Source organism: Palaemon carinicauda, chromosome 22, assembly GCF_036898095.1.
Source record: "Palaemon carinicauda isolate YSFRI2023 chromosome 22, ASM3689809v2, whole genome shotgun sequence".
In the NCBI taxonomy this organism is placed as follows: Eukaryota; Metazoa; Arthropoda; class Malacostraca; order Decapoda; family Palaemonidae; genus Palaemon; species Palaemon carinicauda.
The window spans coordinates 10,833,578-10,977,756 of NC_090746.1; the positions used below are offsets into that span (position 1 = coordinate 10,833,578).

General features: G+C 44.3%; 2 protein-coding genes across 3 annotated transcripts in view; both read right to left on the reverse strand.

Annotated features, from left to right (window-relative positions):
• Positions 1-36,272: 36,272 nt before the first annotated feature.
• Positions 36,273-96,887, reverse strand: LOC137615789 (uncharacterized). Of its 2 annotated transcripts, none has more exons than XM_068345486.1 (5): positions 96,734-96,874; positions 66,274-66,393; positions 65,967-66,094; positions 49,161-49,432; positions 36,273-36,955 (listed from the first exon to the last, which is right to left on the reverse strand). In XM_068345486.1, the coding sequence occupies exons 2-5, from the start codon at positions 66,361-66,363 to the stop codon at positions 36,315-36,317; spliced, it is 1,131 nt and encodes a 376-aa protein (XP_068201587.1). In that variant the 5' UTR covers positions 66,364-66,393; positions 96,734-96,874; the 3' UTR covers positions 36,273-36,314. The 2 variants fall into 2 exon arrangements, with proteins under 2 accessions (XP_068201587.1, XP_068201586.1); XM_068345485.1 differs by having other exon boundaries at positions 36,279-36,955; positions 96,684-96,887.
• Positions 96,888-126,701: 29,814 nt separating this feature from the next.
• The window catches only part of lsn (vacuolar-sorting protein SNF8), a 181,521-nt gene continuing 164,043 nt past the window's right edge, over positions 126,702-144,179 (reverse strand). The window contains exons 5-6 of the mRNA XM_068345969.1: positions 129,331-129,466; positions 126,702-126,998 (exon numbers count right to left, since the gene is read on the reverse strand). Coding sequence (XP_068202070.1) covers positions 126,816-126,998; positions 129,331-129,466 — 319 coding nt within the window. The 3' untranslated portion in view covers positions 126,702-126,815. The remainder of the gene's footprint in view (positions 126,999-129,330; positions 129,467-144,179) is intronic.

Consider the following 144,179-nt stretch of genomic DNA (forward strand, 5'->3'; position numbering starts at 1 on the left):
GGGCTGGGAACGTCGCTCTTGCTAACAAATAAATCCTATTCTAGCGAGCGACCAGCATCCATGATGCCTCCAGCAGGCAACAGCTCTTGTATCAAAGATAACTCTTTTAATTACTTTAATTTTAACCAAGAGCCTACATTTATACATAAAAGAAATAGTACTCAACTTATCCGAGGCAGAAGAAGTTGGAGAAAGCATTATTAAGCGAGAAAATTCCAAGATTGGGTAGAAAACAGGGAAAACACACCGAGTCGTAGAGCTATGCAAAAAGGAATACAGATGGCGCCGTGAGCGGCGCAGGGCACGCTTTCGAAACGGGGAGGAGAGATTGCCTTATGAACGGCTCCCCCCCTTTCTTATCGTTTTCGTTTTCTTGCCATTTGACCCCTACGAAGTGTTAACTCTATTCGGGGTTATAGATTGCTATGAGGCGTGTCAAGAATACGTCCACTGATATTTACGATATCCCTAAGGTCTTTTTAGGGATACTCGCTCCAGGAGTTAGAATTCTGGGTACCTGAAGGTAAATTCTCTGGGAATATCGCCGTAGTTGTAATATACCCTAGGAAGCTGCCTTTAAGGAACTTCCATCAGGACGACATGGCTTGAGCCCAAAAATATATATATATATGATAATTTTTTTTGCACAGTTAGACGTGTTTTTCACATTCAAATAAGCCATATATTTTTGCTACATTAATGTCTGGATTCTCTTAACGACCTCGGGATCAGAGCCCCAGGCGAAATCACACAAAGGCAAGAGCTTGTGTCCGGCCGGGAATCGAACCCTGGTCAGGCAAACTTGTAGAGACAGTGACTACCACTTGACCACGGAGAAAGATAAAAGTCAATGACAATTCTGCTGTACTTATACCTGTCGAATTCAGGTGTTTTGTACTTAGAATTGAAATTAACCCATCTTCACCATCGTAGCTAATTGGTAGTTTGTTACTTGGCATTCGATTAATGATAAATTTTTGCACATTTAGACGTGTTTTTCATATTCAAATAACGGATTTTGAGCGAAGCGAAAAATCTATTTTTGGGTGAGATAGCCATGGCGTCCTGATGGAAGGTTCCTTTTTGGTAGCTTCCTTGGGTATAAGACTACTAAGATATTCCCAGAGAATTTAACCACAGGTTATCACAGAATTCTAACTTCTGGAGCGAGTATCTCAAAGGTTTCCCTTTAAGACATCGTAATACAACAGGGGACGCGCATGTCTGAACGCGCCACATAGCTATCTTCACCCCGAACAGAGTTAATGCTTCGGTGTGAAAGGATTGAGAATAGCTGGGAGCCGTTCCACAGCTAATCTCACTCGTGGCTACTACTGATACTCGAGACGTAAACAAACGGACGCCATTGCTCTAATGACGTCACGCCCGTCTTCATCCTGAAGCCAGTTGCTGCCCATCACCATGATACAGTAGCACAGGGTGGGAACAAAACTGGACGAAGTAGTAGGGAGGGTCCATCAGGACGCCATGGCTATCTCACCCAAAAATAGATTTTTCGCTTCGCTCAAAATCCGTTTTTTGGGCTCAAGCCATGGCGTCCTGATGGAAGAGTACCAGAGAATCAATGTATCGTGGTAGATTTTCCCCTAGTATTAAGTGCCTAGGCATTGACAAAACAGCAAAGTAATCTTAGATAAAGAACCATAGGGACGAAGTATCCTGCCCCCCTTGGCAGTGAAGTTCCCATGGGCTATGCCGACGTCAAAGTGGTATTGAAGGGCTATTCATCCTGAGAGAAGAACTTGAAGAACTTAGAGATGAAGCTGAATGTTTGGTATTTGTATAGGAACATTCTGAAATTAGACCAGTGGTGGTTGGACACTGTGTATAGAGTTCATCTCTTGGGTATCAGAAGTAAGTATTCGTGTAGGAAACTTACTTAGTCAGGGTGAATATAATTTAGGATTAGACATCTTAAATTCTTCATAACCATAAGAAAGGAGGAATAAATAAAACTATGACAGGTATGTATTTCATAGTAAGTAGGAGCTGATAGAGACGCACAAGTAATAAAATAGAAATTTTATTTCACAAATGCAGAAATTAAATAATTTACAGCAAAAAGTAAAGTTCATTTACAGTAATAATAATGTACATAGAAATAAAGGCTTGCTCTTGAATCTGAAAAGGAATTTCAGGATATTAGTAGGTACTCGTTCTCGAGGAACGCAAGTCTTTAATTAAAACACATCATGCTCAAGGCATGCGGCACTTGTGTGACACTATGACATTTCACCTGGGATAAGAACAGTTATAAAAGCACTAAGTGTTTTTCGACATCACTATGAATCGCTCGAGGGTCAACATAGGCACCCGAAGAGTTAGAGTCCCAAGTAACTCACTGTTCTACGCAGAGTTAGGTGCAGGTTTCATAACACTACCTGCGGCTACCACAAAATGTTTGACTTCGTGCACTTGTTTCGCATAGTGTTTAAAGAAAACTCGCGAGGACTTCCAGCCCGTGAAGTTTTTAAGGCTTTCAAAGTCCATGCTCTGAAAGAAATTCAGAGAAGATGCCACTTTTCTAGGATCATGACCAGCGGGTGTACTGTTCGGATCCGCTCTGCGAATGAAGTAGGTGATTTTCGCTCTTAATTGTTTCAGTGACAGGTCGCTGCCCGATGTTTCTCCTTTGAAGAGTTGGCCTCCACCAAAGTTCGAAGTTCTGCGAAGATAGACCTTGAGGCTCTCTACTGGACATAGAGAGACATCCTCCTTCAGGGGGCATATTCTCCAAGGGCCCCATCTTTTGGTGGGTAATTCATTTTTAGCGAGAAACGTCGGATCAGGGGAGAGGGTCACTTCTCCTGAATCGGTAAACAGGATGTGTCCTTCTTCTCTTGATAATGCCACTATTTCGCTGACTCGAGCTCCCGAAGCGAGAGCAAATAAAAATATAACTTTCTGAGTCAGATCCTTGAGGGGGCATGAATCGTTGTCCAAGTTGGAGGCGAAATGGAGTACCTTGTCTAGTGACCAGGAGATCGGTTTCGGTGGGGGTGCTGGACGTAGGCGAGCACATGCTTTTGGTAGTTTGTTGAAGATGTCGTTGGACAGATCAATTTGGAAAGCATATAGAATTGGTCTAGTCAAGGCCGATTTGCAGATTGAAATCGTATTGGCTGCTAATCCTTGTCCATGAAGGTGAATAAAGAAGGACATACAGAAATCAATCGTGATTTCTTTAGGATTTTTTGTCTTGACGAAGGAGACCCATTTCCTCCAGGATGATTCATATTGCCGTCTCGTGGATTCGGTCTTGTATTCCTCTAGGAAGTCTAGACTTTTCTTCGAGATCCCAAACCTCTTCTTTGCGGCAAGGGAGAGAAAATCATGAGATGAAGGTCCTTGATTTTCGATGATGAAGCGAAGACAGTCGACTTCTGTACTTGTTGAGAGAGAACTGGGCCCGGGAGAGGGATCAGCTTGGGCTGCAGCTCCAGGACCAGGGGGTACCAGTTGCTCCGGGGCCACTTGGGAGCCACTAGGGCCGCTGTCCCTTTGAAGGTTCTCAGTTTGGAGAGGACTTTCAACAGAAGGTTGGTGGGAGGGAACAGGTAGATCTTGGACCATCTGTTCCAGTCCAGTGACATGGCATCCACTGCTTCTGCTTTGGGGTCCTCGTACGGGGCTAGGTACAGAGGAAGTTGATTGTTGTCGCTCGTTGCAAAGAGATCTATCTGAAGTTCTGGGACTTGGTGAGAGATGAAGGAGAACGATCTTGCGTCTAGAGACCATTCCGACTCTATCGGGTTTGTCCGAGATAGAGCATCCGCTGTCACGTTGCGGAATCCTTGTAGGTGAACTGCAGACAGGTGCCACTTCTTCTTCTCTGCCAGACGGAAGATTGGGAGAAGCACCTGATTTATCTGGGGCGATCTTGAGCCTTGGCGATTGAGACAACGAACTACCACCGAGTTGTCTAGGGTTAGACGGATGTGGATCGAGGGCGGCGGGGATAACTTCTTCAGTGTTAGAAGGACCGCCATGGCCTCCAAGATGTTTATGTGGAACGTCTTGAATAGTGGAGACCAGGTACCTTGAACCTGTTTCTGGTGGGAGTGACCTCCCCAACCTTCCAGTGAGGCATCCGTGTGGATGTTGAGTGATGGAGGAGGGTGTTGGAGAGGAATGGACCTTTTCAGGGCCTTTTCTTCCGACCACGGCTTTAGGAGGCGTCGCAGTCTGTTTGGAAGCCGTCTCTTGAGGTCTCTTCGAGCGATGGATGCCGAGCGTCTCCAGACTCCCGCGGCATCCTTTAGCTGTGCACGAAGCACTGGGTTTGTCACTGAGGCGAATTGTAGAGAGCCTAGAACTCGTTCCTGCTGTCGTCTTGAAATGCGTTTGGATTTCAGTAGTCGCTTGACAGACCCTGCTATTTCCTTCCTTTTCTTCTGGGGGATGGAAAGGCGGTGTGACTGAAGATTCCAGTGGATTCCCAACCACTGAAACTTCTGAGCTGGAGAGAGGCGAGATTTTTTCTCGTTGATCTTGAATCCCAGGTGTTCTAGGTACTGGGTAACTTCGTTGCAAGACTTTGCACACTCTTCGGGCGATGGAGCCCAGACTAGCCAGTCGTCGAGGTAGGCCATCACCTGGACGTTTCTTAGGCGGAGTTGTTGTACTATGGCATCCGCCAGTTTTGTGAAGATCCGAGGGGCCACGTTGAGGCCGAAGGGCATGGCCCGGAAGGCGTAGCTTTTCCTTTGGAGTCGAAATCCTAGGTAGGAGGAAGCGTGATGGTTCATTGGAACGTGCCAGTAGGCATCCGCCAGGTCTATAGAGACCGTATAGGAACCTTGAGGCAGAAGGGTCCTTATTTGTTGAAGCGTCAGCATCTTGAATTTGTTGTTTGCTATGAACTTGTTGAGGGGGGATAAGTCCAGAATGACTCTGAGTTTGTCTGAGTCCTTCTTGGGAACACAAAACAGTCTCCCTTGGAACCTGGTGGACTTTACCTTCCTTATCACCTTCTTGTTCAAGAGGTCTAGAACATATTCTTCCAGAAGGGGGGTTGATTGTTGGAAGAATTGCTGGAAGATTGGGGGTGGTTGAGTCCAACTCCAGCCTAGACCCTTCTTGACTATGCTGTGCGCCCAGGGATCGAAGGTCCAACGATCCTGGAATTGGCGGAGTCTTCCTCCCACCGGAAGCACTTCATTGCTTCTGGTGTCCCGAGGACTTGCTGCCTCGGCCGCTAGCTCCCTTTCCTCCTCTACCTCTGGAGGGACGGCGAGATGCGTCTTTGCTTGCACCCCTGAATGAGCCTCTACCTTTGGCACGAAAGGTAGTTGATTGTTGCTCAAAGGCAGGGGTGAAGACCGGTGACTGTGACAACACCGGTTGGGGGACCAATTGAAAGGTCTGTTGTGGTTGGGCAACCACTTGGGAGGTAGCGGGTCCCGGAAACTGACGTCTTTGCTGACGTTGCTGGGGTTTTGGCTTTTGGGGTTTCCTCTTAGGCTGAGGTCCGTCGTCCTGAGAGGGTTTCCTTTTCCTGGACATGCCCCACTTGTGGAGAAGGTTCCTATTCTCCGTGGCAGCTCTGTCAGTGATTTCCTTCACAAGGTCAGAAGGAAAGAGGTGTTTTCCCCAGATGTTGGAGGAAATCAGCCTCCGGGGTTCGTGTTTCACTGTGGCACCGGCAAACACGAATTCACGACAGGCTCTTCGAGCCTTTATGAAGTGGTACAAGTCCTTCATTACAGTCAATAAGTGGGATTTGGAGAGTACCATGTAGTGGTCTGGTACTCTAGTGTCACAGGCCATAACTTCAAGTTGGACTTGATGAGAAAGAGATGCCGCAAGCCTCTCCTTCGTGTCTTGTTCCCGACGAAGGAGGTGATCGTTGAGCTTAGGGAGGTCTTCATTAAACTGACGTCCGGCGACGTCAGGATCGAGCCTTCCCACGACGAAAGTATGTTGAACATCTTTCCAGTGTCGAGCGTCAGGGGGGGTCACTATGGAGAAGGGTCTGCACTCCTCCAATGCAGGGCAGGGTTTCCCTTCATCCGCCGCTTTAAGGCATGCAGCTAAGGCCTTTTCCAAGAATGGAAGAACCGCAGTTTCAGGTGCAACGTAAGTAGGGTGCTTCTTGCTCAATGCCGGAAGCTTAGAGCAGGTAAAGCCTCTACTCTTGAATGCGGAGGCTAGCATAGCCTGGGCCTTTGCGAGATCGAACACTATCTCTTCCTTAGGTTCGGTCTCTTCCTTCGAGGCAGGTTCGGAACGAAGCCGGACGTAACAGTCCGGGTAGGCCTCAAAGTTTGGGAAGAACTCCACATCTTCCAAAGGGACCGTGCCGATCTTATCACTGACAAAGATCCTGCCGGTCGCAATAACCATATGCTCTGCATACCTCCACGGGTTGGCATGAGAGCAAGCGGGGAGATCCTTGACCGAAATCTTCTTCGGTTCTCTAGATCCTATCATCGACCTGATGGACTCCTGGTTCTCCTTCAGCCTGTCGTCCATGACGGCTCTAATCAGTCGGATCAATTCTTGAGTGGAAGAAGAAGGATCTGGAGTCGAGGAGGTAGACGGAATAGACATTTCCGTCGGTGTAGGAGTAGGAGGGGGGATGGACGGGGGAGCGACCTCTTGCTCCGACTCGGCGTATTCCACCTTGTCTTCGTCATCTTCGGCTCCTTGAGCCATAAGCGTTTTCTCCGTGTCTTCCGAGACATCCGAAATCTGTTCGTCATCTTCGGAATCCAAACGACACTCGTGCATGGACTGAGCCATGACTACATCAGGTTCCACCGTAATTTGGACAGTGGGGATCACGTCTTTGGGTACCACTGAGTCAGGGGAGGCCTTAGGGAACAACAGTGACCTCAGTTCTTCGGTGGCCAAGTACGGTCCGGTAGCATTTTTCTGGAAGCCACGCACCCACTTGCGCAGCTTTTCACGAGAAATGTCTCTAATCTCCGCTGAGGGAGGATTATGGAAGGCCTCAACTAGGTGAGCCTGACAGACCGTACAGTTCAATGGATTCCAAAACTTCAAATCCCCTTTCTTGTCTGCACAAGGGGCGTGAGTCCTGCAAGCCGTATGCCCGTAAAACTGCGGGCGTTTCACAGCGCAGAAGGCGAAATCACACTTCATCTGCTCCTCCTGTGGAAGAAAGAGAAAATGAGTATGGGGGAGTCATAAGAATGGCTCTTAAACTAAGTTAATATTAATTATTAATTTTAACTTAATGAAAGGTGTGATGCATAGAGAATGAAAATAGTAAAGGAGAACATGCTCCATGCATCTCGCCCGGCTGGTTACCATAAGCTTGGTCCCTGGATAATCCGAGTGACCGAGGGCACCGGATATAATTCCTTAGAGCTCCAAGTATTTTGGAATTCCGTGGAAAATTCCAAGGGCAAGATTGGGACCGAGACCATTCGGTTCCAAGTTAAGGGCCAGAAGGCCTCTTTTAAAGGTAACTGCTTCTGGCAACCAGCCGCGCTAAGATGCACATAGCATGCTGGAATTAGAAGAATGCAAAGAGACAGCATGATCACTAACAGAGCAGTACTAGGTACTGATCTTAATAGTAGAAACAGTCTATCTGTTTGCAATATAGGGCTATCATTGTCCTATGATAGCTACAGGAAGGGGGTGCAAGTATTCTTGACGCCTCCGGGGCATCCGGCAAGCCGCCGGCATGCCGGAGCTCGCTCCAGCATAGATTCTGGCATTAGGACAGACAATGTTCAAAGTCAGTCAAAAACCAGGATGGCGGCCGCCGGCACAACGGCGGCACGCCGGCAGGGAGCGGCGGCTCCGGCAGTCGGAGGATGCCGGATTGGTGACTGGGATAAGGATGGTTAAAGCTGTACCGGGTTGCCGGCAGTATATGCCGGCACTCCGGCGGCCGACCGGCAAGCGGACGACAAGCTAGGAGGAGGAGAGCCGCCGGTAGTAGCCGGCAGTCCCTCGGTACACGGGGGGCTGGCGGCAAGGTTAGGAAGAGTCACCAAGTAGGAGGCAGGTATTGCCGACAGTAGAGGCGGCAAGAGACCGGCACCCGGATAGGGAGAGAGACAGGGGGGAGGGGGGAAGGGATGCAGGAAGTACCATCAGGACTCCAGACATCCCTCCCCCTCCCTGAGAGGGTGTACCCATGATAGAGGCAGGCTCTAACATCCATGAGCAGGGGTCACTAGGGACCGGGAGCAAGGTAGCCCAAGGGAGGGCTAGGGAACACCCAAAGGGGGGGAGGGGGGAGACTCCCGTATGCAGAGCTATACTAGCAACTAACCTTATAGGACACTATGAAGGTATATGTACCAGAGCGGACTGCACAAGGAAGCTCGGGTAGCCCTACTATTCCACCCTAAGGAGGAGTTGTAGGACAGGGGACAGATGGGTATAAACTAACCTAAGCATAGGCTAGGCTATACAAGAGATAGGTGGGGAGGGAGAAGAGAGAAGTCTTCCAAGGAAGGGTTTCTGTACCAGAGCGGCCACTAGGGAAAGGGAGGACACTCCCTAACCTAAGATCAGGCAGATCAGCTAAAACGGTGCAAGAGTACAGTTTCAGCATGGAACAGAGAAACCTTCCTAACCTAACCTAGAGCAGGGCTAAGAGTCCTGAACTAGGAAAGGAAGAAGACATATCGCTATCGCAGGAAAGTCATAGACTATCCTAGCCATAGAGGTAGGGCTAGCCTAACCTCACTCTCGGACGCAACCCTAAAGGGGGTTCATTCCTTTAGGGAGGACAGAGAGGCGATATATACTCTATTAGACAATTGATCCCTTTACTCAGAAAAGGAATCAAGGCTAAATAGAGGGAATGCCAAGGCAGGGGATGAAGGAAGCATATAGGGGTCCTATCATTAGGTTAGGCTAGAAAGAGTCACTGACTAGCCTATCCCCTATATGGTCCCTGAAGGCGAAAACATTTGCATCACTGTCAAAAGTATTGTAAAATAATGCCACTATCTTCATAACTTAGCCTAGGATCACTAATAAATCATGCATGAACACTTGTATGTAGGCTCCTGGCCTGGGGGCTATAGTAGCCGACTGGTATGAGGTCAATCGATGACCGATAAAAAGCGTCTAAACACGATATTAAAGTTCCTAGCTATGAAGACTAAATAAACTAATGTAATCGATTAGTATATAAGGCCGGAAACGTTGTTGTGGCTAACTAAATAAGACATGCATAACAACAACGACGCCATAAAATGGCGGGTCCGGTAGAGGCACAGCTCTGCCACAAAACAGCAATTATCTCGAAAAGTAATACAGTGATACCTCGGTACTCGACCATAATCCGTTCGAGATCCGTGTTCGACCTCCGATTTGTTCGAGTACCGAATTTTTTTTCCCCATAAGAAATAATGGTATATATTCTATTCCGTTCCCAAGCACTCGAACAGGCCCAAAATATTAATAAAACGTGTACCTAAACAACAATAATTATCTAAATGTGTATGAAATTGGTCAGAAAATCCTATAAAACAATTTTAAACCATTTACTGTACTAAAATAAAACAATTTTAAACCATTTTCTGTACTGTAGTGAACATACCTTTGAGCAGCGGTTCGATGGCATACAGGGATGGATGTGGAGAGGATGGAAGGGGGAGGTTACTGCTTGGAAGGAGAGTCCCCTTCCATGATGTGGCGGGGTAGTTCTCCTTCAGGAGTTGTTTCTCTCTCCAATGAAAGGGTGGGCAGATCTATTTCAGGGGTTTCTTCTCTTCTTTGTCTCTTCTTTGGAGGAGAAACAGGCTTTGATGTAGCAGCTTTCTTTTCTTTTGTGAAAAACTGGTCTATTGTTAATTGTTTCTTCCTCCTCTGCAGTATTCTTCGAAAATGATACATGACACTATCATTAAACATATGCACTGCCCGGTTTGCTACTGCAATTTCTGGGTGGTATTTTTCAGCAAAAGCCTGCACATCTGCCCACTTGGAACAAATTTCATTGATGAGAGAACTTGGAACATCCTCCCTTACCTCATCCTCTTCTGAAGATTCCTGCTCCACAATCAGATCCTGCTGCTGTTGTTGTTGCAGGTGCAACAATTCCTCCACAGTCAACTCGGTAGAATGGCTTTCTACAAGCTCATCAATATCATCCTTGTCGACCTCAAGCCCCAAACTCCTGCCCATGACAACAATTTCCTCAACGACATCAGTGTCATCAGAAATTACAGGGGTAGCAGTGCTTGGACCCGCCTCTGGTTGGAAACCTTCAAACTCCCTCTCTGTGACACATGATGGCCACAGCTTACGCCAGGCAGAGTTCAATGTCCTATAGGTCACACCTCGCCAAGCTTGGTCAATCATGTTAACAGAGTTGAGGATGCTGAAGTGTTCCTTCCAGAATTCCTTTAGGGTCAACTTCGTGTCACTGGTCACTTCAAAACACTTTCTGAAAAGGGCCTTGGTATAGAGTTTTTTGAAGTTTGAAATGACCTGTTGGTCCATGGGCTGGAGTATGGGAGTAGTATTGGGGGGCAAGAATTTGATTTTGATAAAGCTGTATTCTTCTTTCAAGTCATCCTCGAGACCTGGAGGATGTGCAGGAGCATTGTCCATAACCAGAAGACATTTCATTGGCAAGCTCTTTTCAATGAGGTAAGCCTTAACCTGGGGGGCAAACACTTCGTTTATCCACTCAGTAAAGAATTGTCTTGTGACCCAAGATTTAGTGTTCGAGCGCCACATAACTGGTAGTGCACTTTTACAAATATTATTTCGTTTGAACACCCGGGGGTTGTCCGAGTGGTACACTAACAAGGGTTTGATCTTGCAATCGCCACTTGCATTTGCACACAGCAACAATGTTAGCCTATCTTTCATTGGCTTGTGACCTGGCATCTTCGTCTCGTCCTTGGTAATGTACGTATTGGCTGGCATTTTCTTCCAAAATAACCCAGTCTCATCACAATTAAAGACTTGTTGTGCGATCAAATTTTGTTCATTTATGTACCGATCGAATTCCCCCACGTATTTATCGGCTGCAATTTGATCCGAACTAGCTGCCTCCCCATGCCTAGTAACACGATGAATACCTGTTCTATTACGAAACTTTTCAAACCAACCCCTGCTCGCTTTAAATGTAAATGAATCACTTTCACTGGTACTCGGACTTTTCTTCACTAATTCTTCATAGATATGCAACGCTTTTTCACAAATGAACGCTTCACTAACACTTTCCCCGGCCAACTGTTTTTCTTTAATAAATATTAAAAGCAACTTTTCCATCTCCTCAATCACTTGTGGCCTTTGCTTAGTTACCGCCGTAACTCCCGTTGCAACATTCGCCTTCTTAATCATTTCTTTATGCTTTAAAAACGTAGAAATGGTCGACTTCGCCATTCCGTATTCTACCGCTAAATCGGACACTCGTACACCATTCTCATATTTCGCTATAATTTCCTTCTTCAACTCGATCGTTGTTCGCACTGTTTTCCTCTTCTCCTTCCCCTTAACACTCATTACTTTCTTGGGACTCATTATGAAAGCTAAAAAAGCAATTAAAAGCACTGAAAATCACTAAATCACAACGAATGCTGATCGCGCGTTGTCTGAGTGACGCTCTCGAGAGAACTGATGCTTCCCGAACAAGCGAGAGTGGCCGAGATGGCGCGATCATCACAAAGCCCATGCGGTCGTCACGTGTTCGGCTGGTCGATTACCGAATTTTTGGTCGAGCACCGCAGCAAAAATTTCTCGAAAATTTTGGTCGAACTCCGAATTGTTCGAGTATAGAGTCGTTCGACTACCGAGGTATCACTGTATTTACTTTACGGCCAGAGCTTAATTAAACAATACTGGAACCTTGTACTCAACTTTCCAGAAGAAGGCGAGGCTGAAGGTAACGACATAGCGAAGATGCAAAACGATAAAGTTAACACAGGGAAAATCCGTCTAAGTAGGGCAGCTACTAAACAAAGGATGAAGACGGGCGTGACGTCATTAGAGCAATGGCGTCCGTTTGTTTACGTCTCGAGTATCAGTAGTAGCCACGAGTGAGATTAGCTGTGGAACGGCTCCCAGCTATTCTCAATCCTTTCACACCGAAGCATTAACTCTGTTCGTGGTGAAGATAGCTATGTGGCGCGTTCAGACATGCGCGTCCCCTGTTGTATTACGATGTCTTAAAGGGAAACCTTTGAGATACTCGCTCCAGAAGTTAGAATTCTGTGATAACCTGTGGTTAAATTCTCTGGGAATATCTTAGTAGTCTTATACCCAAGGAAGCTACCAAAAAGGAACCTTCCATCAGGACGCCATGGCTTGAGCCCAAAAAAGCCATATTTTTTTGTTACATTAATGTCTGGATTCTGTTAACAACCTCGGGGCTCTGATCCTGAGGTCGTTAAGAGAATCCAGACATTAATGTAGCAAAAATATATGGCTTATTTGGAGACATATATATATATATATATATATATATATATATATATATATATATATATATATATATAATATTCTGTATATAATGCTACAAATTATAAAATAATTTTTATTTTTTATAGCTATGCTAACTTGAGTCATTTATCTGAGTTACTCCTAGTCTCATTTTTTCTACATCCAGACAATCAAAGAAAAGGTGGTTTGATTGTATCACATTATGGTTGCTAAGCAACCACACGCCATGGCAGCGCATGGTGTCATCACATGATGCTCTTCACTCTCCCCTGGTCAAAACACTAGTAGGGCAGTTGAGGCGGGATATTTGATAAATGACTCCGGCTTGTATAGCTAGGAAAAATACAAATCGTTTTGAAAATTTGTAGTTTGTTCTTACGCGGATATAAACTTCCGAGTCATTTATGTGGGAGTCTTCCTCAGGTGGGAGGACATCTCCGTTAAGTGGTATGCATTCCTCTCTAACAGATACGATTACTATTTAGTAATAGCAAAAGATTAAAAGTGGATAAATTTTAACTGTTTAACCGGCTTGTAAAGAGGCAAGGCAGTATGTTCCATTCAAGCAGTTTAGTGCCATGGGTGAAGCTATATGAACATCAAGAGACACACAAAGAATATATTCCCTTTATTCACGGGGCTACTTTCCCTGTTGGAGCCCTTGGGCTTATAGCATTCTCCTTTTCCAGCTAAGGTTGAAGTTTAGCAAGTAATAATAATAATATCCAATATATCATCAATAATAACTGAAAAAATATGGTATTCTTCCTTGCATTAGGGTGAGCTCCAAGTGAAGGCTGCAAGTCCAACTGTGATGACCATCTGCCTTGATGCACATTAAATACCCTTGTAATGCAGAGAATAACTGATGCCTTTCATAAAATCAGTTATGTGTCCCTTAAGAGAGTATGATTACATTATTTTTTGTGGTGCAACAATAAGAACTAAATAGACAGTGCCCAGAGACCTGTGAGTACAATCTCTAAGATAATGGTCTGCAAAGGTGGGTTGTCTCTTCCATACACTAGCTTTGAGGACTTTGTGCTACAGAGTAGTTTCTGCGGAACACTAGGGTTGTAGCAGGACCCCGTGTATCATGTGCTTGCGGGGTTGCCCATGGCGATGATTACCCTGAGGATTCATAAACTATCATGATTGTTTCTCTCAACCAAAAAGAAATTGTGCTTTCAAATACTTTTTACACATGGAGCGATCAGTACTCACAAACAAACTGGAAATATTAGGCCTAAGATACACCATTAATTTTAGTACCTATTTTCAAATAACGCTCACAGTTCAGAGTGAAATGTCATTTGGTAATCAGTTACTGTTATGAGACAAAATCGTGAGAGTCAAATATGGAGTTTTTATGATAAAACAAAGTTTTGTGAATACTTACCTGGCAGTTATATATACATAGCTAATAATCTCTATTTCGGCAGAATTTTTCTAAACTAGGCAACCGCCTTGTGGTGGTTGGGTGGTAACACCCGTTAAAGGGTGGTAGGAGGAATCATTCCCGTTTTCTGTTCTTCAGTTCATCTATGCCCGACCTGTCTCCTGAGGGGAGGTGGGTGGGCCTTCGAATGTATATATAACTGCCAGGTAAGTATTCACAAAACTTTGTTTTATCATAAAAACTCCATTTTTATGAATAGAACTTGCCTGGCAGTTATATATACATAGCTGATTAACACACTTGGAGGAAGGTGATAGACAGTAAACATCGTTGGGGAAACAACCAAAAAAGCTGTAAGATAAATAAACACCTTGATTCCTTACCTGCTAAGGTAGCTGACTTCAAAGGTTCCTGCCTCTTGAGTCGCTTTCCCTTAGGAGTGTCAGCCAGGATGTGACCTGCAGTGCTGAAAACACTCAATCGAGTCTGTCAACGGGGTGAGACCAACAATCTGACTAGACTTCAGGACTACCTATTGCCCAAAATAAAAACTGCAACCTTACCAAACCAATCACCTAACATTTGCAAAGTAGATAAAAATTATCTAACTAGACTGAGGTGACTGTACACAAGTCGAAGTCCTCAGACAACCAATAAAAATACACCAACCTATGCACAAGTAAACAAAACTAAGGTTGAGGGGAGGTAGTAACTCCTTTGCCTAATACAGAAGCCGTAGCTACGTATGGGCCCAAGGTATAACATTTCTCATAATCCACCCTCACCTCTCTGAGGTAATGAGAGGCGAACACAGAGTTGCTCCTCCAGAATGTCGCATCCATAATTTGACGGAGCGACATGTTCTTGCGGTAAGCAAGTGAGGTCGCAATGGCCCTCACTTCGTGAGCTTGCACTTTTAAAGATCCGAAGTGTTCCTCCTCACACAAGAGATGCGCTTCTCTTATCACTTCCCTCAGGAAAAAGGACAAAGAGTTCTTGGAAAGGGGCTTCTGAGGATCTTTCACAGAACACCACAGGGAGCTAGAAGAGCCTCTCACACTTTTCGTGCGAGACAAGTAGGTCTTGAGGGCTCGTACTGGACAGAGAAGCCTCTCTAGCTCTTGACCCACTAGGTTGGTCAAGTTAGGAACCTCAAAGGTCCTCGGCCAGGGCTTAGAAGGGTTCTCGTTCTTAGCGAGAAAGTCTAATCTCAAGGCACAAACTGCCCCATTCAGATTGAAGCCTACCTGTTTTTCAATTGCATGGACTTCACTAACTCTTTTAGCTGTTGCTAAGGCCAAAAGAAAGAGGGTCTTCTTGGTAACCTCCCTAAGGGGAGCCTGTGAGATGGGCTCAAATCTCTTGGTGCACAGAAATTTAAGAACCACATCAAGGTTCCAAGAAGGGGGCTTTAACTGGGTCTGCTTGGTCGTCTCAAAAGACTTCAAGAGGTCATGTAAGTCCTTATCGCGAGACAAGTCCAAGCCTCTATGCCGACAGACGGAAGAGAGCATACTTTTGTACCCCTTGATAGTGGACACAGCTAGCTTAGCGTCCTGCCTGAGGTACAACAAGAAATCCGCAATCTGGCTCAGAGGTAGTGGATGAGGAAATCTTGTGCTTCCTACACCAAGCTCTAAAAGTCTCCCACTTGGACTGGTAGACCCTCTGCAAAGAGACCCTCCTCGCTCTGGCGATAGCGTTCGCAGCTTGCGCTGAAAAGCCTCTCGATCTGACGAGCTTCTCGATAGTCTGAAGGCAGTCAGATTGAGAGCGAGGGGGTTTTGATGATATCTCTCGAAGTGGGGTTGTCTGAGCAGATTTGGACTTGCAGGGAGGCTTCTTGGAAAGTCCATCAACAAGTCCACCACCTCCGTGAACCATTCCCTCATCGGCCAGAACGGAGCTATCAGGATCATCCGTCCCGAATCGAGGAGGGCAAATTTCCTGACTACCAGATTGATGATCTTGAACGGGGGAAAAGCATAAGTGTCCATCCCCGTCCAATCCATCAAAAAGGCGTCTACTGCTATTGCCTCCTTGTCCGGAACTAGGGAGCAATAGATGGGGATCCTCTTGGATAAGTTGGAGGCGAAAAGATCGATGAGGGGTCTCCCCCACAGCCTCCAGAGACTCTGACAGACCTGTTGGTTGAGGGTCCATTCTGTGGGAAGGACCTGCCCTTTCCTGCTGAGCATGTCCGCCCTCACATTCTTCTGTCCCTGAACAAACCTCGTCAGCAGGTTTATCCTGTTCTCCTTCGCCCAAAGAAGGAGCTCTCTTGCTGTCTCGAACAGAGACAGAGAGTGAGTCCCTCCTTGCTTCCTGATGTAAGCAAGAGCTGTGGTGTTGTCTGAGTTGACCTCCACAATCTTCCCAGACACCAAGTCCTTGAAGGCCTTTAGCCCCAGAAAAATGGCCATCAGCTCCTTGTTGTTGATGTGCCATCCCAGCTGAATTCCTTCCCAATAGCCTGAGACCTCCTTGCTTCCTAGTGTTGCCCCCCAGCCTGACTCTGATGCGTCTGAAAACAACACTAGGTTTGGGTTCTTCTTGTGTAAGGAGATCCCTTCCCCTAACAAGGCTGGGTCCAGCCACCACTTCAGAAGAGTCTTGACTTCTGTTGGAATGGGGAAGGAAAAGGAGTCTTCCTGCATCTTTCTGTTCCACGTCTTCGAAAGAAAGTGCTGAAGAGGCCTTAGGTGGAGTCTCCCCAGAGAGACAAACTGTTCGAGGGAGGATAGAGTCCCCAGCAAACTCATCCACTCCTTCGCTGTGCATCTCTTCTTGTCCAGGAAAGTTCTGACTTTTACGAGACACTTGGTCTGTCTCTCCTGAGAGGGAGAAGCCCGAAAAAGAACTGAATTCAGAACTATCCCCAAATAGAGAATAGTCTGATTCGGTCTGATCTGAGACTTCTCCCTGTTGATGACCAGGCCTAGATCTTGAGCCATCATAAAAGTCTTCCGTAAATCCTCCAGACATTTCTCCCTCGATCGTGAACGAATCAGCCAATCGTCCAGATAGAAGGATATCCTTATCCCCTCCTGATGCAGCCAACCTGACACATTCGCCATTATCCTGGTGAAGACTTGAGGAGCCGTGCTGAGACCGAAGCAAAGAGCTCTGAATTGGAAGCACTTGCCCTGCATTACAAATCTCAGGTACTTCCTCGAAGTCGGATGGATGGGGACATGGAAATATGCGTCCTGCAAGTCAAGGGACACCATCCAGTCCCCTGGACGTACTGACGCCAGCACCGACTGAGTCGTCTCCATGGAGAACTTTGTCTTCTCCACAAAAACGTTGAGAGCGCTGACATCCAGGACGGGTCTCCATCCGCCCGAGTTCTTGGGGACCAGAAACAGGCGATTGTAAAAGCCTGGGGAGGATAGATCCCCAACCGGTTCTATCACCCCCTTGTCTAGCATTTGGTCGACAAGGTCTATTAGGGCCTTCTGTTTCCCCGGATCTGAGTACCAGGCTACTAAGGCCAGCGGAGCATCTGCGAGAGGAGGTTTTTTCAGAAAGGGGATCTTGTATCCTTCCTTGATGACTGAGAGGGACCAGGTGTCTGCCCCTCTCCTCTTCCAAGACTGCCAAAAACCTGACAGTCTTGCGCCTACTGTCTGGAGGAGACGAACTTCATTTTCTGGAGCGAGGTCTGAAAGAACCCCTGGTAGATCTTGGTCCTGATTCTTGCCTTCTCCCTCTAAAATCTGGTCTTGAAGTAGTCCTGCCCCGAAAGGGCTGCTGGAATCTCCTTTCCTCCCGTTTCAAAGAAGAAGGAGGGGCTGCCAAGGGCTTACGAGCAGAACGAGATAAAAGGTCTTGGGTGGCTTTTTGGGCCAGAGAAAGCGTAATGTCATTAACCAGGGACTCGGGAAAAAGATGTTGAGAGAGGGGGGCGTAAAGACGCTCAGACTTTTGTGCAGTGGTAACAGACCTAGAAGCAAAAGAGAAAAGCAGAGCTCTCTTCTTTAGGACCCCAGCTGAGAACAGCGCCGCCAACTCATTCGCCCCATCTCTGAGGGCCTTATCCATACAGGACATAATACTGGTAAGGTCCCTAGATCCTTCCATCTGGTCAGTTTTCCTTGCGAGAGTCCCAAGCAACCAGTCTAGGAAACTAAAAACCTCAAAGGCTCTAAAAATACCTTTGACGAGATGATCCAGTTCCGACATCGACCACATGACCTTGGCTGAGTTGAGAGCATGCCTTCTAGCAGAGTCCACTAAACCAGAGAAATCACCCTTGGAGGAGGAAGGCACTCCCAGACCCAAAGGTTCTCCAGTTGCATACCACATACCCGCTTTTGAAGCAAGACGAGCTGGTGGAAACGAGAAGGAAGTCTTAACTGTTTGTCTCCGCTCCTTCATCCAGTCATCAATCTTCGTGAAAGCCTTCTTTGCGGAGATAGACAGTTTCATCTTGATGAAGGCCGACTGTTTCTTGGCCTTCTTTTTGTTAAATTGGGACTGAGGAGATTGAGGGGCAGCAGGTTGGAATTCCTCTCCAAAAAGTTCAAGAAAGGAGCGAGAGAGAACTTTGTAATCTCCCGCAGCGTCGGCAGGATTATCATCGTCATCATCAACATCCTCGAGGTCCTGATCCACATCCGCAATATCCTTCGAAAGAGAAGAAGGATCCTTAGAACCCGACAAGGGCAAATCAAAGGCATCATCCTGCAAAAGACGGGATGCATCCTGGAGTCCAGCGGTAGAAGAATTCTTGGGACGAGAGGCAGTATCGTCCCGAAGAGGCCGGGTGGTATCACCCTGGGACCGAGAACGAGAGGCAGAGTCGTTCTGATGTCGAGAGCGAGAGGCGGTATCGTCCTGGCGGCGAGAACGAGAGGCGGTATCGTCGTGGCGTCGTGAACGAGAGGCGGTATCGTCGTGGCGTCGAGAACTAGGGTCGGTAGCGTCGTGGTGTCGTGAACGAGAGGAGATATCGTCGTGGCGAAGCGAACGAGAGGAGGTATCGTCGTGGCGAAGCGAACGAGAGGAGGTATCGTGCTGGTATCGTGAACGGGAGGCGGTATCGTCTTGGCATCGAGAACGAGAAGCAGCATCGTTCGATAAGGTATCGTCCCGGTATCGAGAACGAGAAACCGTATCGTCCTGGTATCGCGAAGAAGAATCGCCTGGCGAAAGCACACATTCCTCATCCTGGCGTAGAGAGGGAGAAGTTTTCTTTAAAGAAGAACTCCGTTCTCTCTTAGAAGCAGACTTCTTAATCGGTAACGAGTCGTCTTTACGTCTGTCAGACTGGGCGTGAGGGCGGCTAAAGGCTTGCACTAAAGTCAAAAGTTGTTCCTGCATGACAGACATAAAGGATTTAGCAACATCAGCTGGGTCTTGCGGCCCCGAAGGGGGGGCTGACGAATAACACTCGTAGAAGGGGGAGGATCTTCGGCAGTAGGCTTCGCCCTTTTCACAGGTACGGAGTCGAAATCATCCTCCGACGGACAAGGTTCATAACTGCTAGAACCGGGAGAGAAAGAACGAGACCGTTCGTCGCGGTTCCATCTTCTCTTAGTAGGTCTTGAAGCTTCAAACTTCCATTTACGTCTGGACGAATTCGGAGAAGAAAACAACACATCCGACACGTCTTTCCCGTGACGGTCAAGAGCAGCCTGGGAATCGACAACAGGACTGTCTGAGGCGACGGCTGACCGAGGGTACGTACCTCTCACCCCCTTTCGGTCATCGACGTACCTTCTCCCTTGGTCCTGGGAGCTTGGTAGAGGTCTAGGCCTAGGGTAATGACAGGTTCGGTCAGTCGCCACCTCCACTGCACTAACACAAGCACTTTCACTTTCCTAACCTTTAAAGGCCTCCAGTTGTTCTTTAATGGCCTTCAACTCGGCCGCCAGGCTAGCGTACCGAGGGTCATCCGTAGATACGGAACCTGTAGGAGGTGCAGGAGTTACTACCTCAAGGGAAGGATCAACTTCCAAAGAGGAATCAATTATAGGTTCAATAGATAAATCTACACTAAGTTCGTCTTCCTTACCACTAACAGACTTAGACTTAGACGTAGAAGCTCTCCTAACTCTATCGAGCTCTAGCTTACGCACATAGCGCTTCATAATTAACCAATCTTTCTCATCCAAAACCTTACATTCCCCGCACCTATTATCAAGGGCACAAACAAAACCCCTACAATTAGAACAAACGGTGTGAGGGTCTACCGCCATTTTCGGTAGTCTCACCTTACATTCTTCATTCGCACAGATACGGTAATGACTCTTTTCACTCATAATGAAAAACAGCAAAAAAGCTAAGAGAAAACAAAATACACGATCGCCAAAACCCCAAATCAGAGTACTTCACCAAAAAAGCAGACTGGTACACCGAGCAGGGAAAACGAAGAAAAACTCTAAATGACGGACCAACGTGTTGTCGATCCGGCCGGCAGAGATGAACTGAAGAACAGAAAACGGGAATGATTCCTCCTACCACCCTTTAACGGGTGTTACCACCCAACCACCACAAGGCGGTTGCCTAGTTTAGAAAAATTCTGCCGAAATAGAGATTATTAGCTATGTATATATAACTGCCAGGTAAGTTCTATTCATAAAAATGACATTGTTTTCAATTGGATTCTATGTACTGGCCACAAATTCGGGAACAAAGAATAAGGATAATTCTATCCACTCACTGAGACCATTGGCCATGTAGTCCACTAATTCCTCTTGGCTGAAGGAAAGGCAAAGAAGAAGGTAGTTTTTAAGGAAATACCCCTGAACAAGGCTTTATGCATGGGTTTGTATGAGGGCTTTCTTCAAAGCCGTGAGCAGCTTTGCCACATCCAGGAAGGGGAGTTATTTTAGTTCTTGGGGGGAGGGAAAAAAAAACTGAATGAGAGCAGAGTTCTCATGAAGAGAAAGAGAGGTCAAGCTCTTTCAGTTTGAGAGCCTGGCTCAATGCCTAGTGGTAGCCTTATACTGCAGTGACAGAAAAGGATTTTTGTTCTTCAGGAACCTCAAAAGCTCTGTAATCAGGGGAATAATGGCCTTGAGAGTTGGAAAAGTAAGATGCTATAAGCCCAAGGGCTCCAACAGGGAAAAATAGCCTAGTGAGGAAAGGAAATATGGAAATAAATAAATGATAAGAATAAATTAACAATATATCATTCTAAAACCAGTAACAGCGTCAAAACAGATATGTCCTATATAAACTATTAACAACGTCAAAAACAGATATGTCATATATAAACTATAAAAAGACTCATGCCAGCCTGGTCAACATAAAAACATTTGCTCCAACTTTGAACTTTTGAAGTTCTACTGATTCAACTACCCGATTAGGAAGATCATTCCACAACTTGGTAACAGCTGGAATAAAACTTCTAGAATACTGTGTAGTATTGAGCCTCATGATGGAGAACGCTTGGCTATTAGAATGAACTGCCTGCCTAGTATTACGAACATGATAGAATTGTCCAGGGAGATCTGAATGGAAACGATGGTCAGAGTTATGAAAAATCTTATGCAACATGCATAATGAACTAATTGAACGACGGTGCCAAAGATTATTATCTAGATCAGGAATAAGAAATTTAATAGACCGTAAGTTTCTGTCCAACAAATTAAGATGAGAATCAGCAGTGGAACACCAGACAGGAGAACAATACTCAAAACAAGGTAGAAGGAAAGAATCAAAACACTTCTTCAGAATAGATTGATCACTGAAAATCCTGTAAGACTTTCTCAATAAGCCAATTTTTTGTGCAATTGAAGAGGACACAGACCTAATGTGTTTCTCAAAAGTAAATTTGCAGTCGAGAATCACACCTAAAATTTTAAGAGTCATACAAATTTAAAGAAACATTATCAATACTGAGATCCGGATGTTGAGGAGCCACCGTCCTTGACCTACTTACAACCATACTTTGAGTTTTGTTAGGATTCAACTTTAAACCCCATAATTTGCACCATGCACTAATTTTAGCTAAATCTCAGATCTACATTCAGGGGATGGAATTGATGCAAAGAGAGTAGCATCATCTGCATATGCAACAAGCTTGTTTTCTAGGCCAAACCACATTGTCATGTGTATATAGTATGAAAAGTAATGGGTCAAGAACACTACCCTGTGGAACACCGGATATCACATTCCTATACTCACTATGGTGCCCATCAACAACAACTCTTTGAGATCTTTTACTTAAAAAATCAATAATAATGCTAAGAAACGACCCACCCACTCCCAACTGTTTGAGTTTGAAAACAAGGGCCTCATGATTAACACAGTCAAAGGAAGCACTAAAATCAAGGCCAATTATACGAACTTCCTGACCACAATCAAGGGATTTCTGTACAGCATTGGAGATTGTAAGAAGGCCATCACATGCTCCAAGGCCTTTACGAAAACCAAATTGCAAACTAGGGAGTAGATGATTACCTTCAGCAAACCTATCAAGATGTTCAAAAACAGTATATATGTATCATCAGCAATTACTAGTTCACTGCGGAACAAAGGCCTCAGGCATGTCCTTCTACCCCTATCTATTTATGGTCTTTCTATGCCAGTTTACACCCGCAAATTTTCTTAGTTTGTAAATCCATTGTCTTCTCTTCCTTCCCCTTCTTCTTTTGCAATCTCTAGGGACCCATTCTGTTATTTTCAATGTTCATCCATCATCTGTCATTCTCATAATATATCTTATCCATATCCACTTCTTTTTCTTACATGTTGTTAAAATATCTTCTACTTTAGTTTGCTTTCGTATCCATGTTGTTCTTTTTCTGTCGCTTAGTGTTTCTCCAATCATTATTCTTTCCATAACTCTTTGAGTAGTAACTAGGTTATGCTCTAATACCCCTTTCATACTGGCTTTCGGAAAACCTCGTACAGGCTTGAACAGGAAGTTTTGGCTTTCCGCGACCATCTGAAGTCCGAAATGGTATGTATTCAGTTCGATGTTGTACAGTACATGGCTTCACGTTGTGGTAACTGAGATTTCACACAGGATTTTTCCCAATCTTGCATAGGCTTGGACGAGAAATTTTGGCTTTACGCGGCCATCCGAACCAGTCATAGATGCTACGTATTCAGTCCAATGTTGTACGTAGTGGTACGGGCGTTTCCGTGGCTGTCTGAAGTTGATTCCAGAAAAATTAAACATGTTTAATTTCTAGCTGCAGACTGACACTTTGGTATGTAGTCAGTCGAAAATATTGCACATTCAGCCCCAAATTGTACGTACATGTATTCATGTACGAGATCATTGTGTAATTACTCCGTACTCATCCGAGATTGTACGCAGTTAATTTAATTCAAGGATTAAGTTCCTTCTTCCATACGAGCCATTACATGGCCCCAGTATGTATTCAGTGCATCACTGGTTTGGCAACTCTCACCCACCATATGTACTGTTCCGCAGTGAAAACGCCAAATTGTTTGTATTTTTTGTTTTTCTAATTTCTTTATGAACTTGGCCCAAGTACATACTGGCATCCGCAGCCGTATGGCCAGTGCGAGATTACTCAGCCATACAGAATAAAAATGTTCTTATAGTATAAATGCCATACAGAGTGGTCTTTTATACTGTTGATTTTCCATCAGTTGGTTGATTACATAAATATGGTCAGTTCTTGAACACCAGCTTCTGAAGCCTTTCTGCTCTCTCGACTGATCAAAGTCTAGCTGCCCTATTCAGCCTAATATGATCTATGTAAATATCTTATATATTACTGCGAGTAAATTTTTTGGGCAGTAATTTTTCAGGTCTTTGGTGTCAACCTTTTTGTGAATTAGTATAATGATAATAAAGTTTTTCCAAGCTGTAGGTATAGAGCATTCTTGAAAACATTTTGTGTAAAGTTCAGGGAGTTTTACAACTATGAAATCTCCTCCACCTATTATTACATCAATTGTTAAGCCATCTTCTCCTGATGGTTTGCCTATTTTCATACCTTTTGAAGTTTTCTTTACTTCTACTTTTACCTTTGGTACCAGCAGAGGTGTTTCATTATTTTTATTGGCAAAGTTATTTCTTATAACACTATTGTACAGTATAGAAATCCTCTGAAAGCTTTATCACTCCATCTTTTTTGTTAATAAAACTGCATTTCCATTTTCATCCTTTAAAGCAAACATCTGTAGGTGGCCCTGTTCCAAGTCTTCTTTTCATCAATTTGATGCTTTTTCCTTTCTTTAGTGATTTTTCAATTTTGGTACAACTGTAATTATAAATGTCTTGGGTTTTAAGTTTATTTATTATTTTGGATAGTTCTGATAATTCTATTTCATCTCTCTTAATTTTACTCCATTTTCAATATTTCCTTTATTAGGTATTTGGAATTTTCTTATAATTTTCCTTGATAATCCTTAGGAACTTTTCCGCTGATCTCTTGTGCTGATTCCAATAAAAATTCTGTTAAATTACTACTCATTTCTTCTTTACTTGCTTCCATTTCATCATATAACTGGGAGTACCTATTTTGTATGGCTAAACTAAACTCATCAGATTTTTTCCCTAATTACAGGAGTGTTTATAGTATTTTCTTAATTAGTTATCCCTTTCTTTTTTTAGCTCTACATAAAATTTTGCTTCTAACCACTCTGCAGTCACTTGACTTTAACTTGTTTAACACTGTTACATCTTTATATCAATCTGTACTGGCCACCTTGGTGATGAATATGGCCAAACCTCAAAATTGTGAACTGAAATGTCTGAAGCCTTTGTCCTGCAGTGAACTAGAAACAGCTGCACCTGGTGTAACCACTAGACTGCACACCAGTGAGTTTGATCAAAATTACTGATGCACTAGGTGACCCAACATATAATATAAATCAGATTACTCCTAATGAATCAGTACATACAGTACATACGAGGCCTGTCTAAAAAGTATCCGACCTTTATTTTTCCCGTGCGAAATAGAGACGATAGCGAGGCGCCACTCTGCACAGTGAAGGAAGACACCTTCATGCGCATGCGTGAATTTTTTCACCACCATCCAGCGTGTCAGTTGCTGTCTGTCGGTCGCTGAGTGAGGTGCTACACAACGTGTCTGTCGGATTATCGATTCTCTCAAGATGACTGAACGTGTTGAGCAAAGATACTGCATCAAATTTTGTCAAAAGCTTGGTGATTCTCAAAGCAAAACAATTCGTAAGATTCAGCAGGTGTTTGGAGAAGATGTGATGGGTGTAACACAAATTAAGGAGTGGTTCAACCGATTCAAAAGTGGCCGCGCATCAGCAGAGAGTGACCAGCGTTCTGGCAGGCCCCAAACTGCTCGGAGTGCAGCTGTTGTTGAGAGGGTGCGAAATTTGGTGATGGCAGATCGTCGTTCGACCGTGCGGGAGATTGCCCAAGAGGTTGGAGTGAGTAAAGATTCCGCACATTCAATTTTGCGTGATGATTTGAACATGCACAGAGTGGCTGCAAAATTTGTGCCCAGGTTGTTGTTGCCGGAACAAAAGGATCTCCGTTTTCAAGTTGCAAATGACCTTCTGGACACTGCCAACACTGATCCTCAGTTTCTGAACACCGTGATAACTGGAGATGAGTCATGGGTGTACGGGTACGACCCAGAAACAAAAAGACAGTCGTCGCAATGGAAGCATCCTGAGTCTCCAAGGCCGAAAAATGTTATTTTCATTAGTAAAATAAATTTTTGAATATACTTACCCGATGATCATATAGCTGTCAGCTCTGCTGCCCGACAGAAAAACCTACGGGCGGAATACGCCAGCGATCGCTATACAGGTGGGGGTGTACATCAACAGCGCCATCTGTCAAGTAGGTACTCAAGTACTCGATGTCAACACAGAACCAATTTTCTCCTCGGTCCACTGGGTCTCTATTGGGGAGGACGGGTGGGTCCTTTAATTTATGATCATCGGGTAAGTATATTCAAAAATTTATTTTACTAATGAAAATAACATTTTTCAATATTAAACTTACCCGATGATCATATAGCTGATTCACACCCAGGGGGGTGGGTAGAGACCAGCATTACATGTTGACATTATTATGAGCTAAGTATTCCGTATTTCATTTTAGCAGTTATTCAAAATAACAAACATAAAATAAATAAGTACCTGGTAAGGAAGTCGACTTGAACAATTACTCTGCCTTTTTAAGTACGTCTTCCTTACTGAGCCTCGCGATCCTCATAGGATGCTGAGCGACTCCTAGGAGCTGAAGTATGAAGGGTTGCAACCCATACTAAAGGTCCTCATCAAAACCTCTAATCTAGGCGCTTCTCAAGAAATGACTTTGACCACCCGCCAAATCAAGTAGGATGCGAAAGGCTTCTTAGCCTTCCGGACAACCCAAAAACAATAATAAAACATTTCAAGAGAAAGATTAAAAAAGGTTATGGAATTAGGGAATTGTAGTGGTCGAGCCCTCACCACTACTGCACTCGTTGCTACGAATGGTCCCAGAGTGTAGCAGTTCTTGTAAAGAGACTGGACATTCTTAAGATAAAAGACGCGAACACTGATTTGCTTTTCCAATAGGTTGCGTCGAAAATACTTGCAGAGATCTATTTTGTTTAAAGGCCACGGAAGTTGCGACAGCTCTAACTTCGTGTGTCCTTACCTACAGCCAAGCTTGGTCTTCCTCATTCAGATGGGAATGAGCTTCTCGTATTAACAGTCTGATAAAATAGGATAAAGCATTCTCTGACATAGGCAAAGATGGATTCTTAACTGAACACCATAAAGCTTCAGACGGGCCTCGTAAAGGTTTTTAAATAGAACTTAAGAGCTCTTACAGGACATAATACTCTTTCTAGTTCATTTCCAACCATACGATAAGTTTGGAATATCGAACGATATTGGTCAAGGCCGAGAAGGCAGCTCGTGTTTGGCTAGAAAACCAAGTTGTAGAACATGTAGCCGTTTCGGATGAGAATCCGATGTTCTTGCTGAAGGCATGAATCTCACTGACTCTTTTAGCTGTGGTTAAGCATATCAGGAAAAGAGTCTTAAAGGTGAGATCTTTCAGGGAGGCTGATTGAAGCGGTTCGAACCTGTCTGACATAAGGAATCTTAGTACCACGTCTAAATTCCAACCAGGTGTAACCAAACGACGCTCCTTCGTGGTCTCAAAAGACTTAAGGAGGTCCTGTAGATCTTTATTGTTGGAAAGATCTAAGCCTCTGTGACGGAAGACTGATGCCAACATGCTTCTGTAACCCTTGATAGTGGGAGCTGAAAGAGATCGTTCTTTCCTCAGATATAAGAGAAAGTCAGCTATTTGAGTTACAGAGGTACTGGTCGAGGATACGGATACTGACTTGTACCAGTTTCGGAAGATTTCCCACTTCGATAGGTAGATTCTAAGGGTGGATATTCTCCTTGCTCTAGCAAACGCTCTGGTTGCCTCCTTCGAAAAGCCTCTAGCTCTCGAGAGTCTTTCGATAGTCTGAAGGCAGTCAGACGAAGAGCGTGGAGGCCTTGGTGTACCTTCTTTACGCGTGGCTGACGTAGAAGGTCCACCCTTAGGGGAAGTGTTCTGGGAACGTCTACTAGCCATCGAAGTACCTCGGTGAGTCATTCTCTCGCGGGCCAGAGGGAAGCAACTAGCGTCAACCTTGTCCCTTCGAGAGAGGCGAACTTCTGCAGTACCTTGTTGACAATCTTGAACGGAGGGAATGCATATAGATCTAGATGTGACCAATCTAGTAGAAAGGCATCTATATGAACTGCTGCTGGGTCCGGGATTGGTGAGCAAAATATTGGGAGCCTCTTGGTCATCGAGGTTGCGAAGAGATCTATGGTTGGCTGGCCCCAGGTGGCCCAAAGTCTCTAGCCTACATCCTTGTGGAGGGTCCATTCTGTTGGAATTATTTGCCCCTTCCGACTGAGACAATCTGCCATGACATTCAAGTTGCCTTGGATGAACCTCGTTACTAGTGATATGTCTAGACCTTTTGACCAGGTGAGGAGGACCCTTGCAATCTCGTTCAATGTCAGCAGCGAGTAGGTCCCTCCTTGCTTGGAGATGTACTCCAAAGCCGTGGTGTTGTCCGAGTTCACCTCCCCCACTTGCCTTGAAGGAGAGACCTGAAGCTTTTCCAGGTCAGACGTACTGCCAGTAGCTCCTTGCAGTTGAAATGCATTGTCCTTTGACTCGAGTTCCATAATCCCGAGCATTCCCGACCGTCTAATGTCGCACCCCAGCCTACGTCCGATGCGTCCGAGAAGAGAACGTGGTTGGGAGTCTGAACAGTCAGGGGAAGACCCTCTCTAAGGTTGATATAGTCCTTTCACCAAGTCAGACAAGACTTTATCTTTCCGGAAACCGGGATCGAGACCGCTTCTAGCGTCTTGTCCTTTTTCCAGTGAAAAGCTAGATGGTATAGAAGAGGACGGAGGTGTAGTCTTCCTAGTGACACAAATTGATCCACGGATGACAGTGTCCCTACCAGACTCATCCACAGCCTGACTGGGCAGCGTTCCTTCTTCAGCATCTTCTGGATGGATAGCAGGGCTGGGGGCTGATCGTCTTGTTCAGCACCGTCCTCATCAGAGGGTTCCTCATCCGAAACTGATGAGGAAACGGCAACGGAGTGGGCAACGTCTGACTCGCTGAATCCGGTCGCACTGGTGGATGCGTGACGGAGCCGGACGCAAAATCATGGAACTGCTGCACAGTCTGTGAACTGTCAACAACCATGGGTGCGCGAGGAAGTACAGCGTCAACCCGAAACTGTCTAGACTGTCTGGGTTGTGCAGTCAACACCCTACCGGGTTGCTGAGGTTGACGCACTGCGTCACAACAAGTCACCTCTGCTGGTTGTTGAACGTCCTGAATGTCAACAACCACCTCCGAGCGTCGCTTAACGTCAACGTGCGACTGGCAACCCACACTGGGTCGCATCGGTGGAGGAACCACCTTAACTGGCAGACGCGAGTAGGTTACCTCAGCGTCAACAGGGTGCACAACCGACCGGTTGGAAGGTTGTTGGCCAGAAGGAGGAACCACCTCAACTGGCAGACGCGAGTAGGTTACCTCAGCGTCAACAGGGCGCACAACCAACCAGTTGGAAGGTTGTTGGCCAGAAGGTTCTTCTCCGCATTTAAGTCCTCTATCAAGGACGCAAGCTTGGACTGCATGCCTTGCAGCAAAGCCCTTTAGGGTCTACGGGAGCAGGTGTGGCAACAGACGGGGTTAGCGACTGAGGCGGAACCATTTACCATCCCTGAAAGCCTTGTTATGTGTGACATAATAGTACAGCAAAACTTCAAAGGCTCACAAAAGTTGAGAAGTTGACCTGTAAACAACTTGGAGCGTCTCCTGGCTAGGCGCCAGGGCGAGTCTACCAGAATTGAGAAGTCTATCTGGGCAGAGGCATGAACTCCCAAGCCGAGAACTTCTCTCGTGTCCTATCAGACTCTCGCTCTATAAGCCAGTTTAAAAGAAGGGAAATCAAAGGCTGAATCCCTAAAACTCCTCCTGGTGCAAAAACCAGTCGCCTAGCCAACGTAACGCTCTCTAGGAGAGCGAGAGAGCACTAGCTTAACAACAACGGCTTCGAAGTAGCTAGGCCTAGTGTAAGTTCTGACGTGAGGCGAACGAGGAGCAGCAGTTACAAGATCCGGACGAAGATCCTTAAAAAATCATCATGATTTAATTAAAGTCCATAGGAGGCTAAGCAGCTTAAAGCTCCTCTCCAAATGACAGAGTCCTCAAAGGAATATCAGTAGGAGGGAGAACAGCACTTTCTCATCTACAGGAACCTAGTCCGAGAAAAGCTAGGTTATCTCAGTGAGGGTCTCACTGGTGCATTAGCAGCAGACCAGAAGGCAACGTTATGTAACTGCTTGACAGTCTGTGAACTGTCAAAAACTAAACTGTCAACCACAACAGGTGCGTGAGGACATACAGCACTGGTGCATTAGCAGCAGACCAGAAGGCAACGTTAAGTAACTGCTTGACAGTCTGTGAGCTGGCAACAACCAAAGCTGTGTGGGGAAGCCTCAACTCCTGACTGACTAGTCTGCTGCGGGCGAGTGGCGGTAACCACAGTGGGTTGCGGAGGCTGACGCACCGTGTCAAAACACGGCAGCTTAACTCCACCCTCCTGTTGTTGTGGTAGCACACGCACGTCAACGGAGGGTTCCGTGCGTCTGTGAACGTCAGCATGCGTCTGGCAGGGTCGACTGCGCATGGGTGGAGGAGCTCTCACAGCTGGAGTGTGGGAGCAGGCAGCCACAGCGTCTGCTGGGCGCACAACCGTGGTAGGTTGTAGGCTAACGGGTGCAGTGTCAACCTTCTCCGCACGATACTCCTGCAAAAAAGATGCTAACTGTGTCTGCATAGACTGTAGCAAAGACCACTTAGGGTCTACAGCAGCAGGTGCGGCAACAGACGGTGTTACTGCCTGTTGCGGTACCGCTTTACCTCTCTTAGGAGGTGTGCAGTCATCGGAAGACTGCAGCGAGTCCGAACTGACCCAGTGGCTACACCTGGGCCGTTGGACTTGCGCGGAAGGGACCGACTTGCACTTAATAAGCTGCGAGACCTTGGTCCAAGGTTTCTTACGAGAAACCTCTTCCGCAGACGAGAAGTAAATGGGCTCTCTCGTCTTTGTGTGGGTGGGGCGATCTTGGGTAGATACGCCCGAAACCACGGAGGGAAAAACGTCTGTTCGTTGATCAAGGCCTGACGAACCCATAAGTCGTTCGACATTACTTCTCCCCTGGGCTTGGGAGCTTGCAAGAGGTCCCGGACTAGGTGAACGACAGGCACGAACAGACGAACCCTCGGACGCAACACTGAAACACTTTGCGCATATCACTTTATCACTTTGATTTTCTGTTTTGCACTTATTTCACTGAAATCGAAACTTTTACTGATTTCTACCTGAAACACGCAATCCTACCCTTCATTAAAAGGTAGTAATTGCGAAAACAGTCGTATAATGCAACAGAAAACATATATATAAAGATAAAGAATTCAGTGGCTGGGAAAGAGACTAAACACTAGTTCAAATAAACTACGTTTACAATCTCTCACCGCACATAGCCTGGGAACAAGAATAAAACCCTAGAAACGTTTTACCTTCTTCCCCTACAGCGACTAGGGAGGAGAGTAAAACGAGAACAACGTTACCCGCTTGAACGAAACTTTTTTTTTTTTTTTTTTTTTTTCTCCTCTCTCTCCCTCCGTCTCTATCCCTCTCTTTCTCTCTAGATTTCGCACCTGAGAGAAGAGCCCAATTATATATCGTCAAAACATGTTATTTGCTAAAGGAAAAAAAACTGAAAGGTTTTCCAAATAAAAAGTTCCTTTAATTTAGAATTTAAACCATTTAAGCTAAGAAAGAATGAACGAAACGCCAGAATCGGTTTACTCTTACTGCAAAGTGAAACCGTGATACACTCTCTCTCTATCGTAACGATAGAGCGCAAGTTGAAAGTCCTGAACGTCAACAACTGCGTAGACTAAAAAACTAAACGTTAGTTCATCTTTGAAAACAGTACGAGACTATCAAAGAAATTCTTTCATAAAACATTAAATTTAAAAAGTTTTAAATTCTTTAAAGGTTAAATACGATATAACGGGCTCAACGTTGATTAACTTCGGTTCCAAGTTAGGACCGCCTACTATCAGAAAAGGTCGCATATAAACAAAACATAAAAATTTATTTTTATATGTTTATAATAAAAGGAAAGTTAATCGAAGAGGCCTAATAAAGGCGGAGAGATATAAAATATATAGATCTATACGTGTTAAGCAAAATTACTAAAAACCTAAACACACTTCCGTCTAAGGGAAGGGTCGGCCATTTAAAAGTGAGAGAGTCCATACTCTCTTTGTCACCATAATTAAATCTATCCAAAACGAGTTCAAGTTTTGAAATGAAGATAAAACCCCTGCATAGCGAAAGCTCAAAACTGGAATAGTGTACTTCACCAAATAGTTGTGAAAACAAATCCAGTTAGTAACAGCGTATTAGTAGGTCTTGCCAGTGGCACGACAGAGAGAAAATTGGTTCTGTGTTGACATCGAGTACTTGAGTACCTACTTGACAGATGGCGCTGTTGATGTACACCCCCACCTGTATAGCGATCGCTGGCGTATTCCGCCCGTAGGTTTTTCTGTCGGGCAGCAGAGCTGACAGCTATATGATCATCGGGTAAGTTTAATATTGAAAAAAGCACGACAGGTGCCAAGCAAAATGGTGATGCTGACTGTCTTCTTTGATATCCGTGGAATTGTGCATCACGAATACACACCGCAAGGACAAACAGTGACAAAGGAGTACAGTACTATCAAGATGTTCTCCGGCGTCTCCGTGACGCAGTTCGGCGCAAAAGGCCAGACATGTGGACGGTGAAAAATTGGCAACTGCATCACGACATCGCCCCCGCACACTCATCCCAATTGATCCAACATTTCTTGGCCAAACATAAAATTCCAGTCGTTCGCCAACCTCCCTACTCTCCAGACATGGCTCCTTGCGACTTCTGGTTGTTTCCAAAATTGAAGACGCCACTGAAAGGATCCCGTTTTGAGACTAGAGAAGAGATAATGCGGAACGCGACGGCGAAGATGAACACCATTCCAAAAGAAGACTTCCAGAGGTGTTTCCAGCAGTGGATGGATCGGTGGGCTAAGTGTGTGCAAGCACAAGGGGCCTACTTTGAAGGGGATTAGGGTCCAAATCCTGTCAGGTAAGTGAAATATTTTTTCCGGCATAAGGTCGGATACTTTTTAGACAGGCCTCGTACATACGTCCATATACCAAGGCACTTGCCAAAATTTTGGGGGGTAGCCGACATCAAATAAATGAAACAAAAAAGGGACCCTCTCCTCTCTACGTTCCTCCCAGCCTAACAAGGGATTCAACCAAGTTCGGCTGGTACTGCTAGGGTGTCACAGCCCACCCTCCCACATTATCCACCACAGATGAAGCTTCAAAACGCTGAATCCCCTACTGCTGCTACCTCTGCGGTCATCCAAGGCACTGGAGGAAGCAGCAGGGTCTACCAGAACTGCGTCACAATCGCTCGCCATTCATTCCTATTTCTAGCACGCTTTCTTGCCTCTCTCACATCTATCCTCCTATCACCAAGAGCTTTCTTCACTCCATCCATCCACCCAAACCTTGGCCTTCCTCTTGTACTTCTCCCATCAACTCTTGCATTCATCACCTTCTTTAGCAGACAGCCATTTTCCATTCTCTCAACATGGCCAAACCACCTCAACACATTCATATCCACTCTAGCTTACTAACTCATTTCTTACACCTGTTCTCACTCTCACTACTTCGTTCCTAACCCTATCTACTCGAGATACACCAGCCATACTCCTTAGACACTTCATTTCAAACACATCCAATTTCTGTCTCTCCGTCACTTTCATTCCCCACAACTCCCATCCATACATCATAGTTGGTACAATCACTTTCTCATATAGAACTCTCTTTACATTCATGCCCAACCCTCTATTTTTAACTACTCCCTTAACTGCCCCCAACACTTTGCATCCTTCATTCACTCCCTGACGTACATCTGCTTCCACTCCACCATTTGCTGCAACAACAGATCGCAAGTACTTACACTGATCCACCTCCTCAAGTAACTCTCCATTCAACACGACATTCAACCTCGCACCACCTTCCCTTCTCGTACATCTCATAACCTTACTCTCACCCACATTAACTCTCAACTTCCTTCTCTCACACACCCTTCCAAATTCTGTCACTAATCGGCCGAGCTTCTCTTCCGCGTCTGCAACCAGTACATTATCATCCGCAAACAACAACTGATTTACCTCCCATTCATGGTCATTCTCGTCTATCAGTACCTCCCATTCATGGTCATTCTCGTCTATCAGTTTCAAACCTCATCCAAGCACTCGAGCATTCACTTCTCTCACCACTCCATCAACATACAAGTTAAACAACCACGGCAACATCACACATCCCTGTCTCAGCCCCACTCTCACCGGGAAACCAATCGCTCACTTCATTTCCTATCCTAACACATGCTTTACTACCTTTGTAGAAACTTTTCACTGCTTGCAACAACCTTCCACCAACTTCATATAACCTCATCACATTCCACATCGCTTCCCTATCAACTCTCTCATACGCTTTCTCCAGATCCATAAACGCAACATACACCTCCTAACCTTTTGCTAAATATTTCTCGCATATCTGCCTAACTGTAAACTGATTCATACAACCCCTACCTCTTCTAAAACCACCCTGTACTTCTAAGATTGCATTCTCTGTTTTATCCTTAATCCTATTAATCAGTACTCTACCATACACTTTTCCAACTACACTCAACAAACTAATACCTCTTGAATTACAACACTCATGCACATCTCCTTTACCCTTATATAGTGGTACAATACACGCACGAACCAAATCTACTGGTACCAATGACAACACAAAACACATATTAAACAATCTCACCAACCATTCAAGTACAGTCACACCCCCTTCCTTCAACATCTCAGCTCTCACACCATCCATACCAGATGCTTTTCCTACTCTTGTTTCATCTAGTGCTCTCCTCACTTCCTCTCTTGTAATCTCTCTCTCATTCTCATCTCCCATCACCGGCACCTCAACACCTGCAACAGCAATTATATCAGCCTCCCTATTATACTAAACATTCAGTAAACTTTCAAAATATTCCACCCACCTTTTCCTTGCCTCCTTATTTTAACAACCTTCCATTTCCATCTTTCATTGTCTCTTCAATTCTTGAAACAGCCTTCCTTACTCTCTTCACTTCTTTCCAAAACTTCTTCTTATTCTCTTCATATGAATGACCCAATGCCTGACCCCACCTCAGGTCAGCTGCCCTCTTTGCCTCACTTACCTTGCGCTTTACTTACACATTTTTCTCTCTATATCTTTCATACTTCTCTACACTATTACTATGCAGCCATTCTTCAAAAGCCCTCTTTTTCTCTTCCACTTTTACCTTCACTCCTTCATTCCATCATTCTCTGCCCTTCCTCATGCTGCCTCCAACAACCTTCTTTCCACACATATCACTTGCAATCCCAACAAAATTTTCTTTTACTAACTTCCACTCCTCCTCTAAATTACCAGTTTCTCTTACTATCACTTCGTCATGTGCCATTTTGAACCTTTCTTGATATTTACTTTTTACCCCCGGTTTAATTAGCTCTTCAACCCTCACTAGCTCCCTTTTTCATCCACCTACTCTATTCCCCCACTCTTTTGCTACAACTAATTTTCCTTCCACCAAAAAATGATCACACATACCGTTAGCCATACCCCTAAACATGTGCACGTCTTTCAATCTTCCAAACACTCTTTTAGTTATCAACACATAATCTATTAATGCCCTTTCTACCACTCTTCCATTTGCCACTCTTACCCATGTATACTTGTTTTTATCTTTCTTTTTGAAAAAGCTAGAACTCATCACCATCTCTTGCTCAACACACATATCTACCAGTCTCTCACCACTCTCATTTTCACCTGGTACGCCATACTTCCCAATGACACCTTCTACCTCTCCAGCACCCACTCTAGCATTTAAGTCACCCATGACAACTACATAATTCCTTCTACCCAGTCCTTCTACACACCTAGTACATGATGAAAATCAACACAATATAGCATTTATTAGAGATAAAATTCAACCTCACAATGGGATGAAACTCTAGTCTCTTTAAAATTTATTAGAAATACACTTAAACCTGACAATGGCATGAAACTCCAGTCTCTTCAAAATTTATTAGAAATAAACTTCAACCTGGCAATGGGATGAAACTCTACTAGTCTCTTTAAATAAAATGCAAAGTAACTATCAATCCTGCCCAAGGACTAGAAATTTATTTAATTTGGTCACAATAAAGTGGTGATTTTCATTATGTATACAGAAGGTCTTCAACTTAGAAACTTAATAGATTTCAAGAAGCTGTTTGTAAGTCGAATTTTAATAATTTTGGCCTAGAGTAAGCATAATCTGAATCCCATGCCTATGATTTCCTGCTACAAATGTCAATAAATAGTTGGGTTTCCTATGAAATAAATATCTGGTTATTACTAATGTCAATTTGCTTACTGTGTTAAATATAATATTGATTTGATTTATTACAATGTTTCTTTATCCTACTCGTATCTGTTCTTTTCAGTTGGATTTGTGTTTTTATCTCTGAATAAAGGTTGAATGTTTGTTACTTTGGGACCTTCTAACAGGTATTAACTCTTAAGGGGTAATTTGAATTAAATGAGTCTTACAATGACATAGCCTGGGAGATATAGTATATGAAGAGTTTTAGGAAGTAACTGGCCTTTCAGTCCATAAAAGTCATGAATTCTCATTTACTGGAAAGGTCCTCTGACTGTACGAGAAATCTACAGTACAGTATTACATAAGCCAAACTAATTTTCTTGCATTAAGAGGAGGATTTTCAATTAGTAATTTCCTGGTTTACGAGAATGACAAATCTCAATTATCTGTAAAATACAGAAAATATCCATTCCATTTGAAAATGTTCCCTACCTTTCAAAAATTTATCTTTTTTGCAAACTTAGACAATATAAACAAAAAAAATAATGGAATTAAATATACTTACTTGTAATGCATGGCATGAATGTGAAGTATAGTTAATCCTTCCTCCCTCAAGTCCATACACATGTCTGACACTATATTTGTAACGATTTCCACCATTGTCAAGCCAAGAGTGATTACAGCCAGTTTCAGAACTTTTGCATGACTTTGAATAGAAATGCTCCCAAAACGTTATATTTTCATCAACAGGTAATCCTATATCCTTTAAAAAAAGGGTATATCGTAACCTAGCATGGTGACGAAGACGATTGGTTCTGCTTAACGTCTTGTGAAGCTGTTGCATGCACAATGGGAAAAATTTGCTTTCATTTTCAACATCCTTGTGGGTAATATTATATGGGATTTTCAGTTTATGATTTCCTCCACATTTAGACATAAATAGGTGCCTTAAACTTTGAGTTATGGCTCTTATTCTTTGGTCACTTAGAGACATTTCATAATCAAGCCTCTGAGATGACAATTCTTCAATACCATGCTTGAGTACTGCACTGAAGACTGAACATAAAAACTGTATTAAAAAATGGCATGGTATATCTACTTGGCCTCCATGCACCACAACCAAGCGGTCCCTCACTAAAGATGAAACCATAGTCCATGGAACTGCAAAAAAGAAGGGAAAAATTTTATTAAAAAAACATGGAAGACACTTTTGTAAAAGACAAGCTTTGCAAAACATTGAAGGATCATACAATGCAAAGTAAGCAAATACAGTATACTATTGTAACTCAATGAGAGTTTAGAAATGAGTCCGAGTGGTTTCATTTAACTATTCAAAATGATGATAGTCAGATGGTCTGGTTAAATTATATCTACTACATAACTAATAAGAACAAACAAGGTTTTACACTAAAACCTATTATTATTTCTATGAACTTCCCCTGATATTTAGATTGTTTCTTCTCCAGAAGCTCTGTTTAATCGACAAAATTTTCCCATTTTCTTTCCCTTCAATAAATACATGCCCTTAACAAAGGAATTGAACCTTCTAGTAGTAAGTGGTAAGGAGTGCCACAACAGATACTCTTTGTCTCCTTCAGTTTTTCAGTCGTATTGGCCATAATCACAAGCGCTCCAGATTATTTGCTTACTGCACATTAAGATGTCTTCCCCAGGTTATGTTAGTAATTACTGAATGGAATGTGCACAGGAATCATTTCTGTGAGATCATGATATACAATCCCTTTCTGTATTATGTCGGGCAATCTTCTTTCCCACAGTTATCGCTACATTAAGGGATCAGTTGCCTGAAATGCCTTCTCCAATAACTTCTATCAGAGGCATCCTCTTCCACCAAACCTCTTCTCTCCATATCATCCATCACCTATCTCCCCATCTAATTCTCTGCCTTCCTCCCGTACTACTACAGGGCCCAATATGGCTACCCATTTCCTTTGTTAGTAGCGAATTACGCACGGTGTATCTCCCGCTTGCTCTCTGTGTTTTTGTTACTAAAACCAGGATTTATCATGCATTCTCCAGCATCTTCAGCCTCTGGAAAGTTGAGTATTTAATCTTTCCTGCTTATAATTTTTAGCTCCCTTCTCACAGTTAAATTAGCATAATTTAGATGTGTTTATCGGAGGTTAGCCGGTCACCGGAGGCGCCATTTTGGACGCTGTCGTTCGCCATATATGCCTTATTTAGTCAGTAGAATGACGTTCCCGGTATTTACTTTAATGAATTATAGCTATTTAGGCAAAATTATACTAGTGAAGATAAGATCATGCACGTATATTTCCTCTTCCTTCAATGTATCGATTGTATACGTTAGAATCTCGGTGATATAGCGTAGCCGGATCTCGACCGGCGCTAGGCAAGCATATGCGTTTTAGTATACTTTCGTACATTATCCCCATTTACCCTCTTGTATCGTTTTATCAATTCAACAGGAGATAGTATATCTCCTAGAATTATTTATATAATTCAATACTCGTCTCTTTTAGAGATTTAAGGGTAAACCCTTCCTTCCCTCTGAGCGTCGCCACAACCCTATCTTGGTCTTGCCATTGAGTAGTGTATTCCGGCTTGACTAGGCTAGTGTTTCTGTCTTCCCTCTTTGCCGGTGAGTATCCCGGCTTTGATTTATGACAGTAACTCAGAGTATTCAGTCTTAATGTTGGCAACTCTGCTGCCGGAGGAGTAGTCACTCCCCTGCCGGTTTACAGTTGCAGACATAGGAAGCCTAGCTTCCCTAGCCCGCATCCGAAGTGGTAGTACACTGCCGCCACCTTCTCCCTTGCGGTCTAGAAGACAAATCTTGTTTCAGCAAGGTCCTGGGCTGAGGAATCGATATTCTTCTGCTGTCCAAGACGGCGCCGATATTGAAACGATGTTTCTGAGTTTGTGATCGAAAGAGGGCAGCAATTGTGCCGCCTTCCTCCGACACGACACAAAAGACCCTTTCCCTTCCCCTCTCTGTCCTTTAGCGTTGGCCTAGCCATCGCAATATCTTTGGCCGGTGTCCTACAATCTCCCCGCTTGCCGGGTGGGTTGTGGTGCCGGCCGGGCTCCTACATAGGCGGCTTGATTGCTGCTCCGACCTTCTCCCTACGGACGCAAGGCTCCATAAAGGTTGTCCCGGCCATGACGGCTGCCGGTGGGCAACCCTGATGACTTTGAGTGTTCTTCAGTCTTCTCTTGGACTGCCATCCACATCCCTGGAACTGGCAGAGTAGCCGGCAACAGATCCTGTGGTTGGGTGGAAGCTAGAATGATACAATCCTCCCTTCCATTTGAACCCTCATTCTGGAAGAAGGCAGTAGGGACAGTAGTACCTACACCCTTATTTATTGTACTAAACTATAATAATAAGGTAGCTCTTCTCTTCATGCTTTCTCTCAGTTGGCTAGTGCCGTCAGGTACTAGCCTAGCCAGCAGCATGCCGGCAGAACTACAGTACTGTATAAGATTATACAGTAGTTTATATTTTCCAACATATTCTGTGTGTCCTCTCACAGTCCATTGTTGAGACTAATTATAATATTGAAGTTGTACCAACCATGTGTCACACGATCGTACATAGTTCATTTTGTCCTTGTATCTTTGCTCTCCCCTCGCACTAAAACGAACCTGAAAATTCATGTCTGCTTTTCTCCTCTGTAACAGTGTCAATATTTGAACATGAAAATTCTTGTTGCTTTGAGATTTTGTATATGAAGGAGAGTGTTCTTTAATAAACTAACTCAGTTGCTTTCACGCTGCCTTTGAGTTCACAACCTTTCTCGCGGCACCGTCACATTTGTGACCCCGGAGTGACCACCAATGTGACGGTGCCGCGAGAAAGGTTGTGAACTCAAAGGCAGTGTGAAAGCAACTGAGTTAGTTTATTAAAGAACACTCTCCTTTATATACAAAATCTCAAAGCAACAAGAATTTTCATGTTCAAATATTGACACTGTTACAGAGGAGAAAAGCAGACATGAATTTTCAGGTTCGTTTTAGTGCGAGGGGAGAGCGAAGATACGACAAAATGAACTATGTACGATCGTGTGACACACGGTTGGTACAAAGTGAAGAATTCCTTCAATACCCTGATGAGCCAAAGGTCATCAGAACTTAATATTTTTACCCTACAACATTAATATTCCTTTATGGAAGGGTTAGTGCTAGTATACACTAATTTTAACTCTAGAGATTAGAGGACTTCCACTCTAGTTTTCCACAAATAAGGAAATTCTAAATATTAATATAGAGGGAGGTCACAGCAATTGGCTGGACAGGAGGCACAGATATGTGTCTTTCCTATTTTCTTTCTAGCTTACTATCCTAAGCTATAATGGTAATGGTAATACCATTTTATACATGTGTGTGTATATATATATATATATATATATATATATATATATATATATATATATATATATATATATATATATATATATATAAATTTATCAAGTGTGATAAATCACCACATACTCATTTCATTTTCCTTTCTTTACAGGAGGAGACCAAGGGGAAATGCGAAGTGATGCACTGTAACCACAAGAGTAAGAACTTTTGTGGTCACACTATGCGCAAGTCTCATGCTGCCTGCTCAGTCGCAAACGAAACCTTGAGGTATTGGGACCCCAAGGACTGCAACGTCTGCTCGGCCTTGATGACCGAGGGTTTCGGTGATCCCAAGTCGATGGAGTCGAGGGACGCTGCGAGGGAAAAGCTTCGGAAATGGGTACGAGGGTTCCAGAAGAACTCTCCGGGACCATACCTTCCCAAGGACATGATGAGAAGCATGCTGTTCCCGAAGGTAACAGCTAATGCCGTCGTACCCCAGGCACGACCCGGGCTTCCTTGCGTCCAGATCGCAGTTGAGGCCGACATCAACGAGGCTATGCAAGGCATGGACATCCATCAGGAGAGGATGTCTGAAGTGTCCACGGACACAGAAAAGGATCTCCTTTAAGAGGATCCTGAAGAAGAGGTGGCCCTACCACCCGGAGGAGACAAGGATCTCGACTCGACGGAAGCGGAGGAGCCCCCTCTGCCTGTGTCGGCATTCCAGCCGGCACCGTCTACGTCTTCAGCTCCTACCCCTCCATTAGACTCGCTGGGTCAAGCTGTTATGGCCTACTTTATATTGCTAATGGACGCTCTACGTAAAGAAAACGTAGATATGAAAAAGGAAATGACGAAGGAGTTCCGTGAAGCAACTCAGATCGTCACTTCCCCCGTGTCTTACAAGCGACCCAGAGTGAAGGACCTGCCACCTTACTCCGAAACCAATCCTTGGAGGTATGCAGAGTTCATGCCAATTACCAACGGTAAACTCTACATTTCGGAGAAGATGGGAGCCGTCCACCTGGACGACATTGAATGTTAGCCAAACTTTGCGGCTTACCTGGAGTGTTTCATCCGGCTGAAGAGTGGGCCAGAGTCTAAAGAAGAGACGGAACCAAAGGAGGTCATGGTCTTCGACCGCGACAAGGCACAGGCTCTCTTGACGAGTAGCCTAAAGAAGGCAGGGTATACCAACTCGAGAGTTTCTGCACTGAGCAAGAAACACCCTACTTTTCTTGCCACTTCTTCAAGAGCTTTCCCCTTCTCATCGGAAGCTCTTCAAAGTGTGCTAAAGGCTATTGATGCAGGCAAACCATGCCCTACGCTAGAGGAGTGTAGGCTATTGTCTCTGGCCTTGCCCACAGATGAGAAGGAATGGAAGGAGGTCCACCTAACCTTCTCAATCTCGAAACTCGATGCAGACATCGCAGGATAGCAGTTCAGCGAGAACCTCCCGAAGCTATCTCACTTTCTCCTGCAAAGAGAACAGGAGACAAAGGAGAGGCTAGCCGCTTCTCTTTCCCTCAAGAACTGCATGGAGATGTGTGCAGGCGTTGCTAGCACCCCAGATATGTACACACTCCAGGCTAAGATACACATGGCCACCCTAGTCAAGGACTTGTGCGCTTCGTGAAGGCCAGGAGGGCCTGCAAAAAGTTTGTGTTTGCCAATGCAACGGTCAAACACGAACCCAGGAAGCTGATTACTTCCTGTATCTGGGGCAAGGACCTCTTCCCAAAGGAAGTGGTCCAAGAAGTAGTCGAGAAAGCCGCCACGGAGAATAGGAATTTTTTCCAAATGTGGGGCATTTCTTCAAAGAGAAAATCTTCCCCTGATGCTGGTCCCCAACCTAAGAGGAAGACAAAGAAGCCAAGACTACCTTCTCGGCCTGTACAACAACATCCCACGGTCACTATGACCACGATGCCCCCAAGTGGTCGCTCAACCACAAACAACCTTCCAAGTGGTGCCTCAACAGCTGGTAGCCCAGTCACCAGCCTTCAACCCAGGTTTTGAGAGGCACACCACTACCTTCCTACCTTTCCCCCGAAAGGAAGAGGATCTAGACGGGGCTCCTCAAGAAACCCCTCACGAGGCAGGGGAGGATGTGGTCAGGGTGGCAAACCCTCAGGACCATCCAAGCAATAAGATGCTCCAGGTAGGAGGGAGACTCCTCCACTTTCAGGATCGTTGGACCTTCGATCCCTGGGCCCACAGCCTAATCAAGAATGGACTAGGATGGAAATGGAACAAATCTCCACCTTCATTTCCTCAGTTCTCCCAGCACTCCACCCCCTTACTGGAAGAATATACCTTAGAACTCTTGAACAAAAAGGTTATAAGGAAAGCAAATAAAGATGAGAAAAAAAAAAAAAAAACTCTGAGGCAGACCAAGTGAGGCAGTATCACCACTTCAAACTTTGCATAACCCTAATGCTGATAATACCCTAAATATTGATTAAGCTAAGTTCAGAAGCTTCTTATTCTACTAGATTTGAAGAAGTGGTTACTTCCAAGGCACACTTCAACTCTCCAACTTCCTGATGGATAAAATAGAAAAATTGTTGTCTCAGATTAAGAAAAATGCTGGATATTCAGGTTCATGTTTACTGTAGTACTTAAGACTACTTTAAGCATACTGACTAGAACCAAACTAATTGGTTGCCTGACCGTGTCTTAGATTTCAATTTGATGTATTGACCCGATAATTGAGCTTGAAGAACTCAAAGCCTTCTATCACTCTAATTGATTTTACCAGTCAAAGGATCCAATAACTGCTGCTAAAGTTATTGGATCCTTTGAGCGGTCAGACAGTTCTACATTGGATCCCTCTCTCTGGTTACGGTTCAACTTTTCTTTGCCTACACATAGACCGAGTAGTCTGGCCTATTCTTTACACATTCTCCTATATCTTCATATACCTGACAACACTGTAATTATCAACAATTCTTCTTCACTCAAGGGGTTACCTCTTGCAATGCAATTATTCAGTGGCTACTTTCCTCTTGACATGGATAGAAGAGACTCATTAGCTATGGTAAGCAGCTCTTCTAGGAGAAGGACACTCCAAACTCAAACCATTGTTCTCTAGTTTAGGGTAGTGCAATGGCCTCTGTACTATGGTCTTCCACTGTCTGGGGTTAGAGTTCTCTTGCTTGTGCACTCGGGTACACTAATAATCTTGCTTTGCTTCCTCTTGTTTTTTTTTAAGTTTTTATAGTTTATATATAAAAGCTTTATTTTAATATTGTTATTGTTCTTAAAACATTGTATTTTGATTGTTCATTACCTCTCTTGTAGTTTATTTATTTCCATGTTTCCCTTCCTCACTGGGCTATTTTACCCTGTTGGAAGCCTTGGGCTTATAGCATCCTACTTTTCCAACTAGGGTTGTAGCTTAGTTTATAATAATAATAATAATAATAATAATAATAATAATAATAATAATAATAATAATAATAATAATAATAATAATAATAATAATAATAATCACTATAATAATAATTGTCGTCGTCGGCGCCCACTCGTGTCCGAGTATTGGGTTCTGTCGTTAGCCATCAGCCTCCTATCTTTGGGGTGGGTGCTTATGTCTGATGTGGCTGTTAAGTCCTAGTCTGTGGTGGAAGAGTCGCGGACAGTGTTCACAAGGGAGGGTAGGTGGTGGGCGGGGCTGTTCTAATCGTTCTCTCCTTCTTCTCCTCCTAGCCTCCTCATTTTGTCTCCTCCTCTCCTCGAAGTCCACGGTGCCATGGTGTACTGTACTCCTCCAGGTTTTCCTGTCCCTGGCTGTTTCTTCTCATGAGGAAGGATCGATGTCAGTTAGAGACAGGGTGCGCTTTAGTTGATCTTTATAGCGCATTTTCGGGGCTCCTCGTGGTCTGGTGCCCTGGGTCAGTTCTCCGTAGAATATCTTCTTTGGGAGCCTAGATGGATCCATCCTATGCACGTGTCCTATCCAGCGGAGGCGGTGGTGGATGATGGTGGCCTCCACGCTGGTCAGCGAGGCACGTTCTAAGACTTCAATGTTGGTGGTGTGGCTCTCCCAGGGGATTTTCAAGATCTGCCTCAGTTTCATTTGTTGGAAGCTTTCTAGGTTTTTAATATCGCTTCTATATAGCGTCCATGTTTCACATGCATACAGGAGTGTGGAGAGGACTACTGCCCTGAACACCATTATTTTGGTGGTCATTGTCAGTGCGTGGTTGTTAAATACGCGGCAGTTGAGTCGGCCAGAGGCGGAGTGGGCTGCCCTGATCCTGTTCTCCACGTCCTTTTTGCTTGTGGGAGCTGATGTTAGGATGCTCCCTAGGTAGGAGAACTGGTCCACCTGTTTTAATGGTTGGTCATTCACTGTGGTATTGAAGTTTGGGAGCATCAGTCCTGGTGGATGTTGGACGAGGGTCTTGGTTTTGTCTGTGTTGACTTGCATCCGAAAACGTTCGTAGGCAGAGTTGTATGCATCAGCTAACGACTGCAGGTCCTCTGCCGTCTGACCTGGGGTGGCATTGCCGTCAGCATACTGCAGTTCTCGCACTGCACACAAGGTGGTCTTGGTTCTGGCGCGGAGTCTAGCGAGGTTGAAAACGCCTCCATCCATGCGGAAACGTAGGTCGACTGAGGGTGTGTCTGGGGGAATCTCGTTGAGCATTGCTGCGGTGCATAGCGAGAAACACGTTGGGGCCAGAACACAGCCCTGCTTCAGGCCGCCATTGATAGGGAATGGGCCTGAAAGAGAGTTCTGGTGGCAGACTCTCCCAACCATTCCGTCATGGAGGGCACGCACCAGCTTGACAAAATCGAGTGGGCAGCCATATCTTTTGAGGAGAGCCCACATGGCAGGTCGAGGTACTTTGTCGAAGGCCTTTTTCAAATCCCAGAAGATGAACATTATGGGCTGTTGTTGTTCGAGGTTCTTCTCTTGTAGTTGTCGCACGCAGAAGATCATGTCTATGGTCCCGCGAGAAGGTCGAAAGCTGCACTGGGACTCTGGCAGGACGTCTTCTGCGAGAATAAGGAGGCGGTCAAGGAGAATCCGAGCGAAAATCTTACTCGCGATGCTTAGTAGTGATATTCCCCGGTAGTTGTTACCATTCTCCCTGTCTCCCTTCTTGAAGATGGTAATGATGTTTGCATCGCGGAAGTCACTGGGAAGGGTCTTGGTCTCCCATATTTTCAGTATAAGGAGCATCAAACGGTTCCTCAACCCGGGGCCACCGTGAGTGAGGAACTCCAACGGGATGTTGTCTGGCCCTGGGGCTTTGCCGGGCTTCATGCACTGCAGGGCCTTGTTGAAGTCCTGGATGGAGGGTGGTAGCGCCATCCAGTGATGGACGGGATGCTGCGGGGTCATTTGCAGGAGGTCGTCTGGGGTGTCTGATTGGTCATTGAGGAGGTTCTCAAAGTGAGACCTCCACCTGGCCAGGATGCCCTCGCTGTCGGTGATGGTCATGGCCCCATCCGCGTCCTTCAGGCCATCCACTGATGACCGTGAGGGACCGAATATTTCCTTTGTTGCTGCATAGAAGCTGCGCAGGTCACGTTGGTCAGCGAAACTCTGTATTTCTGCAGCTTTTCTTTGCCACCAGGTGTTCTGGGCTTCACGGATTCCTCTTTGGCAACCAGCTTCAGCCACCTTGTGAGCACATTTGTTAGCTACTGTTGGTTGGTTTTCCAAAGTCAGGCGTGCTTGTCGTTTGGTTTCAATGAGAAGAGAGATGGTAGCATCATTCTCATCGAACCAATCCTGCCGTTTCTTGGTGGTATAGCCTAGTGTTTCCTAGGGCCATGGCGTTTCTGAAGGTGGTCCAGTGGTGCTCAACAGTGGCCTGACCCACGGGGTCTGCGAGGTGTCGTTCGCAGGCCTCCTTGTAGTTCTGTGCCACCTGTGGGTTGCTGAGCTTGCTACAATCAAAGCGTTGGTGTGGTACGCTGTCAGGTGCCCTTCTGGGTGGTCGTAGGGTCGTCACGGAGAGTCGGGAGATGAGGAGTCTGTGGTCCGTCCAGCAGTCGTCCGCTCCGGGCATGGATCGGGTGATGCGGACGTCTCCTCGGTCTCTGGCTCTGGTCAGGACGTAGTCCAGGGTGTGCAAGTGTTTAGATCGTGGGTGTCTCCATGTGGTCTTTTGTCGCTTTGGTAACTGGAAGATGGTGTTGGTTACCTCAAGTTGGTGTTCTCCACACAGACCCAGTAGGAGTTGGCCATTGGCATTGCAATTTCCAATGCCATGGCGGCCGATGATTCCCTCCCACAGGCGATGGTCTTTGCCTACTCGGGCATTAAAGTCGCCAAGCACAACGAGCTTGTCGTTGACGGGCACTGCCTGGATGGTGCGGTCGAGCTGGGTGTAGAAGGCAGCTTTGTCATCATCGGTTGAGGTCATAGTCGGGGCGTAGACAGAGATCAGGGTGAGGTGTCTGTCCCGCGTGATGGGGATGCGGACAGTCATCAGGCGCTCACTGATGGCCTTGGGAGCGAGGTTGTGCTGCTGCACTAGCTGGGAATGGATGGCGAAGCCGACACCGTGGATGCGAGGCTCCTTTAGGGCCTTGCCTTTCCAGAAGATGGTGTAGCCTGTTCCAGTTTCCCTGATGTTGCCCTCTTCGGGTAGTCTGGTCTCGCTAAGAGCCGCCACATCAACATTGAAGCGGGCTAGCTCCTTGCAGACGAGGGCTGTACGTCGTTCCGGGCGGTTGGTGTTCATCCCGTCTTGGAGGGTGCGGATGTTCCACGCACCTAAGGTTAATATTTTTTTCTTGTTGTTTCGACCGCATTAGTGGGATGTCCGCCAGCCGCGGTGAGCTGACCAGACGGGTTTGCCGTGTCCGATGTTTACCCCACCTTTTCTAGGGGCCTCCCCATGTGGGGTGGGCTGCGGTGTCCTCAATAGGCCAGCCCAGTCAAGGGTCCAGCTGCTGAACTCTGGTGTCACGGCACCGTCACCAGAGAGCGACTAAGGGCTTCCAGCTATCCAGGCCTGCCCCCTTCACCCACGGTGCTGTCGCCTCAGGACTTGGTGGTGGTGATGATGATGATGATGGTGAGAAAGAGATGAAGAAGGGTGGAGGAAACGACAGAATGCCAGTAGCTGGGTATATTGTTTTGGGTGGTCGTGGCTTTGCAACGGCCACGCACACATACTTGGCCCACATCGTTTTCACCGCGGCTCAAGACATATGAGACATGCGGCTTCTCCGATGTTAGTTGCATCGGGCTACCGGGTTCTTGTTATGTCAAGGCCCGCCTTGTTGCCTGCCCGACAGGCATTGCCCTCTTCCGCCGGCGCTGGGAAGCTCCGCCGTTGGGGTCTTGTTTGGTTTGATTTTGGAGTTTTCCTTCTCCTAGCCTTTGCCTATCTGAAATAAAGGAGAAAGCCTATAGGGGTCCAGTCTTGGTCTAGTCTCTCAGAACTGGCCTTAGTGGTGTGGTTGAGCCTGCCAGGGTGGATAAACTACCCCACCGCCATTGCCCAGCCGATCATTGAGAAGACACTCAAGCTAAACCTTTTATTTTGATTATCATTAGCGTCCACATTCAAATTGCAATTGTTTCTGAAGGTGTCTGGTACCAGACAACTTTATAGTAATGTTAGAGAAAACAGGCTACCAGACAACTTCACACTAAACAGGCTAATCTCATCATGGGTGACATTGAGCCATAACCTTTTGTTCTGATAGCCTTATACATGAAAAAATCTATTAAGGAAACCCAATTTGAATCGTAAATGTATTGTACGTCTAGTACAAAAGTAATCATAAAAAAACTCGTAAAAACTGGCAAACTATTGTACACACTCCTTTTGGAATTTTGCCAGGGCTTAAATGCCAAAGTGCTTCATAATCTGTAACAGGCAAATGATTGGGGCACCCTGCTCTTACCACCTGTCAATAACCAACTATCTTATTAATTAGTTCGGCAGCTATTACAGTTCTATAGAAGACATTTCTGTATTTTAAATAACTTACATTTCTATAACTAGTAAAAATACAAGTTACTTCAACATTGGTTATTTCTATTTCAATAGCAATATACATTAGCTTAGTGAAATTTCTTCCGATATCCGATATGAGAGAGAGAGAGAGAGAGAGAGAGAGAGAGAGAGAGAGAGAGAGAGAGAGAGAGAGAGAGAGAGTTCTATTTCCTATTTAAAGGTCAGGAGACCATTAGCTTTGAGGACATTAGCATGATGACTATAGGTAGCATGTTGGCCAGGGCACCAGCCGCTCGTTGAGATACTACCGCCAGAGAGTTACAGGGTCCTTTGACTGGCCAGACAGTACTACATTGGATCCTTCTCTATGGTTACGGTTCTTTCCCTTTGCCTACACATACACCGAATAGTCTGGCCTATTCTTCAAAGATTCTTCTCTGTCCTCATACACCTGACAACACTGAGTATACCAAACAATTCTTCTTCACCCAAGGGATTAACTACTTCACTGTAATTGTTCAGTAGCTACTTTCCTCTTGGTAAGGGTAGAAGAGACTCTTTAGCTATGGTAAGCAGCTCTTCTAGGAGAAGGACACTCCAAAATCAAACCTTTGTTCTCTAGTCTTGGGTAGTGCCATAGACTCTATACAATGGTCTTCCACTGTCTTGGATTAGAGTTCTCTTGCTTGAGGGTACACTCGGGCACACTATTCTATCTAATTTCTCTTCCTCTTGTTTTGTTAAAGTATTTATATTTTATATAAGAATTATTTATTTTAATGTTGTTACTGTCCTTAAAATATTTTATTTCTCCTTGTTTCGTTTCCTCACTGGGCTATTTTCCCTGTTGGGGCCCCTGGGCTTATAGCATTCTGCTTTTCCAATAAGAGTAAGATTCACTTAAATAGTTTCAGGTACAGTAATGTATATAGAATGAAAATGTTGGAGTAAATAGAACAGCTGGCTGTAATGTTGGACAGTACCCATGTCAAGCCCAAAGGGCCAGGCACTAAAAAAAAAAATAAAAAATAAATAAATAACTGATCAAGAACCGTACACTTTTATCAAACACAGAATAATACAGCACAACAGAAACAACTAACCTTTCAGTACATGATGGCATGAGTCATCCTTTTGACATGACAACATACTGGATGTTAGAATTTGCTCCACTATCTCCTGAATCTGTTCTAACAATCCTTGGTGATGAAAGTTCAATAATTGATGTTTCAATGCATAACGAGTATGTCGTCTCAAGATTTTCAAACTTTGTTTTATTGCTACTTCTCCCCCCTTTAGAAGTCGATATTGAAATAAACTAGTTTCTGCGTCAGTTAAAAATATTTGGAAAGACTTACTTTTCACACTTGCCAATCTGAAAAAAAAATATACAAATTTTAACAGATATTTATAACACCATATCAAAATTACCTAATCCATAAACAAAGCTTACTGATTTGCTTATAAAATACGTTCTAGTTGTAACTATAGTACAGCCACACAAAATTTCACTTGACCAAATATGACAAATTTGGAAATAATTTGTATTTTTCCTAACTATACAAACCTACAACTCTTTACAACGTAGATATATTTCGGCGATAGCTGAAACTAGCTGTTAAGCTTTTTTGCGAAGTACAGTACAACTACCCTCCGCTAATTAGCAGAGGGGGGAGTGTGGTAGACCAACCACTCTGCTCACACCAGCACTAGTAAATGAACGTTACTTTGCCAATGAGGCAGGACTTCCAAGGTGATGGTGGGACCAGTACAGTATGTGTAAAGAGCTCCAGGTTTGTATAGTTAGGGAAAATGCTAATTATTTCCAGATTTTTCATTTGTTCCAGCACTATATACAAACCATTATGCTCTTTACAGTGAAGACTCATTCTTAGGTGGGTGGAAGTCCAAAAAAACACAACTCGCTGATGACTGTCCTGGGGTATTGCTTTGCATAAGCTGTTTACAGGCACCCTGTCACGTTCTTAATCCTGAGAGTTAATGGCCCAGGGAATTTGTGCTAAGCTAAGGTATAATAATTTAGCAATGTGACTTGACCAGGTAAGCACAAACTTGTAGCCAAATTCCACACTTAACCTAGACATTGCCCGACTCCACCTCGCTTGGAGACTGGGGACAATGACACCCACCTGCAGTTAGAGGAGGTCAGCTTGCAGAGTTCCTCGAATGCTGAAATAGGAAGTGGACAGCCACTAACACATTCATTCTAGTCTTAGTCACGGGTAACATTTGCCCTTGACTAACTGCTACTTGTCCTAGGGAGCTGGGGTGTTTTTGACCACATTTTGTGCAGCCACCACAGGTCCTATCAAAAAAAGTATCTAGGTTCCTGAAGGTTATGTCTTGCAGGTAGTGGGTTGCAAACATGGTTTGACGTTTCCACATGCCCGCTTGTAGCACCTGTGTAAAAGAAAAATTATATTTGAACGCCAGGATGTGCCGACACCCCTGACGTCTTGAGCTAAGGGTCGACGGTTGGAAGAGTTAGAGCCTGGTTGTAGGGCTTGTTTAATCTCTTGCCTATTCCAGGAAGAGATTGTGCTCTTTGCCGTCTTCCTCTTGACCCTTCCTGTGCTCCTGAAGAGCCTTCTGATCTAAGGGAGACCTCTGAAAGTTCTTTCAAGATATTTCCTCAATGCCCTTACAGGGCAGAGTAACAACTGATCTGGGTCATCTGTTACGAAAATAAGACTCAATCTGAGAAGGCCAGAATCTAGTATCTGCTACAGCCAGATTTTGAGTCTTGGCTACAAACTCAGGGATGAAACCGATTGTCAATTGCCCCCATTCCTTTGAATGAGCAATGTTGTATGAGAGATCATCTAGCTCACTGACTCTCTTTGCAAAGACCAGAGCTAACAGGATAACCGTCTTCAATATCAAGTCACGAACCGATCTTTTCTGGAGAAGTTCATAAAGCGCTACTTTCAGAGAATGTAACACTTGCACTACATTCCAAGGAGGAGGTCCGACTTCCAATTGGGGCAGGTGCACTCAGTTCCAGATTACGATAGGCAGTTCTATCAAGGAGAAAATGTTAACTCCGCTAAGTCTGAAAGCGAGGATCAAGGCTGAACAACAGTCTTTCACCACTGAGACCGAGCAGTTTTTCCTCCCTGAGGTTCTACAAAAACCGCGCTATCGTTGGAATAGTGGCACTGAGAGGAGTGATACACCGTCCACAATAGCAACTTTAAAAGACGAACCACTTTGCCTGATATATGGCGGCAGAAGAATCCTGAAGTATCCTACCATTATTTATGCAACCTGTCTCGAAAAGCCCCTCGTTGTGAGGACCTGTTAGATAACCTTCAAGCATGAAGTCAAAGCATTAGAATTGAGTTGGAAGATCTTCTTGTGTGATTGCCTAAGTAAAACGTGAAGTTGAGGGAGCTCTCTCAGTGCCTCTTTGAGTAGATGAAGGAGGTAAGGGAACCATTCCACATATTAGCACAACGGAGCTATTAGGGTCATCGGGAGGTGGTGCGGTGCTTCCTTACTAGGGAGAAGGGGGGGAAACTCGTATACTTTTGGTTTGTCCCACTGATTTTGGAAGGTGTCTTGCCAGAATGCCTGGGATCTGGTACTGGAGAGAAGTACACCGGAAGTTTCCGGTTTAGAGACATCACGAACAGGTCAATAGTCTGAACCCTACAAAGTCAAAAACTCTGTTGTCTATCTGTTTTTTTAAAAGACTAATTGGATCCTACTATCTGAGTCTTCCTTATAAGATTGTCCGCCAGCACATTTTTCTTGCCTGGGATGAAACAGGCTGTTAGGGCTACCGAGTAGTCTTCTGTCCAACTATTGTCTGTCATTCTCATATGTCCTACCAATGTTCATTTCTTTTTCTTACATGTTGTTAGAATATCCTCTACTTTAGTTTAGCCTTCCTTAAGACTTAGAATATAGCTATTTACAACTTAAAGACCTAAGAACATAGCTATTTACAACTCATAGAGTTATAGAAAAAATAATGATGGGATTAACACTGAGAGACAAAAAGAGTAACACAGATACAAGAGCAAACTAAAGTAGAGGATATTATGACATGTAAGAAAAATAAATGGACATGGGCAGGACATATAGTGAGAGTGACAGATAATAGATGGGCATTAAGAATAACAGAATGGGTCCCTAGAAATTGCAAAAGAAGACAATGGATTGACAACCTAAGAAAATTTTGTGGGTATAGACTGGCATAGAAACATCATAAATATGATATTTTAATTATAAAATAAATTTTTGAATATACTTACCCGGTGAATATATAATAGCTGCAACTCTGCGGCTCGACAGAAAACACACTCAAAAAACTCGCGAGCGATCGCTATGAAGGTTGCGGGTGTGCCCACCAGCGCCAACTGTCGGCCAGATACCACTCTTGTATGTAAACAAAACCTTCAATTCTTCTCGTCCCGCTGCGTCTCTATTGGGGAGGAAGGGAGGGTCATTTAATTTATATATTCACCGGGTAAGTATATTCAAAAATTTATTTTATAATTAAAATATTTTTAAATATTTAACTTAGCCGGTGAATATATAATAGCTGATTCACACCCAAGGAGGTGGGTAGAGACCAGAGTTAATTATGTTTACAGCGTATAAGCAAGAGTTTTTTCATTTTGACAGTTATCAATATAACAAAACCAAAATAAATAGGTACCTGGTAAGGAAGTTGACTTAGACGATTACTCTGCCTTGTAAGTCTGTCTTCCTCACGGAGCCCAGCGATCCTCTTAGGATGCTGACAGACTCCCAGGAGCTGAAGTATCAAGGGCTGCAACCCATACAACAGGACCTCATCAAACCCCTAATCTGGGCGCTCTCAAGAAATGACTTTGACCACCCGCCAAATCAACCAGGATGCGAAAGGCTTCTTAGCCTTCCGAACAACCCATAAAAACAATATTAAAAACATTTCAAGAGACAGATTAAAAGGATATGGAATTAGGGAAGTGTAGTGGTTGAACCCTCACCCACTACTGCACTCGGTGCTACGAATGGACCCAGTGTGTAGCAGACCTCGTAAAGAGTCTGGACATCTTTCAAGTAAAATGACGCGAACACTGACTTGCTTCTCCAAAAGGTCGCGTCCATGATACTTTGCAGAGATCTATTTTGCTTGAAGGCCACGGAAGTTGCTATAGCTCTAATCTCGTGCGTCTTAACCTTAAGCAAAGATCGGTCTTCCTCACTCAAGTGGGAATGAGCTTCTCGTATTAAAAATCTGATAAAATATGACAAAGCATTCTTTGACATAGGTAAGGATGGTTTCTTAACCGAACACCATAACGCTTCAGATTTACCTCGTAAAGGCTTAGTACGAGCTAAATAGAACTTAAGAGCTCTAACGGGGCATAATACTCTCTCTAGTTCGTTGCCTACGATCTCTGATAAGCTAGGAATATCAAAAGATTTAGGCCAAGGACGAGAAGGCAGTTCATTCTTGGCCAGGAAACCAAGTTGAAGAGAACAAGTGGCTTTTTCTGACGAAAAACCGATGTTCTTGCTGAAGGCATGAAGCTCACTGACTCTTTTAGCCGAGGCCAAGCACACCAGGAAAAGAGTCTTAAGAGTGAGATCCTTCAGGGAGGCTGAATGTAAAGGCTCAAACCTGTCTGACATGAGGAATCTTAGGACCACGTCTAAGTTCCATCCAGGTGTAGCCAAACGACGTTCCTTAGAGGTCTCAAAAGACTTAAGGAGATCTTGTAGATCTTTATTGTTGGAAAGATCTAAGCCTCTATGCCGGAAGACCGAAGCCAACATGCTCCTGTAGCCCTTGATCGTGGGAGCTGAAAGGGAGCGAACTCTTCTCAGGTATAAGAGAAAATCAGCGATTTGGGCTACAGAGGTACTGGACGAGGATACAGATACTGACTTGCACCAGTCTCGGAAGATTTCCCACTTCGATTGGTAAACTCTAATGGTAGAAGCTCTCCTCGCTCTTGCAATCGCACTGGCTGCCTCCTTCGAAAAGCCTCTAGCTCTAGAGAGTCTTTCGATAGTCTGAAGGCAGTCAGACGAAGAGCGTGGAGGCTTTGGTGTACCTTCTTTACGTGGGGCTGACGTACAGTGAACCCTCGCTACTTCGCGGTTCGACCATCGCGGATTCACCACTTCGCGGATTTTTTCCATAACCCATATATATACAGTAATATATACATATATATGTATGCATGTATTTATGTATATATGTAGGTATGTATATGTGTATACATATAAATATATATATATATATATATATATATATATATATATACACACACACACATATATATATATATATATATATATATATATATATATATATATATATATATATATATATATATATATATATATATATATATATATATATATACATATATATATATATACATATATATATATATATATATATATATATATATATATATATATATATATATATATATATCTAAAGTAGGAAGATGTGATGTAGTTCTAAGGGAAAAGTATGGGAAATATGTCTGGGTAATAAGCAAAGCTCTACCTCCAGTTTGTTTCTACATTATGATCAGAGATAAATGTAAACAAAATATTGGTTGCCCTTTTTTATCGTGATTTTTAGCATGTTTAGGAAATGCATGATATAAAATCACCTTTAATATTTGTGCCTGTTTTAGTTTAGGGTACTGTAGTACATGCATTAAGTGTTCTGTACATTAAAGGGTAGTTTGTTAACAGTACTACGTACAAGGGAAGGTTTTAAAAGTCTGAATATACATGTTGAATAAATAGGTAAATATGGTGTCACTACTTCGCGGATTTTCACCTATCGCGGCCGCGACTGGAACCTATCTACCGCGATAAACGAGGGTTCACTGTAATAGGTCTACTCTTAGAGGAAGACTTCTTGGAAAGTCTACCAGCCATCGAAGTACCTCGGTGAACCATTCTCTCGCGGGCCAGAGGGGAGCAACTAACGTCAACCTTGTCCCTTCGTGAGAGGCGAATTTCTGCAGTACCTTGTTGACAATCTTGAATGGTGGGAATGCGTATAGGTCTAAGTGAGACCAATCTAGGAGAAAGGCATCTATATGTATTGCTGCTGAGTCTGGGACTGGAGAGCAATAGATTGGAAGCCTCTTGGTCATCGAGGTTGCAAAGAGGTCTATGGTGGGTTGACCCCAAGTCGCCCAAAGCCTCTTAACCACATCCTTGTGGAGGGTCCATTCGGTAGGAATTACCTGACCTCTCCGACTGAGGCAATCTGCTAGAACGTTCAAGTCGCCCTGGATAAACCTCGTTACCAGGGAGATGCCTCGATCTCTTGACCAGATGAGCAGGTCCCTTGCGATCTCGTACAGTGTCAGGGAGTGGGTGCCTCCTTGTTTGGAAATGTACGCCAAGGCTGTGGTGTTGTCCGAGTTGATCTCCACCACTTTGTCTCGAAGGAGACTCTCGAAGCTCATCAAGGCCAGGTGAACTGCCAAAAGCTCCTTGCCGTTGATGTGCATGCTCCTCTGACTTGAGGTCCACAGACCTGAGCATTCCCGACCGTCCAGTGTCGCACCCCCACCCAAATCCGATGCGTCTGAGAATAGAACGTGGTTTGGTTTCTGAACTGCTAGAGGAAGTCCCTCTCGTAGACTGATATTGTCTTTCCACCAATTCAGGCAAGCCTTTACTGTTTCGGAAATCGGGATCGAGACCGCCTCTAGCATCTTGTCCTTTTTCCAGTGAAAAGCTAGATGGAATTGTAGAGGTCGGAGGTGTAGCCTTCCTAGCGAGACAAACTGCTCCAGGGATGATAGAGTTCCTACTAGACTCATCCAATTCCTGACTGAGCAACGTTCTCTCTTCAACATACTTTGGATTACGAGCAGGGCTTGATCTATTCGGGGGGCAGACGGAAAAGCCCGAAAAACTGGACTGCGAATCTCCATCCCTAAATACAGTATAGTTTGGGATGGGATCAGCTGTGACTTTTCCATGTTGACCAGAAGTCCCAATTCCTTGGTCAGATCCAATGTCCAATTGAGATCCTTCAGACAGCGATGACTGGACGAGGCTCTGAGAAGCCAGTCGTCCAAATAAAGGGAGGCTCGGATACCCGATAAATGGAGGAATTTTGCCACATTCCTCATAAGCCTCGTAAACACGAGAGGAGCAGGACTTAGGCCAAAGCACAGGGCCCGAAACTGGTACGCCACATTGTCGAACACAAATCTCAGAAAAGGTTGGGAATCTGAGTGAATGGGGATGTGGAAGTAAGCGTCTCTTAGGTCGAGAGAGACCATCCAGTCTCCCTTTCTGACCGCTGCTAAGACTGACTTCGTGGTCTCCATGGTGAACTTTGTCTTTGTGACAAAGACGTTCAGAGCACTGACGTCTAGCACCGGTCTCCAACCTCCTGTCTTCTTCGGTACTAGGAAGAGACGGTTGTAAAACCCCGGTGATTGAAGGTCCGAGACTTTGACCACCGCTCCCTTCTCTAGCAAAAGAGACACTTCTAGTTTCAGGGCTTGTCTCTTTGCTTCCTCTCGGTACCTGGGAGAGAGATCGATGGGGGAAGTCGCTAGAGGAGGTTTGCGTACAAATGGGATTTTGTACCCCTCTCTGAGCAACCTCACAGACTGTTGATCTGCGCCTCTCTTCTCCCAGGCTCGCCAGAAGTTCTTGAGTCTGGCACCTACTGCTGTCTGAAGCTGCGGGCAGTCAGACTCTGCCACGCGAGGACTTGGCTCCTTTCCTCTTTCCTCTCTTTCCTTCGGCACGAGTACTTCCCCTGCTGGGGGCTCTGCCATAAAAGGGCGGAATAAACCTGGACGCTGGAGTGTCTATCCTAGGTCTAGCAGAAAAGGCAGACGAAGGGGTCCCTTTGCGAGCTGAGGACGCAACCAAGTCATGGGTGTCCTTCTGCACTAGAGACAACGCTATGTCCTTAACCAAAAGTTCAGGAAACAAGAACTTAGACAAAGGGGCAAAGAGTAGCTCAGATCGTTGACAGGGCGTCACTCCTGCTGACAGAAAAGAGCACAGAGACTCTCGTTTCTTTAGGACTCCTGAAGTAAACGAGGAGGAGAGCTCATTGGATCCATCGCGGATGGCCTTATCCATGCAGGACATAATGAGTAAGGAGACATCTCTATCGGCCTATGAGATTTTCCTACTCAAGGCTCCCAAACACCAGTAAAGGAAGTTGAAAACTTCAAACGCCCTAAAAATGCCTTTAAGTAGATGGTCAAGGTCTGAAGATGACCAACTAATCTTCGAGCGTCTCATGGCTAGGCGGCGGGGAGAGTCTACAAGACTTGAGAAGTTGCCCTGGGCAGAGGCAGGAACTCCCAAGCCGAGAACTTCTCCCGTGGCATACCAGACGCTCGATCTAGACGAGAGTTTAGATGGGGGGAAGGCAAAGGCCGTCTTCCCTAAACTCCTCTTGGTTTCCAACCAATCGCCTAACAGCTGTAAAGCTCTCTTGGATGAGCGAGAGAGAACGAGTTTTGTAAAGGCTGGCATGTCAGCAGGTACGCCTAAAACAAACTCAGACGGCGGCGAACGAGGAGCCACAGAGACAAAGTGTTCAGGAAACAACTCTTTAAAAATGAGCATGACTTTTTTAAAGTCCATAGATGGCGGAACTGCTCTAGGCTCATCAATATCTGAAGGATGATCCTCAGGCTGAGGGTCAGCAACGTCCTCATCCGAAAGTTCCTCATCTGACAACTGATGAGAAACAAGCAAAGGGGTTGGCAATGCTTGGCACGCAACGTCCACCCGCACTGGTGCATAAGTGGCGGACCAGGACGCAGCGTCCTGAGACTGCTTGACAGTCTGAGAACTGTCAACAACAACAGGTGCGTGAGGACGCACAGCGTCCACCCGAGACTGCTTAGACCGTCTGGGTTGTGCAGTCAAAACAACTCTAGGTTGCGGAAGTTGACGCACAGCGTCAAAACAAGCCAACTCCGATGGTTGGCGAACGTCCTGAACGTCACCAGGCGCATCAGCGAGTTGCCTAACGTCCAAATGCGGCTGAAAATCCACACGAGACCGCATCGAGTGTGGTACTACCCCAACCGTTTGACGTGAGATGGCTACACCAACGTCAACAGGACGCACAACAGAACGCTTGGGTGGCTGAAGGCCAGGATCTCGATGAGATAAACGGCTAGGCTCAACGGAAACCTTATCGGCATTGTAGTCTTCCATAAGGGACGCAAGCTTAGACTGCATGTCCTGCAGTATAACCCATTTAGGGTCCACGGGAATGGGTGCGGTAACAGACGGGGTTAACGTCTGAGACGGCACAACTTTGCCTTGCTTAGGCGGCGAGCAGTCATCCGATGACTGCAACGGGTCCGAACTGTCCCAATGACTACATCCAGGACGTTGGACCTGTCCTGAAGGGACCGACTTCCGTTTAAGAGGCCTAGAAACCTTGCTCCACGGTTTCTTGCGTGAAAAGCCTTCGGAAGACGAGGTAAAAATGGGCTCTCTCGTCTTATGGTAGGGGCGATCTTGGTGAGATACGCCTGATACCATAGAGGGAACGTCTGTTCGCTGATCAAGGCCTCTCGAACCCATAAGTCGTACGACATTACTTCTCCCCTGGGCTTGGGAGCTTGCAAGAGGTCCCGGACTAGGTGAACGACAGGCACGAACAGACGAACCCTCGGTCGCAACACTGTTCACAACACTTTGCGCACTAATCACTTTCCCACTTTCCGCCGTGGCACTATGGTACTTAAGTTCCTTCACGTCAGCCATGAGTTGATTACGGTCACTTGCTAACGCTTCAACTTTCTCCCCCAAGGCATGAATAGCACGTAACATGTCTTGCATAGACGGTTCCTGAGTGCTAGAAGGGGGGTTAGGAACAACCACTACAGGGGAAGGATTAGGTTCAGGGGCATGTGGAGAGGAAAAATCTACGGACCTAGATGAACTTCTCCTTACCCTATCTCTCTCTAGTCTACGTGCATATTTATCGTATTCGAGCCAATCGAATTCCGAAAGGCCCACGCATTCCTCACACCGATATCCCAATTGACAGGTTTTACCCCGACAATTGGAACAAACAGTATGTGGGTCGAGAGAAGCCTTTGGAAGACGCCTACTACAGTCCCTAGCATTACACTTTCGAAATCTAGGTACTTGAGAAGGGTCAGCCATTTTGAATTAGTCAAAGAAAATTCCAAAAACAATCCAAGTCATCAACAAATAATCCGAATCAATAAAGAGTCAAGAGTTTATGTTGAGGAAAAACACCTGCACTGCGAAAGCTCAAACCAAAATAAAGTACTTCACCAAATAAGATGAGAAAACTCCAGGTTCTACAGCGAGTATGAATACGTCTTGTCGTCAACGTCGACAGAGAAGAATTGAAGGTTTTGTTTACATACAAGAGTGGTATCTGGCCGACAGTTGGCGCTGGTGGGCACACCCGCAACCTTCATAGCGATCGCTCGCGAGTTTTTTGAGTGTGTTTTCTGTCGAGCCGCAGAGTTGCAGCTATTATATATTCACCGGGTAAGTTAAATATTTAAAAAGATGCGATTGGAAAGATATGTCTGAGGCCTTTGTTCTGCAGTGGACCAGTAATGGCTGATGATGATAAACATGATCATCATCATCATTATTTTATATTATATTATATTATATTATATTATATTATATTATATATATATATATATATATATATATATATATATATATATATATATATATATATATATATATATATACACACACATATACCAAGGCACTTCCTCCAATTTTAGGGAGTAGCCGACATCAGAACAAAAAAGGGGACGTCTCTCACTCTCTCTCTCTCTCTCTCTCTCTCTCTCTCTCTCTCTCTCTCTCTATAAATATACATATATATATATATATATATATATATATATATATATATATATATATATATATATATATATATATATACACAGTATATATATATACATATATATAAATGTGACATGAAGTAAGAATACATACAAAACCTACAAGATTGTTTAGTAGAATGTGGCATAAAAAGGCAAAACCTGATGAATGGGAGCTAGGAGTGAAAAAAAAAGAGACCTTAGTGATTGCAATAATTACAGAGGCATCACACTTTCATAAGTTTTCATGAAAATTTATTGTATGTTTAATCTAAAGACACTAGAGAGAGAGGGTGATGAAAAGCTGAGAGACGAACAAGCAGAATTTAGAAAATATAGAAGTTATATTGACCTAATGTTTATTAGCATTGTGTAGATTATAGAAATCCACCTTTGATGGCATTTGTGGACTATGAAAAAGCCTTTAATAGTGTGCACCATTCAATTTTGTGTTCAGTCCTGATTCTTATGGAGTTCCTCTTAAATATGTAAATTTGATTAAGCCTTCATGAGCATAGCAAGTGCAAAGCTAATGTTAGTGGTGTTCTATCATATGAATTTCCCGAAAAAAGTGGAGTACTCACAGGGAATGTGTTGTCACCTATGTTGTTTATCCTCCTCATGGATTTTGTTATGTGTAGCACAGTTGGGGATGGTGGAGGATTGGACTGGATTGGTAAGGAGAAATTAGCTGACCAGAGTATGCTGATGATGCTGTTCTTATTAGCAGAACACCACAGGATTTGCAATGCTCAGAATGCATGAAATATTGCAGGAGGTTGGGCTCAAGATAAATAAAATAAATACAGAGATGATAAAAACAGAATATGCAATGGAAGATGAAATATTATTGGAAAAAAGGATTAAAGGGGAATATCATTTAAATATTTAGGAAATATGACCTCTAATACAGGGTTTTTAGAATTGGAGTTTAATGAGAATGAAAAAAGAAATCAGATAATGGCTAGGTTAAGTAAAATTTGGAAATCAAATCGCCTGAAATTACATATAAAAATCAGGCTATACATCACTTTAGTGAGATCTGCACATGTACTGATTTAATTACAAATTACTTATCCTGTGATAGAAACCAAGCAAAAACCATATTAGGCAGTACTAAGTGTTAATCATCTGAGCGTAGGCAATGGGCAGTAAGTTGTTAGGTTGGGTTAGGAGTTATCCCACACTAGTGCACCAAATATACATGAAATCCCGCTTTTCACTCCTGTCTCTGTTACCTAACACTCGTGAAGAGTGGGGGCTGACTGTACTAACACTAACTACCACTACCTTGTTTAAAGTTTAAACAGCCATTTCCAGCTTAAAGTCATATTCTTATCAGAAGTCAAAGGTTTGTATTACATGTAGGAACAAACACCTGTTGTTATTCAAATCTGTTGTTCATGATAAAACGGGTGCTTTTCATTATACTGTTTATAGCAGTATACATCACTATCGATACTTTCATCATTTTTTTTCATTTTCAACTTTTGAACTAGAAGCTGGTATAAAGAGGTAGAGGAGAAGAGGTTAGTTTATCACAATTTGGATTCTAAAAAGGAACTTGCATGATACACAAGATACATGATAAAATAATTTGTTATGCGTGAAAATTTGGGGCCGCACAATGTGTGAGATCACAAGTTATACGAATACAGATAAACAGTATATTGTAGTTTACTTTACAACTTTTTAGGCCCAACCATGAATATTTTTAACAAGCAAATAATTTAAATATGAAAAATACCATCTGCCCTCAGTAACCCCCAATACCGATTTACAGTACAAATAATATACTGTATTTATAAATCTGTGATGTACGGAGAGAGTAATAGATGAACAGCGATATGGCTAGGGATTACTGTACTTTAGCCTCTGAGTTGTGCAATGGTGAGTGCAGTATTGGGTGGTATGCAGCAAATATACCAGTCACAAGGAGGTGAAGGACCTTGTTGCTGATCACACGAACACAATGCAACAGCGTTGAGACTGGTCCTAGGGACCTAGAGTCAGCAGTCCTTCCTGGTCATACATGAGCATTGGAACTTAACAGAAAATGAACTAGTCATGTGGAAAATAAACAGGCGTCAGATTATCTAGTTCCCTACCATGAGAGCAGGTAGGAGCATAAACAATGATCTGGGAGTCACAAGGAGAAAAATCACGCGGTGACCAAACACACTAAGGCAGATCACAAGAAAACCAAAGATCATATAAGGGAATGCCTAGAAACTCACATAAGCAAGGATACTGATCATTAGTGTTAGGATCACTACTGGAAATTGCATTTTCAACAGTACCAAAAGCCAACCCAAAAAAGGGTGTCTCAGTGCAGGAGTTTACACTCATCCTTCACCGGTACTCGGTCTCTTACCAGACTGATCATATACACTGTCTATCAAGATGAAGGGCTTCACCTCTCTCCCTCTTTCTAAAGGCTCAACTAATAGCAAAATATCTCGTGACGCTCCGAGCGCTAAGTAAAAAAGAGAGAGAGAGAGAGAGAGAGAGAGAGAGAGAGAGAGAGAGAGAGAGAGTGAGAGAGAGAGAGAGAGAGAGAGAGAGAGAGAGAGAGAGAGAGAGAGAGAGAGAGAGAGAGAGAGAGAGAGAGAGAGAGAGAGAGAGAGAGAGAGAGAGAGAGAGAAATTTTTTTTTTTCTGGGGACCACATACACCTGAAGCAACACAACCCTTAAGATGTGCACCCCACCTCTACCTGGATGCACCTGAGATAAGAAGCATCTCTGGTGGTGAGGAGTTCAGTAAAATTTCCATCGTGCGGTTATCGTTATTCAACCACCAGGAAAGAAAGTCCTAAAATTGTTGCTCCACTGGAACAAGATGGGATGGGAGATTGCCGACTTCAGTAAGGTTTTCCAATGAGAAAGATCTCCCAGAAGATTGCCACCACTGAATTGTGAATCCTCGCTTAAACAGGAACGGGAGTGATAACTCTCTTGTTTACTAATGTGACCATCTGATCGAAGACAGGAGGGCATAATTACTCAGTAAACTAGTATAACTGAGGTAAAAAACCCCTAAGGGAAAAAGCCACTGACAACGAGTCAAGTATGAAAGACCTAACTGCCATTGGTGAGCCTGTCTCCAACTAAAATGTTACTGCTCTCTAGGCTAGGCCATCTGAAACTGACAAGCACCAACAAAAGCATAAAATACAATAATGCAAGGTAAATGCATACATAAAATAGAGCAAAAAGCATCGTAATGCTAAAATAATACTAGCCAACGTGAAACTTGTAAAATAAACTAAGTGAACACGAGAAATGAGGGCGGTCGGGTACATCAAGACGCCCAAAATAGCCGGACTCTAATTGCTCCGGCTCCCTCATCGTAAAAGCTAAATAACATTCCCCGTATGGATCCAAAACACCTACAGCTAAAGTAAACTGTAAAGGGAGGTTGGTACTCAACTTAGACGACGAAGAAGCCATCATACGAAGAAAAACTTCAAAAAAGCTGATAAAGAGTGCACAACGAAACAACAAGTGTAGGATATGCTGCGAACAAAGGAATGAGGCATTGGAGATGAATGGGGGTACTTTAGGGAGAGAGGATATGTAACAGCTCCTCACTTATCCTTCCCCCTAGTTGAATAGACTGGGTAAAGTCTATTGGGGGTGGAGATATCTATGGTTATCTTCGGATACGTCCCTGATTATACACGATATCTTCGGATAGTCGTTCTGAGGGTTAGAACCCCGTGATACCTGACAGTAATTCTCTTGTAATATCACTCGCAGAAATATTTTACAGGAAGAAGCTGCCGAAGGAAACTTCCACCAGGACGATATGGCTCGCGCCCAAAAATAGAATTTTCCTACGTCAAAATCCGTTTCAACCATTGTCATGTCTATCAATATCCTTAGGTACTTTATCCTCTGCCTGGACTTGACTTGAATTTTCCCAATTTACCATGATATCATGACAAAAAGAGAGTACTGCAGTCCTGAGGCAACTCCCTCTCAGAAGAGGCCAGGATCATCAAAATCATCAAGATGCCTCAAAAAACATAATGTACCCCGTTTGAATGGTCCCAAGCTGACACCAGATTGAACACTTGAGGAGCAGCGAGAGTTCGAAGCGCAGGGCTTTGAGCTAGTACACTACAGTACCCCCCACTAGGACAAAGCAGAGATACTCTCTGTAGGACTAATGGATGAGTATTTGAAAACATGGGTCCTTCAGGTCCACCAAAAGCATGAAGTCTTTCTTTTTGATGCTAGACTGCACAGTAGGCTACTTGCTGTCTCCATACTAAACGGAGTTTAAAAAAATAACCTGTTCAGGGGTGAGAGGTCACTAAGTGATCTCTTATGACTGATCTTCTGTTCCCCTATGTTCCGTAAAGAGACGAAACAATGTGTCTATAAACAATTGAACATAACTATTCTTTGAGAAAGAGGTGTCTGGCAACCAACTGGCTTAACTAAGGTTCTTATGATAGTCTACTAGCTTTTGTATTTACAATTACCTTAAAAAACACCATAATCTTATTGTGGGTGTTGTAGTTAGTAGCAAGAGGAACTGATCTATATAGTACGATAATTTTTGGTAGGCTTACACCAGGTCAAGTGTGTTGAGAAAATGTAATCAATATGTAATTGTACATTTAGCAGGAGAGAATGGTATACGATATGCCACCCTATAAAATCAAACCGTATAAAAGCTCATTATTTTGATAGACTATTTCAACCTTATTAACATAACCATGAATTTATTAAAGCCTCCTTTAAAATCAGGAACTGTATTTTAGTCCCTTACTCACTAGTACAAATCCCGAAGTGTTCATGTTACCAGTGACAGGCATAGGGGTTTCTTTTGCTTACCACATGCCATTATTAAAGTTTCAGTCACTTTTCCCGTTTGTTACAAATTCACATGGCTTTGTCACTAACTTTTGTAGTACCAACACAACTTCTTCTGCCATATGTTCTTTTAAATAATTTGGTACAAACCTCTCTTAAAACCTGATAAAGAAATATCTTTTGTATCCTTCAAATTCAAAGCCATACCTGTCTTCACGAAAGAATCTGCTTACAAAATTTTCACTCTGCGAAACGAGATGCAAAGATTTTTCCCGACTCACATTGCGAAAAATTTTTCATGTTAAGAAAAGAGATTTGCCAGCCAGGCCGAGAATAAAATAGTCACCCATTAAAAAGTTGAAGAAAATGGATTCACACAATAGAAAATGTCTCTCTATAGTAATGGTAACTATAATAGTACAGTACATATGGTAATGTATATTTTCCATATGTACAGTATTGTAGTGTATGTATTGTATTATTTTCCATTTATTATTGCATTAGGTTCTAATAAATAATTAACTTACAGGTATTAACAGTTAGTTCAAATGTATTTGGCTGTATAGCATTTCAATGTGGCTATACTGTAGCTTTATTATAAAATTTAATGCAGTGTTTTTGTAGGGTTTGGAACGAATTAGGCGATTTATATGCAAAATGTGACTCATAACACAAAATTTTCACAAAACGAAAGCCACTCCAGAACTAATTAATTTCATGTTGTGAGGCATTACTGTACTAAAGATTACCAGTTCTAAAACTAGGTCGGCGTAGAAGCTAGATCACACTGTATAACAACAAATATTATATGAAGTTCTTGGTATTAATTGGCTAATGCACTCACCTATCTGATCTACTGATATCACAGGGGAAGGGGAGATGGGAGAGAGAGAGGGGTAGTAATTTTTCATTACAGGTTGAGAAGCCGGTGGCTTTGGTGATTAAAGCATGACGATTACTAGGCAAGTGACATTCAAATAATATAGTAGACAATTTTTGGTCATGTCAATTACACATATGAATTTCATTTACTCTTATGCCTCTCTTTCTTCAGTAACCCAATTAGCAGGCTTTTGTGCAGCATTAACGTAATCACACTATCAATTTCAAGAACAAAGGTCCAAGTATTAAATAACTAAAAACAAATTACTATAAAAAACGTAAATGATGCTCCCAACTCAAACAAATTACGATTGATTAACACTCACCTTAAAATGAAGTGGGAAATACGATCCCTCTGTGAGCCATCAATGAGACATTCTGAATTCAGTGCAAGGTTTGGGTAATGTGTAAAGATTTTTCTCATTTGTTGTTCTTCATCTAACAGCTGATGGATCTGTTGCAAAATACATCAATCTCACTTTGAAGAACTATGACAACGTTTAATTAAAGCAAATATGTACAATATTACAGAGTGCTACCTTTATTAAAAAACTGCATGATGAAATCCTTTTGGAAAATTATAGCTAACCTCAATCAATGATTAATTACTGCTCATTCAAAACCAATGTTTACCTGGTAAAGGAAATGAAGCCTGATCTCAGCATCTTGATGCAATTTCTTTAAAGCTATGTTACCTTCAGGAGGTTTCATGTAAAATGTCATTTCAGATTACTCTACATGAATTACCATTACCTGAAAAAGAAAAATGATATTTTGATTATAAAATAAATTTTTGAATATACTTACCCGGTGAATATATAATAGCTGACGTCTCCGGCGGCTCGACAGAAAAACACAAAAACTCGCGAGCGATCGCTATGAAGGTTGCGGGTGTGCCCACCAGCGCCAACTATCGGCCAAATACCGCATATACATGTAAACAGCTCCAGTTCTTCTCATCCCGCTGCGTCTCTATCGGGGAGGAAGGGGGGGCCTTTAATTTATATATTCACTGGGTAAGTATATTCAAAAATTTATTTTATAATTAAAATATCATTTTTAAATATTTAACTTAGCTGGTGAATATATAATAGCTGATTCACACCCATGGTGGTGGGTAGAGACCAGTATTAATACAGTTTACAGCGTATATGCTTAGAGTTTTTGACAGTTATATCATAACAAAACCCAAATATATATAGGTACCTGGTAAGGAAGTTGACTTAGACGATTACTCTGCCTTGTTAGTCTGTCTTCCTCACGAAGCCCAGCCATCCTCTTAGGATGCTGAAAGACTCCCAGGAGCTGAAGTATCAAGGGCGGCAACCCATACAACAGGACCTCATCAAACCCCTAATCTGGGCGCTCTCAAGAAATGACATTTGACCACCCGCCAAATCAACCAGGATGCGAAAGGCTTCTTAGCCTTCCGTACAACCCAAAAAAGAGATTAAAAAAATTTCAAGAGACATTAAAAGGATATTGGAATTAAGGGAATGTAGTGGTAGAACCCTCACCCAATACTGCACTCGCTGCAACGAATGGACCCAGTGTGTAGCAGTCCTCATAAAGAGTCTGGACATCTTTTAAGTAAAATGACGCGAATACCGACTTGCTTCTCCAAAAGGTCGCGTCCATAATACTTTGCAGAGATCTATTTTGCTTAAAGGCCACGGAAGTTGCTATAGCTCTTACTTCGTGCGTCTTAACTTTAAGCAAGCATCGGTCTTTTTCATTCAAGTGAGAATGAGCCTCTCGGATTAAAAATCTGATAATATATGACAAAGCATTCTTTGACATAGGTAATGATGGTTTCTTAACTGAGCACCATAAGGCCTCAGATCCACCTCCTAAGGACTTAGTACGAGCTAAGTAGAACTTAAGAGCTCTAACTGGACACAGTACTCTTTCAAGTTCGTTGCCTACGATCTCTGACAGGCAAGGTATATCAAAAGACTTAGGCCAAGGACGGGAAGGCAGTTCATTTTTGGCTAGGAAACCAAGTTGAAGTGAACATGTGGCTTTCTCTGTGGAAAAGCCGATGTTCTTACTGAAGGCATGAATTTCACTGACCCTTTTAGCCGAAGCCAAACACACTAGGAAAAGCGTCTTGAGGGTGAGATCCTTCAGGGAGGCTGAATGTAATGGCTCAAACCTGTCTGACATCAGGAACCTTAGGACCACGTCTAAGTTCCATCCAGGAGTTGCCATACGACGTTCCTTAGAGGTCTCGAAAGACTTAAGGAGATCTTGGAGATCTTTATTGTTGGAAAGATCTAAGCCTCTATGTCTAAAGACCGAAGCCAACATGCTCCTGTAGCCCTTAATAGTGGGTGCTGAGAGGGAGCGAACATTTCTCAGATGTAAAAGAAAATCTGCGATTTGGGCTACAGAGGTACTGGAAGAGGACACAGATGCTGACTTGCACCAGTCTCGAAAGACTTCCCACTTCGACTGGTATACTCTGATGGTAGAAGCTCTCCTAGCTCTCGCAATTGCACTGGCTGCCTCCTTCAAAAAGCCTCGAGCTCTTGAGAGTCTTTCGATAGTCTGAAGGCAGTCAGACGAAGCGCGGGGAGGCTTTGATGAACATTCTTTACATGGGGCTGACGTAAGAGATCTACCCTTAGAAGAAGACTCCTTGGAATGTCTACCAGCCATTGAAGTACCTCGGTGAACCACTCTCTCGCGGGCCAGAGGGGAGCAACCAACGTCAACCTTGTCCCTTCGTGAGAGGCGAACTTCTGCAGTACCTTGTTGACTATCTTGAATGGTGGGAATGCATATAAGTCCAGGTGAGACCAGTCCAGTAGAAACGCGTCTATGTGGATTGCCTCTGGATCTGGGACTGGTGAGCAATAGATCGGTAACCTTTTGGTCAACGAGGTGGCAAAGAGGTCTATGGTGGGTTGACCCCAAGTCGCCCAAAGACTCTTGCACACGTCCTTGTGGAGGGTCCATTCCGTGGGTATCACCTGACCCCTCCGACTGAGACAGTCTGCCAAGACGTTCAAGTCCCCCTGGATGAATCTCGTCAACAGGGAGATGCCTCGATTTTTTGACCATATGAGAAGGTCCCTTGCGATCACGTACAGCGTGTGGGAGTGAGTGCCTCCTTGCTTGGAGATGTACGCCAAAGCTGTGGTGTTGTCTGAGTTGACCTCTACCACTTTGTTTCGAAGAATGCTTTCGAATTTCATCAAGGCCAAGTGGACTGCTAATAGCTCCTTGCCGTTGATGTGCATGCTCTTCTGAACTGAGGTCCACAGACCCGAGCATTCCCGACCGTCCAGGGTCGCACCCCAACCCAAATCCGACGCGTCTGAGAACAACACGTGGTTTGGGTTCTTGACTGCTAGGGACAGTCCCTCTCTCAGACTGATATTGCTGTCCCACCAGTTCAGGCATGCTTTTACTGGTTCGGAGACTGGGATTGATACCGTCTCTAAAGTCTTGCCCTTGTTCCAGTGAGAGGCTAAATGGAACTGGAGAGGCCGAAGGTGTAGTCTCCCTAGCGAGACAAACTGCTCCAGGGATGAGAGAGTCCCTACGAGACTCATCCAACTCCTGACTGAACAACGTTCTCTTTTCAGCATTAGTTGGACTTTGAGCAGGGCTTGTTCTACTCGGGTGGCAGACGGAAAAGCCCGAAAAACTGGACTGCGAATCTCCATCCCCAAATATAGAATAGTCTGGGATGGGATCAGTTGGGACTTTTCTAAGTTGACCAAAAGTCCCAACGTCCAATGTAGATCCTGCAGACAGCGATGACTGGACGATGCTCTGAGAAGCCAGTCGTCCAAGTACAGGGAGGCTCGGATTCCCGATAGATGAAGGAATTTTGCCACATTCCTCATGAGCCTCGTAAACACGAGAGGAGCAGGACTGAGGCCAAAGCACAGGGCTCGAAACTGGTACACCACATTCCTGTAAACAAACCTCAGAAACAGTTGGGAATCCGGGTGTATAGGAATGTGGAAGTACGCATCTCGTAGGTCGAGAGAGACCATCCAGTCTCCCTCTCTGACCGCTGCTAAGACGGACTTCGTGGTCTCCATAGTAAATTTTGTTTTCGTAACAAAAACGTTGAGCGCACTGACGTCTAGCACCGGCCTCCAACCTCCTGTATGCTTTGGGACTAGGAAGAGACGGTTGTAAAACCCCGGTGATTGAAGGTCCGAGACTTTCACCACCGCTCCCTTCTCTAGCAACAGAGACACTTCTTGCTTTAGGGCTTGTCTCTTTGACTCCTCTCGGTACCTGGGAGAGAGGTCTATGGGAGTTGTTACTAGAGGAGGTTTGCGTACAAACGGTATTTTGTACCCCTCTTTGAGCAACAGAACAGACTCTTGGTCTGCACCCCTCTTCTCCCAGGCCTGCCAGAAGCTGTTCAATCTGGAGGACTTGGCTTCTCTCTTCTTACCTCTCTTTCCCTCGGCACGAGAGCCTCCCCTGCTGGGAGCTCTGCCACGAAAGGGCGGGATAAATCTAGACGCAGGAGTCTCGATCCTGGGTCTCACAGCAAAGGATGAAGAAGGAGCCCCTTTGCGAGCAGAGGACGCCATCAGGTCATGTGTGTCCTTCTGCACAAGCGAAGCAGCTATATCCTTAACCAGCTGTTGTGGAAACAAGGCAGCCGATAAGGGAGCAAAGAGCAGTTCCGATCTCTGACAGGGAGTAACTCCTGCTGAAAGGAAAGAGCAAAGGGTTTCTCTCTTCTTCAAGACTCCCGACGTAAAGGTGGAGGCGAGCTCATTGGAGCCATCGCGGATGGCTTTGTCCATACAGGACATGATAAGTAAGGATACATCTTGGTCGGCAGACGAGATCTTCCTACTTAATGCTCCTAAAGACCAATCAAGAAAGTTAAATACTTCAAAGGCCCTGTATACGCCTTTAAGTAGATGGTCAAGGTCCGAGGAGGACCAACAAATCTTCGAGCGTCTCATGGCCAGGCGACGGGGAGAGTCTACGAGGCTTGAGAAGTCACCCTGGGCAGAGGCAGGGACTCCCAAGCCGAGAACTTCTCCCGTGTCATACCAGACGCTCGATCTAGAAGCAAGCTTAGAAGGTGGGAAGGCAAAGGCCGTTTTCCCCAAACTCCTCCTGGTATCCAACCAGTCGCCTAGAAGACGTAAAGCCCTCTTAGAAGAGCGAGAAAGCACTAGCTTAGTAAAGGCAGGCTTGGTAGCAGCTAAGCCTAGAGCAAACTCAGACGGAGGCGAACGAGGAGCAACAGCAACAAAATGATCTGGAAAAAGATCCTTGAAAATCATCATGATCTTCTTAAAATCCATCGAAGGTTGAACAGCCTTAGGTTCATCTACATCTGAAGGATTATCATCAGGATGAGGATCAGCAACGTCCTCATCTGAAGGAACCTCGTCCGACAACTGATGAGTCTCAAGCAAGGGAGAGACCTGCCTTGGTGGCAATGCTTGACAAGCAGAGTCCACACGCACAGGAGCATCAGTAGCAGTCCAGGACGCTACGTCATGTAACTGCTTAACGGACTGACTAGCAACAACAACAGGAGCGGGAGGACGCTCGACGTCAACTCGAGACTGCCTTGACTGCCTAGACTGAGCAGTCAAAACAACTCTTGACTGCGGTGCTTGACGCTCAACGTCAAAACAAGTCAACTTCGCTGGTTGGCGAACGTCCTGAACGTCAACACGAGCATGCGGCAGCGGCTGAACGTCCACAAGCGGCTGAAAGTCAACACGGGACTGCATCGAGTGAGGCTCTACGACACGTGACTGACGTGACTTTGTAACGTCAACGTCAACAGGACGAGCAAAGGCTCGTTTGGGCGGCTGAAGGCCAGGATCTCTATCAGCTAAACGGCGAGGATCATCGTGAACCTGCTCAGCAGTATAGTCCTCCATAAGAGAGGCAAGCTTATTCTGCATATCTTGCAGTACAACCCATTTAGGATCAACGGGAGTGGGTGCGGTTCGAGACGAGGGTAACGTCTGTGACTGCAAAACATTGCCTACACTAGGATTCTCGGAGCCTGTGTTACGCTTCTGTTTAGGCGGCGAGCAGTCTTCCGATGACTGCACAGGGTCAGAGCTGTCCCAATGGCTACAACCAGGACGCTGGACCTGTCCTGAAGGGACTGACTTTCGCTTTAAGGGTCTCGAAACCTTGCTCCACGGTTTCTTACGCGAGAAGCCTTCGGATGACGAGGAGAAAACCGCCTCGCTCGTCTTATGGTAGGGGCGGTCTTGACGAGACACGCCCGAAACCATAGAGGGAACGTCTGTTCGTTGGTTAAAGCCTCTCGAACCCATAAGTCCTACGACATTACTTCTCCCTGGGGCATGGGAGCTTGCAAGAGGTCTCGGACTAGGCGAACGACAGGCACGAACAGACGAACCCTCGGTCGCAACACTGATAACACTTTGCGCACTAATCACTTTATCCCCACGATTTTCTAATGTGGCACTCTGACACTTTAACTCTTTTTACATCCGCCATGAGTTGATTACGGTCCGTAGGTAACGATTCAACTCTCTCGCCCAAAGCTTGAATGGCACGTAACATATCCCGCATTGATGGTTCATGAGTGCTAGTAGAGGGTTCAGGCACAACTACTACTGGGGAAGGATTAGGTTCAGGGGCATGGGAGGAGGAAAATTCTAACGATCTAGAGGAACTTCTCCTCACCCTATCTCTCTCTAGCTTACGAGAATACTTATCAAACTCTAGCCAGTCGAATTCCGAAAGTACCACGCACTCATCACACCGATCTCCTAATTGACAGGTTTTACCCCGACAATTAGAACACACAGTATGTGGGTCGAGAGAGGCCTTTGGAAGACGTTTGTTACAATCCCTAGCATTACATTTACGAAATTTAGGAATTGGAGAAGGGTCAGCCATTTTGAAAAGTCAAAGAAAGTCCAAATACAATCCAAAGTCATCAACAATTAAATCTATCCAAAAAAGAGTTCAAGAGTTTAAATTGAAGATAAAACACCTGCACTGCGAAAGCTCAAACCAAAAAGAAGTACTTCACCAAGACTGTTGAAAAACTCCAGGTTAACAGCGAGTAATGGAATCAACTTGTCGATCAGACCGACAGAGAAGAACTGGAGCTGTTTACATGTATAAGCGGTATCTGGCCGATAGTTGGCGCTGGTGGGCACACCCGCAACCTTCATAGCGATCGCTCGCGAGTTTTTGTGTTTTTCTGTCAAGCCGCCGGAGACGTTCGCTATTATATATTCACCGGCTAAGTTAAATATTTAAAAAATATATATATAATAAATGGTTACTGCTTTGGAAAAAAACCAAGTTTTTCATAAAAATTACATTGTTTTCCTACATATACACACTCATGATGTACTGTATACCCATGCACGTGTGTGTGTTATAGTTCAATTGAATACTGTACTGTGGTAACTAAAGCCTTATTGGTTTATGAGAAGGCTGACATTTTTTTCCCACAAATATTTGAATGGTCAACTAGTATATAGCAGAGCACACATGCATGTGTGTGAGTAAATGTAATATTTTAAGTACTATAATAAGATATACAGTATACATGTACAGTATATGAAAGCAAGGCAAAAAAAAAAAAAAAAAAAAAAAAAAAAAATCTTTAAAGTAATTTTTGGGCTCAGCCATGTCGTCCTGATGGAAGGTTCCTTTAGGCAGCTTTCTAAGGGATATTTGGCTACAGTGATACTCCCAGAGAATTAACCACAGGTTCCCAGAATTCTAACTCCTGGCGTGAGTATCCTTAATATAACTTTTAAGGATATCGCATAAAATCAGGAGACATATTTCTTGATACGACACATGGCAATCTTCACCCCAAATAGATTTTACGCTTTGAGGGGGAAGAGTGGCGAAAATGAAGGGGAGCCGTTATCAAGGTTACCCGGTAGATCCCCTCCCAGTACTACTACAGAGTACCATTCCTTTTAACGTAGCCATTTAAGCACGGTGTTCTCCCACGTTGCTCTCGGGTTGTTACTGTTTTCAAGGAATATTATCAAGCAATCTCCAGCATCCTCATCCTCTGTAAAGTTGAGTATTTAATCTTTCCTGTGTATAATTTTTAGATCCCTTCTCACATTTAAATTAACATAATTTAGGTGTGTTAAGCGGAGCACTGCCATCCCCGGAGGTGGCCATTTTAAGACTGCTGTCGTACGCCATAAATGCTTTATTTAGTTAGTAGTACGACGTTCCCGGTAATTAGCTATAAAGAAATCCTGGCTAGTTAGGCAAAATTATACAAGTGAAGATAAGCTTTACACATATAATATTACCTTTTCCGAATAAACGTTTCTATTGTATACGATAGGGCCTCAGTGGTACTAGCGTAGCCGAGATCCCGACTAGGGTTAGGCTAGCCTAACTCGTTTTAGTATACTTTAGTAACATTATCCCCCGTTTAACCTCTTGTATCGTTTTTATTAATTCGGTCGGAGATATAGATATCTCCTAGAATTACCAGTATAATTCGATACGCTTCTCTTTTAGAGAAATGAGGATAAACCCTTCCTTACCCCTGAGTGCCGCCAGCCCAGGCGACAACCCTATCTTCCGTCATTGCCATCGAGTAGTGTACTCCGGTTTGACTTGGATAGTGTTTTCTTTCGATCTTCTTTGCCGGCGAGTATCCTGGCTTTGAAATACGACAGTAACTCAGGGTATTCTGTCTTGTTGCCGACAACACTACCGATAGGGGAATAGTCATTCCCCTGCCGGTTACATCGTTGTCGGCATAGGAAGTTCGGCTTCCCTAGTCCACAACCGATTGTGGGTTGTATAATTGCCGCCACCTTTCTCCCTTGTGGACTAGAAGACATGTCTTATATCCGGCAATGTCTCAGGCTAGGGAATCGTTATTCCTCTGCCGCCCAAGACAGCGCCGGCATAGGAAACTATGTTTCTTCGATTTACAGCCGAAAGTAGGAGGCATACCTGCCACCACCTTTCTCTGTAAAATATAAGACCCTTTCCCTTCTCATTCTGTCCTTTAGTGATGGCCTAGCCGTCACGATTCCTGTGGCCGGTATTCTTCAATCACCCCGCTTGCGGGCTGACTGGGTTACCGGCCGGGCTCCTACAAAGGCGGTTAGGTTGCCGCTTTGACCATCTCCCTAACGGAACCTAAGCTCCGGAAAAGGTTGAGCCAGCCCTGACTGCTGCCGATGGGAAATCCATTATACTTTTGAGTATTCTTCAGTCCTCTCTTGGACTGCCATCCCAAACCCTGTAACTGGCAGTACAGCCGGCAACAGAAATTATGGCTGGATGGAAGCTAGAATCAATGTATTCCTACCCTTCCATTTGAATCCTCATTCTAGATTGAAGGCAGTAGAGACAGTAGTCCCTACACCCCTAATTATTGTACTAAACTATAATAATACGTTAGTCCTTCTTTCCATTCTTTCTCTCTGTCAGCTAGTGCCGCCAGGTACTAGCCTAACCCGGTAGCATACCGGCAAAACTAAAGTATAAGACAATACAGTAGCCAGTATTCCTGCAATATAACAATACAGCAGTTAGAAAACTACAGTATATAATGATACAGTAGTCTGAAATTTCTAACATACTCTGTGTATCCTTTCACAGTCCACTGTTGAGACCGATTAAAAAATGTTGAGGTGAAATATTCCTTCAACATTCTGAAGAATCCTAGATCATCGGAACACCAATGATTACCTGTCAGTATTAATATTCTACAAGTGGTGGAGTTAGTGTTAGAATCCACTGACTCCGGCTCTACGTACGAGAGTTATTCCACTTTGTATTTTCCCTAATAAGGAAACTAAAGATGTTTTTGGGCTCAAGTCATGTCGTCCTGATGGAAGTTCCTTCATTAGTAGCTTCCTAGGTTATATTTGACTACAGTGATATATCCCAGAGAATTTACCAAAGGTATCCAGAATTCTAACTCCTGGAGCAAATATCCCTTAAAATTGGATATCGCGTAATCAGAGGACGCATTCTTGACACGTCTCATAGCTATCTACACCCCAAATAGCGTTTTACGCTTCGAGGAGAACATGGCAAAATAAAAGGGAGCCGTCCAAAGGCTAACCCCGCTCTCGTATTACTATTGGAAATACAACAGTGCCATTCCCACAATGGCGGCCATTCTTTTCTTTGTAGCGATTTCGCTCGGTGGTATTCCCTGGTGATCTAACTTTTTGATTGTTTTACAGGATTAATATTATGCTTTCTCCATCTTCTTCCGCCTCTGGAAAGTTGAGTATAGGGTCTTTTCTATGAGTATATTTTAGCTCCTGTTTCACAATGAAATTAGAGTATTTTATTGTGCCTAAGAGCTAGGCCAGTTACTGGAGGCGCTATGGCGCCATCGTTCGTTAGGCATGTGTTATTTAGATAGTAGAACGACTTCCAGTTTTAAATAGCATTTTTTAATTATTTTAATTATTTAGCTATTTAGGCAATTATTCTTGTAAAGATTTGATAATGTGCATAATAATTTTTTCCCTTTTCTCTGTTGATCGTATAGTTAGACTTTCGGTGATTTAGGTAACCGAGATCTCGTCTAGCCTAGGTACCTAACCTAGACGTTTTACTATACGTTCAGACATTCCCTGGTTACCCTAGTGTATTGTTTTCATTCAGTGGAGACTGATACCTCCTAGAATGTTATGAAACATTACACGTCTCTTCGGAGATTTGAGGGTAATCTCTTTCCCTCTGAGTGTAGCCTCAGGCTACAACCCTAATGGCCGTGCCTTGAATTTTATTCAGACATGGCTAACTTAGGGTTTGTCCTGCTTCTTCCCTTAACCGTTGGTTGTGGTATACCAGCAGGTTTTGGGATTTAGTCAGAATCTCAGAGTATTTAGTCTTACGTCGGTGACCTGCCGGCAGGGCGAATGGGTTGTAGGATACCATCATTCCCCTGCCGCCTAGGTGGCCGGGAATGGAGGTTAGCACTCATTAGCCGCACTCGGAGTTATGGTAGGATACCATCTTCTCCTTGCGACTAAAAGACTAGTCCTGTGCCACAGTTCTCTGGGCTGAAGAGTAATATTCTTTAGCCTAGGATACGTGGCACTGGAACTGTTTCTTCTTTGTTGAGAGGAGGCGGCAGTGCCGCCATCCCCTTAACTGTGTCGGCAATCTCTGGGATGGAGAACTTAGTCTCTCCTGTTTCCTGGGATTCTGCCGATACCGAAACAGAGTTTCTTTTAACAGGTAGTAGGACTGACAATTTTGCCAGTTCCTTTCACACTCGTTACAGGACCCTGTTCCCTACCCCTCTGTCCACTTTTGATGGCTGAGCCATTGTCTTTCTTTAGGCCGGCATCTTGCAACCTTACCATTGCCGGTAGGTTGCCGGAGCCGGCCAGACTCCCTCTCTAGCCATGACTTTGGCTGACGGCAGGGCATACTGCCGCCAACCACATATTCTGTCGGAAACTGCCGGTAGCTGGCGGCTGCCGGCGGCCATGATGGCCGTGAGTGGGAAGTCCCTTTCTGTCCCCAAGGTTCTTCAGTCCTCCCTTGGACTGCTGCTACAGATCCTGTTGCCGGGGTACTGCCGGCAAGGCTGGTAAAGATACTGCTGACTCAGTTGGCAGCACGCCGACTGTACTGGTACTGCTGGAGGCTTGCCGGCCGGCAGTGTATCGGCGGTACCTTGTCGTCAATAGTACTGTAGCTGCATGGAAGCCTGAATGGTACATTCTCCCCTTCTATTAGAACCTTCTTTCTGGAGAAAGGCAGTCAAAATGATACTTTAATTATAAAATAAATTTTTGAATATACTTACCCGGTGAATATATAATAGCTGCTACTCAGCGGCTCGACAGAAAACACACTCAAAAACTCGCGAGCGATCGCTATGAAAGTTGCGGGTGACCACCAGCGCCAACTATCGGCCAGATACCACTCTTGCATGTAAACAAACCCTTCAATTCTTCTCGTCCAGCTGCGTCTCTATTGGGGAGGAAGGGAGGGCCTTTAATTTATATATTCACCGGGTAAGTATATTCAAAAATTTATTTTATAATTAAAATATCATTTTTAAATATTTAACTTAGCCGGTGAATATATAATAGCTGATTCACACCCAAGGCGGTGGGTAGAGACCAGAGTTAATTAAGTTTACAGCGTATAAGCTAAGAGTTTTTGACAGTTATCAATATAACAAAACCAAAATATTTAGGTACCTGGTAAGGAAGTTGACTTAGACGATTACTCTGCCTTGTAAGTCTGTCTTCCTCACGAAGCCCAGCGATCCTCTTAGGATGCTGAAAGACTCCCAGGAGCTGACATGAGGAACCTTAGGACCACGTCTAAGTTCCATCCAGGAGTAGCCAAACGACGTTCCTTAGAGGTCTCAAAAGACTTAAGGAGATCTTGTAGATCTTTATTGTTGGAAAGATCTAAGCCTCTATGCCGGAAGACCGAAGCCAACATGCTCCTGTAGCCCTTGATCGTGGGAGCTGAAAGGGAGCGAACCCTTCTCAGGTATAAGAGAAAATCAGCGATTTGGGCTACAGAGGTACTGGATGAGGATACAGATACTGACTTGCACCAGTCTCGGAAGATTTCCCACTTCGATTGGTAAACTCTAATGGTAGAAGCCCTCCTCGCTCTTGCAATCGCACTGGCTGCCTCCTTCGAAAAGCCTCTAGCTCTAGAGAGTCTTTCGATAGTCTGAAGGCAGTCAGACGAAGAGCGTGGAGGCCTTGGTGTACCTTCTTTACGTGGGGCTGACGTAATAGGTCTACTCTTAGAGGAAGACTTCTTGGAAAGTCTACCAGCCATCGAAGTACCTTGGTGAACCATTCTCTCGCGGGCCAGAGGGGAGCAACTAACGTCAACCTTGTCCCTTCGTGAGAGGCGAATTTCTGCAGTACCTTGTTGACAATCTTGAATGGTGGGAATGCATATAGGTCTAGGTGAGACCAATCTAGGAGAAAGGCGTCTATATGTATTGCTGCTGGGTCTGGGACTGGAGAGCAATAGATTGGAAGCCTCTTGGTCATCGAGGTTGCAAAGAGGTCTATGGTGGGTTGACCCAAAGTCGCCCAAAGCCTCTTGCACACGTCCTTGTGGAGGGTCCATTCTGTAGGAATTACCTGACCCCTCCGACTGAGGCAATCTGCTAAGACGTTCAAGTCGCCCTGGATAAACCTCGTTACCAGGGAGATGCCTCGATCTCTTGACCAAATGAGCAGGTCCCTTGCGATCTCGTACAGTGTCAGGGAGTGGGTGCCTCCTTGCTTGGAAATGTAAGCCAAGGCTGTGGTATTGTCCGAGTTGATCTCCACCACTTTGTTTCGAAGGAGACTCTCGAAGCTCATCAAGGCCAGGTGGACTGCCAAAAGCTCCTTGCCGTTGATGTGCATGCTCCTCTGACTTGAGGTCCACAGACCTGAGCATTCCCGACCGTCCAGTGTCGCACCCCAACCCAAATCCGATGCGTTTGAGAATAGAACATGGTTTGGTTTCTGAACTGCTAGGGGAAGTCCCTCTCTTAGACTGATATTGTCTTTCCACCAATTCAGGCATGCCTTTACTGTTTCGGAAATCGGGATTGAGACCGCCTCTAGCGTCTTGTCCTTTTTCCAGTGAAAAGCTAGATGGAACTGGAGAGGTCGGAGGTTTAGCCTTCCTAGCGAGACAAACTGCTCCAGGGATGATAGAGTTCCTACTAGACTCATCCAATTCCTGACTGAGCAACGTTCTCTCTTCAACATACTTTGGATTACGAGCAGGGCTTGATCTATTCGGGGGGCAGACGGAAAAGCCCGAAAAACTGGACTGCGAATCTCCATCCCTAAATACAGTATAGTTTGGGATGGGATCAGCTGTGACTTTTCCATGTTGACCAAAATTCCCAATTCCTTGGTCAGATCCAATGTCCAATTGAGATCCTTCAGACAGCGATGACTGGACGAGGCTCTGAGAAGCCAGTCGTCCAAGTAAAGGGAGGCTCGGATTCCCGATAAATGGAGGAATTTTGCCACATTCCTCATAAGCCTCGTAAACACAAGAGGAGCAGGACTTAGGCCAAAGCACAGGGCCCGAAACTTGTACACCACATTGTCGAAAACAAACCTCAGAAAAGGTTGGGAATCTGAGTGAATGGGGATGTGGAAGTATGCGTCTCTTAGGTCGAGAGAGACCATCCAGTCTCCCTTTCTGACCGCTGCTAAGACTGATTTCGTGGTCTCCATGGTGAACTTTGTCTTCGTGACAAAGACGTTCAGAGCACTGACGTCTAGCACCGGTCTCCAACCTCCTGTCTTCTTCGGCACTAGGAAGAGACGGTTGTAAAACCCCGGTGATTGAAGGTCCGAGACTTTGACCACCGCTCCCTTCTCTAGCAAAAGAGACACTTCTAGTTTCAGGGCTTGTCTCTTTGCTTCCTCTCGGTAATTGGGAGAGAGATCGATGGGGGAAGTCGCTAGAGGTTTGTGTACAAATGGAATTTTGTACCCCTCTCTGAGCAACCTCACAGACTGTTGGTCTGCGCCTCTCTTCTCCCAGGCTCGCCAGAAGTTCTTGAGTCTGGCACCTACTGCTATCTGAAGCTGCGGGCAGTCAGACTCTGCCACGCGAGGACTTGGCTCCTTTCCTCTTTCCTCTCTTTCCTTCGGCACGAGTACTTCCCCTGCTGGGGGCTCTGCCACGAAAGGGCGGAATAAACCTGGACGCTGGAGTGTCTATCCTTGGTCTAGCAGAAAAGGAAGTCGAAGGAGTCCCTTTGCGAGCAGAGGACGCTACCAAGTCATGGGTGTCCTTCTGCACGAGAGACAAAGCTATGTCCTTAACCAAAAGTTCAGGGAACAAAAACTTCGATAAGGGGGCAAAGAGCAGCTCAGATCGTTGACAGGGAGTCACTCCTGCCGACAGAAAAGAGCAAAGAGACTCTCGCTTCTTAAGGACTCCTGAAGTAAACGAGGAGGAGAGCTCATTGGATCCATCGCGGATGGCTTTATCCATGCAGGACATAATGAGTAAGGAGACATCTCTAATAGCCGATGAGATTTTCCTACTCAAGGCTCCCAAACACCAGTCAAGGAAGTTGAAAACTTCAAAAGCTCTAAAAATGCCTTTAAGTAGATGGTCAAGGTCTGAGGATGACCAACTAATCTTCGAGCGTCTCATGGCTAGGCGGCGGGGAGAGTCTACAAGGCTTGAGAAGTCGCCCTGGGCAGAGGCAGGGACTCCCAAGCCGAGAACTTCTCCCGTGGCATACCAGACGCTCGATCTAGACGAGATATTAGATGGGGGGAAGGCAAAGGCCGTCTTCCCTAAACTCCTCTTGGTTTCCAACCAATCGCCTAAAAGCCGTAAAGCTCTCTTGGACGAGCGAGAGAGTACAAGTTTTGTAAAGGCTGGCATGTCAGCAGGTACGCCTAAAACAAACTCAGACGGCGGCGAACGAGGAGCCACAGAGACAAAGTGTTCGGGAAACAACTCTTTAAAAATGAGCATGACTTTCTTAAAGTCCATAGATGGCGGAACTGCTCTTGGTTCATCAATATCTGAAGGATGATCCTCAGGCTGAGGGTCAGCAACGTCCTCATCCGAAAGTTCCTCATCTGACAACTGATGAGAAACAAGCAAAGGGGTTGGCAATGCTTCACACGCAGCGTCCACCCGCACTGGTGCATAAGTGGCGGACCAGGACGCAGCGTCCTGTAACTGCTTGACAGTCTGAGAACTGTCAACAACAACAGGTGCGTGAGGACGCACAGCGTCCACCCGAGACTGCTTAGACCACCTAGTCTGCGCAGTCAAAACAACTCTAGGTTGCGGAAGTTGACGCTCAGCGTCAAAACAAGTCAACTCCGATGGTTGGCGAACGTCCTGAACGTCACCAGGCGAATCAGCAAGTTGCCTAACGTCCAAATGCGGCTGAAAATCCACACGAGATCGCATCGAGTGTGGTTCTACCCCAACTGCTTGACGTGACTTGGCTACACCAGCGTCAACAGGACGCACAAAAGAACGTTTGGGTGGCTGAAGGCCAGGATCTCGATGAGATAAACGGCTAGGCTCAACGGAAACCTTATCGGCATTGTAGTCTTCCATAAGGGACGCAAGCTTAGACTGCATGTCCTGCAGTATAACCCATTTTGGGTCCACGGGAATGGGTGCGGTAACCGACGGGGTTAGCGTCTGAGATGGCACAACTTTGCCTTGCTTAGGCGGCGAGCAGTCATCCGATGACTGCAACGGGTCCGAACTGTCCCAATGACTACATCCAGGACGTTGGACCTGTCCTGAAGGGACCGACTTCCGTTTAAGAGGCCTAGAAACCTTGCTCCACGGTTTCTTGCGTGAAAAGCCTTCGGAAGACGAGGTAAAAATGGGCTCTCTCGTCTTATGGTAGGGGCGATCTTGGTGAGATACGCCTGATACCATAGAGGGAACGTCTGTTCGCTGATCAAGGCCTCTCGAACCCATAAGTCGTACGACATTACTTCTCCCCTGGGCTTGGGAGCTTGCAAGAGGTCCCGGACTAGGTGAACGACAGGCACGAACAGACGAACCCTCGGTCGCAACACTGTTCACAACACTTTGCGCACTAATCACTTTCCCACTTTCCGCCGTGGCACTATGACACTTAAGTTCCTTCACGTCAGCCATGAGTTGATTACGATCAGTTGCTAACGCTTCAACTCTTTCCCCCAAGGCATGAATAGCACGTAACATGTCTTGCATAGACGGTTCCTGAGTGCTAGAAGGGGGGTTAGGAACAACCACTACAGGGGAAGGATTAGGTTCAGGGGCATGTGGAGAGGAAAAATCTACAGACCTAGATGAACTTCTCCTTACCCTATCTCTCTCTAGTCTACGTGCATATTTATCGTATTCGAGCCAATCGAATTCCGAAAGGCCCACGCATTCCTCACACCGATATCCCAATTGACAGGTTTTACCCCGACAATTGGAACAAACAGTATGTGGGTCGAGAGAAGCCTTTGGAAGACGCCTATTACAGTCCCTAGCATTACACTTTCGAAATCTAGGTACTTGAGAAGGGTCAGCCATTTTGAATTAGTCAAAGAAAATTCCAAAAACAATCCAAGTCATCAACAAATAATCCGATTCAATAAAGAGTTCAAGAGTTTATGTTGAGGAAAAACACCTGCACTGCGAAAGCTCAAACCAAAATAAAGTACTTCACCAAATATGATGAGAAAACTCCAGGTTCTACAGCGAGTATGAATACATCTTGTCGTCAACGTCGACAGAGAAGAATTAAAGGGTTTGTTTACATGCAAGAGTGGTATCTGGCCGACAGTTGGCGCTGGTGGGCACACCCGCAACCTTCATAGCGATCGCTCGCGAGTTTTTTGAGTGTGTTTTCTGTAGAGCCGCAGAGTTGCAGCTATTATATATTCACCGGGTAAGTTAAATATTTAAAACGAATTTTTTAACAATTCACATTAGGTATGAATAAAACTGATTTCTACCTGAAGCACGCAATTCTACCCTCATCAAAAGGTTATAATTGCGAAATCAGTCGTATAATGTAAGCACATTAATACAAGCAAAAAACAGTAAACATATTTTAAGATAAAAAGATCAGTGGCTGGGGAAGAGACTAAACACTGGTTCATTCAAAACTACGTTCTCAATCTCTCACCGTACAGTGCCTTGGGACGAGAATAAAAACTAAAAACGTTTTATCCTTTCTCCCCGTACAGAGACTAGGGACGAGAGTAACTCGAGAACAACGTTACTCGCTTGGGACGAGAATAAAGATCGGAACGTTCTCTCTCCTCTCTCTCTCTCTCCGTCTCTATCTCTCTCTCTCTCTCTCTTGATTTCGCACCGAAGAGAAGAGCCCACTTACGTTTCGTCAAAAAACAGGTTATTTGACCAAAGGAAAAAACTGAAAGGTTTTTCAATTAAAAAGTTCCTTTAAAATAGAATTTAAAACATTTAAGCTTTGAAAGAAGAATGAACAAAACGTCAGAATCGATTTACTCTTTCTGCAAAGTGAAACCGTGATACTCTCTCTCTCTATCGTAACGATAGAGCGCAAACTGCGTAGCATAAATAAACTAAACGTTAGTTCATCTTTGAAACAGTACGAAGACTATTCAAAGAAAATCTTTCATAAAATATCTACTAAAAAATATTTATTTAATAAGTTTTAAATCATTAGCTCTGTAAAAGTTATTTACGATTGAAAGGGCTCAACGTTGTTTAACTTCGGTTTCCAAGTTAGGACCGCCTACTCTCAGGAAAGGTCGCATATAAACAAATCATTAAAATTTATCTTGATGTTTATTATAAATGGAAAGCTACTCGAAGAGGCCTAATAAAGGCGGGTGAGATATAAAATATATAGAGGAAAATCTATAATTAATTTATAACGTGATAATATAATTGCTAAAAGCCTAAAACACACTTCCGTACTAAGGGAAGGGTCGGCCATTTAAAAGTCAAAGAAAGTCCAAAAAACAATCCAAAGTCATCAAAAATTAAATCTATCCAAAAACGAGTTCAAGATTTAAGTTGAAGATAAAACACCTGCACTGCGAAAGCTCAAACCAAAATGAAGTACTTCACCAAATATGTTGAGAAAACTCCAGGTTCTACAGCGAGTAATGATACGTCTTGTCGTCAAGGTCGACAGAGAAGAATTGAAGGGTTTGTTTACATGCAAGAGTGGTATCTGGCCGATAGTTGGCGCTGGTGGTCACACCCGCAACCTTCATAGCGATCGCTCGCGAGTTTTTGAGTGTGTTTTCTGTTGAGCCGCTGAGTAGCAGCTATTATATATTCACCGGCTAAGTTAAATATTTAAAATTAGACTTTTACATCCTTAATTACTGTATACATTCACAGTAAGGAGTAGCCTTTTTTTCCATGCTATCTCTCTCTCTCTCTCTCTCTAGCTAGCATGCCGGGTATGCCGGCAAGACCTAGCTATGCCGGCTACATGCCGGCTGAACTACCGTAGATATTATACAGGTAGCCAGTATATCTGCAGTATAGAATATACTGCAGATAGAAAACTACTATATAGTTTATACTAGTAGTTATTTCCAATATATTTTGGATATCCAACACAGGCATTTTCTGAGCCCAATCCTATATTGAATGAATATGATTCTTCAATATCCTGATTAGAAATCAGTTTTAGGATTACCCTACAATATTAAACACCTAAGGCAGGAGTAATACACTCCTAACCCTTAAAGGGTAGAGCCTTTATCCTTTGAGTTTCCCTGATCAGGAAACTCTATATTTTAATATAGTAGGAAGACTACAGCAAATAGGCTGAGTGGGATATACAAATATATGTCTTTCTTTTTCTTTAGTCCAGCTGGCTTCATGCTAGATGGACCGTACTGTCATATGCTACTATGAAGGCAGCATAATGACTAGACTACAATACTTGATGTACAGTAGCCAGTAAATTGCAATATAGACTTACTGCAATTAGAAAACTACAGTACCATTATACAGTAGTATTTTCTGACAGACCTTGGGTACCCTCGTACGAGCATTCCGCTGGTACCGCTCATATATTGAATGAATAGTTTTCTTCAATATTCTGATCGAGAATCAGTCATCCTGACCCCACAGTATTAACATTATTTTGGGACAGTGATTTGATACTTCTCTACCCATAGGGGTAAGAGCCCTTCTACTTGGAGTTACTCAATAGAGAAACGTCCATGTAGTTAATACTGAGGGGAGGTAACAGCATTTGCTCACAGGGGTACACAAGTATGTAATGTATCTCCTACTATCCCTTTATAGCTTACTATCCTAAGCTACTCTATTGTAAATGACATTTGCATGTTGATTATCAAGGAGATAATCCATTGTATACTCATTTGGTTTTCCTTTCTTTACAGGAGGAACACCAGATACCTTGTGCTGCAGTCCTCTGCAAGGCCAAGAGTAAGTATTTTTACGGTCATAATACTTGCAGGTTTCATGCCCCCTGCAATATTATTTCCGGATCCCTACATTATTGGAACCCACAGGTTTGCAATATATGTCGGACATTAATGTCCGAAGGTTTTGAAAATCCCAAGTCTACGGAGACTAGGGATACAGCTCAATATAAATTACGCAACTGGGTGAGAGGCTTTCAAAAGATCTCTCTGGGACCTTTCCTACCTAATGGTAGGATGCATAAGCTACTATTTCCAGAAGCAAGTGAGGAAACAGTAGTGCCTCAGGAGCCAACTACATCCCCTGACAGCCAGAAAACCTTTGGGATTAAGGGCAAGAAGTGCCCCAGGGTAGAAGAGGAAAATGTTGCGTCGGAATTTCCTCCGCCTATGCCGGCTATACAGTAGAGCCATCGATGTCGACATCTTCGTCTTCTACCTCTCTATTGGATAATGTGGTACAATTATGTATCCAGCTGAAGAATCAAATAGAGAGCTTTCGTAAACAAAACGAAAAGTAGGAAGTAAAACGCAAGATAGAGCCTTGTAAAGCTTCTCTTGTCGCTTCCCAGGGGTCAGTCAAACGACCCATGAATCAAGACCTACCAACATGCTCCATAACCAACCCCTGGAGGTTTGCGGAGCAGATGCCGATTTCAAAAGGCAATCTCTACATCTCAGAGAAAATAGGTGCTGTTCCTTTGAACAAAATTCAATTTTGGCCAACCTTTGATGCTTTCCCTAATAGTTGGGTTCGACTGAAGTACGAACCAAAGTCAAGAAAAGGAACGGAACGAAAGGAGGTCTTGATTCTCGACCATGATAAGGCACAGACTATCCTTTCAGGTAGTCTAAGAAAGGCGGGTTATTCAGAGTCGAAGGTATTCTCACTGAATAACAGACACCCTTCCTTTCTTGCTCCTACTTCACTCTCATTCCCCTTTATGGGGAAGGCATTTACTTCTGTTGCCAAAGCGGTGGAGGCGGGTAAGCCATGTCCCACACTCGATGAGTGCAAGCCTTTGTCACCAGCTTTTCCCGGACAGGAAAAGGATTGGAAGGAAGTCCATTTGACATTTTCAGTAGGAAAATTAGACAAGGACGTCGCAAGTCGACAATTCAAGGCATGTCTCCCTAAATTGTCTGAGTTGCTCTTGTGTAATGAACAGGAGTCAAAGGAGAGACTTGCGACATCCCTTTCTCTACAAAACTACATAGAGTTGTGTTCAACCTACGAAAGTACCCCAGACATGCTCATGGTCATAGCCAAAATGCATATGGCTATCTTGGTGAAGGACCTTTACGCCTTTATGAAGGCTAGGAGAGCATGTAGAGAGTTTGTGTTCGCTGCTGCAACAGTGAAACACGAAACAAGGAAGCTAATATCTTCCAACATCTGGGGTAAAGACCTCTTCCCACACGAGGTAATTAAGAAAGTAATTAAGAACGCCACCATGGAGAACATGAGTCTCCTCCAAAAAAGGGGCATTCCTTCAGAGAAAATCTTCTGTGGTTGTGGGTCCCCAACCTAAAAAAAAGATCGAAAATGCTGGAAATATCCAGGCTGCTCAACAACATCCCACTATTCCAGTGACCACGGTACTACAGGCAGATGGTCAAAAGTCTAAGCCTACTGACTACTCGAAGCATAAAGACGCTTCGGCTAGGAGGAACTTTCCCTCAGGATCGCAGGACCTTCAATCCTCCAGTCCAAAGCCTATTCAAGATGAGCCATTGATGGGAAACAGAAATGCCCCTACCATCATTTCCTTACCTTCTCCTACAGCTCAAAACCCTCCTGGAGGAGTATACCTGAGAGCTATTGAGCATACAGGTGGTAAGAAAACTATAGCTCATTGAGTTCCAGGGAAGGCTGTTTTGTGTTCACGAGAAGGACTCAAGATATCAATGAGTCATTCTGAACTTGTCACCACTCAACAAGTTCATAAAAAACAGCAAGTTCTGAATGTTAATCCTTCTGAACATATGGACCTTGTTCCAATTAGGGGTGTTTGTAGTCTTGTCAGACCTGAAAGGTGTCCTTCGGAACCTTCCAGTCAATCAGCCCCCTTCCTCCTATCTAGAATTCATGTTACAGAGAGTAACATTCATCCTAGGAAAGATACGTGTCAGACTCACAGTCCTAAGTATCTTTATGGGATTGACGAACTTAGTCACGTCAAAATCAAGCCTAGAAATAGTTCAGGTATTAATATACCTGATCGAGAGGCTGGAGTGGGCAGCACCCAAAGTGTCTGGCCAATATGCATTCAAAGAGATGACCCGGTTCCCGGGACATCACGGATGCAAGATAAGCTTCTAGAAGTCTCGACTTTCTCCAGCTCAGGGGTTTCGATGGTTACTAAACCATCGAAGCCCTCAGTCACATCAACTCTCCTTTCCCTTGGGAATATAAAAGGAGCTCGTGAGGTCTGTCAAGAGACTCAGGTAATCAGTCAGATTTCCAAAATTCCAACAGAAAAAAGCGCTAAACTTTCCCCAGTTCGCAATAGTGACAGACCTGGTGCTAAGGGCACACCGGAAAGATGCGTTAAGAGCCTGGAGAAAACATTCATCAAACGCTTGAAGAGATAAAAAAAGACTGAGATCGGTCCCTCTTTAATCGCTTCTCTAACAAAAATTAAAAGAAGGTCCCAGGACTCTGCTGGCCCTTTCATGGGTGGGGAAGCCCCCTCCACACAGATCAGACTCCCTACGACTGATCTGGGACTCCGAAGCGATAATAAGACGTCACAATCGAACGTCTCATACGGTCTTGGTGAAGCTACCCATCCCTCTCTTAAAGGGACGGCACCTACCTGCAGTTCATTTACAACTGATCCACGATGTGACGGTGGATACTCTATTTCGATCCAAACTGATAGAGTTGGAATGGTCCATGGACGCAGACATATTCCCTCCCAGATGGGAACAAGTCCCGGAACTGCAATTCGACCTCTTCATCATGAGCGTCTCCAAGAAACTACCTCGCTATATAGCCCCATACGAGGATCCTCTAGTAGGACTGATAGACTAGATGAGGCTGGTCCTAGCTCTGATCCTAGGTATATTTCCGAAGGTTCAGAAATTAACTGCCTTCGTTTTATCACAGAGAACCCAAACCCTTCATTTCATGATTTTCTCGCTCTTGCGGTTAGAAAAAGGTTGGGGATCTCAGAAGGCAATATAGAATTCTTAGAAGAATACAAGGCCAAGTCAACTAGAAGACAATATGAGTCTTCCTGGAAAAGGTGGGTTGCGTTTGTCAAAGCAAAAGGACCGAAAGAAATTTCAATGAACTTCTGTCTGTCCTTCTTTGTCCACCTTCAAAACCAAGGTCTGGCGGCCAATACGATAAATACGTGCAAGTCAGCCTTGACTAGGCCTCTCCTATATGCCTTTCAAGTGGATCTGGCGAATGAAATCTTTAATAAGATTCCGAAGGCATATGCTAGGCTTAAGCCCGCAGTACCACCAAAGCCCATCTCTTGGTCTTTGGACAAGGTCTTACATTATGCCTCATCTGTGAACAATGAAGATTGTTCTCTTAAGGATCTAACCCAAAAGGTTATTTTTCTGTTTGCTATAGCCTCTGGGGCTAGAGTTAGTGAAATAGTGGCCCTATCCAGAGAAGAGGGTCACATTCAGTTCACGGAAATGGGAGAACTGAATCTCTTCCCTGATCCATCCTTTCTCGCTAAAAACGAGCTACCCACTAAGAGGTGGGGTCCCTGGAGAATCTGCCCTCTGAAGGAAGATGTCTCTCTATGTCCTGTAGTGTCTAAAGGTCTATCTTCGTAGAACTTCAGACTTCAGGGGAGGACAGCTCTTTAAAGGAGAAACTTCTGGATCAAATTTATCCCTAAAACAACTGAGGGCGAAGCTCACCTATTTTATTCGTAGAGCGGATCCGGACAGTACTCCCGCAGGTCATGATCCGAGAAAGATTGCTTCATCACTTAACTTCTTTCAGTATATGGACTTTGAGCGTCTTCGTTCATACACTGGATGGAAATCATCCAGTGTTTTACAAACACTATGCAAAACAAGTGCATGAACTGAAACATTTCGTTGTGGCGGCAGGTAGTGTATTAAAACCTGCCCCCTAATTACTGTAGTAAACAGTTAATGGTTTGGGACCTCACATGTCCTTGCACATGTACTGGGTGAGAATCATCCAGTGTTCTACAAACACTACACTAAGCAAGTCCATGATCTGAAGCAGTATGTGGTGACGTCAGGTAGAATATTTAACCTGCCGTCTAATTCTACGATGAACAGCTAATTGACTGGGACTGTCAATTAAAGGGAGAAGCGGTCATCCTTCTTAGGTGTGACCTCTTTTGATTAAGTGTTACCATGGTGTCACTAGCACTGTTCAAAATCCCAGGTGTGGAATTATACAGATAGCACTAGTGCCGGTGTACGTAGTACACAGTGCAGATAGAAGTAACCAGTACAGGAATTATGAAGGGAAATTATTTTATAAATTTTCTTCAGTCTGAGAGTGGCACTTATCATTTCTTCCTACAAGAAAGAAATATAGTCTCTGTACTTGTTATAGGTATAATCCCATTGTCATACTACATTCGTTTTACTAACCATCTCTTTTAGTCATTTATTAGGAATAAATGTCTATTAGAATGTAGTGCGTCCGCTTTCGCCAGACAGTTGTATGTATACATGCCAGAGTTCTTTGACCTATCCTCATATATTTGTATGCTACAAATATTAGATATAAGAGACACTGATGTTAATTCAGCAAAATATATAACTATGAGACTATTTGTATATTCAGTGTACTGTACCTCCTCTGCTGACGGCTGACAGACGCAGTGTCAGCGACTCTCGCTGGAGGGAAGGGGATCGGACGATCCTGAGGAGTAGAGATGATGGGGCCTGCCTGAAAAGAAGGAGAAGAATGTTGCCCAGACCTCTCTGAAGCTTCTTCCTGCTCCTGCACGTGCGCTGCTTTGCGTCTACAGGTGAGAGATCATGCCGACAATGATCTGGAAGTACGCGCTCCAGAAGACTCGCCAGGTTGCCCGCGTTGCGAAACACGACGGGAATCGCGGACGAAATCGACCTGGCGCTCGAGTGATGGAAAACCGGTGGTTCGCGCGCGGGCGAACATGGGTGCGCATGTGTGCGGGCGCGCGGTCGTGAGGGCGAGGGCAGGCGGCCGGGAGACCGATGGCGCGTAAGCGAGCGATGGCTCGTAGGCGGGCGAAGGCGCGTTGGCGAGCGGTGGCGCGTAGCGACCAATCGCGTACAGGAGAGTTAACGCGTGGGCGCGTAGGAAACCTACGATGATTGAAGCGTTGGCGCGTTGAAAACGCTTGCACGCAGGCGAAGAATCGTGCGGGTGCTTAGGAGATCGCTGGCGCGCAAGGAGAGCCCAGGGGTGCCTGTGAGCGCCCGTGCGCTAGCTTAGGTGTCTCCTGGGCGGCGCGGTGTGAAGTGGAAGCGTGCTGGTGCGTTGGCGCGCTGGAACTAGAACCGCGCGTGGGCACGCTTGGCGCGAAACTCCAGAAGGGCGCTGCGAGTCCAGAAGAACCTGTGAGCGCCTGTGCGCTAGCGTAGAAACTTCTTGAACTGCGCGCGACGAGGCAGGAACCGGGAGATCGTAGGCGCGTAGTTGCGTGGCCAGAAGATATGCGCGGCCAGAAGATATCAGTGAGGGTGTAGAACCAGAGAGATCGTCGGCGAGGAGGCGAAGGAATAAACTACTTGCCTGCGCCCAGATCCGAAGATCATGGGCGTGTGGGCGAACGCCGGCGCGTATTGCCCACATCAGGAAAGGGGGCGCAGATGTGCGCTGGCGAGCAGGTGAACGTGGAGTTCAGTGAAGAAATAATCTCCCTGCTTGTGCCCAGATCCGGAGATCGTGGGCGCGAGGGCGAACGTTGGCGGACATCAGAAAAGGGAGATCAGATGTGCGCCGGCGAGCAGGCGATCGTGGGCGTTCAGGAGACTGTAGGTGCACAAGGCGCGTAGCCGCACAGAAGGTCCCAGAAGCATTGGCGATCAGGAGATCTACGGCGAGACTCGGCTACAGGAGATCGCTGGAGTGTTGATTCAGCAGAAGACTGGTCCACAGCAGGAGAGTATTTGCGAACTACTGCGCGCGAGTGCCCAGGAGAACGAGGTAGCACATGTAAAAACATGGCACTAAGGGACTCACTCACATTGTGAGATAAGCCCTTAGCCCCGAAGGGACCGGTGCCCGTCAGAAAACGGGGTGGAGTGGCGCCCACTGCGCATCTGCGTCTAGGAACGGAGATGGGAGACAAGAAGGTCTGGCAGGTGTCGGAGATCACGAACGATCTGCCGATGAAGACGACCACGAACAGGAGCACCATCATCAGTCCTCCGAAGAGGAGTCTCTGTTAGTGAACTCCCCCGAGGGGGAGAGACACTCGAAGGAGAGACCGTTGGACTCAGCTGCCCCCTCGAAGGATGTTCGGAGGGGGGAACTGAGCCTTCAGCAACAGCAGGGGAGTCCTCTGAAGAGGAGTCTCTAAGAATGTCCTTCTCGCGAACGAGAGACTCTCTCGCGAACGAGAGAGGAGAACACTTCATAGAAGAGACCAGAAGAACTGATGAAGGCGCCCCTTAGGGCCGTTGGATCAGCAAGCTGACCATAAAGAGAAACCCTCCGAAGAGGAGCTCCTGCAGCTGCCCAGCCCCTTGAGCGTAGCTGCAAGTGTGACCGCTCAGCACCAAGAGCATAATCGCACGAATTCCATGGTCCGGCCTTGCAACCGCTCAGCCCCTAGAGCATGGTTACAAAACCGGTCGCTCAGCACCAAGAGCATAACCGCCCGAGGACCAGGAAAAAACCAACCAGGTAATTATTAAGGTAAGAGAAGTTGCCCCCCTAAAGGGGAAAAAACTCATACCTGGGAAGGGAACCTCCCTTGGAAGGGAAGTTATCCACCCATGGAGGCGAACCTCCTGAGCGTTCTAAATGAACTAAGGAGCTGACAGTTGTCACGGGAGAACTTCTAGGAGAAGGGAACACGCCCATGACGAAGTCGTAGAGGAGGCGGCAACAGCAGACTCCCCAGGCCCAAACAGGACAGCTCTGCTTCGTTGGCACATTAGGCAAACGAAAAAACTAGACAGTTAACTGTGAAAATAAAATAATTAGTTAACATTTATTCCCCCGGGGGAACTCCGAAGAGGAACCCCGAGGGAAAAGGACATAAGAATTACGCACCAGGAATGCACCCTCCTCCCCCACTGACACTCAGGGAAGGGGGGGGAAGGCGAAAAACTGTAACAAAAACAGAATTATAACAATTATAATTATGTAATTCATCTAAGAATGTTCACTAATAGTAAGAACGAATGAACCCCGAAGAGAAGCGTTCTACACAGAAGCTGAAAAGTTAACAAATACAATTAGATTTGATTAAAAATAATTGAGACAAAATAAACGGAGTAGCAACTCACCCGCAACGGGAAGGAAGCTACCGTAATACGAAGTAGTAATAAAAGGGTGAACAACCTCAAGAGAGAGAGAGAGAGACCGTAGTCAAACTAAACTCACATGTTCCCTACGCTGATAGACCAAGTTCCCCGTAGGGAAGGAGGAACAGCGGAGAAACAGATAAATAAATAAAGTCCAGCGATGACAATTCCCCACGGCGCCCGCCGAAGGGAAGACCGAAGGACCAAGGGAGAGATCGCGATCCATAAAATGTCACCGTGGGAGCCTGGGACCACACGGAGATGTTGTCGTACAATTGAGTGGACTTCCTACACACACACACACACAGCACAAACACTGAAAAGGAAACTTACTGTATTTCTATACTCAAATATATACATAAACAAAAGAATGTTTACATATATATTAAGTATAAGAAAAGTAAGTAATTAAGTTAAAGATAAAACATTAATGCCTGCCATGCGAGGACGGGACAGAGACATCTGCTCATCGTCCGAGCCAAAAGTGATGTGAGGCAGCTCAACAGTGTGTGGGGGGGAGGGGTAGCTAGCTACCCTTCCCCTATCCCTGTGCTAACTAGCGTGGGGGTAGTTTAACCCTCGTTAAAATCTAATGGCTCGTCATTTCAGCTACGCCGAAAGTAATACCCTATGTAAATAGCGTGGTTTGTATTTCGGTTACGGAACAAATCCCGTTTAGACTTCTTCCGGCGCTGGGAAAACCTCTCCCACTGGGAGGTAGACCACTCCCTGCACTCACCACATACGTTATCTCTATCACACCGTTGGCCCCTACAGAAAGGACATAAGGTGTGTGGATCTGTGCCGACCGCCGACATATAAGTCCCACAAGGGCGGTCAGGTAAGCCGGGACACTTCCGCATCGCAGAGGCCAACTTCCAAACACTCTGTCAAAAAGAAAAAGCAAACAAAGATTAATGGCTTTCAGTGTAGGCGAGGGTGATAGGGGACATGTCCGTCTAGCACCCGAGCCGATAGCAAAGTGAGCTCAGCACAGGTGTGTGTGAGGGGGGGGGGGGTAGCAAGCTACCCCTCCCTACCCCCCGCTAACTAGCGGTGTGGTAGTAAACCCTCGTTAAAATTCTAATGGCTCGTCATTTCAGCTACGCCGAAAGTAATCACCCATATTATATAGCGTGGTTTGTATTTCAGTTACGGAACAAATCTTTTTTCTGGGTGAGATAGCCATGTCGTTCTGATGGACCTGCCCTCCTTTTCTATAGAAAAGGCCTTGGCAGGATCCCTCCGAAACTACTATATCTGTAGCACCATGCTCAATACTACTAGGAATAAGCGCCATCTTGGATATAGCACCATCTAGATACTCAATAGTAGTATGGGAGGAAGTGTAACCTTGATAGCGGCTCCCCTTCTATTTGCCACTCTTCCCCCCGAGGCGAAAACGCTATTCAGGGTGAAGATTGCCATGTGTCGTATCAAGATATACGTCACCTGATTTATGCGATATCCTTGAGAGAAATTTTAAGGATATTCGTGCCAGGAGTTAGAATTCTGGAGACCTAAAGGTAAATTCTCTGGGAATACCACTGTAGTTCAAATATCCCTTGGAAGCTACTTAAAGGAACCTTCCATCAGGACGACATGGCTATCTCACCCAAAAATAGATTTTTCGCTTCGCTCAAAATCCGTTTATTAGAAAATTTTGACTTGACTGGAATATAATAAATAAAAAAAGATGAATAAAAGATGCTGTTTTAAAAAAACATGGGAGTTTTTTTTGTTTACAGTTTTTTTTTTTTTTTTTTTTTTTTTTTTGAAAATGTTGTCCTGACCAGGACTTTACTAAAACCAAAAAATGATCCCGGTAATGGTAACTTTCAATTAACAGCTGAATGTCTTCTAGTTTAAGAGATTTGATTGGAAAATGAATATCGTCATTATGTATAGTGTATAAGAAACCAGTTCAATTATAGAATGGTGCAATATTAGTTAGGACATTGAAACTTGCATAATTGAATAGATCTTTGCAAATACACTAATTTGAATACTATATACTATTGGCGGAAACCTCTATTAACAAAGTTACAGATTTTAATAAAAAATACCCATTTTGCTCCTTTTGTGGTCAGCACATATCGCAGGAGCCTCCTTCTAACCGGTAGTTCAGAAAATAACCGATATGTGGTTCTCCTGCCATAAGTTACTTGTTCAAACAGAATAAAGTGCCCAACGTTTATATTTTAAATCTTTGTTATTCAATATCAATTATGGAATATGCAATACAATTATAGCTTTTATTTAATTGATCATGTTTATAATAAAAGGTTAGGGTAGAAAGGTGTGTTTGATATATCTATTCTGAGCATTGGAAATGGAAGGCAAGTCCATGTTCCAACAGAGGCTGGAACATGGAGCTACATCTTGCCACGTTGTTAAGTGCGTATTCACCCATTCAAGTTTGTATAAATGATAATTAAGGTCGAAATACTAGCCCATGGGGCTGACGTTCGTAGCGAAACACAGTCCGCTTGCCAGAACATAGGAGCAGTGAGATAATGTTTAATCACAAACGAAATGAGCATACAGCAGAACAAAAGCCAATAAATCATTAGCTCATTTAAGAAAGGAGGTATTTTTAATACAATGAATCTTGCTACAACCAACACCATAAAAAATGTGATGAAAAACTCTATTTTCTATGCATCCATTCGCCCTGGCAAACAAAAGCTCCAGAGTTTTGACAGCGTTTCACTACTAAAACTCAGTTTCAATTACAGTAACTGTGTTTAATTACGATGATTATTTTGACGACTGACGGAAACTAATTTTTAAAACTTTGATAAAAATATCAACACAATTAGACAAGTACATAGACTTTTGGTGTTTCGAACGTAACTGATGACGATACCTAGCACAAAGCCATACAGCTTTTCAGTTATGGCTGTCGACCCACCATAACTATAAAACTAGGGATTTCCGCCAGGAATTCTTATCAAATATGTTCAAAACACACCAAAATATTTATAAATCCAGTCTTATTTTATAAAATGATTTTACTGACCTATTCTATAATTTTACCAAGAAAGACTGAAAATATGGTTGTCCCAAACGGAACTAATACATCAAAAAATATGTCAAACTGATATTTACTGTATCTAGTGATCATCACTTAATTAAGAGCATGTGGAGCCTTTGTAGGGTGACGACCAGATCCCGTAGAAAACGGGAATATTCTAAACTGTGGCCGTCGTTCTAAAAACGATTTTGGCGGGAGAAGCTAACTTAAAAAACCCACCTAACCTATGCTAAAAGCCGTATCCTTACCAAGGGGGGCTTCACCCTCCCGGACCCCCCCCCCCCCCTTACACAACAATTTCCAACCTACGAGTACGACGGGAGAAGCTAACTTAAAAAACCCACCTAACCTATGCTAGAAGCCGTGTCCTTACCCAGGGGGGCTGCGCCCCCCCGGACCCCCCCTTACACAACACATTTAAGATCCGTAGACCATTTCCAAACGTTTTTATTCTATACAAGATAACAGTCGGAGCGATAATAAGCAAATTAGGACGCTTGGCCGTAGCGCTACAAACTACCCGAGCATGTGAATAAGAATTTTACAGAAAAAAAAAAAAAAAACCGTAATATACATAAATGTAAGTATAATTGTATGCATTTAGTCACAGGCAGATCGTGGACCTTATAGTTATTACTCACCTCAAATTAGTAATTTCATATTCACTGTTAATGTAACACGGTATTATAACCTGAATTAAGGGTCCTTTCCGTATTATTCTTACGTCGTGTTCAAATAATCTTTCTCCGTATATACTGTATATTAATTGACAGTAATGACGACTATTAGGAGTTTTGAAAACTCCACTTCCAGTTCCTCGTTGCTCTCTCAACAACACTGAATCTGTGATTGTGGGCACACTACTAGAAAAACGTAGTAGGTGCAAAGTTCTGCAATCTACAGAAAGCAAAGTTCTGCAATCTACAGAAATTTTTTTATCATTAATTTACTCTTACACACTTTTACTAATATATTGGGCAAGTTGGCATTTCTAAATCCCCTAATTCTATACCATTTCTTCTAAATTTTCTTAAATCCTTACGGCAAAACATATGCTGCGGTCTCATCTACTTCCCTACACAACATTACAAAGTCTATCATTATCATACCCGTTTCTATAATTTGCTTTTAATTTTATCATATTCAACCTTGTTGTCATAACTATTGCTGTCTCATCAGTGTAAGTTATCCTATGTATTATCTGCCATTACCCAGTTTGATCATCTCTGCTTTCTTTTCTTATCTTTTTCTTTTATTTTATTAGCTACTTTCCCTTTCATTTCTTTTTTTTTAATTCTTGTATTTATACATGCTCACTTCTTCAATTCTAATGTCACATATTTTTATGCAAATTTCCATAACATTTTTTCTCAAAAATAGGGGAAAATATATTATAGAAATATGAAAAGAATGTGATTTGGAATGGAAGAAGTAAGCAAGTATAAAAAGCAAGAACTCAAAAAAAAAAAAGAAATAAAAAGTAAATTGGCAAGTTAAATTAAAAGAAAAATAGAAGCAAAGAAAGCAAAGATGACCAAACTGAGTAATGGCAGAAGAGATTACATAGGAGAACTTAACGCCAAGGAAGCAGTAATAGTTATGGAAACAAGGTTTATATAATAGAATTAAAAACGGATTTTGAGCGAAGCGAAAAATCTATTTTTGGGTGAGATAGCCATGGCGTCCTGATGGAAGGTTCCTTTTTGGTAGCTTCCTTGGGTATAATACTACTAAGATATTCCCAGAGAATTTAACCACAGGTTATCACAGAATTCTAACTTCTGGAGCGAGTATCTCAAAGGTTTCCCTTTAAGACATCGTAAATCAACAGGGGACGCATGTCTAAACGCGCCACATAGCTATCTTCACCCCGAACAGAGTTAATGCTTCGGTGTGTAAGGGTAGAGAATAGCTGGGAGCCGTTCCACAGCCAATCTCACTCGTGGCTACTACTGATACTCGAGACGTAAACAAACGGGCGCCATTGCTCAAATGACGTCACGCCCGTCTTCATCCTGAAGCCAGTTGCTTGCCCAACACCATGATACAGTAGAACAGGGTGGGATCTAAAACTGGACGAAATAGCAGGGAGGGTCCATCAGGACGCCATGGCTATCTCACCCAAAAATAGATTTTTCGCTTCGCTCAAAATCCGTTTTTTGGGCTCAAGCCATGGCGTCCTGATGGAAGAATACCAGAGAATCAATGTATCGTGGTAGATTTTCCCCTAATAGTAAGTGCCAAGACATTGACAAAGCAGCATAGCAATCTTTAATAAGGAACCATAGGGAAGAAGCATCCTGCCCCCCTTGGCAGAGAAGTTCCCATGGGCCATGCCGACGTCAAAGTGGTATTGAAGGGCTATTCATCCTGATAGAAGAACTTGAAGAACTTGGAGATGAAGCCGAATGTTTGGTATTTGTATAGGAACATTCTGAAAATTAGACCAGTGGTGGTTGGGCACTGTGTATTTGAGAGTGGAGGTTCATCTCCCTGGTAATAAAAGTAAGTATTCGTGTTGGAACCTTACATAATCAGAGTGAATATAAATTAAGAGTTAGCATCTTAATTTCTTCATAACCATAAGGAAAAGGGGGAATAATAAAACTATGACAGGCATGTATTTCATAGTAAGTAGGAGCTGATTGAGACGCACAGGTAATAAAATAGAAATTTTATTTCACAATGCAGAAATTAAATAATTTACAGCAATAAGTAAAGTTCATTTACATTAATTATAATGTACATAGTAATAAAGACTTGCTCTTGAATCTGAAAAGGAATTTCAAGTTTATTAGTAGGCACTCGTTCTCGAGGAACGCAAGTCTTTGATTAAAAAACACGTCATGCTCAAGGCATGCGGCACTTGTGTGACAACTATGACATTTCACCTGGGATAAGAACAGTTATAAAAGCACTAAGTGTTTTCGACATCACTATGAATCGCTCGAGGGTCAACATAGGCACCCGAAGAGTTAGAGTCCCAAGTAACTCACTGTTCTACGCAGAGTTAGGTGCAGGTTTCATGACACTACCTGCGGCTACCACAAAATGTTTGACTTCGTGCACTTGTTTCGCATAATGTTTAAAGAAAACTCGCGAGGACTTCCAACCCGTGAAGTTTTTAAGGCTTTCAAAGTCCATGCTCTGAAAGAAATTCAGAGATGATGCCACTTTTCTAGGATCATGACCAGCGGGTGTACTGTTAGGATCCGCTCTGCGAATGAAGTAGGTGATTTTCGCTCTTAATTGTTTCAGTGACAGGTCGCTGCCCGATGTTTCTCCTTTGAAGAGTTGGCCTCCACCAAAGTTTGTAGTTCTGCGAAGATAGACCTTGAGGCTCTCTACTGGGCATAGAGAGGCATCCTCCTTCAGGGGGCATATTCTCCAAGGGCCCCATCTTTTGGTGGGTAATTCATTTTTGGCGAGAAACGTCGGATCAGGGGAGAGGGTAACTTCACCTGTATCGGTAAACAGGATGTGTCCATCCTCTCTTGATAAAGCCACTATTTCGCTGACTCGAGCTCCTGAAGCGAGAGCAAAGAGAAATATAACTTTCTGAGTCAGATCCTTGAGAGGGCAGGAATCATTGTCCAAGTTGGAGGCGAAATGGAGCACCTTGTCTAGTGACCAGGAGATCGGTTTCGGTGGGGGTGCTGGGCGTAGGCGAGCACATGCTTTCGGCAGTTTGTTGAAGATGTCGCTGGACAGATCAATTTGGAAAGAATATAGAATTGGTCTGGTCAAGGCCGATTTGCAGGTTGATATCGTATTGGCTGCTAATCCCTGTCCATGAAGGTGAATAAAGAAGGACATGCAGAAATCAATCGTGATTTCTTTAGGATTTTTTGTCTTGACGAAGGAGACCCATTTCCTCCAGGATGATTCATATTGCCGTCTTGTGGATTCGGTCTTGTATTCCTCTAGGAAGTCCAGACTTTTCTTCGAGATCCCAAACCTCTTCTTTGCGGCTAGGGAGAGAAAATCATGAGATGAAGGTCCTTGATTTTCGATGATGAAGCGAAGACAGTCGACTTCTGTACATGTTGAGAGAGAACTGGGCCCGGGAGATGGATCAGCTTGGGCTGCAGCTCCAGGACCAGGGGGTACCAGTTGCTCCGAGGCCACTTGGGAGCCACTAGGGCCGCTGTCCCTTTGAAGGTTCTCTGTTTGGAGAGGACTTTCAACAGAAGGTTGGTGGGGGGGAACAGGTAGATCTTGGACCATCTGTTCCAATCCAGTGACATGGCATCCACTGCTTCTGCTTTGGGGTCCTCATACGGGGCCACATACCGAGGAAGTTGATTGTTGTCGCTCGTTGCAAAGAGATCTATCTGAAGTTCTGGGACTTGGTGAGAGATGAAGGAGAACGATCTTGCGTCTAGAGACCATTCCGACTCTATCGGGTTTGTCCGAGATAGAGCATCCGCTGTCACGTTGCGGAATCCTTGTAGGTGAACTGCAGACAAGTGCCACTTCTTCTTCTCTGCCAGACGGAAGATTGGGAGAAGCACCTGATTTATCTGGGGCGATCTTGAGCCTTGGCGATTGAGACAACGAACTACCACCGAGTTGTCTAGGGTTAGACGGATGTGGATCGAGGGTGGCGGGGATAACTTCTTTAGGGTTAGAAGGACCGCCATGGCCTCCAAGATGTTTATGTGGAACGTCTTGAACAGGGGAGACCAGGTGCCTTGAGCCTGTTTTTGGTGGGAGTGACCTCCCCAACCCTCCAGCGAAGCGTCCGTGTGGATGTTGAGTGATGGAGGAGGGTGTTGGAGAGGAATGGACCTTTTCAGGGCCTTTGCTTCTGACCACGGCTTTAGAAGAAGTCGTAGTCTGTTTGGAAGCCGTCTCTTGAGGTCTCTTCGAGCGATGGATGCCGAACGTCTCCAGACTCCCGCGGCATCCTTTAGCTGTGCGCGAAGCACTGGGTTTGTCACTGAGGCGAACTGCAGAGAGCCTAGAACTCGTTCCTGCTGGCGTCTTGAAATGCGTTTGGATTTCAGCAGTCGCTTGACAGACCCTGCTATTTCCTTCCTTTTCTTTTGGGGGATGGAAAGGCGGTGTGACTGAAGGTTCCAGTGGATTCCCAACCACTGGAACTTCTGAGCTGGAGAGAGGCGAGATTTCTTCTCGTTGATCTTGAATCCCAGGTGTTCTAGGTACTGGGTGACTTTGTTGCAAGATTTTACACAATCTTCGGGCGATGGAGCCCAGACTAGCCAGTCGTCGAGGTAGGCCATCACCTGGACGTTTCGGAGGCAGAGCTGTTGTACTATGGCGTCCGCCAGCTTTGTGAAGATCCGAGGGGCCACATTGAGGCCGAAGGGCATGGCCCTGAAGGCGTAGCTTTTCCTTTGGAGTCGAAATCCTAGGTAGGAGGAAGCGTGATGGTTCATTGGAACGTGCCAGTAGGCATCCGCCAGGTCTATGGAGACCGTGTAGGAACCTCGAGGCAGAAGGGTCCTTATCTGTTGAAGAGTCAGCATCTTGAACTTGTCGTTCGCTATGAACTTGTTGAGGGGGGATAAGTCCAGAATGACTCTGAGTTTGTCGGAGTCTTTCTTGGGGACACAAAACAGTCTCCCTTGGAACCTGGTGGACTTTACCTTCCTTATCACCTTCTTGTTCAAGAGATCTAGGACATATTCTTCCAGAAGGGGGGTTGATTGTTGGAAGAATTGCTGGAAGGTTGGGGGTGGTTGAGTCCAACTCCAGCCTAGACCCTTCTTGACGATGCTGTGTGCCCAGGGATCGAAGGTCCAACGATCCTGGAATTGGCGGAGTCTTCCTCCCACCGGAAGCACTTCATTGCTTCTGGTGTCCCGAGGGCTTGCTGCCTCGGCCGCTAGCTCCCTTTCCTCCTCTGCCTCTGGAGGGACGGCGAGAGGCGTCTTTGCTTGCACCCTTGTATGAGCCTCTACCTTTGGGACGAAAGGTAGTTGACTGTTGCTCGAAAGCAGGGGTGAAGACCGGTGACTGTGACAACACCGGTTGGGGGACCAATTGAAAGGTCTGTTGTGGTTGGGCAACCACTTGGGAGGTAGCGGGTCCCGGAAACTGACGTCTTTGTTGACGTTGCTGGGGTTTCTGCTTTTGGGATTTCCTCTTAGGTTGAGGTCCGTCGTCCTGAGAGGGTTTCCTTTTCTTGGACATGCCCCACTTGTGGAGAAGGTTCCTATTCTCCGTGGCGGCTCTGTCGGTGATTTCCTTCACGAGGTCGGAGGGAAAGAGGTGTTTACCCCAGATGTTGGAGGAAATCAGCCTCCGGGGTTCGTGTTTCACGGTAGCACCTGCAAACACGAATTCACGACAGGCTCTACGAGCCTTTATGAAGTGGTACAAGTCCTTCATCACGGTCATCAGGTGGGATTTGGAGAGTACCATGTAGTGGTCTGGTACTCTGGTGTCACAGGCCATGATTTCAAGTTGGACTTGATGAGATAAGGATGCTGCGAGCCTCTCCTTCGTATCTTGTTCCCGACGAAGGAGGTGATCGTTGAGCTTAGGGAGGTCTTCATTAAACTGACGTCCGGCGACGTCAGGATCTAGCTTTCCCACGACGAAAGTATGCTGGACATCTTTCCAGTTTCGAGCGTCAGGGGGAGTTACTATGGAGAAGGGTCTGCACTCCTCCAGTGCAGGGCAGGCTTTCCCTTCTTCCGCAGCTTTAAGGCACGCAGCTAAGGCCTTTTCCAGGAATGGAAGAATCGCACTTTCAGGTGCGACATAAGTAGGGTGCTTCTTGCTCAGGGCAGGAAGCTTAGAGCAGGTAAAGCCCCTACTCTTGAATGTGTTGGCTAGCATAGCCTGGGCCTTTGCGAGATCGAACACTATCTCTTCCTTCGGTTCGGTCTCTTCCTTCGAGGCAGGTTCAGAGCGCAGACGGACGTAGCAGTCCGGGTAGGCCTCAAAGTTTGGGAAGAACTCCACGTCTTCCAAGGGGACCGTGCCGACCTTATCACTGACAAAGATCCTGCCGGTCGCGATCACCATATGCTCAGCATACCTCCACGGGTTGGCATGTGAGCAAGCGGGGAGATCCTTAACCGAAATCCTCTTCGGTTCTCTGGATCCTATCATGGACCTGATAGACTCCTGATTCTCCTTCAACCTGTCGTCCATGACGGCTCTAATCAGTCGGATCAACTCTTGAGTGGAAGAAGAGGGATCCGTGGTCGAGGAGGTAGACGGAATAGACACTTCCGTCGGTGTAGGAGTAGGAGGGGGGATAGACGGAGGAGCGACCTCTTGCTCCGACTCGGCGTATTCCACCTTGTCTTCGTCATCTTCGGCTCCTTGAGCCATTAGCGTCTTCTCGGTGTCTTCCGAGACATCCGACACCTGCTCGTCATCTCCGGAATCCAAGCGACACTCATGCATGGACTGAGCCATGACAACATCAGGTTCCACTGTAAGTTGGACAATGGGAATCACATCTTTGGGTACCACTGAATCAGGGGAGGCCTTAGGGAACAAGAGGGACCTCAATTCTTCTGTGGCCAGGTAAGGGCCGGTGGCATTTTTCTGGAAGCCACGCACCCACTTGCGTAGCTTTTCACGAGAAATGTCTCTGACCTCCGCTGAGGGAGGGTTATGGAAGGCGTCAGTCATGTGAGCCTGGCATACCGTACAGTTCAGTGGATTCCAAAACTTCAGATCCCCTTTCTTGTCGGCACAAGGGGCGTGAGTCCTGCAAGCCGTATGCCCGTAAAACTGCGGGCGTTTCACAGCGCAGAAGGCGAAGTCACACTTCATCTGCTCCTCCTGTGGAAGAAAGAGAAAATGAGTATGGGGGAGTCATAAGAATGGCTCTTAAACTAAGTTAATATTAATTATTAATTTTAACTTAAAGAAGGGTGTGATGCATAGAGATTGAAATAGTAAAGAGAACATACTCCATGCATCTCGCCCGGCTGGTTACCGTAAGCTTTGTCCTTGGGTAATCCGAGACCGAAGGCACCGGATAGTATTCCTTAGAGTTCCATAGGGCAATGGAATTCCGTGGAAAACCAAGGGTAAGATTGGGACCGAGATCATTCGGTCCCAAACTAGGGGCTAGAAGGCCTCCTTTTAAGGTAACTGCTTCCGGCAACCAGCCGTGCAAAGATGCACGCAGCATGCTGGAAATAGAAGAGTGCAAAGAGACAGCATGATCCATAACAGAACAGTACCAAGGTATTGATCTTAATAGTGGAAACAGTCCATCTGTTTGCGGTATAGGGCTATCAGTATCATATGATAGCTAGAAGAAGGGGGTGCAAGTATTCTTGACGCCTCCGGGGGTTTCCGGCAAGCCGCCGGCATGCCGGAGGTCGCTCCGACAGAGTTTCTGGCATCAAGACAGACAGTATGTAAGTCAAGAGAATACCAGGGTGGCGGCCGCCGGTACAACGGCGGCACGCCGGCAGGGGAGCGGCGGCTCCGGCAGTCGGAGGATGCCGGATGGTGACTGGGACAATGTATAGCGGAACCGGGTTGCCGGCAATAGATGCCGGCACTCCGGCGGCCGACCGGCGAGCGGACGACAAGCTAGGAGGGAGGAGAGCCGCCGGTAGGAGCCGGCGGCAGTCGGCAGTCCCCCGGCACACAGGGGGCTGTCGGCAAGGGTAGGGAGAGTCACCAGGGTAGGAGGCGGTTATCGCCGACGGTGGAGGCGGCAAGAGACCAGCACCCGGATAGGGAGAGAGACAGGGGGGGAGGGGTGTAGGAAGTTCTGTCATGGACTCCAGACATCCCCCCCCTGAGAGGGTGTACCCATGATAGAGACAGGCTCTATCATCCAGGAGCAGGGGCCACAGAGGACCGGGAGCTAGGTAGCCCAAGGGAGGGCTAGGGGACACCCAAAGAGGGGGAGCCCCCCATATGCAGAACATCTCTAGAAACTAACCCCATAGGACACTATGAAGGGTATATGTACCAGAGCGGACTGCACAGGGAAGCTCGGGTAGCCCTACTACTCCACCCTAAGGAGGAGTTGTAGGACAGGGGACAGGTGGGTATAGACTAACCTAAGCATAGGCTAGGCTATACAAGAGATAGGTGGGGAGGGGAGTAGAGAGAAGTCTTCCAAGGAAGGGTTTCTGTACCAGAGCGGCCACTAGGGAAAGGGAGGACACTCCCTAACCTAAGATAAGGCAGATCGGCTGAAACGGTGCATGAGTACAGTTTCAGCAGGGAACAGAGAAACCTTCCTAACCTAACCTAGAGCAGGGCTAAAAGTCCTGAACTAGGGAAGGTAGAAGACATATCGCTATCGCAGGATAGTCATAGACTAATCCTAGCCATAGAGGTAGGGCTAGCCTAACCTCACTCTCGGGCGCAACCCTAAGGGGGGTTCATTCCCTTAGGGAGGACTGAGAGGCGATAAATACTCCATTAGACATTTGATCCCTTTACTCAGAAAGGGAATCAAGGCTAATTAGAGGGAATGCCGAGGCAGGGGATGAAGGAAGCATATAGGGGTCCTACAAGTAGGTTAGGTTAGAAAGAGACACTGACTAACCTATCCCCTATATGGTCCCTGAAGGCGAAATAACATTGCATCACGGTCGAAAGTATTGTAAAATAATGCCCCTATCTTCATAACTTAGTCTAGGATCACTGATAAAATCATGCATGAACACTTATGTACAGGCGCTCTGGCCTGGGGGCTATAGTAGCCGACTGGTATGAGGTCAATCGATGACCGATAAAAAGCGTCGAAACACGATATAAAAGTTCCTAGCTATGAAGACTAAATAAACTAATGTATTCGATTAGTAAATAAGGCCGGAAGCGTTGTTGTGGCTAACTAAATAAGGCATGCATAACAACAACGACGCCATAAAATGGCGGGTCCGGTAGAGGCACAGCTCTGCCACAAAACAGCAATTATCTCGAAAAGTAATATTTACTTTACGGCCAGAGCTTAACTAAACAATACTGGAACCTTGTACTCAACTTTCCAGAAGATGGTGAGGCTGAAGGTAACGACATAACGTAGATGCAAATCGATAAAAGGAGCACAGGGAAAATCCGTCTAAGTAGGGCAGCTACTAAACAAAGGATGAAGACGGGCGTGACGTCATTTGAGCAATGGCGCCCGTTTGTTTACGTCTCGAGTATCAGTAGTAGTCACGAGTGAGATTGGCTGTGGAACGGCTCCCAGCTATTCTCTACCCTTACACACCGAAGCATTAACTCTGTTCGGGGTGAAGATAGCTATGTGGCGCGTTTAGACATGCGTCCCCTGTTGATTTACGATGTCTTAAAGGGAAACCTTTGAGATACTCGCTCCAGAAGTTAGAATTCTGTGATAACCTGTGGTTAAATTCTCTGGGAATATCTTAGTAGTATTATACCCAAGGAAGCTACCAAAAAGGAACCTTCCATCAGGACGCCATGGCTTGAGCCCAAAAAGGAAATTATAGAAACAGGAATGATAATGATAGGCTTGGTGTGTTGTATAGTGAAGCAGATAACACTATGGAGCATATGTTTTGCTGTATTAAATTAAGAATATTTGTAAGATGAGGCTGCTTGCAGTGCCTAAGAAGCTGCTCTGCCCACATAAGTGACGCCATTGTCCACGTCACGGGCTATCTGTATTTCCTTCCGCTGTGTATCAGTAACCAGTTGCAATGAAGATACAAAACCACGCTAACTGTCATTTCTTGATCCTGTCTAGTTTTAGATCCAACATACTTAAATGATTCTACCTCATAAATCCTTTCTCCTTCAAATGATACTTCATCTTCCATTGCATACTCCTTATCATCATCTCTGTCTTTCTTCTATTTATCTTCAGCCCCACCTCGTGTGGTATTTCATGCATTCTGGTAAGCAAGCATTGCAAATCCTTTGGTGTTCTACTAAGAAGAACAGCATCATCAGCATACTCTAGGTCTGCTAAATTCCTATCACCAATCCAGTCCAATCCTTCTCAACCATCTCTGACTGTTCTACACATTACAAAGTCCATGAGGAGGATAAACAACATAAGTGACAACACATTCCCTCGGAGTACTCCGCTGTTCACTGGAAACTCACTTGATAAGACTCCATTAACATTATCTTTGCACTTGCTATGCTCATGAACAGATTTAATCTAATTTACATATTTGAGAGGAATTCCATAATAATGCAGGATTCTGCAAAAAAATGGCCGGTGCACACTATCAAAGCCTTTTTCATAGTCCACAAATACCATCAAAAGGTGATTTCTATATTCTATGCATTGGTGTACAACATTTCTCAAAATGAAAATTTGGTCAGTGCAAATTCTACCTTTTCTAAATCCTGCTTGTTCATTTCTCAGCTTTTCACCAATCTTTCTCTCCAGTCTCTTAAAAATAAGCATACTATATATTTTCATAACAACTGACGTAAGTGTTATGTCTGTAATTATTGCAACCAAACAGGTCTCCCTTTTTTGCTATTTTCACCAACAATCCTGACTCCCATTCACCAGCTTTTGCCTCTTCACGCCACATTCTACAAACTAATATTATAAGTAGTCTGGGAGTCACTTCATTTTCGGCCAGTATCATCTCGGCAGTTATTCCATCGTATCCAGGGCTTTCCATCTCTTTAATTTTATGAGGATAGCTTCGACTTCAAACACTCTGAATTCATTCATGGGCACATCGAGGTCTTCATCAGCTTCAGGTTTATCAATCAAATTATTCCCTTCATATGTCCTATTCATAACCTCACTAAAGTGTTCCACCCAACATTGTCTTTCTTCATCTTCTGTTGCCATAACAGAGCTATCTCTCTTTTTGATGGGTAAATGCTTCCTCTTCTTTGCCCCAGTCGAGATTTCATTAATAATTCTATGAGCAATTCTCACACCATAGCAACTTCCTGAATTCATAGCTTTGTCAGCCTCATCTGCGTTACTGTCTAAATACTCTCCAGTCATTCCTGGCCTTTCTTTTGACCTCGCTGTCAATACTGGAATACTTAGCATGCTTTACCTTGTAATTATCATTACTTCCTCGAAACCTTTCAACAATCAATTTCTGTCTTTGTCTCCTTTTTATAGTATCCCAAGTGTCATTCGATATCCATGGCTTTCTCCTTGTAACTGTTTGCCCCAAGACTTCACTACCAACTGACTGATATATGTTCTTAATATCACACTATTCTTCATTATTTGTCTGTCCTTCGTCTCTTAAAGTCTATAAGACTGCAAATCGATTCCCACATTCAATTGCAAATGTTTCTCTGTGCTCTTCCTCTAGAAGCTTAGTTGTGTCAAACCTAGGTATTCTATCTATCTTTCTGTTGGCTGCTTTCAGTTTTAATTTCAGTGTGGCAATGAGGACCTGGTGATCACTACCAATATCTTCACCTCTATAGCTTCTTACATTTCTCCGAGTCCTCCTTCTCTCATTATTAATGGCAATGTGATCTATCTAATTTTTGTAATTGTCACATGGTGAAGTCCATGTATACTTGTGGATGTTCTTATGTTGGAACAGAGTACCTCTAATGCCAAGAATGTTTGCTGAACAGAAACTTATGAAATGTGCTCCATTTTCATTTGCAACTTCACCAAGACCCTCGACATCCATCAACATTATCTATCCCTTGATTATTTCTTCCAACTTTAGCATTGAAGTTGCCAATCACAATCACGATATGTAATTCATTATTATAAGTAAAGTCCTTGAGTTATTCTTACCATATAACTAGGTGCAAATCCCGCTAAAGGAACAATTGGGAACTTAATTCTTTCACTCAATTGAAACAGCCACTATTTACATTCTGTGCTGTTCTACTTAACCCAACTAATTGGTCATCATCACTCACACTATACTATAAATCATAAGTTGTTTACCTTTCCGGGTCTGTAGGTGTTAAAGTGCAGAAACGTACTGCCAGATCTACATGAAATCCCAACTCAGGTCTATGTTTCATGAATGGGATCTGGGGAAAGTGGCACTGTCTAAACCATACTACAAGTTCCCAACTGTCTTCTTCACCCTCCTCCAATAGTCATTTGCCTAGAGCCATGACCCCTGAGAGAGAGAGAGAGAGAGAGAGAGAGAGAGAGAGAGAGAGAGAGAGAGAGAGAGAGAGAGAGAGAGAGAGAGAAATATTGGATGCCTCAAAGACTTTTTAGTCCATCTGTAGAGACTTCTTTTGCTCTTAGACAGAGCAAATTACTTTCAATGAAGAGTTTTAATGATCTTGCCTAACTTATTCTCCAACTCATTTACACTCGTGCACACTATTCTATCTTATTTCTCTTCCTCTTGTTTCTTTTTTGAAATTCTATAGTTCATTTGCGAATTATCTATTTCAATGTTGCTACCGTTCTTGAAATATTTTAATTGTTCGTTACTTCTCTTGTAGTTTATTTATTTCCGTTTTCTTTCTTCACTAAGCTATTTCTCCCTTTGGAGTCCTTAAGCTTATAGAATCCTGCTTTTCCAGCTATAGTCCATTTCTTTTAGCGAGGCAGATTTGCACCGACTCGCAGCGGTGCCCTTTAAGCTTGGAAAAGTTTCCTGATCGCTGATTGGTTAGAATTATCTTGTCCAACCAATCAGCGATCAGGAAACTTTTCCGAGCTAAAAGGGCACTGCTGAGAGTTGGTGTAAATATGCCTCGCTAAAGGAAATGGACTATAGGGATGTAGCTTAGCTAATAATAATAATTAGAATTATTTTCATTATTATTATATATAAGATTCTTTCTCACCTCTTCTGGATAAAAATCTTTTTACTACCAACAATTGAAGCTGTTGTTAAAAGAAAAGGGATCTATTTTTCTCTCAAATTGGAACCCCATTTATTGTTATTGATTCTATTAATTTAGAATGGCTGTTGTGGGCTTCTTGCAGTACTAAACTAACTGTCATTTATGAAATGGATGTACAGTACTTCAAATCACTTCAATGATAGGCCTATGACTGTATTCTGTACAAAGAAGCATAAGATTTGTATCTTACTCTGAGTGAGCTTCTGCGATCAAGCCTTAAATCAGGAATGACATAGTATTTTTGGTCAGGAGATGAGTAGGAACCCTATTACTGCAAAATAAATTGGGCACACTAACTCTACTATTCCTAGTTTTGCCCAAAAAATACTGAACGGCTCTTACCAAACAGAGGCATTTATCTTTTAATGTAATGCCCATTTTCATTTCTAAAGATGGCATGTGAGAAAAACTGTGGAAACCATTAGCCTTCAAGTATTTTTTCAAAACGAAAAAGAAAGATAGAATTACCTTTTGTTCCCAAAACTCAGCCTTAAATGATAGTGGTTGCAGTTCACCTATGCATTTAGCATAAGCAAATGACAAAACAAAGTCTCAGCCTTGAGATCTTTAGGTAAAAGCTTTTCTAATGGTTCAAATTTTGAAGCTTTAAAATACCCTGTACTGTAAAACCACATCTAAATAAAAAAAATACCTGAAGATGAAGGTTTTTAGTTTAAATTAATCTGCTATAATCTCTGAAATGGATACCTATAATCACTAATGCTTGAGTACCGAATTAAGCTGTAATAGAAAATTTCTTGTCATAAAAAGGAAACAAAATACTGTAATATACAACGTTAACTAAGCTTGTTCTTGTCATTAATATCTTCCTAGATTTACACGAATCAAAAGACATTCCACTGCCTTTGATAAAAAACACCGAACAACTGTCTTTTACAGCCTAAATGCTAGTGGCAGAGTGCAAGCAAAAGAAACTCTCTGCCATCCATAACAGGATGCAACCCATCAACTTTAACTGAAATTTGAACAGAAACATTAGGCGCTAAGGGAACAATATATTATGCCCCGCCAACAATTTTTTTTAAGGTTTAAAGGCCCCTTGTGAATGGCAGAGGCATGGGACTGTGACATTGCCCTAGCAAGCAGGACAATGCCATAAAGACTGACCATATATACATATGATCAGTGCCGAAGCCCCCTCTCCACTCAAGCTAGGACCAAGGAGGGCCAGGCAATGGCTGCCAATGACTCAACAGATAGACCTATTAGCTCCCCAAAACTGCTCTACCCTTACCTCACAAGGATGGCGAGGTTGCAGCGACCAAAGAAACTAATGAGTTTAAGCGTGACTCAGACGCAGACACGTTACCACTTCGGCTACCACATGAACAAACTGCGCAATAGTTGTTAACAAATCCAGAAGATATTTAAACATCTAAGAGAACTAGAAATTAAACAATCTGAGGATTGGGTTGTGCCAAACCGAAAATTTAGGGGCAAATGTCCATAAATCTGAGCCTACCAAAGAAAAGCAATGTGAATGTCAGGGGAGTTCATGAAAATAATATCAACTATATACTGTAGCTCATTATGCCACATTGCTAGTTGCAATGCAAGAAATGATGCATGAATTTGTGAAAAAGCATGTTGAATTTTGTACATACATACATACATATACCAAGGCGCCTCCCCAAATTTTGGGGGGTAACCGATATCAAACAAATGAAACAAAAAAGGGGATGTCTCCTCTCTACGTTCCTCCCAGCCTGACGAGGGACTCAACCGAGTTCGGCTGATACTGCTATGGTGGCACAGCCCACCCTCCCACATTATCCACCACCGATGAAGCTTCATAATGCTGACTCCCCTACTGCTGCTACCTCCGCGGTCATCCAAGGCACCGGAGGAAGCAGCAGGGCCAACCGGAACTGCGTCACAATCGCTCGCCATTCATTCCTATTTCTAGGACGCTCTCTTGCCTCTCTCACATCTATCCTTCTATCACCTAGAGCTTTCTTCACTCCATCCATCCACTCAAACCTTGGCCTTCCTCTTGTACTTCTCCCATCAACTCTTGCATTCATCACCTTCTTTAGCAGACACCCATTTTCCATTCTCTCAACATGGCCAAACCACCTCAACACATTCATATTCACTCTAGCTGCTAACTCATTTCTTACACCCGTTCTCACCCTCACTACTTCGTTCCTAACCCTATCTACTCGAGATACACCAGCTATACTCCTTAGACACTTCATCTCAAACACATTCATTTTCTGACTCTCCGTCACTTTCATTCCCCACAATTCCGATCCATACATCACAGTTGGTGCGATCACTTTCTCATACAGAACTCTCTTTACATTTTGCATCCTTCATTCACTCCCTGACGTACATCTACTTCCACTCCACCATTTGCTGCAACAACAGATCCCAAGTACTTAAATTGATCCACCTCCTCAGGTAACTCTCCATTCAACATGACATTTAACCTCGCACCACCTTCCCTTCTCGTGCATCTCATAACCTTACTCTTACCCACATCAACTCTCAACTTCCTTCTCTCACACACCCTTCCAAATTCTGTCACTAATCGGCCAAGCTTCTATTCCGCGTCTGCAACCAGTACAGTATCATCCGCAAACAACTGATTTACCTCCCATTCATGGTCATTCTCGTCTACCAGTTTCAATCCTCGCCCAAGCACTCGAGCATTCACCTTTCTCACCACTCCATCAACATACAAATTAAACAACCACGGTGACATCACACATCCCTGTCTCAGTCCCACTCTCACCGGAAACCAATCGCTCACTTTATTTCCTATCCTAACACATGCTTTACTACCTTTGTAGAAACTTTTCACTGCTTGTAACAACCTTCCACCAACTCCATATAACCTCATCACATTCCACATTGCTTCCCTATCAACTCTATCGTACACTTTCTCCAGATCCATAAACGCAACATACACATCCTTACCTTTTGCTTAATATTTCTCGCATATCTGCCCAACTGTAAAAATCTGATTCATACAACCCCTACCTCTTTTAAAACCACCCTGTACTTCTAAGATTGCATTCTCTGTTTTATCCTTAATCCTATTAATCAGTACTCTACCATACACTTTTCCAACTACACTCAACAAACTAATACCCCTTGAATTACAACACTCATGCACATCTCCCTTACCCTTGTATAGTGGTACAATACACGCACAAACCCAATCTACTGGTACCATTGACAACACAAAACACATATTAAACAATCTCACCAACCATTCAAGTACAGTCACACCCCCTTCCTTCAACATCTCAGCTTTCACACCATCCATACCAGATGCTTTTCCTACTCTCGTTTCATCTAGTGCTCTCCTCACTTCCTCTCTTGTAATCTCTCTCTCATTCTCATACCCCATCACCGGCACCTCAACAACTGCAACAGCAATTATATCTGCTTCCTATTATCCACAACATTCAGTAAACTTTCAAAATACTCCGCCCACCTTTTCCTTACCTCCTCTCCTTTTAACAACCTTCCATTTCCATCTTTCAATGTCTCTTCAATTCTTGAACCAGCCTTCCTTACTCTCTTCACTTCTTTCCAAGACTTCTTATTCTCTTCATATGAATAACCCAATCCCTGTCCCCACCTAAGGTCAGCTGCCCTCTTTGCCTCACTTACCTTGCGCTTTACCTCCACATTTTTCTCTCTATATCTTTCATACTTCTCTACACTATTACTCTGCAGCCATTCTTCAAAAGCCCTCTTTTTCTCTTCCACTTTCACCTTCACTCCTTCATTCCACCATTTACTGCCCTTCCTCATGCTGCCTCCAACAAACTTCTTGCCACACACATCACTTGCAATCCCTACAAAATTTTCTTTTACTAACTTCCACTCCTCCTCTAAATTACCAGTTTCTCTTACTTTCACTTTGTCATGCCATTTTCAACTTTTCTTGATATTTACTTTTTACCCCCGGGTTTATTAGCTCTTCAACCCTCACTAGCTCCCTTTTACATCCACCTACTCTATTCCCCCACTCTTTTGCTACAACTAATTTTCCTTCTACCAAAAAATGATCAGACATATCGTTAGCCATACTCCTAAACACGTGCACGTCTTTCAATCTTCCAAACATTCTTTTAGTTATCAACACATAATCCATTAATGCCCTTTCTACTACTCTTCCATTTGCCACTCTTACCCATGTATACTTATTTTTATCTTTCTTTTTGAAAAAGCTATTACTTATCACCATCTCTTGCTCAACACACATATCTACCAGTCTCTCACCACTCTCATTTTCACCTGGTACGCCATACTTCCCAATGACATCTTCTACCTCTCCAGTGCCCACTCTAGCATTTAAGTCACCCATGACAACTACATAATTCCTTCTACCCAGTCCTTCTACACACCTAGTTAATTCATTCCAGAACTCATTCCACTCTTCTTCACTTTTCTCACTACCTGGCCCATACGCACTGACAAACGCCCAACATTCCCTACCCAACCTAACCCTTACCCACATTAACCTGGATGATATCTCCTTCCTTTCCACTACTTTACCTGTCATCCATTCACTCAGCAATAAAGCCACACCCTCTCTCGCTCTTCCCCTTTCAATCCCAGACACTCTACCAGACATTTCACCAAACATCACTTCACCCTTTCCTTTTATCTTCGTCTCACACAAGGCCAATACATCCATCCTTCTATTCCTAAGCATACTTCCAATTTCACATCTTTTACTCTCTATCGTACTACATCCACGCACATTCAAACACTCCAAAACTTGAGTGCGGGGAGCAGTCACTCTCCCCCCCAGCTCCACTTCTTTGATGTCTCACAGGATTATAATACAGGAGAGGGGGTTCCCAGCCCCCTCGTCCCATCCCTTTTAGTCGCCTCTTACGACACGCAGTGATACGTTGGCGCTATTCTAATTGTTCTAATTGAATTTTGTATATAAACAATAAACCAATACATTATAATTTTGGCATTCAATATGGTGGTAAAATTCAAGGGGAATACGATTAACTTATATCTCTCATGATTGCAAGCACAAATAAAAAAATACAGTAATAAACACTAACATGTCTTACAAGGAATAAGGCAAAGAGGATATTTATACACCTTTATTCTGTACATGACTGAAGTACTAGTAGCATAGATCATTATTATCATCAATATCTTTGATAAGAACAATAGAATACAGGCTTATTGCATTTAATTTACTGTCATGCATTCAAAAGTTGCTTGTTATATACAATACGACAAAAATATTTCTTGGTATAAAACATGAATACAGCAAAATAGTTTGAAAAGCTACCTTATATTATAACTCATATGATGAAAATATAATTAAAAATACAAACTGACCTTCAAGTCACTAAATTACAATAAGGATATTACAATAAGCTTATTATGTTATACCACTGTGCACCTGAAAACTTAATGCAAAAAAAATTCTACATAGCACGACTAATTTTAGGTAGGAGGCTGGCCAGGGCACCAGCCACCCATTGAGATACTACCCCTAGAGTTATTGGGTCCTTCTACTGGCCAGACAGTTCTAGATTGGATCTCTCTCTCTGGTTACGACTCATTTTGTCTTTGCCTACTCATACACTGAATAGTCTGGCCTATTCTTTCCACATTCTCCTCTGTCCTCATACACCATACAACACTGAGATTACCAAACAATTCTTCTTCGCTCAAGGGGTTAACTACAATAATGTAGTTGTTCAGTGGCTACTTTCCTCTAGGAAAGGGTAGAAGAGACTCATTAGCTATGGTAAGCAGCTCTTCTAAGAGAAGGAAACTCCAAAATCAAACCATTGTTCTCTAGTCTTGGGCAGTGCCATAGCCTCTGTACCATGGCCATGGCCTTCACTGTATTGGATTAGAGTTCTCTTACTTGAGGGTACACTCGGACATTCTATTCTGCCTTATTTCTCTTCATGTTTTTTTGAAGGTTTTTTAGTTTATATGAAATATCTAATTTAATTATGATACAGCAATGTTCTTAAAATATTTAATTTTACTTGTTTATTGCTTCTCTTGTAATTTACTTATTTCCTTGTTTCCTTTCCTCACTGAGCTATTTTTTCCTGTTGGAACCCTTGAACATATAGAATCTTGCTTTTCTAAATAGGGTTATAGCTAAACTTATAATAATAATAATTGATAATAATAATAATTATTGTCCATCACCATCTTATGAACTGTTTACAGGATGCGTAAATTTTCAGGTAAGAATTAAACCTCTATCCTTAAACCTTTCATTTATGTCCTTAAACATTTCGTTTATGTTTTTCAAGACATTACTGTTGATTTACAGAGAGAGCATATTCGGGTTAAATATCTGGGTTCTAATATGACCTTATTCCAGCAACTTCTGAACCAGGGCTTCATTAGGTACTGTACATAAAAGTCTACTACATTTGGCATGTGTTTGAAATTATATGGATAGTTAATGATGAAGACCCAGAAATGAATTGCTGGAAGACAATCCCAATAGCCAATGCAATTATGTTAAAAAAGGGAGCAACGAATGAATTAAAGCCACAGGCTTTCCAGAAATTGATAATGTTAAGAAGATATTCCTCACGCTAGACAACAATGATGGCGGTGGAGGGAAGTACAGGTTAGACAAAGAGATGATCACACATTTGGCGTATCATTAGGAAGAGTTGAAGAATGCAGAGGTACAGGAATAAATTGATTAATTGACAGAAGAAGAGGAAGATGATGAGGAAACTGAACAACATAATCAAATACTCAAGGAATTTGAGAGAAGTGTTTCACACTCATAAAGCTTTGATTTATAAGATGTAAATATGATCCTCATACGAAGAACATTAAAATTATCCATTGCTTAATGAAACTTCCAATGTAAACTCTGCAGCATGCATATGATGAAATGAAAAATAAAACAGTTGCATATAACCATATTATTTTGTCCTTTTAGTGAATTACTAGCACGAAAGATAGAGGGAGGGAGGAAAGGAGATTACTCAAGTAGCAGCACATGTCAATTGTGTTTGGGATTGGTGACAGCCTTTTCACCTGTTGCCAAACCAAAGGATCATCATTCTATAGCCTCGTGAAGACATACACCTTTCCCTTCTTCCACATGGAATATAAAGTGTTCTACTGTGATACAAGAGCAGTAGTTGCCACTCAAGAGGTTAAGGTCAAGCCAGCAAAAGGTCTAAGTTCCTCGGAAGTGTCAAGTGGTAAAAAGTCACTAGAACTATTGGTTATGAACATTACAGAAAACATTTACTTCCCTATCTCTCTCTCTCTCTCTCTCTCTCTCTCTTCTCTCTCTCTCTCTCTCTCTCTCTCTCTCTCTCTCTCTCTCTCTCTCTCTCTCAGTCCCTGCATAAGATTTAATTAACGAATGTTCTTTATGATTGGAAAGATTTCACATAAATAGAATCAGGCTCTAATGTAATTTTCATTGTTAAACATATGCCTTGCTTTTATAAAATAAATGTATTTGTGAAACCCCTTTGTTAAAAACTAGAAAATAAAAGAAAATGCAATAAAACTGAAAATTTCATAACTCATCTAATTCTTTTGGAAAAAATATTCTTTATGCCACCCCGTGTTCTTTAAATTATGATATTTCTTTTGCAGCACCCATGCACTTATAAAGTACAGTAAGTCAATATTTTGAAGAGTGGTGACAATGCATTTACACTGTAGATATTATTATAATTATTATTGTATTGTGTTATTAATTCCATGGGGTATTTTGTAGACTTTAGTATTATTAGTACAGTACCTCGATGTAGCCTACCATATTTACAGTATTATCACTGTATCTGTAAATTGACTTTCCTTTTACTGTTTTATCTGCGTATTTTGCAAATGTAGTGGGGGGAGGGATCTCAACGTAATACAGTACAAACAGATAAAGATAAAAGGACTTGAAAATAAAGAATTTGTGAATAGAAGAAAAACAACTTTAGTCCAAAAGTAAAATCTAGTCATAGGACATTTAGGCTACAATGATTACTGTATAACCTATTTCATGCTCATGATCATATAAGGCACTGGTACTAAAACAAGCTCTGATACTAAACACTGTTGTATATTTTCAGAAAGCTGCATTTTCAGCCAGTAAAGTATCATGCTTGCATTTGCAAGTCAATACAAATATTATTTTTGGGCTCAAGCCATGGCGTCCTGATGGAAGGTTCCTGTTTGGTAGCTTCCTTGGGTATAAGACTACTAAGATATTCCCAGAGAATTTAACCACAGGTTATCACAGAATTCTAACTTCTGGAGCGAGTATCTCAAAGGTTTCCCTTTAAGACATCGTAATACAACAGGGGACACGCATGTCTGGTCGTGCCACATAGCTATCTCCACCCCGAACAGGGTTAACGCTTCGGTGTGTAAGGGCTGAGAATAGCTGGGAGCCGTTCCACAGCTAATCTCACTCGTGGCTACTACTGATACTCGAGACGTAAACAAACGGACGCCATTGCTCTAATGACGTCACGAGCGTCTTTATCCTTTTGTTAGTAGCTGCCCTACTGAGACGGATTTTCCCTTGTGTGAACTTTATCGTTTTGCATCTTCGCTATGTCGTTACCTTCAGCCTCGCCTTCTTCTGGAAAGTTGAGTACAAGGTTCCAGTATTGTTTAATTAAGCTCTGGCCGTAAAGTAAATATTATTTCGCGAAATAATTGATGTTTTGTGGCGGAGCTGTGCCTCTACCGGACCCGCCATTTTATGGCGTCGTTGTTGTTTTGCATGTCTTATTTAGTTAGCCACAACAACGCTTCCGGCATTATATACTAATCGAATACATTAGTTTATTTAGTCTTCATAGCTAGGAACTTTTATATCGTGTTAGACGCTTTTTATCGGTCATCGATTGACCTCATACCAGTCGGCTACTATAGCCCCCAGGCCAGGAGCCTATATACAAGTGTTCATGCATGATTTATCAGTGATCCTAGACTAAGTTATGAAGATAGTGGCATTATTATTTTACAATACTTTTGACTAGTGATGCAAATGTTTTCGCCTTCAGGGACCATATAGGGGATAGGCTAGTCAGTGATTCTTTCTAGCCTAACCTAACCTTAGGACCCCTATATGCTTCCTTCATCCCCTGCCTTGGCACTCCCTCTATTTAGCCTTGATCCCTTTTCTGAGTAAAGGGATTTATTGTCTAATAGAGTATTAAATCGCCTCTCAGTCCTCCCTAAAGGAATGAACCCCCTTTAGGATTGCGTCTGAGAGTGAGGTTAGGCTAGCCTACCTCTATGGCTAGGATAGTCTACGACTTTCCTGCGATAGCGATATGTCTTCTTCCTTGCCTAGTTCAGGACTTTTAGCCCTGATCTAGGCCGGGTTAGGAAGGTTTCTCTGTTCCATGCTGAAACTGTACTCTTGCACCGTTTTTAGCTGATCAGCCTAATCTTAGGTTAGGGAGTGTCCTCCCTTCCCTTTGTGGCCGCTCTGGTACAGAAACCCTTCCTGGGAAGACCCCTTTCTTCTCCCTCCCCACCTATCTCTTGTATAGCCTAGCCTATGCTTAGGTTAGTTTATACTCATCTGTCCCCTGTCCTACAATTCCTCCTTAGGGTGGAAGAGTAGGGCTACCCGAGCTTCCCTGTGCTGTCCGCTCTGGTACATATACCTTCATAGTGTCCTATAAGGTTAGTTACTAGTGTAGCTCTGCATAGGGGAGTCTCCCCCCCCTCTTGGGTGTTCCCTAGCCCTCCCTTGGGCTACCTGCTCCCGGTCCCTAGTGACCCCTGCTTGGATGCTAGAGCCTGTCTCTATCATGGGTACACCCCCTCAGGGAGGGGGAGGGATGTCTGGAACCCTGACGGTACTTCCTACATCCCTTCCCCCCTCCCCCTGTCTCTCTCTCTATCCGGGTGCCGGTCTCTTGCCGCCTCTACTGCCGGCAATACCTGCCTCCCTCTTGGTGACTTCCCTACCCTTGCCCCCAGCCCCCCGTGTACCGAGGGGCTGCCGGCTGCCGCCGGCTACTACCGGCGGCTCTCCTACTCCTATCTATTCGTCCGCTTGCCGGTCGATCTCCGGAGTGCCGGCATATACTGCCGGCAACCCGATACTACCTGTACCATCCTTACCCGTCACCAATCCGGCATCCTCCGGCTGCCGGAGCCGCCGCTCCCTGCCGGCGTGCCGCCGTTGTGCCGGCGGCCGCCATCCTGGTATCTAACTGACTTTGAAAATTGTCTGTTCTAGTGCCAGAATCTATGCTGGAGCGAGCTCCGGCGTGCCGGCGGCTGCCGGATGCCCCAGAGGCGTCAAGAATACTTGCACCCCCTCTCTTTAGCTATCATAAGACTAGATAGCCCTACCTTGCAAATAGATAAGCTGCTTTGCTTCTAAGATCAGTACCTAGTACTGCTCTATTAGTGATCATGCTGTCTCTTTGCATTCTTCTATTTCCAGCATGCTATGTGCATCTTAGCGCGGCTGGTTGCCAGAAGCAATTACCCTTAATGAGGCCTTCTGGCTCTTATCTGGGAACCGAATGAATTCGATCCCAACCTTGTCCTTGGCTTTCCATGGAGTTCCATTATAATGGGAACCCTAGGAAACTATATCCAATGATCTAGGTCATTTGGATTATCACAGGACCAGCCTATGGTAACCAGCCGGGCGAGATGCATGGAGCGTGTCTCCTTTACTGTTTCATTCTCTATGCATCACACCTTCCTTAAGTTAAAATTAATGATTAATGTTAACTTAATTTAAGAGCCACTCCTATGGCTCCCCCATACTCATTTTCTCTTTCTTCCACAGGAGGAGCAGATGAAGTGCGATTTCGCCTACTGTGCTGTGAAACGCTCCCAGTTTTACGGACATACGGCGTGCAGGACTCACGCCCCTTGCTCAGACAAGAAAGGGGATTGGAAGTTCTGGAATCCACTGGAATGTACGGTCTGCCAGGCCTATCTAGTTGAGGCCTTCCATAACCCTCCCTCAGCGGAGGTTAGAGACATTGCTCGTGACAAACTGCGCAAGTGGGTGCGTGGTTTTCAGAGGAATGCTACCGGACCGTACCTGGCCACCGAAGAACTGAGGTCCCTGTTGTTCCCTAAGGCCTCCCCTGATTCAGTGGTTCCAAAGGAAGCAATCCCCACTGTCCAAATTTCAGTGGAACCTGATGTGGTCATGGCTCAGTCCATGCACGAGTGCCGTTTGGATTCTGAGGATGATGAACGGATCTCCGACGTCTCGGAAGATACGGAGAAGACGCTTATGGCTCAAGGAGCCGAAGAGGACGAAGACAAGGTGGAATACACCGAGTCGGAGATTGGAGCTACTCCCTCGTCCATCCCTCCGCCTACTCCTACACCGACGGAATTGTCCCTTCCGTCTACCTCCTCGACCCCGGATCCTTCCTCTTCCACCCAAGAACTGATCCGACTGATTAGAGCTGTCATGGACGACAGACTGAAGGAGAACCAGGAGTCCATCAGGTCGATGATTGGATCCAGAGACACGAAGAAGATCTCGGTCAAGGATCTCCCAGCTTGCTCTCATGCCAACCCGTGGAGGTATGCAGAGCATATGGTTATTGCAACCGGCAGGATCTTTGTTAGCGACAAGATCGGCACGGTCCCGTTGGAAGATGTGGAGTTCTTCCCAAGCTTCGAGGCCTACCCGGACTGTTACGTCCGACTTCGTGCTGAACCTGCCTCGAAGGAGGAGACCGAACCTAAAGAGGAGATAGTGTTCGATCTCGCAAAGGCCCAAGCTATGCTAGCCAACGCATTTAAGAGCAGGGGCTTTACCTGCTCTAAGCTTCCTGCCTTGAGCAAGAAGCATCCTACCTATGTCGCACCTGACACTGCGATTCTTCCATTTCTGGAAAAGGCCTTAGCTGCATGCCTTAAAGCGGCGGAAGAAGGGAAACCCTGCCCTGCACTGGAGGAGTGCAGACCCTTCTCCATCGTGACACCCCCTGACACTAGGCAATGGAAAGATGTCCAACATACTTTCGTCGTGGGTAGGCTCGATCCTGACGTCGCCGGACGTCAGTTTAATGAAGACCTCCCTAAGCTCAACGACCACCTCCTTCGCCGGGAACAAGACACGAAGGAGAGGCTTGCAGCTTCGCTTTCTCATCAAGTCCAACTTGAAGTAATGGCCTGTGACACAGCGGTACCCGATCACTACATGGTACTGGCCAAATCCCACTTACTCACGGTAATGAAGGACTTGTACCATTTCATAAAGGCTCGTAGAGCCTGTCGTGAATTCGTGTTTGTCGGTGCCACCGTGAAACACGAACCCCGGAGGCTGATTTCCTCCAACATCTGGGGAAAGCACCTGTTTCCTTCTGACCTTGTCAAGGAAATAACTGACAGAGCCGCCACGGAGAATAGGAACCTTCTCCACAAGTGGGGCATGTCCAGAAAAAGGAAAACCTCTCAGGACGATGGACCTCAGCCTAAGAGGAAACCTCAGAAGCCGAAACCCCAGCAACGTCAACAACGACGTCAGTTTCCGGGACCCGCTACCTCCCAAGTGGTTGCCCAACCACAACAGACCTTTCAGTTGGTCCCCCAACCGGTGTTGTCACAGTCACCGGTCTTCACCCCTGCCTTTGAGCAGTCATCCACTACCTTTCATGCCAGAGGTAGAGGCTCGTCCAGGGGTGCAAGCAGAGACGCCTCTCGTCGTCCCTCCAGAGGTAGAGGAGGAAAGGGAGCTAGCGGCCGAGGCAACAAGTCCTCGGGACACCAGAAGCAATGAAGTGCTTCCGGTGGGAGGAAGACTCCGCCAATTCCAGGATCGTTGGACCTTCGATCCTTGGGCACACAGCATCATCAAGAACGGTCTAGGCTGGAGTTGGGTGCAACCACCCCCAATCTTCCAGCGGTTCTTTCAACCATCAACCCCCATTCTGGAAGAATATGTTCTAGACCTCTTGAACAAGAAGGTGATAAGGAAGGTAAAGTCCACCAGGTTCCAAGGGAGACTGTTTTGCGTTCCCAAGAAGGACTCAGACAAGCTCAGAGTCATTCTGGACTTATCCCCCCTCAACAAGTTCATAGAGAACAACAAATTCAAGATGCTGACGCTTCAACAAATAAGGACCCTTCTGCCTCAGGGTTCCTACACGGTCTCTATAGACCTGGCGGATGCCTATTGGCACATTCCAATGAACCATCACGCTTCCTCCTACCTAGGATTTCGACTCCAAAGGAAAAGCTACGCCTTCAGGGCCATGCCATTCGGCCTCAATGTGGCCCCTCGAATCTTCACAAAGCTGGCGGATGCCATAGTACAACAGCTCCGCCTAAGAGACGTCCAGGTGATGGCCTACCTCGACGACTGGCTAGTCTGGGCTCCCTCGCCCGAAGAGTGTACAAAGTCTTGCGACGAAGTTACCCAGTACCTAGAACACCTGGGATTCAAGATCAACGAGAAGAAATCTCGCCTCTCTCCGGCTCAGAAGTTTCAGTGGTTGGGAATCCACTGGAATCTTCAGTCACACCGCCTTTCCATCCCCCAGAAGAAAAGGAAGGAAATAGCAGGGTCTGTCAAGCGACTACTGAAATCCAAACGCATTTCAAGACGACAGCAGGAACGAGTTCTAGGCTCTCTACAATTCGCCTCAGTGACAAACCCAGTGCTTCGTGCACAGCTAAAGGATGCCGCGGGAGTCTGGAGACGATCGGCATCCATCGCTCGAAGAGACCTCAAGAGACGGCTTCCAAACAGACTTCGACGCCTCCTAAAGCCGTGGTCGGAAGCAATGGCCCTGAAAAGGTCCATTCCTCTCCAACACCCTCCTCCATCACTCAACATCCACACGGATGCCTCACTGGAGGGCTGGGGAGGTCACTCCCACCTGAAACAAGCTCAAGGGACCTGGTCTCCACTATTCAAGACGTTCCACATAAACATCTTGGAGGCCATGGCGGTCCTTCTTACTCTGAAGAAGTTATCCCCGCCACCCTCGATCCACATCCGTCTAACCCTAGACAACTCGGTGGTAGTTCGTTGTCTCAATCGCCAGGGCTCAAGATCGCCCCAGATAAATCAGGTGCTTCTCCCAATCTTCCGTCTGGCGGAGAAGAAGAAGTGGCACCTGTCTGCAGTTCACCTACAAGGATTCCGCAACGTGACAGCGGATGCTCTATCTCGGACAAACCCGATAGAGTCGGAATGGTCTCTAGACGCAAGATCATTCTCCTTCATCTCCAATCAAGTCCCAGAACTTCAGATAGATCTCTTTGCAACGAGCGACAACAATCAACTTCCTCTGTACGTAGCCCCGTACGAGGACCCCAAAGCAGAAGCGGTGGACGCCATGTCACTGGACTGGAACAGATGGTCGAAGATATACCTGTTCCCTCCCACCAACCTTCTGTTGAAAGTCCTCTCCAAACTGAGAACCTTCAAAGGGACAGCGGCCCTAGTGGCTCCCAAGTGGCCCCGGAGCAACTGGTACCCCCTGGTCCTGGAGCTGCAGCCCAAACTGATCCCTCTCCCGGGCCCAGTTCTCTCACAACAAGTACAGAAGTCGACTGTCTTCGCTTCATCATCGAAAATCAAGGACCTTCATCTCATGATTTTCTCTCCCTTGCCGCAAAGAAGAGGTTTGGGATCTCGAAGAAAAGTCTAGACTTCCTAGAGGAATACAAGACCGAATCCACGAGACGGCAATACGAATCATCCTGGAGGAAATGGGTCTCCTTTGTTAAAGCAAAAAATCCTAAAGAAATCACCATTGATTTCTGTATGTCCTTCTTCATTCACCTTCATGGACAAGGATTAGCAGCCAATACGATCTCAACTTGCAAATCGGCTTTGACTAGACCAATTCTATATGCTTTCCAAATTGATCTGTCCAACGACATCTTTAACAAACTGCCGAAAGCATGTGCTCGCCTACGCCCAGCACCCCCTCCGAAACCGATCTCCTGGTCACTAGACAAGGTGCTCCATTTCGCCTCCAACTTGGACAATGATTCATGCCCCCTCAAGGATCTGACTCAGAAAGTTATATTTTTATTTGCTCTCGCCTCGGGAGCTCGAGTCAGCGAAATAGTGGCATTATCAAGAGAAGAGGGACACATCCTGTTTGCTGATTCAGGAGAAGTGACCCTCTCCCCCGATCCGACGTTTCTCGCCAAAAATGAATTACCCACCAAAAGATGGGGCCCTTGGAGAATATGCCCCCTGAAGGAGGATGTCTCTCTATGTCCAGTAGAGAGTCTCAAGGTCTATCTTCGCAGAACTTCAAACTTTGGTGGAGGCCAACTCTTCAAAGGAGAAACATCGGGCAGCGACCTGTCACTGAAACAATTAAGAGCGAAAATCACCTACTTCATTCGCAGAGCGGATCCGAACAGTACACCCGCTGGTCATGATCCTAGAAAAGTGGCATCTTCTCTGAACTTCTTTCAGAGCATGGACTTCGAGAGTCTTAAGAACTTTACGGGCTGGAAGTCCTCGCGAGTTTTCTTTAAACATTATGCGAAACAAGTGCACGAAATCAAACATTTTGTGGTAGCCGCAGGTAGTGTTATGAAACCTGCACCTGACTCTGCGTAGAACAGTGAGTTACTTGGGACTCTAACTCTTCGGGTGCCTATGTTGACCCTCGAGTGATTCATAGTGATGTCTAAAAACACTTAGTGCTTTTATAACTGTTCTTATCCCAGGTGGAATGTCATAGTGTTACACAAGTGCCGCATGCCTTGAGCATGATGTGTTATTTAAAGACTTGCGTTCCTCGAGAACGAGTACCTACTAATCCTGAAATTCCCTTTCAGATTCAAGAGCAAGCCTTTATTTCTATGTACATTATTATTACTGTAAATGAACTTTACTTTTTGCTGTAAATTATTTATTTTCTGCATTGTGAAATAAAATTTCTATTTTATTACTTGTGCGTCTCTTTCAGCTCCTACTTACTATGAAATACATACTGTCATAGTTTTATTTATTCCTCCTTTCTTATGGTCATGAAGAATTTAAGATGTCTATTCTTAAATTATATTCACCTTGTCTCAGTAAGGTTCCTACTCGAATACTTACTTCTGATAATCAGGAGATGAACCCTACACACAGTGCCCAACCACCACTGACCTACTCAGAATGTTCCTATACAAATATCAAACATTCTGCTTCATCTCTAAGCTCTTAAAAAAGCTCTTCTGTCAAGATGAATAGCCCTTCAATACCACTTTGACGTCGGCATAGCCCATGGGAACTTCCTACCAATGGGGGGCAGGATACTTCGTTCCTATGGTTCTTACCTAAGATTACTTTGCTATTTTGTCAATGCCTAGGCACTTAACTCTGGGGGAAAATCTACCACGATACATTGATTCTCTGGTACTCTTCCATCAGGACGCCATGGCTTGAGCCCAAAAAACGGATTTTGAGCGAAGCGAAAAATCTATTTTTGGGTGAGATAGCCATGGCGTCCTGATGGACCCTCCCTACTACTTCGTCAGTTTGTTCCCACCCTACACAATTGTATCATGGTGATGGGCAGCAACTGGCGCCAGGATAAAGACGCTCGTGACGTCATTAGAGCAATGGCGTCCGTTTGTTTACGTCTCGAGTATCAGTAGTAGCCACGAGTGAGATTAGCTGTGGAACGGCTCCCAGCTATTCTCAGCCCTTACACACCGAAGCGTTAACCCTGTTCGGGGTGGAGATAGCTATGTGGCACGACCAGACATGCGTGTCCCCTGTTGTATTACGATGTCTTAAAGGGAAACCTTTGAGATACTCGCTCCAGAAGTTAGAATTCTGTGATAACCTGTGGTTAAATTCTCTGGGAATATCTTAGTAGTCTTATACCCAAGGAAGCTACCAAACAGGAACCTTCCATCAGGACGCCATGGCTATCTCACCCAAAAATAGATTTTTCGCTTCGCTCAAAATCCGTTAATTAATACTGAATATCCAATTTACTGTATTATAGATGGCCTGGACAAACATGTATAATTTTAGTTTTTATACCTCTGTGAAAAGCCATCAGAGGAATGAGCCAAGAACTCATATGACATCACTCAGCAGATGTACATTGTTGGAAAAAAGCTGGGAACCAATAAGATGCTGGGCGATCTTGATCATCACGCCAAGCGACACCTATACGCAACAAATGATCTAAACTTCGACTGACTCTCTCATGGGTCCAACCAAGATTGGATCCAGCAGAAGCTACGGTCATGTGCCCTGTTTTCTCTGCCTGAAAAGTAAAATTCATATACTGTATTTTGGATTAAAAAAATATAACCAATTCAAGTAACTTTAAATTTTATTTTTACATTTTATTCAAAGCTATCTATGAAATTATTTTTAAATACACAATATTAAAACTTGTCTGGTCTCTGGTGCTATGGTGGATAAAATATTATAAACTATAGATGAAGATTCCATGACACTTGAATTTGTGCAATATAACAACTAAAAGTATGTTACCATTAGTGATCACACAGTTTAAGCTCTTAAGCAAAATGGCGTTAGCAGTCAAATTAATCTCCTGACTTTCCACTATGTATCAATACTTCATATGTGACCTTAGGCTTGAAATAATATGGTCTAATACGCCATTGAACACAAGTAATTTTTCGCAGTAATAGGATAAAGAAACGTATTATACAAAACTTGAAGAAAAGGCACCTCTGGTGTGTCATCTTAAACTAGCGGTAGTGTGCATAGATATCCTATCACTAGATGCCGCATGACCCATGTTGAGCAATGGTAGCATATACGCCAAGACCACCGCCATCTTTGATAGGTACGGAGTCGGCGGTGGCTAGCATGCTGATTCAATGTAAACAAACGTCGCAAACAGTTTCTCATAATTGTTTCTCCTACTGATCGCCATGGCTTAAGAGCTTTAAACTTTGCCTCTGAATCAGAATGTGAGCAAATCATAAGTGAAGCTTGGACCTCATATACACAGACTCTCCTGGTGTTATAAAAAGTAAGGTTGGTTCTCCATTTGGGACATCTGATTATGCCTTGATTTCTTTAGTAGTGAAGACTGAGCAGCCTGTCCCTGATGTATCATACTCATGTAAGATTTGTATGGAATCTCAAGCAGACTGAAATTGGAATTTGAGTGATCTTTTGGGCTTGAATTAGTCACAGTTGTATTGAAGTGTTGATCCTGTTGTCCCTTTGAAAGAGAAGCTAGTCACATAATTGATAGGCATATCCCTTATTGTGTGCTAAGGTACCAAGTGAAAGACAAACCATAGTTTAATGATGAATGTAGACATGCTTATTTGGAGAAGCAAGAGGCCTATCATCTTTGGAAAGGTAACAGATAAGATTTGACTTGGAGTAGCTATTCTCAGCTTAGAGCTTTTGTTCATAGAGTTTATGCTTCAACTAAAAAGAAATACAGAACAATTTAACCATAAAAGACACCCTTTCTGGTACAACCTAGGAACATAAGTGGTTGACTACCCTTAAATCTGCACTCTTTGGTGTAGATGCAACAGTTCCTCCTTTAGTTAAACCAGATGGCTCTGCCACACACTGTCCAAAGGAATAGGCAACCCTTTTGGCTGATGTGTTTGACAGTAAGCAGACTAGTGAGAAACTTGATCTTCTTCCCCATTCCTGTTTTCCAGAGGCTAAACTAACTACTTTAGCTTTTCAATCTCGTGACATTGGAGCTCTCTTGATGGACCTTCATGATTATGGAAGTGTAGGCTCAAATGGTATTTTTCCTTTGTTTTTTATAAAGACTGCAGATTTCTTAGCTCCAATGTTGCACTTGTTAGAGAATTAGTAATGTTACTCAACTATGTAAATGTGTTTGCGGTAGTTCAAGTCCCACTGATTACTGCCCAATTTCTATAACTCATATTATCTAAAGTTTTTGAATGTCTTGTGGCAAAACGTCTTAATAAGTTTGCTGAAGGTAATCATTTGTTCCCTAGTTTGCAATTTGGTTTTTGTAAAGGCCTTGGAGCATGTCATGCCCTTCTTATAATCTCCAATGCAGCACAGAAATTATTTTATTGTGGACAGGAAGTTCGTATGATTGGCCTTGATTTTAGTGCTGCCTTTGACTGTGTTAATCACGAGACCCTTGTTTTCAAACTCAAACAATTGGGAGTGGGTGGGTCGTTTCTTAGCATCATTATTGAATTTTCAAGCAATAGATTGCAGAGTTACTGTTAATGGGCACCATAGTGAGTATAGGAATGTGATATATGGTGTTCCTCAGGGTAGTGTTCTTGGTCCATTAATTTTCATACTATATACACATGACATGTGGTTTGGCCTAGAAAACAAGCTTGTTGCATATGCAGATGATGCTATACTCTGCAATTGATGAATAATAATGTAAGGCACAATTTAGAATAGCACCAATAGCAGCATTTAAGTATGCAATGTCTTCTCTGTCAAAGTTTAGAGTAGAATCATTGCATCATTTAATATGAGAAGTGTACCTCTTTGGCATTCAAATAAAGAAAATTAGGTTTCAACTATATAAGTTTCTAGCTATTATAATTCATAAAGAAAGCCATTTGCAATCTAGCAAGACCACAAGTACTTACCAATTGAAGGACAGTTGTATGGTCCATGGACAGTTCACCAGGAATTGAATAAATAAACTGTGATGACCCAGTGGCCACAACTTCCATTCCTGACCCTAAAATTCGTAGTTTCTTTACAGCACGTACAATGTCATCTCTGAAAAATTAGATATTAATCTAGTTTACATATCAGACAAAATGAATAGAACCTTTGAACAAAATCCAAAGTATATCCCTATCTTTAAAGCATAATGAATTAGTGCACAAGATAGGAGATATTTTCTTAAAATATAAAATAAAACCTTGCAGCCAATGCTACATGTGCTACTACTTATATTGCTTCTCTCTTGAAGCTTGCTGAATTGTCAACATACACTCTAAAACTGAAAAATTTCCTGTTCTCTTTACTTGTAATAGCCCTATGCATATAATGAGATATTAAAATCATATGGCAGTGAGGGGCAATACTACTGTGCTACATACGTAAACATACTATTTGTCTTTCAATTATCTAATCGCTACGCTGTTGTGCTAACTCAAGTCACCCATGGTCCAGATTGTGATTTTGTGTTGTTTAAGGATCTCATTGCTGGGTAAACGGATTTTGAGCGAAGCGAAAAATCTATTTTTGGGTGAGATAGCCATGGCGTCCTGATGGAAGGTTCCTTTTTGGTAGCTTCCTTGGGTAAATAACTACTAAGATATTCCCAGAGAATTTAACCGCAGGTTATCACAGAATTCTAACTTCTGGAGCGAGTATCCTAAAGGTTTCCCTTTTAAGACATCGTATATCAACAGGGGACGCATGTATTAACGCGCCACATAGCTATCTACACCCCGAACAGAGTTAATGCTTCGGTGTGTAAGGGCGGAGAATAGCTGGGAGCCGTTCCACAGCTAATCTCGTCCGTGGCTACTTTTGGTACTCGAGACGTAAACAAACGGGCGCCATTGCTAAATGACGTCACGTCCGTCTTTATCCTGAAGCCAGTTGCTTGCCGATCACCATGATACAGCAGAGCAGGGTGGGACCTAAAAACTGGACGAAGTAGCAGGGAGGGTCCATCAGGACGCCATGGCTATCTCACCCAAAAATAGATTTTTCGCTTCGCTCAAAATCCGTTTTTTGGGCTCAAGCCATGGCGTCCTGATGGAAGAATACCAGAGAATCAATGTATCGTGGTAGATTTTCCCCTATTGGGTAAGCGCCAAGGGCTTTGAACAATGTAGCATAGTAATCTTAATAAAAGAACCGTAGGGAAGAATCTTCCTGCCCCCCTTGGCAGTGAAGTTCCCACGGGCCATGCCGAGATCAAAGTGGTTATCGAAGGGCTATTCACCTTGCTAGAAGAACCTGAAGAACTTGGAGACGAGACTGAATGGTTGGCATTCATATCGGAACATTCTGGAGGGCAGACAAGTGGTGGTTGGACACTGTGTGCTGAGAAGGTTAGTTTCGTCTCTAGGGTATGAAGAGTAAGTATTCGTATTGGAATATTACATTGTAAGAGTGAATATATACTAAGGGTTAGGACCTTAGTATCTCCATGAACCATAGGGAAGGGGATAATAAAACTATGACAGGCATGTATTTCATAGTATAAGTAGGAGCGGATTGAGACGCACAAGTAATAAAATAGGAATTTTATTTCACAATTGCAGAAAAATTAAATGAATTGCAGCAATAAGTAAAGTTAATTTACAGTAAATTATAATGTACATAGTAATAAAGACTTGCTCTTGAATCTGAAAGGGAATTTCAAATTTATTAGTAGGCACTCGTTCTCGAGGAACGTCAGTCTTTAATTAAAACACATCATGCTCTAGGCATGCGGCACTTGTGTGACGACTATGACATTTCACCTGGGATAAGAACAGTTATAAGAAAGCACTAAGTGTTTTCGACATCACTATGTATCGCTCGAGGGTCAACATAGGCACCCGAAGAGTTAGAGTCCCAAGTAACTCGCTGTTCTATGCAGAGTTAGGTGCAGGTTTCATAACACTACCTGCGGCTACCACAAAATGTTTGACTTCGTGCACTTGTTTCGCATAATGTTTGAAGAAAACACGCGAGGACTTCCAGCCTGTGAAGCTTTTAAGGCTTTCGAAGTCCATACTCTGAAAGAAATTCAGAGACGATGCAACTTTTCTAGGATCGTGACCGGCGGGTGTACTGTCAGGATCCGCTCTGCGAATGAAGTAGGTGATTTTCGCTCTTAGTTGTTTCAGTGACAGGTCGCTGCCCGATGTTTCTCCTTTGAAGAGTTGGCCTCCACCAAAGTTCGAAGTTCTGCGAAGATAGACCTTGAGGCTCTCTACTGGGCATAGAGAGACATCTTCCTTCAGGGGGCATATTCTCCAGGGGCCCCATCTTTTGGGGGGTAATTCGTTTTTGGCGAGAAACGTCGGATCCGGGGAGAGGGTAATGTCTCCTGAATCAGTAAACAGGATATGACCCTCTTCTCTTGACAATGCCACTATTTCGCTGACTCGGGCTCCTGAGGCAAGAGCAAAGAGAAATATAACTTTCTGAGTCAGATCCTTGAGAGGGCATGAATCATTATCCAAGTTGGAGGCGAAATGGAGCACCTTGTCCAATGACCAGGAGATCGGTTTCGGTGGGGGTGCTGGGCGTAGACGAGCGCATGCTTTCGGTAGTTTATTGAAGATGTCGCTGGACAGATCAATTTGGAAGGCATACAATAGTGGTCTAGTCAAGGCCGATTTGCAAGTCGAAATCGTATTGGCTGCAAATCCATGTCCATGAAGGTGAATGAAGAAGGACATGCAGAAATCAATGGTGATTTCCTTAGGATTTTTTGCCTTGACGAAAGAGACCCATTTTCTCCAAGATGATTCGTATTGCCGTCTTGTGGATTCGGTCTTGTATTCCTCGAGGAAGTCTAGACTTTTCTTCGAGATTCCAAACCTCTTCTTTGCGGCTAGGGAGAGAAAATCGTGAGATGAAGGTCCTTGATTTTCGATGATGAAGCGAAGACAGTCGACTTCTGTACTTGTTGGGAGAGAACTGGGCCCGGGAGAGGGATCAGCTTGGGCTGCAGCTCCAGGACCAGGGGGTACCAGTTGCTCCGGGGCCACTTGGGAGCCACTAGGGCCGCTGTCCCTTTGAAGGTTCTCAGCTTGGAGAGGACTTTCAGCAGAAGGTTGGTGGGAGGGAACAGGTAGATCTTGGACCATCTGTTCCAGTCCAGTGACATGGCATCCACTGCTTCTGCCTTGTGGTCCTCGTACGGGGCCACATACCGAGGAAGTTGATTGTTGTCGCTCGTTGCGAAGAGATCGATCTGAAGTTCTGGGACTTGGTGAGAGATGAAGGAGAATGATCTTGCGTCTAGAGACCATTCCGACTCTATCGGGCTTGTCCGAGATAGAGCATCCGCTGTCACGTTGCGGAATCCTTGTAGGTGAACTGCAGACAGGTGCCATTTCTTCTTCTCTGCCAGACGGAAGATTGGAAGAAGCACCTGATTCATCTGGGGCGATCTTGAGCCTTGGCGATTGAGACATCGAACTACCACCGAGTTGTCTAGGGTTAGACGAATATGGATCGAGGGAGGCGGGGAGAGTTTCTTCAGAGTTAGAAGGACCGCCATGGCCTCCAAGATGTTGATGTGAAACGTCTTGAACAGGGGAGACCATGTGCCTTGAGCCTGTTTTTGGTGGGAGTGACCTCCCCAACCCTCCAGCGAAGCGTCCGTGTGGATGTTGAGTGATGGAGGTGGGTGTTGAAGAGGAATGGACCTTTTCAGGGCCTTTGCTTCCGACCACGGCTTGAGGAGAAGTCGAAGTCTGTTTGGGAGCCGTCTCTTGAGGTCTCTTCGAGCGATGGATGCGGAACGTCTCCAGACTCCCGCGGCATCCTTTAGCTGTGCACGAAGCACTGGGTTTGTTACTGAGGCGAACTGTAGAGAGCCTAGAACTCGTTCCTGCTGGCGTCTTGAGATCCGCTTGGATTTCAGTAGTCGCTTGACAGACCCTGCTATTTCCTTCCTTTTCTTCTGGGGGATGGAAAGGCGGTGTGACTGAAGGTTCCATTGGATTCCTAACCATTGGAACTTCTGAGCTGGAGAGAGGCGAGATTTCTTCACGTTTATCTTGAATCCCAGGTGTTCTAGGTACTGGGTGACTTTGCTGCAGGATTTTAAACAATCCTCGGGCGATGGAGCCCAGACTAGCCAATCGTCGAGGTAGGCCATCACCTGGACGTCTCGGAGGCGGAGCTGTTGTACTATGGCGTCCGCCAGCTTTGTGAAGATCCGAGGGGCCACATTGAGGCCGAAGGGCATGGCCCTGAAGGCGTAGCTTTTCCTTTGGAGTCGAAATCCTAGGTAGGAGGAAGCGTGATGGTTCATTGGAACGTGCCAGTAGGCATCCGCCAGGTCTATGGAGACCGTGTAAGAACCTCGAGGCAGAAGGGTCCTTATCTGTTGAAGAGTCAGCATCTTGAACTTGTCGTTCGCTATGAACTTGTTGAGGGGGGATAAGTCCAGAATGACTCTGAGTTTGTCGGAGTCTTTCTTGGGGACACAAAACAGTCTCCCTTGGAACCTGGTGGACTTTACCTTCCTTATCACCTTCTTGTTCAAGAGATCTAGGACATATTCTTCCAGAAGGGGGGTTGATTGTTGGAAGAATTGCTGGAAGGTTGGGGGTGGTTGAGTCCAACTCCAGCCTAGACCCTTCTTGACGATGCTGTGTGCCCAGGGATTGAAGGTCCAACGATCCTGGAATTGGCGGAGTCTTCCTCCCACCGGAAGCACTTCATTGCTTCTGTTGTCCCGAGGGCTTACTGCCTCGGCCGCTAGCTCCCTTTCCTCCTCTGCCTCTGGAGGGACGGCGAGACGCGTCTCTGCCTGCACCTCTGCTTGAGCCTCTACCTTTGGGACGAAAGGTAGTCGTCTGTTGCTCGAAAGCAGGGGTGAAAACCGGTGACTGTGACAAGACCGGTTGGGTGACCAGCTGGAAGGTCTGCTGTGGCTGAGCTGCCACTTGGGGAGTAGCAGGTCCCGGAAACTGTCGTCTCTGTTGACGTTGCTGGGGTTTCTGTTTGGAGGATTTCCTCTTAGGTTGAGGTCCGTCGTCCTGGGAGGATTTCCTCTTCTTTGACATGCCCCACTTGTGGAGAAGGTTCCTGTTCTCCGTGGCGGCTTTGTCAGTAATCTCTTTCACGAGGTCAGAGGGAAAGAGGTGTTTACCCCAGATGTTGGAGGAAATCAGCCTCCGGGGTTCGTGTTTCACAGTGGCACCTGAGAACACGAATTCACGACAGGCTCTCCGAGCCTTCATGAAGTGGTACAAATCCTTCACCAGGGTTGCCATGTGGGATTTGGCGAGTACCATGTAGTGGTCTGGGACTCTGGTGTCACAAGCCATGACGTCAAGTTGGACCTGGTGGGACATGGATGCTGTGAGCCTCTCCTTCGTATCTTGTTCCCGACGAAGGAGGTGGTCGTTGAGTTTCGGGAGGTCTTCGTTGAACTGACGTCCGGCTACGTCAGGATCTAGCTTTCCCACCACGAAAGTATGCTGGATATCCTTCCAGTGTCGAGCGTCGGGGGGAGTCACTATGGAGAAGGGTCTACACTCCTCCAGTGCAGGGCAGGGTTTTCCTTCTTCCACAGCCTTGAGGCACGCAGCGAAGGCCTTTTCCATGAAAGGAAGGACTGCATCGTCGGGAGCGACGTAGGTAGGGTGCTTCTTGCTCAGGGCCGGAAGCTTAGAGCAGGTAAAACCCCTACTTTTAAATGTGTTGGCTAGCATAGCCTGGGCCTTCGCGAGATCGAACACTATCTCCTCCTTGGGTTCGGTCTCTTCTTTAGAGGCAGGTTCAGAACGGAGCCGGACGTAACAGTCTGGGTAGGCCTCGAAATTTGGGAAGAACTCCACATCTTCCAGGGGGACCGTGCCGATCTTATCGCTGACAAAGATCCTGCCGGTCGCGATAACCATATGCTCAGCATACCTCCAGGGGTTGGCGTGTGAGCATGCAGGGAGATCCTTAACCGAGATCTTCTTCGGTTCTTTGGATCCCATCATGGACCTGATGAACTCTTGATTTTCTTTCAGCCTGTCGTCCATAATGGCCTTGATCATCCGGAACATCTCTTGGGCGGATGGAATGGGTTCCGGGGTAGCGGAGGTAGACGGGAGAGACACTTCCGTCGGTGTAGGAGTAGGGGCGGTGATGGAAGGAGGAGCGACCTTTTGCTCCGACTCGATGTATTCCACCTGGTCCTCTTCCTCTTCCGCACCTTGGGCCATAAGGGTCTTCTCCGTGTCCTCCGAAATATCCGACATGTGTTCGTCGTTCTCGGAATCCAGGTGGCACTCGTGCATGGACTGGGCCATGACTACGTCTGGTTCCACCGTAATTTGGACAGTGGGGATCAATTCTTTGGGCACCACAGAATCGGGGGAGGCCTTTGGGAACAGAAGGGACCTCATTTCTTCAGTGGCCAGGTACGGTCCAGTGGCATTCTTTTGGAAGCCACGCACCCACTTGCGTAGCTTATCCCGAGAAGTGTCCCTGACCTCCGCTGAGGGAGGATTATGGAAGGCATCGACTAGGCGAGCCTGGCAGACCGTACAGTTCTGCGGGTCCCAGAACTTCAAATCCCCTTTCTTGTTGGCACAAGGGGCGTGAGTCCTACACGCCGTATGCCCGTAGAAGTGCGGGCGTTTCACAGCGCAGAAGTCGTAGTCACACTTCATCTGCTCCTCCTGTGGAAGAAAGAGAAAATGAGTATGGGGGGAGTCATAAGAATGGCTCTAAAACTAAGTTAATATTAATCATTAATTTTAACTTGATAAAGGGTGTGATGCACAGAGGAAGGGTGAGATAGAGTAGGAACATACTCCGTGCATCCCGCCCGGCTGGTTACCGTAACCTTCATCCTTGGACAATCCGAGGTGACCGAAGGCACAGGATAGAATTCCAGTAGAAGTCCATAGGGCAGATAGAATTCTATGGGAATTGTCAAGGATATAAGGTTGGGACTGAGGTCACTCAGTTCCAGATTAGGGGACTAAAAGATCCCATAGGGTAACGGCTTCCGGCAACCAGCCACGCTAGGATACACGCAGCATGCTGGAAATCTGTAAATGCAAGAAGACAGCATGATTACCAATAGAGCAGTAATAAGATACTGATCCATTTACGTAAACAAGCCATCTGGTTGCAGTGTAGGGCTATCAATATCAGATGATAGCTAGTAGAAGGGGGTGCAAGTCGCCTTGACGCCTCCGGAGGGTTCCGGCAGACCGCCGGCACGCTGGAGGCCGCTCCAGCAGAGTTTCTGGCATTAGGACAGACAATATAAAAGTCAAGAGTAATACCAGGGTGGCGGCCGCCGCCACAGCGGCGGCACGCCGGCAGAGGGAGCGGCGGCTCCGGCAGCCGGAGGTTGCCGGTTTGGTGACAGGAACAAGGATGGTTATAGCAGAACCGGACTGCCGGCAGTGGATGCCGGCACTACAGGGGCCGGCGGGCGGGCGGACGACCAAGCTATGAGGAAGGAGGGAGAGCCATCGGCTGGAAGCCGGCGGCAGGCGGCAGTCCCCCGGCACACGGAGGACTGGCGGCCGAGGGGATATGGAATGAGTCACCAAGGTAGGAGGTGGGTATCACCGACAGTGGAGGCGGCAAGGGACCGGCACCCGGATAGTGAAAGAGACAGAAGGGGGGATGTAGGGGTCCGGTCATGGACTCCCAGACATCCCCCCTGAGTGGGTGTACCCATGATAGAGGCTGACTCTATCACCCAGAAGCAGGGGCCGCAGAGGACCGGGAGCTAAGGTAGCCCAAGGGAGGGCTAGGGGACACCCAGGGGGGGGGGGAGAGACCCCTGCATACAGAACACATCCAGTGGCTAACCCCATAGGTCACTATGAAGGGTATATGTACCAGAGCGGACTGCACACAAAAGCTCAAGGTAGCCCTATCACTCCACCCTAAGGAGGAGTTGTAGGACAGGGGACAGATGGGTATAGACTAACCTAAGTATAGGCTAGGAGGCCATACAAGAGATAGGTGGGGAGGGGAGAAGAGAAGGGTCTTCCATGGAGGGGGTTCTGTACCAGAGCGGCCACTAAGGAAGGGAGGACACTCCCTAGCCTAAGGTAAAGCAGCTTGACTGAAAACGGTGCATGGGTATAGTTTCAGCAAGGAACAGAATTAACCCCTCCAAAACCTAACCTAGAGCAGGGATGTACATCCTGAACTAGGAAGGATTGAAGACATATCGCTATTGCAGGAAAGTCGTAGACCTAGCCCTAGCAATAGAGGAAGGACTAGCCGTTCCTCACTCTCAGGCGCAACCCTAAGGGGGGATCATTCCCTTAGGGAGGACAGAGAGGCGATAAAATACTCTGATAACAGCTTGATCCCCTTACGTGGTAGGGGGAGCAAGGCTACACAGAGGGAATGCCCCAGGGCAGGGGGATGAAGGAAGCATATAGGGGTCCTACATGTAGGTTAGGTTAGAAAGGCACACTAACTAACCTATCCCCTATATGGTCCCTGAAGGCGAAAACACTTGCATCACAGTCAATAGTATTGTAAAATAATGCCACTATCTTCATAAATAAGCCTAGGATCACTGATAATTATCATGCATGAACACTGATATAGGCGCTCTGGCCTGGGGGCTATAGTAGCCAACTAGTATGGGGTCAATCGATGACCGGTAAAAAAGCGTCAAAACACGATATAAAAGGTCCTAGCTATGAAGACTAAATAAACTAATAGTATCGATTAGTAAATAAGGCCGGAAGCGTTGTTGAGGCTAACTAAATAAGGCATGCAGAACAACAACGACGCCATAAAATGGCGGGTCCGGTTGAGGCACAGCTCTGCCACAAAACATCAAATATCTCGAAAAGTGAAATTTACTTTACGGTCAGAGCTTAACTAAACAATACTGGAACCTTGTACTCAACTTTCCAGAAGAAGGTGAGGCCGAAGGTAGCGACATGATAAAGATGCAAGTCGATAAAGTAAGCACAGGGAAAATCCGTCTAAGTAAGGCGAGCTACTATGCAAAGGATGAAGACGGACGTGACGTCATTTAGCAATGGCGCCCGTTTGTTTACGTCTCGAGTACCAAAAGTAGCCACGGACAAGATTAGCTGTGGAACGGCTCCCAGCTATTCTCCGCCCTTACACACCGAAGCATTAACTCTGTTCGGGGTGTAGATAGCTATGTGGCGCGTTAATACATGCGTCCCCTGTTGATATACGATGTCTTAAAAGGGAAACCTTTAGGATACTCGCTCCAGAAGTTAGAAATCTGTGATAACCTGCGGTTAAATTCTCTGGGAATATCTTAGTAGTTATTTACCCAAGGAAGCTACCAAAAAGGAACCTTCCATCAGGATGCCATGGCTTGAGCCCAAAAATGACCCTCATTCTCTTTGTATCATATGCCAGGGAAAAGTTAATGATTTCATTACGAAGGAATATACAGTCAGCCCTCGCTTTTTGTGGGGATTAGGTAATAGGGACAGGTGCGAAAAGCGATAATCTGTGAATACTTGCTGCCCTAGGGTTAACTCCTAACCTAAAAACTCACTGACAATTGCCTATCCACGGTCAACCAACACGCTACGTGCTGCCTAATATTGTTTTTATGTGATTATACAACAAGAGAAGTATTGTATCAATAAATGAACACACTTCAGTAAGTGTAATACATACTGTACATAGTAAGGATACGGTACAGTACAGTAAGTAACGTATTACAACAAAACACCTTTGTTCCTATCTAATATGCCACTTGCTGATACTGTAGTGTATATCCTATTCATGTCAATTTCAAAAATACCTCAGTTTTGCCATCGAGTAAAAGATTTAGCAATTAAAGCACATATGTTTTGATCTCAGGATGGTCACTTTAGTTTTCCCTTTCCATATTTCTAAAAGATAAAGGTGTTAGGGCTAATAGTTCTTTTATACCTGGATGATTGGATTCGGAATCAGCAAGTGTGGTTACTCAGGTTAATGGAACAAATTGGGACCTGGTTAATTTAGGAAGTCCTTTCTGGCTTCAACTTAGAAGATTATATATTTCTGGGAATGATAATAGCAACATTTACTTTTCTCTTTATTTCTGCATCATAGAATAAAATTCATTTTTTTTTTCTATTGGTGAATAAGTTCAGAAGGTTGAAGTTTATGTCACTTTGGAAATGAATGAGACTTCTATGGTCCATGACTTTCTTATGAGTAATTCATTCCTATGGGATGCTCAAAGTTGATGATTATCCAGTTTCATCTTAATCTGCATTGAAAGAGAATCACTGACCTAGACACAACCTTAATTCCTGTGAAAACAAATTTCAACCGAGTTAGTGAGACGACTGCAAATGACCATCCCAATGAGTTTCCTTGGAAATGAAAATCAAGGATCTTTCTCTATTCACAAATGATTCACATGAAGGATGGGAAGCAACAATGATTTTTTTATATCTGGCAGGGAAATGAGCATTGCTAGAGTCAACTATTCATAATAAATGCTGACTTTTTCTAGCAATATTCAAGACACTGCATGTAGGGAAGACCGTGGGAGTGTTTTTGAACAAAAGGAAGGCACTGGCCTACATCCAGTACTATGAGGGAGACAAGGTCTAGATCCTTGTACCGGATAACGGAGATGATATTGACTTGGATATATAGGGGAGGATTAAACTTTCTCCCTCAGTTTATTCCAGGAAATTCAAACATCTTAACAGATACGTTAAGAAGGAAAAGTCAGTTTTATCAAAATGAATGCTCTCTACATCTATCAGTTTCTAGTCATTTGGCAATGGTAGGGTGGACCAAACATAGACATGTATGCAACATCGCTGAACAAAAAATATATATTTTGTTCCCCAGTTCTGGGGCCTGGATCCTTTAGTAGTGAAGATAGATGCCCTGTTACAAGATTAATCCAATTTGGATCTTTGCTCACTTCCTCTGTTCGTCATGATTCAAAAGGTGACAAACTAGTTTAGAATTTATATTACACCAGGATGACATTGGTAACTCAGTTCTGACCACAAATGGAATGGCCCACACAGCTGTGTCCTCCTTTACTGGAATGTCCAAGGAGGTTGCCGTACCAACCAATCATTCAGACAACTAGTTTCACAGGTGATTCATACAATCCCATTTGTGCTACATGCATCAAATGGAGACTATGGACTGTTTTCTCAGAAACTAAAGAATATGCAGCTCTATAGATATTTTATATGCTCAAAAATATACTTACCAATAATCTGTAGCTAAGACAACATTATGTTTATTTTGACTGGTTCAAAATCTCATTATCATCAGCTATAACTGTTCCACTACAGGACAAAGGCCTCAGACATAATCTTCCACATGTGTCTATTTACGGTCTCTTTATGCCAGTCTATACCAGTAAATTTTCTTAGCTCATCAATCCACCATCACCTCTTCCTTCCCTTGCTTCGCTTGCAATCTCTAGGGAGCCATTCTATTATTGTTAATATCAATCTATTATCTGGCCTTCTTATTATATGTCCTGCCCATGTCCATTTCTTTTTCTTACCCGTTCCTTTCCTCTCGTGTTCATGTTGCTCTTTTTCTATCTCTTGGTCTCCTAGTGTTACTTCCATCATTATTCTTTCTATTTCTCTTTGAGTTGTAACTAGCTAACGTTTTAAAGGAATTAATACGACTCCAAGCTTTTGATGAATAAGTTAATACTGGTAGAACGACCTGATTAAATACTTTTCTTTTTAGAAAAAGTGACATTTTACTTTACATAAACTCATTTTGTTTACCAATAGCTCTCCATATCATGCTTACCCTTCATTTAATTTTGGTCCCATGTCTTGGTGAAACACTTACTGACTGTCCTAAGTATGTATATTTTTTAATAATCTCTAGAGGATCGTTAAAAACCGTTATTTAGTGTCTGCATTTTCATTGAACATTATCTTAATTTTACTCACATTCATTTCCAGTCCTACATTTCTGCTTTCTCTATTCATATCTTCTATCATCTTTTGTAATTCCTCCAATGATTCACTAAATAGAACTTTGTCATCTGAAGATCTAAAGTTATTTGGATATTCCCCATTAATGGTAATTCTTACATTTTCCCAATCTAAACTATGAAAAACTTTTCCTAAGCACAATGTTAGTAATTTAAGAGAGATGGGGTATTCCTGTCACTCCTTTCTCAATCAGAATTTCTCATTATCTTTATATAGTTTTAGGAATCCTGAACTTCCCGTATATATATCTTCAAGTGTTCTACCATAAAGACACATTTATTCTTTTTCTTTGAAGTGCTTTCATTTCTACTGAAGTTTTGACAGAATCCAAAGCTTTTTCATAGTCTATAAATGCCATACATAGTGGTTTGTGATACTTAGCTGACTTTTCTATTAGCTGGTTAATTACATGCTTGCTCTCTTGGTCGACTAAAGTCTAGCTGTCTTTCTAATTGGCCTAATATGATCTTAGTAAATATTTTGTTTATTACAGAGAGTAAACTTACTGGTCAGTAATTATTCACGTCTTAGGGTCTCTCTTTTTGTGAATTAGTATAATGATAAGGTTTTCCAAGTTGTAGGCATAGAGCATTCTTGCAGACATTTTGTGTAAAGTTCGGTGAATTTTACTATTATGAAATCTCCTGCATCTATTATTAAATCAATTCTTAGACCATTTTCTCCAGCTGCTTTTCCACTTTTCCTGCCTTTTAATATTTCTTTACTTCCTTCTACTGTTACTTTTGGTACTGACTCATGTGTATCATTATTTATATTTGCAAAGTTATTTTTTATATCACTATTGTATAGAATTATATAGAAATCCTCTGCAATTTTTATAACTCCACCTTTATTGTTAGTAATATTTCCATTTCCATCCTTTAAAGCAAATATCTGTCTTCTTTACATTAACTTGACGATTCTTTCTTCGGCGTTTCCCAAATTTTGTATAAATGACTTAAAATACTTTGGATAAATTGTTTATTTTCATGCTTCCTATTTTTTAGTGAAAAGAAACTCTCAATTTCAGCCATTAAGGGATATAGATTCATACTTCACTCTGTATTCAGGCATCTGGGATTAGATCTATCTATTTTAGGCATTATACAGGTTTTAATAGAGGCGTTTAGTATCAAAAGACATCTAAAAGCCATGTACAGTATATTTGTTTCTTAGAATTGAATGAAGTTTTACAATCTTTAAAAGGTTTGTCAAGTTGTAAGCCTTTGAAAAATACTTCAGTTAAAGGTTTTACAGCTAAAACTATATTCGAGGGGTGTTGGTTTCAGCTAAGTGCAAGAGTGAACTACAGTTACTATCTTCTAATTAGGCTTTGGGGATAATAAAATAATGATATCTCTTTTGTCTAATTTTCAAGGCTAAAAATGATTTCAAGACTAAGAGTTTGTCGCAATTTTTTCAAAAACCTTCTATGGAAAAGGATTTGAGAATTACATCAGAAAATAGATTTTTTGTCAAGTAAGATCCGTTCAGTACCATTTGAACCAAAATATTACATTTAGAGATAGCATTCTTAATTAATTTTGGGTGATTAGAATTCCAAATTGTCCTATGTCCAAAAAAGTAATGTTTTGTCTTGTTAAAAGTTTGGCTATCGAGGTTCATAAAAAATTAATCCAAGTTTAATGGACGCCTTTGGAAGTTAGGGTTTATGATATTATAAGTATAGCTATATTCCTTAATTTCTGCAGATTTTTTCTAGGAAGATGTTTTGGCGGCAGCCCAATGGCATACAAAGTAGATTTTCTCTAAACAATACCCTAAAGAATCTGGATTTGTTCATCAAGGTCGCTGGTTTAGGTCCTATAAGGGCTGCTGGCAATGTGGTTTAATAATAAAATTTCTGGGTTAAGTTAATTCAAATCTTTCTTCATGGTTACATGGTGTTGCGGTTATACAAATAGTTAATTAGGAAATAATTTGAAGTCACATATTTCAAAATGGAGTTTGAGATAGTTTGTTACTGTACCAATAATTCAAAGTGCACGTGAGTCTAGAGTGTTCATTATTTTTCATTTCATAGCTATAAACGATTTATCTCTCTCCTTCACTGGCAACCCACCATCATCAGTGTGGGAGTCAGCAATATGAACATCTGTGAGGGTTCACAGAAATAAACAGAATTTATAATATAATTTGGCCTGGTGCTAGCGTCCTTGCCTGGTGATTGCCAGACTGGGATTCGAGTCCCGCTCAAACTCATTAGTGCCTTTGGTCAATGCAACCTTACCATCCTTGTGAGCTAAGGTTGGGGGTTTGGGGGAGCCTATAGGTCTATCTGCTGAGTCATCAACAGCCATTACCTGGCTCTCTTTGGTCCTCGCTTGGGTGGTCAGTCTCTAGGGCATTGTCCTGCTTGATAGGACAATGTCACTGTACCTTATCGCTGCCATTCATGATCGGTCTTTGAACCTGTAACTAACTTGTAGCAATAGGATAAGGAATCATTTCAACAAAGGACATAAGGACCTGTGGCTTGGGGTTTTCACTAACTTCTTGGATTGTCTCATTATTTCCCTAGGCACATAAGACTATTGAAAGCAAAGAAAACGTGAAAATTTTTAAGTTTTCGTAGTCAAATTCCATAAAACCGAGCGTCCACAGAGAAGCAATATGAACATTAGATGAGCATAGAAACAACACATTCTATTATAAAAACTCCAGTGTTTGCACAAAGTAGGATTGTAAGGGTTGCAATATGTCTCTGAACAAATAAAATGTGAAGGATTCTTCTCATTATTAAATCACTAATTATAGTTACTTTTCTAATGGTTGCAACTGAAGTAAAAAGTATGAAAACGTCCTAACATAAAGACAAAAGT

Bases quoted from the DNA above. Each gene is read 5' to 3' on its own strand.
- LOC137615789 (XM_068345486.1), bottom strand. From the start codon at position 66,363: ATGACATTTTACATGAAACCTCCTGAAGGTAACATAGCTTTAAAGAAA. The intron at 66,095-66,273 runs GTAAACATTGGT...ATTTTGCAACAG, and splicing joins GGCTTCATTTCCTTTACCAG to ATCCATCAGCTGTTAGATGA. The intron at 36,956-49,160 runs GTTAGTTGTTTC...TCTTTTTTGCAG, and splicing joins ATGCCATCATGTACTGAAAG to TTCCATGGACTATGGTTTCA.